Source organism: Plectropomus leopardus, chromosome 1 (genome assembly GCF_026936395.1).
Source record: "Plectropomus leopardus strain MGB_pleo_1.0 chromosome 1, ASM2693639v1, whole genome shotgun sequence".
Taxonomy (NCBI): Eukaryota; Metazoa; Chordata; class Actinopteri; order Perciformes; family Serranidae; genus Plectropomus; species Plectropomus leopardus.
The window spans coordinates 5,585,073-5,712,115 of NC_142176.1; the positions used below are offsets into that span (position 1 = coordinate 5,585,073).

At 38.5% G+C, this 127,043-nt stretch overlaps 1 protein-coding gene across 24 annotated transcripts; it reads left to right on the forward strand.

Moving 5' to 3' along the window:
- Positions 1–8,276: 8,276 nt before the first annotated feature.
- Positions 8,277–95,080, forward strand: madd (MAP-kinase activating death domain). Of its 24 annotated transcripts, none has more exons than XM_088088319.1 (39): positions 8,277–8,659; positions 22,742–22,959; positions 24,495–25,136; positions 30,177–30,480; positions 31,895–32,026; positions 32,600–32,713; positions 35,209–35,289; positions 39,477–39,533; positions 41,445–41,617; positions 41,976–42,211; positions 42,296–42,452; positions 43,406–43,509; positions 43,588–43,793; positions 44,200–44,453; positions 44,694–44,833; positions 46,219–46,317; positions 46,871–46,912; positions 49,095–49,112; positions 51,242–51,301; positions 59,411–59,519; positions 60,271–60,457; positions 61,390–61,540; positions 62,853–63,056; positions 64,344–64,394; positions 67,109–67,212; positions 69,510–69,590; positions 72,038–72,196; positions 73,786–73,906; positions 75,077–75,139; positions 76,823–76,943; positions 77,058–77,163; positions 77,314–77,424; positions 78,404–78,511; positions 78,614–78,778; positions 78,874–78,946; positions 80,823–80,929; positions 84,631–84,700; positions 90,505–90,551; positions 91,262–95,080. In XM_088088319.1, the coding sequence occupies exons 2-39, from the start codon at positions 22,901–22,903 to the stop codon at positions 91,373–91,375; spliced, it is 5,130 nt and encodes a 1,709-aa protein (XP_087944445.1). In that variant the 5' UTR covers positions 8,277–8,659; positions 22,742–22,900; the 3' UTR covers positions 91,376–95,080. The 24 variants fall into 24 exon arrangements, with proteins under 24 accessions (XP_087944445.1, XP_087944881.1, XP_087944994.1 ...); XM_088088755.1 differs by having other exon boundaries at positions 44,200–44,336; positions 69,510–69,593; XM_088088269.1 differs by having other exon boundaries at positions 8,278–8,659; positions 69,510–69,593.
- The last annotated feature ends 31,963 nt before the right edge of the window (positions 95,081–127,043 follow it).

Here is a 127,043-nt window from a genome sequence, read left to right on the forward strand (position 1 = left end):
CACAATTTTGACCCTTCAAATGCCTGTTTTTTGTCATGATGCTACTGTGTTTTTAGGCAAAAAATGTTTGTATGTGTGTGTATATATATATATATATATATATACTTTTTAAAAAATTATTATTATCACAGTTTGGGATATGTCAACAAATTGACAGCAACACTGATTGTGATAGTGCGCCTCGTGGAAAAAGTATGTATTTTCTCCATACGCCAGATATGGTAAAAATGACGACATCAGATGGAAAATACTAAAGAATTATAAATTTCAAGTCAAAAGCCCAGAATGACACCCAGAAATAATAAAATGCATGTTTTTATACTTTGATGTCTGTGGGATCAAAAACTGCAGTTTGAATGGGTTTCAATGGCGCATTTTTTTTAGTTTCCACTGCGTATTTTAGACTCATTTTCAGAGCTGAGCTGGAAATTCTAAGATTAAACAAAAATACGCAATCTTGCCAAAATTTATGCGATATGCATTAACAAAGCCAAAATTACTGAAAAAATGATGAATGAAAAGTGCGTAAAATGCACCAAACAGTCCCGAAGGGTTAAAACACACAAAAATGTCAGAGCAAAATGGCTCCTTCAGACTGAATATTTAGTGTGAAACAAAAAGAGGCTCAAACCAACGACGTGTTGAGCTCCGGACGTGTTTTGAATCCAACATGGTGCAAAAACACCAGAAGATCATTTTTGTAAATCTCACACGCTGTCTGCTGGAGCTCAGGACGGTCACACTAAATACTGTAAAGCCTGTTGAAGTTGTTTTATTCTGAAATATTTGCCTTTTGAATATATATTTCCTGTATGTTCTGGTTGTACTTTAGTGAAGAAGCTACTGAGAAAAACGTGTATGATCATTATAGTTTTGTTTAAATAACAGTGTTGAAGGTGGCCTAAGACTTTTGCACAGTATGTCCATTAATTCCTAAAATGTCGCGCAAAACACGCTGGATTTAACATCTACGCTGCATGAGCACGGATTAGATCGGTGCTTTTTTATCGCCGAAAAAGGCGACGCGACCTTTAAATTTTGTGAGCATATGCAGGTGGTTGGCGGCAAAAGAAAACAACCGCTCGCAGTTTGCTTATTTGCATCTGCGTTGGAAGAATATGTTTATAGGCCGACCCACTTTAATCTACTTAAAGTCAAGAAAATGGGGAAAAATATTATGGAGAAGTTTTGAAAATGAATTGGTAAAAATGTGTGGGAACCCTGAACCAGGCATTATATTGTATTGTAATTGTTTTGTTTTTGTTTTTGTTTGTTTATTTGTTTTTGCCATTTTCAGCTGCACTTTCTTTTTAATTTTAATCCATAAAAAATGTATTTAAGAGTTAACCTGTCGTAGCTGAACAGGAACATTGATCGTTATACAAAAACGAGTCACAGGAAGTGGCGTCCTTCTCAGATATAATAACAGACTTAGTTATGATTTGATCCAAATTTGGTGATTGATCTTTTGTGTTTTGATCATTTGGATTTCAGTGTGAGACTTCGGTTGTCTTTTTTTTCACTCTTTACGTGACTCACAAACATGCCTGTAGCGCACAATCCTCTGTTTTAATTCATGACCTGTTTTTGTTCTTTTCCTTTTTTGACTTTGTCTTTTTCGCAGCAGACGACACGTGTTTCGTGATCCGATCATTTGCGGGCAGCGCTAAATACGTGAACAGCCACCAAGACCACTTGTCTCGGACTTGTCTGAGATGCATTTGACCTCGTATCTTTTGTAATGTGAGCGCTAATGTGTGCCGATGCGTCTCCGACAAGGACTCGTCAGTGCAGGACCTGCACGTGTGGAGGAACCGAAATCAAAGTCAGTGATGGTTTAAGTTAATCTGAGACACGATGAATCTGTGAATCGTTGAATCGTTTTATTCGCTCAGACAGATTTCCAAGAAAATATCAGAGGTCACGTTTAAATGAGACCAACGGAGTTGCTCGTCAGGTGAATACGCCAAAAAAAGTTCTTAGCTTCGGTGTTTACTTTTGCAAAATGCAGCACGCTGAAGATGCTCAGTAGTGTTTCTCCCAAACGGCCCCGCCCCTGAGTTCCTGCTCGCCTCATAGACCTGATGACGTCATGGACTTTTAAATCGCTTTTCTCGACTCTGGGAAAGTTTCACAAATATAAAACCACCACGGTAAAAAAATCGGAATAGAAAGAGTCATAATTGACTTTTTTTTGCAGTTGGAGATGTCCTGTCAAAAGTTTTAGGCCACGTTCAGGTGAAAAGGGCCGTACTAAAATCGGAAAAGTCTTTCCTTTGCTTTCAAAGAGAAAATCCACGTTCATATGATAAATGATCCTCGTGCGCACAGATGACAACAGAAAACGCTGCATTATTCGTGTCAGGTCAGAAGTTACCGATTTAACTTCGTAATGACACTATAGAAGAACATCGGGCGAAGTGCGGCCGTAACGTCACCGTTCTCACAGGATCCGCAAACAGTTTACACGTTGACAGAAGGGGCTGCGTTTTCAAAAGATTACACTGGAAACATTCAAAAGTTTCCATTTCCAGGCCCCCAAAATGCTGTTGTGGTGTGAACGAAAGGCCAAAAGTTTAACGTTTCATGCAAGAACTGTGCCGTGTAAACGGCCCCCTAACAGACCACATCACAGTGTTTGTTTACAATAACTGCAGGGTAGAAACCCGCCCGCGTCACGTACATGAAATGAAGCGCCGCTGACATTACGACCAGTTGGATGAAGCGTTGCATGTTAAATTTTTGTTAACAGTACTTACAACTGCAAATCTGACAATAGCGAAGGTTCCCATTACAGATTTGCTCAAAATTTCAGCAACATTTTTGAAACGTTGCGAGTTTGAGCGATGTTTGCGACTTCTCTGGCGATGGCTTTCCAGTAACCATGGCGACGGATGTTTAAAACATTAGCAGCTTTATTTCTGTTGCAGCCGCCGCGCTAACCGTCATTATTTCCAATCCAAGGCGACGTTGGCGTGTTATGTGAGCAATAATGGAAAGACAAGCCCCTTATGTGTGCGAGCGTCCACATTTTAGGGTTTCTGGGAGCTGATCACGATTTCACAGAGGAATCGTGGATTCAAAACTCTCAGATGATTCGCTCAACTTTTGAAGAGTTACGTGATGCAATAACAGCTCCTGCTGCATCATGAGGGAGCCACTTCCTGTTGACAAGCACCAACCATAGCATCATGTGACCTATAAAGCAAAAAAATCGTTTACATGCAGTTTTGCGAAATGTGGCTTTTTCGAATCGCCTGAAATACCACCTTATGCGAGTGTAAAAATGTTTGCGATAAATGGGAGATTATTTTAATTGACATGTTTTATATTTGCAATTTCAGCGTCTGAGATTGGGCGGGGGCAGCACTCGTCTCTGCTGGTAAATTGGGCAAAAACGCGTTCAGCTCCACCTGTTGGTTGACTGAACACAAACAGCTGGATGTTTTCTTTGCTCGTTCTTCGTTAACAGCGGCGGTTCGTTCGTGAGCCGCCAGAATCCCCACAGAAACAACAGTAAACGCTGATTTCCTTCCTCTCCCTCAGCAGGACAGCGATTGTTTTTCTGCTCCTGCAGCTTTTTATTCACGTTTTTTTTCGATGAATTATGTTGCATTTCTGATTTGAAAGACGCCTGAATTGAATGTCAAGCTTGATATCAGCGAACTTAATTTTTCTTGAATATAAAAAACAAAAACCTGAATTTCACATTTCCATTCAGCAGCAGCACATTTTTCCCCCTTTAAAAAATTGATTCACTTTTTATTGATGCTCTTACATCCTCCTCAGCCTGTATATGTGTTTAATAGTTTTTTCTTTTTTTTGACAGGTGGATCAATATTCAAAGCAGCAGATCATTTTTAGCGAGTGCAGCATTTTGAAACCAGTTTGTTTTGGGTCCCTTTAAAAGAAATTTGATTTTTTTTCCTTCTTTTCATTTCTTTTTTTGGTTTTTGGTTTGCTGCTTCTGTAGCCAAACACTAACCGTTAAAGTACCTTCTGTAATGTTGGGGTGAATTTTCCAACATAATCAAATCTAGATCTTCTGAGAGATTGAATTTGATGAAACTGAAATTATTTTGTCATGGTTTTCTGAACAAATGAGAAAAAAGGGACAGTTCACCCCAAAATCAAAAATACATATTTTTCCTGTTACCTGTAATGCTATTTACCAAACAAGATTGTTCAGATGTGAGATGCAGAGTTTTGGAGACATCGGCCGTAGAAACGTCCTTCTTCTCTCCGTTATAATGGATCCAGATGACACTTGACTTGTGGTGCTCAAAGCAGAAAAAAAAGTCAAAAACCGTCTTCCTATCCGTCTCGTGTTTGTGACAGCACGAGATGTAAATATCAAAGTCGTCCTCCTCGGCTAAGCTGCAGTTTTAACCTTAGTCGTGCCGGGTGAGCTGGCAGTCAGCGTGATATTTTTGATATTTTGTGTGGCAATATTGTAATATTATACCGATGCTAAGTATACTTTTTTTAATCATATAACTTATTAATATCTCAAGTACAAATTAAACTATTGGTAGCTCACTAGAAAAAATAAACCAATTGCTGTTTTAGTCTACTAGTTTTGCTGCAAGAAAAAATATTAAAGTGAATTTTTTTTCAAAAAAATATTCATTACCTCTAGGGATGCACAATAATTTTGTCATGTCATCAGTATTTGCCGTTACTGGATTTAAAATGAAATATCAGAATCAGCCAACATACTGATTTTGAAAAATGTTTTTTTTTAATTGATAAAGCGAACATGTACAAAACATCAGCCCTAAGCTGAAATATTTTTCAGATTTTGCACAATGAATGAAAATTACATGCACTGAACAGCATTGTATTTATGTCTCTATCTGCTGTGGGCCGTCACAATAAGAGTATGCATGATATTATGTTAATTCAACTACAGAAGAGACTTGATAATCACTAAAATTCGGTGGGGTAAAAATAGATATATTGATATCGGTATCAGTTATTGGCAAAATGGGTTGGCATATCAGATATTGGTTAAAAAAAAAAAATCCAATATTGTGCATCCCTAATTACTTTATCATGTTAAATAAAACAGATTTTAACCAATTTATCCTGTGGGAACAAAATTTAAAAATTAATACATTATAATATATGTAATGACAATATGTTAAAAATCGCAATATTGTATCGTGACTAAAGTATCGTGATAATATCGAAGCGCTGGGTGATTCCCACCTGTAGTAGTAAGTGTAGTAGTGTGTAGTAGATCATGCAGTAGATGCATGTTTCCCCCTGAGCAGTGATTCGGTTTTCAGGTGTAGTTCGGTAGAAACAAAATAGTTCCCAAATGAAACTGCTCACAACAAAGTCCGTGTATTATCGTGAGTAACCAGGTCATGATTTCTGGAAACAGACATTGCTGTTGAGTTTTCCAAATGTATTTTTTTGGCATTTTTCGCCCCACAAGCTGAGTGCCATCTAGTTTCTTTATATTGGAGACAAAGCAGATATCTCACAGCCGAAATCTCCAACTCTCTGCAACTCACACAGAAACTACTTAGACGGATCAACAGCACAGCAAGTAACAGGAAGAATACGTGTTATTGATTTTAAGATGAAGCGTCCCTTTAATTATTTTTTCTTAGTGTAAATGTAATGTTAATGCTGTAGGTATTATTACTCTGTATATACTGTAACTGTCATCTGATCTCATTTAGTTTCCGTCTTCGAAGGGTGACACTGTAAACATCATCGATGTATAGAAATGCAAACCTATTTTAATACTTGTATACTTTGTATGTACAGTATAAATTAAAGCTATGCTGTAGTGCTGATGGGTGGTCAGATTTTAGTTGCGTTGACGCTCAAGGACTCAACGTAATATCAGTCAAGACTGTAGTGATCGTCCACATATACTCTGATTTATTTGGTGTTTAAATGAGACAGCACCCGGTCTTGGTTTATTTTCAGCATAGTGAAACATTTCTATCGCTGACTCACATCAGTGACGAACGATGAACACGCAGAGGTTTTTAATAACCTCGGAAAGAGAGCTTGCTGTAAGATCTGTGATATATAAGCTGAAGGTTATTTAGGCTGTCAGAGCTGTCAATAATGGACAAAGAGTTTTTATGTGATATAAAACATGCATGCCTAAAAGTTTTGATTTTTAACAGGTCAAAAACATAAGAAAAAAGGCAATGAGCAACGGATAAAAAGAAATGGCCAAAAAATAGCATGAAACTAGTAAAAAAGTACAAAGCAATCAACAGAAAATTATGAAAAAATGACACAAAAAATAATTAAAGGACCCTTAAAAATGTTTTAAAGATTATGATTTTGCAACATTACTTCAAACATATCATTAAAAATAGTTTTTCCTTAGCTCTTCTTTCTTCTGTGGACATTTTTCACTTTTTAATTTCATAATTACAAATTTCGTGCAATTTTTGGAACATTTTTTTGTGCCCTTTTTACCCCCATGTTTTTGAAAGAAATCGCACCGATTTCCTCGGGTTAAAAAGATTTTAAAAACTGTCTGAAAGCAGCACAAGAAAAGTGATGTTGCTCCAGGATCCCAGGTTAAGTTTGGATTTTCTGTAGGTTATTTTCTGGGGGGGCATATATATATGTGTGCATACATATATATATATGTGTTTGTATACATACATATATATATGCATACACACAGACACACACATATATGTATACATATATGTACATATTTACACACCTACACATGTTCTGGTAATAACACTAATAATAATAGTAATAATAATAATAATAATAATATATTAATTATACATATACCATACATTTCTCCAACTTTGGTCAAACACAGCGAAGGTACATACAAACGCATAAAACAATACACCATTAAAAACACACAAATGTACAATAGAGTGCATTTATGGGGCGTGTGCTCCACCAACTGAGCCACCCGGCGCTCCCAATAGTAAAAGTTTAATTTGTCCCTTGAGGATGTCCTCAGCAGAGGACACCCAGAGAGGTTCTCTTTTAATTTAGTGAGTGCTTAGTCCGGCTCTCAAATTCAAATATTATGCTAAACATATTGTTATGTGATGGGAATAGATAATTAAAATAATAAAAGAACAAGCCCGAGGCAAACATGAATGAAATGGCTTCAGAAAGCGTCTCACAGACCCCCAAAAGAATTGAAAAAGTCAACTATCAATAATTCTGACCCAGCAAGATGCTGAAAAATTTATTCTTGGGTTATTTCAAGAAGATTAGACTATTGAATCACGTGTTTTACCTGCATAAACAGACTCATGCACAGACTAATGCCGCCCATATGCTGTTTATGCCTGAGTCTTTAAAATTGGCCAAAAGAGTCACTCAACTCCTCCCAGCGGACACCAGCGGGTTAAAATATTACAGTTTTAGCAAAAATGCATGTTTTTGGATGAAGCTGGATTATGGATATTTTTGGATTCTTTGTTCACAATGGAGGTTCGCAAGAAAAACAAGTTTTCTTCTTGAATTCAACGAAAAAAGTGAGTAATTGACATGAATAAAAGTTTAAGTAATTCTGTTGAAAACATACCTCTTTAACTCTTTTTCCAAACACCACCGAGCTGCTGCACGTGGAGTCCCCTGCTCTATTTTAAATGACCTCTTATACCTTTAAATGTTTATTCCCTTTCATTAGCTGATCTTTGCAGTGTATAATCACACACTGGAGCATGACAACTTAAAAGTGACCAGAGTCAGGGCTCGTCTAACATCATCTGGGAGGTGACACTGGCCCCTTAAAGGTACGTATGTCACAAGCATGCCAGAGATATATTTAAATTTAAATTGTATCGTATTAAATTGGAATTAACATTATTTTAATTTTGAAAATGTTTTTGATTTTTTTTTAAGGTTATTTTTTTTCACCTTTATTAGATAAGACATTAATAGCGTGAGAGCGGGAATGACATGCAGCTAAGGGTGAGCGGGAGTTGAACCCGAGGCCGCTGCCAAGGACACTGCCTTTATTCATGGGGTGCCTGCTTTATCCACTCAGCCACCGACGCCCCATTTTTTATTTTTTTAAATATAATTCAAGATCAAAACTTAAACTTTCGGTTTCAAATTTTATTTTTTTATTTTTATTTTTTAAATTTTAAATTAATTTCATTGATCTGACTGCATAGCGGGGTGCCTCATTACAGCTCATGCTCACAGGGCCCTAAAAATGCTTTGTTCGGCCCTGTCAGGTGATAAATATGTAAAATACTGCAACGTATTATTTGAGTTTAATAGTTTTTCCGCAGCCACAGTAACGTTTCGGTCCCGTGTGGAGCATTAAGTGTTTTTTCTGCGCTTGTTTGTCGCTTCCGTTAGGTCTCAGTATGCGGAACTCCCTGCAGACGATGATGAGGAGGAGGAGGATGTTGTGAAGGCAGGTTGTCACTGACGGAGCTCCCGTTCACCGAGCACAGAGGCGGACACACACCCCGCATCACTTACTCACGCCGAGAGACAGCCACACGGAGGACCTGCTGCACACTTCAACCAGAACCACCGCGATATCAAAGAGAAAAACAAGGCTGAATTCGGACAAACACCGCCGCCTCTCCCCCCTCCGTGACCGCGGAGGGCACCCACCACCCAGGCCGTCATCAGCAGCTGGTTCCGCAGCGAACGTTAGCAGCTAACTGGCTAATGCCACCAGGTAAGGATGCTCTTTTTTAACCGCTTTATCATTCAAACACACCCACTACAATTATGTCTGTGATATTTTAACATTTTTCTAAAGTCGCTACCGTTTTTTTTTATATTTTATAGTTTGTTAATTTAAGATAAAAATCGGTGAAGCTACTGTTAGCGGCTAACGCCAGGCAGCTAGCCTGCTAGCTAATCCATCCATGACGTAGAAAAAGCATAAAGCTAGCAGAGTGGTGGTTTGCAGAGAGGATGCATCTTCAGGGGTGAACATGTAGGACATGCAGGCCTTGACAGCTGTCATACATGCAGAAAACAGCTAACAAGACACACGGCCAGCTCTCCTGGAGCTATCAGGAGGTGTTGGCATCGCCTTATCACGTTTTTCGCTGTGAATGTAATCCTCCTCTGATCGTTTGTCGTTACTCTAATCTCCACTGTGAGCCTGTTAGGTCATTAAGGTAGTAAAATACACCTGATATCTAACGTTAGCAGTATTTGACACCTCCTGCATTTAAATAGTGTGTCATTGTAAACTTAACACGCTTACAGCAATGCTTTGCAGTTCCACAACAACAACAAAATAATAATATAACAAGAAAAAAAAGTGTTTCATGCAAGAAATGCTCATTAAATTGCTTTATAACAAGGAAATTAAATGCACTGAGCACTTCTCATTAAAGCATACCTACAAATAGGGATAGAATACAGGTAATATGCAATGCTTTGCAGTTCCTCAACAAAAAATTATAATATAACAAGAAAAAAAGTGTTGTCTAAGAAATGCTCAGTAGATTGCTTTACAACAAGGAAATTAAATGCACTGAGTGCTTCACATTAAAACATACCTAAAAATAGGGATATAATACGGGTAATGATAATCATCACGCTTACAGCAATGCTTTGCAGTTCCACAACAATTTGAATAATATAGCAAAAAAAGTGTTTCATACAAGAAATGCTCATTAGATTGTTTTACAACAAGGAAATTAAATGCACGATTTTTCTTTCCTATTAAAGCATACTTAAAAATAAGCATAGCATACAGGTAATAGTAATAGTGTGTCATTGTGAACTCATCAGGCTTACAGCAATGCTTTGCAGTTTCACAACAATTTTAATAATATAGCAAAAAACATCATATTTGTGTACCACCTTTCATACAAGAAATGCTGATCAAATTGCTTCACAGTAAAGAAATTATATGCACCGAGTGCTTCACATTAAAGTGTACTTAAAAATAGGGATAGAATACACTTAATAACAATAGAAATAGTGTGTGCTTGTAAAATCATCATGCTTACAGCAATGCTTTGAGGTTCTATAACAACAATATTAATAATATAGCCCAAAAAAAGCCACCTTTCATATAAGAAATGCAAATTACAATACAGAAATTATATGCACCGAGTGCTTCACATGAAAGTATGCATAAAAACAGACAGAATACAGTTAATACCTGATTACTAATATTAGCACTAACTGACACCTATTGCATTGAAATAGTGTGTCATTGTAAACTCGTCATGCTTATAGCAATGCTTTGCAGTTCCACAACAACAATTTTAATAATATACCAAAAAAAAACACATTTGTGTACCACCTTTCATACAGAAAATGCTGATCAAAATGCAATATGGAAGTTATATGCACCAAGTACTTCACATGAAATTGTACACTAATACTAATACAATAAGGAAATCATATGCTTCACATGAAAGTATACTTAAAGAAAGGGATAGAAATAATTTAATAATAATACCTGATATCTGTTGGAAGCACTCATTATATTGATAGAGTATGTCATTGTAAAACCATCATGCTTATAGTAATGCTTTGTAGTTACATAAAAACAACTTTATCAAAATGGCAAAAAACAGTAATGCAGTAATTATTGCAATAATGGAAAAGCACCTTTCATACAAGAAATGCACCTGATGTTCTTAATAATAAAAATAAGATGACATAGAATGTATAGAGTGCGTAACATAAGATGTAAAACTAAACTCACATAATAATAATAATAATTATTATTATTATTATAATACCATTTTATTGGTATAATGCCTCTCATACAAGAAATGCAGCTCAAAATCCTTCACAACAAGAAGCTTCGCGTTAAAATAGACACAGAATGAACATTAAAAACGGGGAAATAATGCAGTAATTGATGTTAAGCAATATAAACCCCACTTGTTAATAATAATAAAAAAAATAAGATGAAAACAGAATACAAAGAATGTTAAAATAAAATAAAATAAAACCCACGTAAAAAATAAAAATTATTTTAATTTTATTTGTATAGCACCTTTTATACAAGAAGTGCAGCTAAAAATGCTTTACAGTAAGGAAATTAATGGGCGCGTGCTTCAGTTGCAAGCACAGAATGCTATAAATAATGTAAAATAAGATAAATGCCATTTTAATATGATAATACCAATAATATGAATTAGAAAACATAGAATGCCTTATATTAAAAAGAAAATAAGCCCACCTCACAATAATAGTTGTACGCTCAATTAATAAATAAAAAGAATGCATAAGATCTATTTAAAACAATGAATAATAATAATTAAAGAAGCGCAGTTTGCAAAACAAGCGTGACTGATGAGATAAGGCAGCTAATTTAATTATAAATGGACTGAATGACCATGACATTGGATTACAGAGATGGCTTTCAGTATCAGCAAGGCGAAGAAGAAGTAGTATAGAGCGAAGGAACCTATATCATCCTGCTGCTAAATATTTGATATATAGTGTAAATTTTAACATACATTTTGATATATAATGAAATGTACTTTTGTTGTTGTCGTTCCTTTTTTTCTTCAAAAAAATCAGGTCAAAAATATGAGAAAAGTCAGCTGCAATATTAGACGAGGCTCATAATTATAATTTAAGATCAGATTTTATCAGCTTCATTGATCCTGAAGTAAAATTTAACTTGGATGTTAATATATGTAGAAACAGACCAATAAAACAGTGACTATAAGACATCGTCACCGTACACGGGAGTCTATTTGCTTTGGTCAGGATCTCCTCGAAATGCATATTGACTTGTGCGATATTTTAAGACCAAGTTGTCAGTATATTGATTTATTTTGTAACATAAACAAGATGTGCATGTCATTGTTATGTAATGCACATTTAGCTGAGCTCCCTTCCCTTTTCTTAAAAAATTTCATCCTCAAGCTTCGTGTGCCTGCATGATCACACGTCAAACAAGTGCAGCTGTTAACAATTTACCTACAATCTCACCTTTATTAGATTTATTCTCAGAAGGGAGATTTTTTACATGAGGTCGAAAGATTATGGAGCTGATATTTTGCATCGTATTGGCCTTTTATTTTAATGTTTGCCAATAAAATTAATTACAAAGTGCAAAAAAAGTGTCAGCATGGGAGGAGCTATTTTTATTTATTGATTTTTTATTAAAATTTTCACTTGACTTTATGAAAAAGTTGCTGTTTTATGTTGAAAGTCTCAGTTTTGATTAAACATTTAGCAAAGGCATTTAAATAAAGTTTTGTATAGGGGTTTGTTTTATTTTCCTAATTCTAAATATTGACAGAAAGATTTTCATTTTTATTATAAATGCAGATCGGTCTCATTAACTACTAATAATCAGTATCAGCAATGTCTGTCGAGCCCTACTTTTTACACATACATATATTTTAAAAAATGATTTAAAGTTTCAGTTATAGCAAGAAAACGTTTGTTCAGCTAAAAATAACCCTTCCTTTTTCATTATTCATTATCGAACCGTGAAAATGTCGAACTGTTTTAAGTGTACTGTCAACACGAGTGAAAAGTGAACCTATAGGATTGATTTACTGATTAGTTTTGTGAATTTTGGGACCAAAAATTGGGTTCATAAGCTGAACGTGAGCTAGAAACTTATCTTCTGTAAGGAATTAAATTGAGAGGGAAAATTAAGAGAGTTACAATAATCATTGTTATGTTGTATCGCACCTTTGATACTAGAAATGCAGCTCCAAGTGCTTTGCAATAAGGAAATTGCATGCAAGTGTTTTCCCCTAAAATACGAAGAATAAACATAAAATCAAGGATAGAATGCAATAATTAATGTGCTATAATATAAACCTTACAATAAAGTTACAATAAACTGATGTTATCAATAATATAAATAGGCTGGGATCGAATACATAGAGTGTGTAACATGGGATAGAATACAAAACCCATATAATAATAATAATAATAAAAATAATAATGATAATAAAATGTTATTGATAAAGCACCTTTCATACAGGAAACGCAGCTCAAAGTGCTTTGCGATAAAGAAACTTAATGCACTGAGTGCTTCACATTAAAGTAGACACAGAATGAACATTAAAAACAGGAATATAATGCAATAGTCATTGTTAAATAATATATTGTACCGTGAAATGCACCATTGCAACACTACTGTCAAAGAAAAGTGAACCTATAGGATTGATTTATTGATTATTTTTGTGAATTTTCGGACCAAAAATGGGGTTCATAAGCTGGACACGAGCTAGAAACTCATGTGGCATTTTAAAAAAATAATACATAAATAGAGAGGACACTTGGTCACTGTGTGCCTGGAGAGTCCCCGGCTCATTTAGCGCTAACCAGTTTTATCGACAGGCGACCAAAAAGTTCTCGTTCAGCCGTGGAACAGTGTCCGATTGGTTCAATAAGAAAAGATTGAAATCTAGAAGTGAGAAAACAATGATCAATACTTTCTCAATCTACACCCCATCGCTCTGAGGTAAAACTAATTTAACCAGAGCCTCCTCCATCACCGCTTGCTGCAGTTTCCTGTGACTGGCGTGAAACGCTGTCCATGTTGGAGGCCTGTGAATCATATCTTTCTCCTCCAGTCTCCGTGCTTACATAAGCAGCGAGTGCCGCCCTGCAGACCACTCTGACCACATTCATCTGTTGTGTTAACCCGCATCATTATCTTGCTTTTGAAGATTACACCGTGTTGTGGTAAATGTTTTATCTGGTTTTTTTTATAATTAGAGGGAGAGGTTCAAGCTTGTTCATTAAATACAATCAGTGAAGTGGCGTAGTCCATCCACCGTCATCTAAAAATAATGCTGCGCTCCTGCTCTGTGTCTTTGTGCTGGATGAGTCTGCCTCCTGCTCTGCTTCCAGCTCTGCTGCTTCATAAAATAGCCATTTTGGCTTTGCACCAGGAAGCATTCAAGTTGCCAGACCTGCACGTAGATTCATTGTCCTGATGGTTTTGCAAGATAAAGAGGGTTCGATCTGTTTTCTGCCGAGGCCTAGCCCTCTCTGTGGGAATATATCACGTATTCCTCTCTGTATTTAGCCGCTCAGAGTTGTGCAGATAAAGCCAGAATAGTGTGAAGAACGAGCGGTTAAACGTTTCAACACAATGTCTCTCAGAGCAGATAACCTTGCTCATGTTAAGTGACGGTTTACTTTGGTCTTCTTGTTCACTGACATGCAGAAGTAAGCAGCAGAGTGTCAGACTTGCAGTGTTTTTGAATAATTTGAGTAAATGTGACGCCTGCTGACATTAAGCTGACTCACCCAGACGTGTTTCAGCTCATAATGTGGTGCTGTTTGAACTGTGTATGGCACCGCACACATCGTATACCGCTGCAGAGTGTGAGTCAGCCTGCTCATTCCTTATGTTAACCCCGTCAGGTATTAGCAGAGGCCCCATGAGCACGGTTGCAGCGGTTTGTGATTCTCGGGGTGCGATAACAGTCTGAAAAATATCAGGGTTTTACGGCTTGACGGCATTACAGAATCATTTTTATTATCAGTCAGAATGACCCTTTTTAAAAAATATTTTTATTGAAGAAAACGAGAAAGTGTTTTACATGAGCCGACAGGTATTAGAGATGCATTTTCAGTGTTTTGTTAAAATGACCCTGAAAGGAATGAAAACAGAACGATTAGTTTCGGTTAAATAAATCTTTCATCGCTATAATTAACACTTTAAACCATTTTTTTAATGCAAGTATGTGTGAAAGTCTCAGTTTTATAAATAACTAAAATAAAGGGGAGATTCTCAATCCAGTTTCTTTTAATATCGTATATAACAAATGCACACAGTGTGATAATCGCCAGCTTTTACATCACGGTATACCTCAAAACTGGTTTATCGCTGAAACTGTTTTTTAGCTGATCCACAGAATATAATTAAAAAATGTGGTGTTTCTGCTTTTAGCCATTATGCTCCAAAACGCTGGAACAGTAAATTATTATCTTATTAGTCTGGCTTTTATGTAGTGTCTTACTATCACAAGTTTTACACTTATTCTGTTTATTAAAAGCCATTTTTTGAGATCCGTTTTGGGCTATTTCCTACGTTGTTCTTGTTTTTGTGTCTTGAATTGAAATGTAAAATCCTGAATGGGATTCGAGTTGTTTTAAAGGTTTTACATACTAAAGTTTGACTGATTGAACTCTACCCAAGACACGATATTATCACGATACGTAAGGCACAATACCACGTTATTTCCATTTTAAACTTTTTGCAATATGCTGAGGATAACAATAATATCTATTGCAGTATATTACAGTTCATTACCTTTTTTTTACTGTAGATTTTCTCTTTAATGAAATCTTTGCCAGAATCTGTTTAATCTAATAAGATCAGCAATATTTTAGTCTAGTCATCGTTGGACTTCACTGTAATTATGCCTGAGTTAGAGTTTGAAATTTTAGGGCAGGTTTAAGGCAGAAGATCACGTTATTTCGTAGCTTTCTAGTGCAAAACCTCTCCTCCTCCAGGCAGCTGCCTCCATGTCAGCAGCAGCCTGCACTGAAGAGCAGTGTCAAAGTCAAGAGCACGCACTCTGAAGAAATATCTGAGGACCAAAATGTCCCAAGGAAGTAGTCGACACCCCACAAAAAAAAAAAAAAACACGACTGCTTGACTTAAAGCTGTTTTGGTTGACCGAGGAGTCTCTGACAGCAGCCCTAATTCATCCTCCTGTAATTATTTAATTTGCATCAAAATGTATCTTATGGACTTTTTTAAAAAATTATGAGGCTATCAAAAGTTTTATTGTATTTGTAATATTTTATTTAATTTTTTCAATTTGGTGAAGCAAGACAAAACAGGTGAGAAGAGGCAAGATGGGACAGATGGGACGGGTTTTTAAACAAGCGAAAGGACAAACAAATGAGCGACATGAAAAAAAAGGAGGACAAAAATTAATAAAATAAAAATAAATAAAACAAAGAGAATCAGTAAAGCAGAGTCAGTCTGTTGTCAGTTGTATTTGCAATATTAATATTAAAAAATCAATACTCGGCGTTGGTGCATTAATTCAGTATTGCCACACAAAATATCAAAAAACTACACTATTAATATTTCCCCCTCCCCTATAAAGTACAGGCGAGTTTATTTTCTTCGTAAACATGATAAAATATTCCATAAATTAAGCGTCTAAACTGTTTTTATTTTTTTTATTTATTTATTTATTTTTTTGTTTTTTTCTTTTATTTTTTAACGTGTCGTAATCATTCTCTGTGTTGGATCTATTCAGTAATTAAGTAAAAATTTGACCATTTGATGGCATCATGCTCCAGTTCATTTTTGGATTTTGCCCCTCTGTGAATGGCTCCTCTGCTCACAAGTAGACCTATTAGAGATAATTAGACCCATAATGCATCTGGAGCACTCTGTGATAAAGTCACCTCTAATGTCCACAGGACACAGCTGTGGCCGTGTCTCCGCGGCGACCGGGGTTAATAACAGCCTGTGTCAGGATGTGGGTCCGGAGAGACACGCTCATGACTTTACACGCCGTCCATTTGTCTGCTGTAATGTGTGTATGCTCAGTTTCTGCTCACGTCTCTGAAGCTCGATATCAAGTGAAAAGTCGGCGTTTTCTTACAGTTATCGGTGTCACAATACATCGATCTGGATCAACAAAACGACTCAGTGATCAATAATCCAAATTTTTTTAATGCAAAGTGAAAACAGCGATACATATCGTCATCTTTAACATTTTACACGCTTTTCATTCTTAAATTTTTTTTTGGCCGTGTTTATGTATATGGCATACAATTTTGGCAAGATTGTTTACTTTTGTTTAATTTGAATTTCCAGCTCAGCTCCAACAATAAGTCTAAAATTACTCATACTGATAAGTGCAAAACTATGCACCATTGAAACCCATTCAAACTGCAAATTTTGATTTCAAAGCCATCAAAGCATAAAAACATGCGTTGTATTATTTCTGGGTTTCATTCGGGCTTTTGACTTATGATTTTTTTTTTACTATTTTCCACCTGATGACGTCATTGTTATCATATTTGGCATATGGAGAAAAAACATGCTATTTCCACGAGGTGCACTGTCACAATCGATGTTGCTGCAAATCATTGACATATCCCAGACTGTGATAATCAATCACACAAACAACAATTTACTTTGAATGTGGTGTACTGAAAATTGTTAATTTTTTTGTATTTTATTTTTCATCTAAAAACATACTGGCATCATGACAAAAACCTGGCATTTAAAGGGTTAAAATTCTGAAATTGGATACATATTTGATATTTATGATTAGGACTGATGCTGGTTTAAAAAAAAAAACTCAATAAAAGTAGAAAATAATATAAATGTATAATTTTTTCCATTTTGTGCGCAGAGCGATACGAGTGTGTGTGATATTAAAATGGGCCTTAAGGGTTAAGCTGTTGCGAGAGAAACATTGGCAACACTCAGATGTCCAAAAGCTACTGGAAATTAACAAAACAGCATGAAGTCTTTCAGGCTGGTTTGACATAAGCTGCCTCTGAAATGTGTCCAGTGGACATTGACACCGAAATGTGACGCTGCTGCCGAACAACGACACCACATCTGCTCGACCTGGAGTCAGCATACGGCTCATATATCTGCACTAAAACAGGAACATCTGTGTGCACAAATTCACAAATTATAATGTTGCACTTGTGTTTCAAGATTATTATGAATCTTATCATTTGAGTCGATGATAGACAACCTGCAGAGTCGCAGAGAATCATATTTGCTTGTCAGTTTTTGTCTTTTATAAAAGGATTAAAGACGTCGTAGGAGCCATACACCTCACTGTACTGAACTATCTGCATTTGTGTGTACAGCTCGAGTCATCCTGATATTATAAATATTTTTTTTTCAGTGAGTAACAACTGTTAACTTGCAGATTGAGGGGTTGAGTTTTTGTTTTTGTTGACTTTTCTTTGTTTCCAGGCTTGATTTGGAGAATGGATCGCCCCAAAAACTTAATTCATTAATGTTGTGTTTTGTTTTTGTTTTTTTTTCTGTTCTGTTTGTGGGTTGTTTTTTTTTATTTGTATTTTTTCCCTCTCGTCTATTTACATTGATGCTTTTAAAATGGAAAAAAGATCAAAAATTAAACAACAAAAGATGATTATGAATCTTTAAATATACATTTTTTTTTAATTGCTTTTGGATATGAATACATGTACAAATACGTCAACAGAGTAAAGCTTGAAGCCGCTGCAGACCTCCTCAGTATTCACTGTTATTATTTTCTCTCAGGCTTGGATCTTGCTTGAAAGTGAGGTGTTCAATTTAAACTCTGCACATTTTCGAACAGAAAACGCCGTGTAGTCCTCCTCCCCTCAGGTTACCGTTTGAACAGGAATGCATAAAAGGCTCAGTATGAACCGCTGACTAAATTATACCTCCATTAGCTTATCAGTGCAGCACTAACAGCCTGTAACAGACACTGAAACACGCTCCGGGTACAGTGTTTGTGTTTCAGGGTGGAGTTTCTCACTGTGGCGTTTGTTGGTGTTACAGTAGATTTCCTCTTTCGCCAGACACATTAACTTGCTAATTTGGACTTGTCCTGACAGATGTGTTTTAATTTCTTTAACGTATGAAGTGTAATATAACAGTATGGGTTAGCAGCCGGGTTTTGGTGTTTGTCCCTCAGATTGAAAGAGAGCAAGGACTTCTTTTTAGAGCCGCCATTTTATATTAACAATCATGCTGGGAGAAATCTGTTGTGGGAGAGACAGAGAAACCAAGTCCTCCTCTGACTGTCGTGTTATTAGCAGACGTCACTGCAGACACAAGATGCTCTTTGTAATGAAAATGCCTGTTGTTATGCTCTTTCTGTGCTGTTTGCATGGCTGTGGGTAAAACAGAAAACAGATGCAGATGTAAGTGAAGCAGCTTGAGTTTGATCCTGACATCCTGTGTGGGGGAGTGGCAAGTTCAGTGCGCATATCAGAAACATTTCACATTACTGCAGCTAATAGTGCGGCGTGAAAAATGTTTGGGAATGTGAAAATAAGAAGTGTTTTTGAAAATAGTTCTTTTTTATTCCACATTTTCAGACTAGTGGAAAGAAAATGTCCATAATATGTATTTAGATGTTTATTTTGGATTAGATTTGTGTTCTGAAAAAGCACATATTTAATTAGATAATGCTTCTTGTGCATATTTAAACATAAAATATTTTTAAAAAATATTATGCAAAAATTGTTTTATGTAAGAAATTGACTGGAGAAGTTTTTTTTTTCATGGTGATATCTCATTGTTAAAAATATTACCCCAGTGTCTTTTGTCTAAAAGTGTCTGGATTTTTACAGTGCATATCTTTAAAGGTGTTTTTCACAAAATGTTTCTTTTTTTCATTTTCTGAGCCAAAAATCTCCACTTCAGTAGCACTTACATACACCAAACTTCACGGTTTTATTCTTATCTATATCCTGAAGTTCATATATCATTTATAGCTGGATTTATAGAACATTTTATTCCCCAAATCATTCTGGAAATAGTATTTTAATGACAATTGTCATTCTCTCAGTAAAAACCTTTTATATGTCAACAAAGTGAAACAGGAATTTGGGACCTGGCTTTTCTAGTGTTCAGATTTTGGTTGTGGAAATGTATATTAGTGCCTATTTAACTAGATAATGTCACATTATCACAGAAAACATGTAATACAAAATATAATTGTGTGTGCAAAGAAAGTGTCAGAGGAGGAAGTTGTACTTTGTAAAACCTCAGGGAGCAATTTTTATTCATTCATTTGTTTTATTTAATTTTTTCTTAACTTAATAAAAAAAAGTTGCTGGGAACTTTCTCTATATGATGTTGAATGTTTCAGTTTTGATTTGACATTTGCTAAAGTCATTTACAGAAAGTGTTGTGTTGGAGTTTGTTATATTCCAAATTCTAAATATTGACAGACAGATTTTTTATTTTTCGTGTAAATGCATATCGGTTCCGAATATCAGTTATCAAATCATTAACGACTAATAATCAGTATTGGCCCTGAAAAGTCAGTATTTGTCGACCCCTAGTGCAAAGTGCATGTGCAGTGAAACTGCAGCAGCGAGAGCTCAGAGCTGCTGTGTTTGTGTGTGACGCCATCCCCGAAAAATGCAGCATTCAGAGCATTAATACAACAGCAAACAGTTACTGGCTCTGTAAAGATATATTGCAGTAATGGCGTCCTGAGCAGAGAATGAAGTCACACTCCCTCTGTGTGTGTGTGTGTGTGTGTGTGTGTGTGTGTGTGTGTGTGTGTGTGTGTGTGTGTGTGTGTGTGTGTGTGTGTGTGTGTGTGTGTGTGTGTGTGTGTGGGGTAATCTGAGCCTCTCTGTTTTTTGTTGTGGCAGCAGGTCTGGCTGCACATGCTTGTTAGTACATATGAGTCTCTGAGTGTGTATCCCACCGGCTGGCTAATTGTCACACTGCACTGTGCTCATACTGCAGTTACTGCTGATAACGCAGTCCCTACCCTCTGTGCCTCCTGCTTTGTTTGTTTGTTTTATGGCTTATGAATTCACATGCAGTCCATTCAGAGCGCTGCTCCTTTGACATGATTAATCACCAGTGAAATTATTGGTGTAGCTTTGTTTGTCTTGAAGCGCAGCCGGCTTGTTTGCGATGTCCTGTCACTGAAGCAGCGGAAATACTGTATTTGATGTTGTAATGTTGTCGGGGAATAGCTGCTCGGCTGTACTTTATGTTTCTGTGAAGGATATAATTTCCATCCTGCTGTGAAGATTACATTATCTTGTGGCGTCCTGAATGCGTGAAGACGCTGGACTGGTGCTGAGAGCGGCTCTGTGGTGTTTAGCCATTTGTAGAGGAGCTGCTGGAGTTTGCTGCAGTTACCTGTCAGTCACACGGCCGTGAAGGGCGCTTATTCCACCAAGCCCCCTAAGCTGCTTACTTGAGCAGCGAGCCTCTACTGAAACCTCTTTATCCTCCGACAAAAACAAGCGGCTGAGTAATGGTCATGACAAATCAACACTAAAACAACACATTTTTAAAGTTTTATAGGAATGTACTTTGTAGTTTTGAGTGCTCGGTTTGGATGGATGCTTTTTCTGTCTTTTTATTTTTTGGCGTAAATGTAAACATTGTTCTGCACTTGAGATGCTGATGTAACATTGTCATGTCTGACATCTTCTGTGCTCCACCAGCTTTGTCTTGTTGTCAGACTTGTGCTCTGTCTGGTAGCGATGATGACGCTTTGAAAACGTCAATATGACATCATCTTCAGCGTCTCTCATTTCTTGTAAAGTAAAATGTCAGTGTGACATTGACAGGGATTTTTTCAGCAGAAGTACAGTGCTGTCTGTCTGATGGCAAGAAAACAACGTACGATATTAACTGTCCCTGTCATGTTCAAGAGCTTTTTATCCCGGATTCTGGTTTTTCACAATTGATGAGTCGTCAAACAAAAAGAAGATGAGTTTAAGTTTTCTTTCTTCGTCGGCAGCAACCTCAATAAACCATAATACAGTGCATTTTCATTTTGTGTCATCGCTGATGTGTCATTCGTCGTCAGTCAGTTGATATGTTGTGTTAAAACAATCAGAAACAGCACAACGCAACATCGTCCTCTGTCCTCTCTTGTGTTTTCTCAAATGAAAAATCTTCCATCTCATACATATGAATAAGCTTAATAGCTTTTAAGCCTCTGTTAAAGGAATTCTTCGTACTCAAAATGACCATTCGTATATCAATGACACACCCGTGTGACGTATTCCTTGAAAAAGTTTTTTCTTGCATGCCTCCATGGTGACTGAGAATTGATAAAATGAAGTTAAATGGGCCCATGTTGCAAAAAAAAAAGCTGAACTACATCAAAACATGAGTTTACATCTCTCACACGAGTTCAGTATAACCCAAGTCTGATTCATCCAGTTGTACGCTCAGCACCTCCCAAACAGAAAGGCCTTTCTGTCTGCGTTTGATTTCTCCAAACCCAGACTCCATCGATAAAAACATTGTCTGCTGCTGCCTCGATCAGAAGCTTGTTGTTGTGTGACTTTGCTGAATCCGAACTAACCCTTATAAACGCAAAAGTCACACAATAAAACTAACTAACTGATGGAGGCAACAGTCGCCCAGCAGCTTGCGTGTTGAGCGACGTAAAATTACTGTTTTTGTCAGCAGAGTCAGCAGAATAGATAAATTTAAGTTCTCTGCTAGAAAAGTGTGTCTGTTTGGGAGTACTCTGCATTGATTAGGTAAATTAGACTTTGATTATACTGCACAGATTGTGTCTGTAAATGAATGTTTTAAAAACGTTTTTCTGTTGTTAAATGCAGACCGCTTTTACCTCCATCTTTAAAATTTTTTGTTTTCTGTTCTCCGTGGAGGCATGGGAGAAAATCAAAGTTTTCCTCACAAATTCAACATAACTCAGGATATACAAATGGTCATTTTGGGGGTGAAGTATTCCTTAATTTCCCTGTATGAACCATCTGCTGCTGTGTGCTGTTAGAGGGCTTTTGTGACATCATTACTGAAAGAAGTAGTTGATGAGACAGGTACGAGGAAAGTGGTGACTGCTGCAAAACTAGAGTAACAGTGCACAGTTTTTTTTCTAGTCTTTGACATTTAAAAAAGTCAAGCCCATAAAGCATACGGCCATATTTAGCCCAAGTTTGCAACTGAAAGATCATGTGGTTGCTCTGCGGTTTGTTGTGGTAGTAGAGCAGATTTCTTCATAATGCAGCCACATTGTTTCATTTGTTTACACCCCAGTGTTTATTTTTTTTAATTGCATCTATAGAAACACACCTTAAACAAACACACCTCCAATTTAATTTCCCCCATCTTTCTCTTGTGTTGCAGGTTTGACTCCGTCGTTTTTCGAATCACTACAATGATAATCAAGGAGCTACGTTTCACCTTTACACCCGAACTTTCCCAGCTGTGATGGAAAGGCACCACTGACTCCAGAGGGAACATCAATCCTGGATGCCGTGACGTACGGGACGTGGTCGATCCAAGATGGAGAAAAAGAAAATGTGCCCTCGCCTTCTCGACTACCTGGTGGTAGTTGGTGCAAGGTAAGGATTTAAAAAAGACTTTAAACAGCAATTTTATTTTAAAGGAGTATGAGTCAGCCTACTCATGAGGGAGGTTATATATTTCCTTTGACATTCTTGAACCTTGAAAACAAGTTTATGGTGCCATGATTAACTTTCTAGAGTCGTACAAATTCAAGCTCAAAGGATGTGTGAAGCACCTGGTGGCTTGCTGTTGGATAAGCGGACACACTGAACTCGCTGGTATTTTAATAATCTGCTCGTACTCTGCAGAAACTCATCAACACTTCACCCTTAACACTGCTTGTCTTGCACTGTGGCACTGATTTTTTTTGGTCTGAATGCATTGTTTTGGAAAACCTCAGTCGTGACATTTGATTGTTTCAACAGTTGCCGTCATTAACACTCCCGAGGTTTTTGCTTTGGAGTTGATGCCGCAGTTACTCCCATATGATGTAGCATGCATAATGAAGGATAGTAGCACATTGTTTCAATCACAGCAGCCGCAGGGGAAAAGGATGATTCACATGAACTCAGTGAAATCAGAGAACTGTCCATTCAGCCACAGTTTTTAGAGCCAGTCACTGAATATCTCTACGGGAATTTGTAGGGATTTAACTGTTTGCTGTGTAAAGATATAATGGGTTAATAAAGTCCCGAAGTCATGCTGCCTTTGTGTGTGTTGTAATCTGAGCTTCTCTGTTTGTCGTGTTTCCCTGTGACTGTATCCCGCCTGCTAGCTCATTGCTGCTGTTCTGCTCTGAGCTCAGCGGTTACCACTGATAATACCGTAAATAAGACCCACTATTTCATAGCTGAAGTGTAACACAGTTTAACACCGTCAGCTCTGTCAGCACTGTTAGCTGCTCACCACCAGCTCAGCCACCTCCATGTTTAGAGCCCTACGCAGACAAATATGCTCTTAATGTTGTATTCAGCTCCTTAAACAGGGTTCGCACACTCATGGCAAACCTGGAAAAGTCATGGATTTCACAATCATGTTTTCAAAGCCTGTTGAAGTCATGTCGTTAGTTAAAATCATTGCAAGTGTTGGAAAAGTCATTACATTTTGTTGTGTGAAATTACATTTTTGCAGTAATCTTCCATTCCTGGACCTCTTTTTGTTTTTGTTTAATAGGTCCGCCAGTTGGTGATGCCTTTTCTGCATTATATTTGTCATGTTCAATGTCTGACAGAAACTAAATATTTAAACCAAAATTAACTCTTTAACTCACTTAGGAGTAAAAGGAACCTTTAAGCTTTACAGAAATAGTGATTTGATGTATATCGTGATATAAAACGATATCGACTGATATGAAAAAATTATCATGATAAGACTTTTTTCCGTATCGCCCAGCCCTATGGAAAAGTTTTGAAATTTTGTCCATATAAATATTTGGGAATCCTTCTTTGAAATTAAGAATTTAAGTATGCGTCTCTCATCACTGACCACTTTTTTGTTGAGAACAGAGTTTTTAAACCACACAGACGTTATGATGGTCAAAGAACTACGACTACTTTAAAAACAAAACAAATGTTTGTCATTTCTCCTCCAGGCAACCAAGTAGTGACAGTGTGGCCCAGACGCCTCAGCTCCTCCGCCGCTACCCGCTGGAGGACCACCACGACTTCCCGCTCCCACCGGACGTGGTGTTTTTCTGCCAACCAGAGGGCTGCCTGAGTATACGCCAGCGTCGGGTCAGCCTCCGTGACGACTCCTCATTTGTTTTCACGCTGACGGACAAGGACTCAGGAATCACCCGCTATGGAATCTGCGTCAACTTCTACCGCTCTTTTCAGCGCGGCCATCACCGAACTCGTGGGGACAAGAGCGGCCACACAGAGACAACAGCGCAGGCGGCGGACACCGCTAGTGAAGGGTCTGATGGTGGCGGCGGAGGTCCAAAGTCCACTATATCTCCACCTGCTAATGCTGATTCTGCACCTCCGCCTGCCTCTGGAGAAGAGAGCGGGCCTCCGAGCGCCGAGCTAAATGCCGGCAAGTCCCCACAGCACAGACGGAGCGCTGCTAAGCTGGCGGCCAGGAACCGCAACAGCACGCTGACCTCGCTGTGCATACTCAGCCATTACCCGTTCTTCTCCACCTTCAGGGAATGCTTATATATTCTCAAGAGGCTGGTGGACTGCTGCAGTCAGAGGCTAACTCAACGAGCGGGGCTCCCTCGCGCCACACAGAGGTGAGGATTAAAATTAGCTTTTTTTTTTTCTTACTTAACTCATTGAGTGCCAGCCCTATTATATAATGGAAAGTGGCTTGTGCCAGCTTTTCTGGTCATTTTGAGTCATCTTTCAAGACCCACAGAATATTTTGCACAAAGACTCTGAAAACACCAAATAGCTCAAATGAAAGGAGAAACTCTCTTTTTCGTCATGGAAAAAAACGTTTGTTTGCACCTTGTTCAATTTTTGATTTATCTGAAGTTGAACAGAGGCGAGTTTCATCAAAGAGGCCACTTTGTTTCTAGAAAGCTGAGAAAAATGCATTTTTGTGAAAGGGAGTCTGTCGAGCAAAACAGTGATTTGAATGTTATAATTTTGCCTTCAATGACATAAAAGACATCTGAAAATTGTATTACAAATGTGTGTAAATGTGTAACTATGCAAAGTACAGCACAATGCAACAAATTATGGCCCAAGTTCAGAGAGAGAAAACCCAAAAAATAGAACCGGAGTCCAGTATTTGGGCGACCGGGCCTGCTTTGTACACTGTTGGAGATCCATGAGAGTTTCTTCAGCATCCACTGGCGAAACTGGCCACTTGACCCTCTCTGATTTTTGGGGGGCAGTTCGTAGCTTCGTTGCTGTAGTTTCGAATCACCTCCGTACAGATCGGTACTTTCTCTACGCTCTCTGATCCCGTCTACTCCACTTCATGCTTTGATCTACCGTCTTTTGTACTACAACTACAAATCTCAGCACCCCCAAAATTACACACAGGGAGCGTGAGCGCGCCTCCATGTGCCAGCTGCCGGAAACACACTTTGACTTATGGCACTCAAGCGCTTTTGAATGACGTATATATACGTCAGTGGCACTCAATGAGTTAAGATTTATTGTGATGCTTTAAATATTTTTCTTGTACCTTTTCACTCTAGCACACATTGAAACTATAACTTTCAGCATTAAATCCTGATGCAGTCTGAACGTAATACGTTTTTTTTCTTTTCTCACTAATCATGTGCTGCTATTTTCTTCCTTCGACAAACTCTAGTCAAGCTGTTTCCTCTCAGTCACGGTTTAAAGACCACACTGTTCAAATAAGTCAAACTAAAATTCAAAATCATAGAGTAAATTTCTCTGCATTCATTTGATTTCCAATAAAGACATTCTGGTAAGAATTGCCTCACCTTGTTAAAAAGGACTTCAAAACTGTTCTAAAATTAAAAAAATTATGAAATTTTGAACATGTGATTAATTGTGATTTACTATTGAAATTCAGCGATAAATCTCAAATTAAATAACAATTTCACTGCCCTAATTAAAACATACGTGTACTGTTTTATTTGTCCCTGCTTATGGATATTTAACTTTAAAGATGATTCATCAAAGTTCTCTGGGCTTCTATGAAGATAAACTTTATATACTATAAATAATTAAATTTGTCTGATTGCTATGAAAATACTAAACGCATTTATGCATGACTGATGATGAACATTAATTGCTTTTGACACTTCATGACCTTTTGTGTCGTGTCACCCTTCGGTCAAATGTCAACTTTGATCACAAATTCTCGCCGTAAGGCAGATTGCCATGAGCACATTCATATCACGAAGGGCGTAAAGCCTTTGATTTTAATCATAAATATGGCGTTTACTCTCACACCATCAATAATTAGTCATTGATTTGGTCAGTAGATGTGCAGGTTTTGGACTGTGGGCTCTAAGTCTTGTTTAATGAAATATGGCCCTTATAAATCTGTACATAAACCACAGCTGCAACTATCAGTTATTTTTTTGTTTTTGATTAATCTGTTGATTATTTTCTCAATTAACCGATTCGTTGTTTGATCTATTAACCCTTTCAAACCTGGAACGACCAACCTGTGCTGCCTTCAGACACCTTGCACTTGCATTTAAACCTTTGAAATCAATAAGAGTTAATAATTAAAAAAATAGGGAAAATCTCCAGAATAATTATTATAATTTTTATTGACTATTTCATTTACATTTTAATATATCATTATTTTGTTTTGTTATCTTTAAAATAACAACTTTATTTACTTTTATTTTTACATTTCAGGTAATTTTCTTGTAACCTGTAAATTCTTTCAGTAATTTTTTAAGAAATCAAGTCAGGTTTTAAAGGGTTACATTTCTGAAAATGTTGAAAAATGTCCGTCACTGTTTCCCAAAGCGTAATATGACATCCTTTAATGTCTTATTTTGTCCACAAGCCAGAACAGAAACCAGAAAATATTCACATTTAAGAAGCTGGAATCAGATAATTTTGACTTTTTATTTCCTCAAAAAAATCACTCGGACTGATTAATTAATTAACAATTAATTAAACATAAAATCAGTTGGTGATAATTTAATAGTTGAAACCTAATAGATGTATCGATCATCTAATATAAACACATATACCCTTTTAAAAAGAATGGGGATTAGGATTGCTTAAAAACTCAAGAAAACGCATGCTTCATCATCTGTAAGCTGCTGAATAACATCATTGCATTCATGCTGATATGAAATTGCATGCAAATTAGCAAGCACACAAATGCAAGGATGATACAGTTGCTTAAAATCCTTTTTCTGTTATGGTTTAAAATTCTCAAGGCTAGAAAAGTTTGCAAAAATAGCACAGATTTGATGTTTTTTTCAGTGCTCCTGCTGATGTTTTCTGCAGTGCCTACTGCTTTCTCTCTCCCCCATCTGCTTCTCCGGTTGTCCACCTGTTATGTGTATGTTTGTGTTGCAGAAATGATACAAGAGCTTTTGTCTGTGGCTCCATGCAGTTTTGCAGGCCATCTGCAGCTCGTGTCATGTTTTCACAGTACACTTGATGCTATCACACTCCACCTCGATGATAAATACTCACAACCAAAATATTCGCAGCGCACTTAGAAGGTTTTGTATTACAGCAAATATTATTGAATCCAGTGGTACAGGTTCAGCTGAGGTACAAAGAGAGTTTCTAAGAATAGTAAATGTTATATAATCATGTATGTGAAGTAGTGTATTTGGGTTTAGTTCAGTTGGATACATGTACATTTTGTTGATACTTGAGCTGCTTTTTATTTGTATCACTATAAAAGTTTAAAAAGGATGAAACCAAAAAATGAAAGTGTGAAGAAGCTGTTTGGTAAACCACATAACATTATGAAGAAATGGCATTAAGCACAATATTTTGCTTAGTAGACTTGAAGCAAAGTGATTATCAAACAATATGAACATTTTTTTCCTAATGAACCACCAGGGTTGATTGACTAATTTTTTATTTAAGATGCAGCTCTTTGTATTTGTTTTTCTGTTGCCATGGGTGACACGATAAATTGCAGTTTGGGCGTGGCAGACTGTTAATTAGGCTGTCACTTCACACTGGCTTAGGCCCAGCATGACTGTTGGTCGCATATGTTTTTCTCCAGTTATTTATTTATTACTGTAGAGCCAATGCAATTTTTCCTTTCGTCATTCCTACGAGGGATTTTAGGAATCTGTAAGGCACAATTAATCTCACACCTTCAGCTTTTTTCCCTTTTTCTCGTGAAATGCGGCGGCGGATCCACATATCATCAATACAGATCTGTGGTTCCTCTGACAGCCTCGAAAAGGCCATTCGAGCCAAAGGCTGAACAGACCTGAGAATCTATTTTCCCCCGACATGGTTGGTTGAAAAGTGGCGTGGCGATGACAGAGAATGAGGAGAGCCATTGCATAATGGCTGCGAGCGTTTTGTGCTATGGCGGCTCTGACAGATTGAGGTCTCTGGCTGCCTTTGGGTAGCAGCTGCAGTTGGTGGGAGGGCTCCAGAGGACTAATGATTTATCTCCCTCCTTGCCACACACGCACCGAGTATACACTCTCGAGAGGGTTTATTGACACCGTGTGTGTGTAGAGTGGAGGGTTTTCACATCGAAATTTCAATAATTGCTTAAGAGCCTCTCCTGTGTTTTCAATCTGTAATTTCGCTGGTCATTTACCAAGACCTTGTGGTTGCTGTATAATAAGTATAAGTATAATATTAACCCTTTTCTTTTTTTGATAATTTTGGCTGTGTTCATGCATATGGCATACAATTTTGCAAGATTGTGTATATTTGTTTGGTCTTTGATTTTCCAGCTCAGCTCCTACATTCAGACTGTTAAGAGCAAAAAAACGAGCGATTGAAACCCATTCAAACTGCAATTTTTGATCCCACATCCATCAAAGCATTAAAAACATCAATTGTATATTTCTGGGTGTCATTCTGGGCTTTTGCCTTAGAATTTGTCATTTTTACTATTTTCCACCTCGTGATGTCATTTTTACCATATTTGGCATACGGAGAAAATCCAAGCTATTTCTACTAGGTGCACTGTCACAATCAGTGTTGCTGCAAATCACTGACATATCCCAGGCTGTGATCATCAAAAACAAAAAATCTACTTTGCATGTTGTATACTGAAAATAATTAATTGGGTCATCTAAAGTGGAATCATGACAAAAACATGCATTAAAAGGGTTAAAATTCGACAAAATACGAGTATAAATGTGGTGTTTAAGTGTGCACTATATTCCCCTAATGGAGGCATCGGTGGTGGAGTAAAACGACTTTTTCTCAGTGGAGTCTGGTGTTTTTTTTTATATAACAGCTTGAAATCCCTGTCAGGAAGGGCTGTCTTATGACAAGATAAAGCAGTGAAAATATTCTAAATCTAGCATTAAACGGATATTGTTTTTTAGGCGTAAAACTAATCAATGAAGGCAGAGTTTGCTCAGCGCCATTTGATTATATGTTGCAGTTTTCTACCCTGAAGTTATTGTTAATAAACAGTTGATCTAAATCATAGACGGTATAAATAATATAGGTTTATAGAAACTTGCTGAAAGAGGGCATATCTCCACCTGCCATGGAGGAGACGGACATACTTCTGTCAATAAATCGATTCCCCCCGGTGCTTGTTAACTGGGACAAGGACACTTCTCCAGTCAAAGGGTCTAATCGAACTATGACCGTAGCGTGACTAAACATGTAAACGTACTGACTCTGAGTAAACATTTTGTTTGTGTCCTTCGCAGGGACACCATGTGGCGGGTGTTCACCGGGGCGCTGTCGGTGGAGGAGAAAGGCAGCCAGCTGCTGGCGGACCTGCGGGAGATTGAGTCCTGGGTGTACCGGTTGCTTCGTTCACCTGTACCAGTGGCGGGTCAGAGGCGTGTGGATGTGGAAGTCCTGCCCCACGAACTCAAACGGGCTCTCACCTTCGCCCTGCCTGACAACTCTCGCTTCTCCATGGTCGACTTCCCCCTGCACCTGCCCTTAGAGCTGCTGGGCGTGGACGCCTGTCTCCAGGTCCTCAGCTGCGTCCTGCTAGAGCACAAGGTATCACATGAGCCTGCCTCTGTTTTCCTGTCATGACCTTTTGTGTACTGTATGAATATTTGAGACCAGGAAAAGATGTGTGGCTGGTTTCAGCTGAAACCAAATCACCAGTGGGATGTTTTTTTTTAAAGACAGGGAGAAAGGACAAGCTATTTTTAGTATGTTGTGATTGGTCAGTGGTTTCCTCTGGAGTCCAGCTGCGTGTCCTCGTCTGGATATAAAACATTCTTGAGAAATGTCCTGAGTGACCTTCATCAGACATTTGCTGGTTCATCTGGGCTCACTGAAGCCATTTCCCTGCAGAGTGGAGAAAGCATGGTGGGTAAAAAGTGACTAAAATGAAAGACTGTCTGTCTATCTCATCTTTAACGTGAGACGAGCATCAGGAGGGATGTAATGGAAATCCTGCCGGTGTTGTGTTGCTGTTGGTTTACTGTGACATTGATGCACAGGCTCATTTACAGCTAACCTAAATACAAACACCATCCTGCTGCAGAAATGCTGTTTTCTTGTCAGTGTGTCTCAAATATAGAAGTTATCTGGGCCCCCTTTAGCTTCCCACACCCAAAAGACGTCCGTGAGCAAATTCATCTCAATATACAGACTGGTCAAAAAGTTTTCTTAAATTAGGTCGACCACTGCAAATACATCTTTGACCTGTATCTAAACCCTGCCATCTTGTATTCATCCATTTTGGGTTTTTTGGAGATGAATTCAATACATCATTAAATTTAGTCAGGCTGAACTAAGTGCTGTCTGAAAGCTTTCAGAGTGACTTCCTTTCCTGCACATTGTGTCGCCAAATGAATTTTTCATAAAAGCTCAGGGTTTTTTTTAATACTGCCGTTATGAAGCCGAGAGAAAATTGGGGTGTTCACAGCTTTATATCACAGTAAAATAGAGCAAATATGACGGTTCATACAAGGTGCTTAAAGTATTCGAATTGGGCACTAATTCACCAATTTAACTCTTGAGCAAGAGTCCTTTTTCTCTGTTTTCTCTGGTCATCTAGCACCAATTTCAAAAGTATTTGCGTCTTTTTACTGCATAGACATCCTCGTGTTATGTGAGGGCCTTCTTTATTTAGAGCACTGGACCGTTTGTTGTACTGATAACTGACTGAGTTTTTTTTTTAACTTTACAAACTATAGTGTCACAACTGCTGACAAGCAAAGTCCTTGAATTTGACTTGCCCTAGTCCATACAAACCCTTAAATATGGATACATGTGACTATTAAGTGTGTGAGCACCAGAGGAAGAAGTCAACTAGCTGTGTAACTGTCTATTAAGATGTGACAGTTTGAACAGAAAAGGGAAGTGAACACCCAACACAAGGTTATGTTGAAACAAGAACAAGAAAACAAGAAAAACAAAGTTTTTTTTTACTGTTTTTTCATTTTTCTTTTTCTCTCAGGTCATTCTTCAATCCAGAGATTACAATGCTCTGTCTATGAGCGTCATGGCCTTTGTGGCCATGATCTACCCTCTGGAGTACATGTTCCCCGTCATCCCCCTACTGCCAACCTGCATGGCCTCTGCTGAACAGGTAAACATGTAAACGTCTGTGTAAAGTGAGAATTAAAATGTGTTCTGAGTTTGTCACATCACAGATATATGTATAATTAAACATCTGACCAAATTTTAATGACCTAAAAAAAACACCAGGTGTGTGAAAGAAGGTCTTAAAATGGTGAAAAAATGCACACTGTTCTCTGACCTGAAACACTGGGGGCGTGTCCGCTGGAGGAGCGGAGGCCACGCCCAATCGCAGTACTATGCTAATGATGCTTTTCATACTGCTTCATTGTCAGGGGCGCGGTTATGCTGAGTATAGCTCCAGTGTGTCATCGAGCTATGGTTTTAGGCCTGCCCAAAAAATCTTAAAACAGGGAAATAGTGAAAAACAGTCAACTGTCTAACTCCACAATTCAGTACTATAGTGTCTTTGTAACATTTCGAATGTGTTTTGAAACAAATCTCTGAATTCTCTTTACACAGACTTTAACATGTTGTATAAACATATTTCAATAAAGTTGATGATTTCATGCCATTTTCTTTTTGCTGTCTGTTGTTGTGACATCATATTGTTGCTAACTGGTATGTTTTCTCCTCCCTGCAGCTCCTTCTTGCTCCCACTCCTTACATTATAGGTGTACCAGCCAGCTTCTTCCTCTACAAAGCTGATTTCAAAATGCCAGATGATGTTTGGCTCGTGGACCTTGACAGCAGCAAGGTCAGTAATCAGCCGCGTCCTGAGGCATTATGTTGCCCATCCAGTTCTCATGAATGAAATATCTCAAGAATGTTTAGATGGAATTTCTTAAAATTTAGCACAAACACCCACTTTTTTTGGTCGAAGGTCAAGGTCCCTGTGACCTCATCTTTCGCATGAATGTGATACTTCTGGAGAACACCTACGGGGAATGTCTTCATATTTGGCACAAACATCCATTTGAAGGATAAACATCCCTCAAATTGTTGTGAAAGAGATATCTCAAGAACTATGTGAGGGAATTTTTTTGGCACAAACATTGACTTGGACTCAAGGATGAACTGAATAGAATTTGGTGGTCAACGGTCAAGGTTCACTGTGACTTCATCTGTCTCATTTTTATGAATGTGATACTTCTCAAAAACACCTAGAGGGAATTTCTTCAAATTTGGCACAAACATCTACTTGGACTCAATGATGAAATGATTTTTTTTTTTTTTTGGTCAAAGGTCAAGGTCCCTGTGACCTCATCTGTCTCATTTTTATGAATGTGATACTTCTCGAGAACACCTAGAGGGAATTTCTTCATATTTGGCACAAACATCCATTTGAAGGATACACTGCTTAGATTTTGGTGATCAGAGGTCACTGTGACCTTGCATCCGTTCAGTTGTTGTGAAAAGAGATATCTCAAGGACTATGTGCGCGAATTTCTTCAAATTTGGCACAAACGTCCACTTTGACTCAACAATGAACTGTTGAGATTTTTTTGGCCAAAGGTCAAGGTCCCTGTGACCTCATGTGTCTCATTTTTATGAATGTGATACTTCTTGAGAACACCTAGAGGGAATTTTTCATATTTGGCACAAACATCCATTTGAAGGATGACCTGCTTAGATTTTGGTGATCAGAGGTCACTGTGACCTTGTATCCGCTGCATGCTTGTGAAAGAGATATCTAAAGAACTATTCGAGGGAATTTCTTCAGATTTGGCACAAACATTTACTTGGACTCAAGGATGAACCGATTAGAATTTGGTGGTCAACGGTCAAAGTCACTAACATTGTGTCTGTCTAATTCTCGTGAAGTCAATATCTTAAGAATAGCTTGCAGGAATTTTCTCTAATTTAGCACAAATGCACAAATGAGTTTGTTGATCAAAGGTTAGAAGTCAAAGTCATCTTACAAAACATGTTTTAATTAAAAATCGACCAAAAATGGTCAAGAATTTAGACGCTAATTATGACAAAAATGTAACAGAAATGTCTAAGAGGATAACATGAAGAAATGATGACATTTTATACTCAAAAGGTCAAAGATCAGCTTCAGTGTGACATCACAATGTTCTGCAGAAACTCTTTTCTGGACATTACTTGGCATCTTAACTCAGGAACAGAAAGAGAAATAAACACAAGCAGAGATATTAGGTCAGATACTGAATTTGTGACACTAATCTCAGGTCTCCAACATGAAGATGTGTGTGAAGCATTCATCTGTTAGAATATGTACTTTCTTTGCAGCAGCATCCGTATTTGAAGCATAACTGTAATGGCTACATATTGGTCTAGCACAGTGATGTCAAACTCAAGGCCCGCGGGTCAAATACGGCTCACAGTGTAATTATATTTGGCCAACGAGATAAAATCAAATGTCTATTAGAGCTGGCCCGCCGGTATATAGCGCATGCACTGGTAATAGTACAAATCCCAGAATGCACTGCAAGTGCATTGGCACATCAATCAAGATCTGCAAGCGTCCCCTCCTCCTCTGTTGACAGTCATCGGCAACCTCATGCTGTCAGTCACCTCGGGCAAATTTAAGCTATCTCTCCCAAAAAATGGCCAAAAAAAAGGTGGACTTTGAAAACAGGAGCTTTCTAGACAGGTGGGAGGCAGAGTATATGTTCACGAATATAAAGGACAGACCTGGTTGGATTTTCATTTAAGAAAATTATATATATATATTTTGGTTGTTTTGTTGTTGGCCTGTGAAAAAAGGTTTCCACTGAAAATTAACTTGAAAGGCTACAGATAGAGCATACAATTTTTTTATTTTATTTATTTAAATAAAAATAAGAAACGGATGCCACTGATGTGTCTTTTATTTGTAATTTGATTGCTCATGTGTTTATAATATTAATAAGCTTTGTTTGATCCAGATTCCATGTTAAAGCAAAACGTTTGTTTCCATATGAGTTTATCATTATATATCTGGAGAGAAGGGAAAACATGCTCAATTGTAGTCAAATTTTCAATAAATATTGAGTCTGGTCTGGCACTTTGTCCCAGTTTTTAATTTTGGCCCACTGTATTTGAGTTTGACACCCCTGCTCTAGACCAACACTGACTTGCAGATTTGCAAATTTCCCCACTGTGGGGCTGAAAAAGGATTATCTTGACTGGATGGCAAAGGCAATTCTAATTTCTTGATGTCTGATTAAGCTGACAGAAAATCTAATGTTTAAAAACTGTTTTTCTTTCACATCTAAATTTTGACGGTTTGTTTTATGCCTCCAGGTTATAGCACCCACCAATGCAGAGATTCTACCGCCTCTTCCAGAGCCTGAAGCCAACGAGCTTAAGAAACATCTTAAACAGGTAAAGCAAATGATTCAACCGATTCCTCTTAAATTTTGATATTTTCTTATTGTGCTGCACGTCTGCAGCCGGGGCTCAGCCCAAAACCAGTCTGTCTGCTGGAGCCATATACTCTCAGGTGCTTCTCCGGAGCTGACTTTTGATGTTTGCTCCCACGACTGTCAGCTGATTGCACTCTTATATACATGTAAAACTTCTTTTTCAGCAGTGTGAAGAGTAGGGGCTTCCTTCTTCAGCACAGTTGTATGTATTTTTGAGTGTGAGAGCATTTGAAATGGATTTTGTAGTGTACTAACATGAACAAATGTTTTCTTTGTTTCCTGTTTTCTTTGCATGCTCTAGCTGTTGGAGGTAAAATCAGATCCTAGGACACCTGCTCCCCGAGCTAAACCTTTAGTAACGCTGGTAGAAACTAACTTGCCCCTCTAACCCGATTATCTAACCTAACATCAGAACCTGGTTCTGATTCATGGGAGCACCTCACATTTTCCTTTCTCCACACTTAAAGCAACACCAATCATGCAAATGTGGAAACTACTGATATGATAACTCTGTGTGCTCATTTCCTGAGAAAAGTTGGCCATGGCTCAACTTTTAGACGTCACTGGCTGCTGATCAAAATGCCGTAAATCCTTTTACCACTGTAAAAACTAATGCAAAATGGGAAAAAATGAATTGCAGTTATTTTAACTTTAGAGGTTATCTTTCTAATGATTTTCCACGTATATTTACAAACAAGACCAACATACTAAAATAACTTAACATTCACTTTTTAATCACACATTTGAGAGACACTGACACATCACTAGTCCACCACTTTTAATGATAATATTGCATCTTAAATAGTAGTCTTTTTTTTTTTTTTTTTTTACAAATCTAAGGTCAAAGCTTTAAAGTCAGTGTATCAGGATTCCTGCAGATCCATAAAAAATATTGGTTTTGAATTTAGTTCTTTAAATTAAAGCCTTAATTGGTATCAAAATGTCTTAAATAAACCTTTCAAAAGTCCATAAAATGCTATGTTGGATTTATATCTATGTTCTTTTTCTGAAATTGCAATGTGAAACCTAATCCTCCAAAGATAGGGATGTGGTATGATGTAAAGCTCTCTGAGGCAAATTATGAATTGTGATATTGAGCTTTATAGATAAAATTGAAATTATCGTTTTTACATCCTTTTGAGGCATGCTTTGTAATTGGGCAATAATTAACTTTGACTGGACTCAACTAATCTGTAAAGCACTTTGGATGGCCTTTGGGTATGAAATGTTCTAAATAAATAAATTAGCCTTGCATAAAATCTCAAAATAATCGTATCATCTACTTTTCTTAAATAATTTACTGCATGCTTCTTGCAGAGTCCGATCAGGATATTGGAACCAGCAACTCTCATATTTTGTTTCCAGAGCAGAGGATCCACCGTTGCACTGTGGATAACATCAGGGAGTGCAGATTCAATATAAAATGGTTATCAAAGCAAGATTTTGCAGCATCGTTGAAACCAGCACAAGTCAATGTGTTTGAGGCTCGGTGTACTTTATGCAAAAAATTGTTTAAACTCAGCATGAAAAATCAAGGCAGTGAAATCTGACACGCTGAGTGAGAAACACAAAAATGCAAAGAAAACATGCTAAAAAACAGCAGTTATTTCTCAGTTTTCTTTTAACCTTGTCTCCACTACAAGGGAAAAAAATGTCATGTTTCATGTAACAATAAACATGTTAGCAGAGTTCCCCCAACTTTACATAATTAATGTTTTTTTCTTATTGTAAAAATAAATCATAAATTTAGGCAAGGCAAGGCAGCTTTATTTGTATAGTACATTTAATACAACAGGGCAATTCAAAGTGCTTTACAGAGCAATAAAATATACAAACATAATAAAAGATACAGATTTACAATAAAATAGATAAGATAGAAAAGGTAATTTTAAAAAAAATGTTTTTTTTTAAAGACAAGCGTTACAGTGATAAAAAGATAATTAAAAATGATAGAAAATCAAGTTTAAAATAAGTTTGTTGTCAAGTGGGATGAAAAAAATCTGTAGGAACCCTGATACAAACTCTGAAGCTGTTTTACGTGTTAATTTCTTTTAGATTTTTTAAACTTAAGTTATCAGAGCCAATATAGACCTTTCCTTTTATATTATGCTCTGCTGCATACACGTTTATTCATTTCATATGCCTTGAATCAGAGCCGGTTCATTAGCAGTGTGTGTGTGATTAGCAGCTCTCTCCTGTGTGTGCGGATGTGTGACTGAGAGGCTGGTGTGTAGGAGTGTGCAAAGCCTCAGTTTAGCAGTTGTATATTTGGAAACAAGCACACAATATTGATATCTGTGAATGGAGGAAATGCCACTCGGGATGGTTTAACTGATTATCCAAAGACTGCGATGCCAAAGCAGAATGCTGCTGGTGTGAGAGTCACTGAAAATACTTGCACTGGGTAAATAAATTAGTCCTAATGAGCGACAGATTTATTTACTTTTTAAAAAATGGTGGTATTTCAGCTCACCCGGATATTTATTTTCTGAGCAGTTATAATTAAGACTTAATGTTAAAGTATTCAATCTATGTTTCTGAAAAGATCTGCTGTTTTGTATCTGTCATCACCACTCCATTGTGACCACTGGTTTGTCCTGATTGGTCACCATGGATGGCCGTCATGTGTCTCGTAGCGGCTGGATTCTGTGAAGTCTGGTCACATGTTTGTTTGTCTGTGTCTCTCACCGTCTTCCATGTTAAAGGGATAGTTCAGATTTTTTGAAGTGGTATGGAGTACTTATTCATAGACAGTATATTATATACAGTAGATGTCAGTCAGAAAGCCCCCGGTTTTGGAGAAACAAGGAATCCAACACGGAAACTAGGCTGTGGAGGGGTCAGCAACAAAATGTATTTTAGAAACCTAAAAAAAAGTTCCACCTAGAATCAGTATCTGTTGAAGTCTAAGCGACAGGGTTTGTATGGTCATGAAAAAACGGGAAAAGTCATGGACTTTGAAAATAGCAATTTCCAGGCCTGAAAAAGTTTTGGAAAAGTAAATATACCCACAAAGTTTTGGAAAAGTCATAGAGAAGAAAAATTTGTCTTCTTAAAAAAAATAATCAGCAATATTTAGCAAAAAAAATAAAATCACATTTTTTTCATTAAGAATTGCCAATTCTTTAAAAGAAAAATTAGACAAAAAGGCAATTGTTTCTAAGAAAAACAAAAACAAAAACAAAAAAGACATTACTCAATAATTACAAAACACAGCCATCTAAAGCTGTAGGTCCCTCCCCAGTTCTTAAAAAACTATTTGGCATGCCTCCCCCTTTTTGCACCACCCCTTCCCCACTCATAAATAACGAACAGTCTCTAAGTTATATTTATATATTCAGTTTTAATCCTGTTCTGAATTAATTCATTTTTTAAATAATATTTATTTAAATAGAAAAAAAACTATTACATAGGAATAAAGAAGAACTGATAACGAGTATGAATTGTCGTTGTGATCCATAAAATTTTCCTCAATGTCATAGAAAAGTCATGCAAATAAAATAAATTGGCTAAAATATGTTTTGTTGCAGACTCCCATCTACAGCAATACATTGCTTAGCTCTGTGTTGGTACTTCAGCCTGCTTCTCCAAACTGGTGTGAGCCAACCACCATCTGCAGTGTATAATACACTGACTATGGATCACTACTCCATACAACCCCACTTCAAAAAAAGCTGAACTATCCCTTTAAGCATTAAAAAAACAACAACATCTCCTCTTTCCTCATATTCCTCTTTCTCTCCTGGCTTTACTTTCTCACGATTTCTCTCTTCCCTCTCTACTGGCCGTCCATCACTTTCTCTAAACAAACACAAATTTGTCGTTTCTAATCTCCTTTCTTCAGTTAATCTTAGAATTGAAATGATGAAACAGCAAGACGTCTCTTTCATTGCACAAACAAATCAAAAATAACTTCAGCATTTTTTAAAGTCTATTTGACTTATATTTGGTTGCACCAAAATATACTTATTCCCTGTCAGCAAAAGCAGACAAATGGGGAAGTGCTGTTGAAAGGAGACAAAGAAAAAAAAAGGGAAAGGGCCATGTTTGTGACCCTTCGTCATGTGCTGTTCCAGTGTCAGTCACAAAGTTATCATCCCAGGCCTTCATGTGATTCTCCTCGCATCTCTCTTATCCCCTTCCTAGTGTCTGGTTAGGTTGACCGTGATCACCCAAAAGCAGATCTTCTCCTCTGAAAATAAGGTTACTCATTTCTCCTCCTGTGGAATGTGTAATGCCCCTGCACGGATATCTTCTCTCTCACATTATTTTGCTTGTCACTACTACTTGTCTCCTACTCTTCCGAGATTTGAACAAAAATGCATAACAGTGTCACAGAATGTCGCGGACCAGTTTTTTGATACACTGCTTAGCTCTGGCTTGAGCATGACTGAATGTGCGTGCATCTATCTTGGCATCAGTGAGTGTTTCTCGTAACCAAAACAAGATATGATGAAGCTAATCAACAAAGTTAACATTCATCCAGACCCGGCAACTAAATGTTCCATTATGCTAAGCTCAACATTGACTCTTGAGTCTGCAGCAGTTCCCTTAAAGCAAACCATGCATAGTGACTTACTTCCCCTGTGCCCCTCCTCTCCAAAGCCACACACCCACAAAAGGCATCAACATTCACAAAACCGAGCCCAAAGCTAAGGTGTATAATAAAGCCAGATTGTGAAAATTGTAAAAATTGGGGAAACCTGGTTTGGGATCCTATAGGGACATAGATTAATTTTATTTAATTATCACATAAATCAAATTTTCCATGTTTAAAAGGGACCTATTATGCTCACTTTAAGTTCAAACTTGTATTTTTTAGTTTCTAGTAGAACATGTTTACATACTTTAATAGTCAAAAAAATTATTTACTCATATTGTCTGTGCTTGAGCACCTGTATTCCCACTCTGCTTTGAAAAGCTCCATTTTAGCGCCTGCCTTGGACCGTGATTACACCATGAAAACCACCAGTACAAACTTGTAAACACAACTGGACATGTTCCAGCAGGAATATAATCCAATATCAGGGAGAAATGAAAAACATCAGATACCAAGATTACAAGTTTCCCTGCCTTTAGCATGTAGCTACATGTAGCAGTGTACTTGAAGCCCAGGAATGCTGGGCTGAGAAAAGTGGCACTTTGTCCTGTTAAAAATCACCAAAAAAGCTTCTCAACACAAACAGACATGTTCTAAAAGGAATACAATGTCAAATTATGAAGGGATTAACATCATTAGCAACCAAGATTACGTTTGCATGTCGCTACATGTAGCAATGTACTTACTGTAGCCAGGGAATAACTGTGTACAGCACCACTTTCTCTCTGTAAAAATCACCAATAAAAGCTTCGGGACATGTTCCAGCAGAAATATGATCTAAAATCAAGGAGAAATTTACATGATTGGCAACCAAGATAACAAGTTCCCCAGGTGTTAGCATGTAGCTACATGTAGCACTGTTCTTGCAGCAGGGGAATGACTGTGCATAATGGCAGTTTCTATCTCGTAAAAAAAAACAGGAAAAACTTCTAAATACAACAGCAGATGTTTGAACATTAATATGATCTGAATTTGGTGAGAAATTAACAATATTATCAACCAAGATTACAGGTTTCCCTGATGTTAGCATGTCGTTGCATGTAGCAGTGTACTTGCAGCCTGAGAAATAAAAAGTCATGGATCGTCGTGGTTAGTGGAGTGGAGAATTTATTTGGTGCAGTGACTCAAATTAGTATGGCAGCCTCTAAATCTGATGAACCAACAGGTAGTAAAACAATAATAGTAAAAAATAAATAACAATCAATGTTTCACACCTTTATATTATTAATTATCTTCGGAGAAAAGGCCTAAAATATCCGTGATCCGTTATTGCTGAAATAAGGGAAAGCAAAATAGGTCCCCTTTAAGTCCCCATACTAACAGTCAGTCACTTTGGCCCAAATATTTTCCCTTAATAGAGGGGGTAAATATATATATGATGTCCCATTAAGTGTAAAAATTGGTATTATTAACTAAATGTTGATGCCAATCGTGGGAGTGGTCCATCGCAGCGCTGTGTTTTTCTACAGATCCACTGTTATGTTAATAATTTGCATCACTGTCGTCTGTTCTAGGCCTTGGCCAGTATGAGTTTGAACACCCAACCCATCCTGAACTTTGAGAAGTTCCAGGAAGGTCAGGAGATGCCTCTGCTCCCACCGGGACGAGACAAAGCGTCACCGTCCTCCACAGAGTTCAACCCTCTAATTTACGGCAATGACGTCGATTCTGTGGATGTAGCCACCAGGCAAGCCATGAATATCTATCTCCACCGTCCATTAGTGATGTTTCAGAAAAAGTGGGAAAAGTGACTAAAGAATTACATAATAGATGCAGTGATATGGTATTTCAGGGCTGATAAGGAAATCATAATCATCTTTTTGTGGCTGATAGTGATTGGATAGTAATCGTTTAAATGCAGAATGTTTGGGACATACAATTTAGTTTACTCATTTATTTCGCTGTTGTTTTGTTTAATTATACTCCTATTTTTTCTGTATAATAATGTTAAATTTTGAAAATGATAAAGGCATAATTGAAAAAACAAAACATGAAGAAAACAGGTGCACATTCAGCTGAACTTACCTTCTTTACCATTTTTACAGGGTCGCCATGGTCCGGTTCTTCAACTCGCCAAATGTTCTCCAGGGGTTCCAGATGCACACTCGCACCCTGCGCCTCTTCCCCCGACCCGTGGTGGCTTTTCAGTCATCTTCTTTCCTTGCATCTCGGCCACGACGCTCCGCGTTTGCAGAAAAACTTTCTCACACGCAGGCAGTGGAGTTTTATGGAGAATGGGCTCTCAACCCCACCAACCTCGCCTTCCAGAGGATACACAACAGTGAGGCTCGGTTTGCACTTTAGTAGTCTGTATCTTTTCTTTATGCACCAAGGTAACATGATACTCTGCACACTTGTGTCTCAGATGTGTTTGACCCCTCCTTAATCGGGGACAAGCCCAAGTGGTACGCTCACCAGCTGCAGCCAGTGGTCTACCGAGTGTATGATGGGAGCTCTCAGCTGGTTGAAGCTATGGCCGGTCCTTTGGAGGATGAGGGCAACGAGTCCGACCCCACGGACAGGTAAGAATCCTTTTCAGCGTAACAGTTTCATCTGTTTAGTGGAGTCGGGGGTGGGTGATGTTGAATTTACTCGATGTATCGCGGCTTGTTCCACGTGCGATATATGAAATGACTATATCGCGAATATCAAGCATAAATATCGTTTTTATAAGCCACCCACGTTTTCTTACTCTCGCTTTCTCCTACAGCTCTCCGCCTCTTACAGACACACACACGGAGCAGTGCTTTTGCAGAGCTCCAGACTTTGACTATTTAGTAACATTTTGCTAACATGGAGCACTACTGCGATTTACAAATACTATTAATATATGAACTGGAGAGCTGTTAGTTTGAGTCCATCTTACAGAGAATAAATCTTCACGTTTAACAGCACTGCGGTAACAGTCCAACTTAATGAGCGGTGGTGGCAGTGGTGTGAGCAGGTGAGGACTGTGTTTATATTTACAGAGCTCCACATTTTGTGACCACAAAGCACCACTGCGACTTGGAAATATTAGTAATATTTGAACTGCAGAACTGTTAGTTTGTTGCCTGCTCACAGTGGATGAATCCTCATAGTATCTGTTTAACTTTCTGCAAATGCTAACATCCAGCTGTTGTCCGTGAGCTTCAGGTCCACCAAAAAAATATCGACACGTCCTGCCTGAGACAAACCAGGTCCTTCAAAATAAAGCCACCATGGGTCCCACTTTGTTTTATTTAATTATAACAATACTTTTTAAAATGCCATTATAAAAGTACTGCATTTAACTTTCTTATAACTATATTAAATAAAAATGTTTTTATAACAGTGTATTCAACTTTATTATGTGACAGTAGCTACTTTATTTAACTTAATTTTAACTGCAGTGCATTCAATGTATTTTTTTATTTTAGTAGTTGACATTAGTTTAAAGGACATTTAAAAATATGGTGATATAGCCTTAAAATATAACACATTTTATTTGTTGCAGTGGTAGTGACAGTGAAGCTTACGATGACTCCAGCTCGTCCTATTCCTCACTCGGAGACCTCGTGAGTGAGATGATCCAAGGTGACATCCAGGGAGACACATCAAGTAAGTTGTTGTTTCATTACAAAATTGGCAATATATGTATGATCCACTCTCCTTTAATATTTGACCCTGACCTCTTAGGCTTGGACCCACCTACCCACGCCGCACTAGGAGACCCTAGCGAGATTACATTTCAGGATTTCCATGAGTTCAGGGAAGGTCAGGGCTCCGATGGTCCATCGAGCGGGGACGGACCTGCAGAACCTTCTGATGGACAACCTCTTCGCTCGAGCTCCAGCACAACTGCAAGCTCGAGTCCCAGCACGATCATCCAGGGAGTCAACCAGGTGTGTGATCCGTCCAGTTACTGTAAAACTTAAATTCACTCATAGATTTAGATAGACTTAAATTCACGACATTTTATACTCGATTAAATAGATTTATTATTAAATTTATTTTCCAGGTAATTTTTTTTTCTTTTTTTTTTCTTATTTTCATTCTTTTTTTCTTACTTTTCTTTTTTAGGCTTAATTCTTGGTAATTTCTTAGATATAAAAGTTCCTTCTTGCAGCTTTTTAAAAATATTAATTATAATATACATTTTTGGGCCATTTCTAAAGTATCTCATTGACTTTTTCCTGATTCTGTTTTTAAAGAAATCAAGCCAGTTTGAAGTTTCAAAGGGTTAAATTAAAATGAAAGAAGTTAGAACAATATTTCAATTTATTGAATCTGTGTGCTGTTTTATTTCAGGAGCAAGGGGAGTTACCTGAAATTGAAGCGTCAGCTGGTGCCGCTCTGCAGAACCCGGTCACCGGATTGGCCGGTCAGCCGTTCCTCAGACCTCCAGCTGATGGCGGCTTGGCGGACCCAAACAACAAAAAGCAGGAGTATGACAACCCGTACTTTGAGCCTCAGTATGGCTTCCCCTCAGAGGATGATCCTGATGCAGAGGAGCAAGTGGAGTCATACACCCCTCGATTCAACCAGAACCTCAATGGCAACAAGTGTGTTAAACTTGTTCATCATTTGAATGAATGTATCACCATCATTCAAACGGGCTCTCTGACCCACCATGCAATGATCTCTCCAACCCAGAAAGTCACAGTACTCTGTCCATTCATGGTGGTCTTGAATCTGTGGTGGTGTGATGTGATTTGGTGTGAATGCTACAGAGTTTCCCATGTTGTATATTTGTTTTCCTGTGTCTGTGGCACACGGTAATGTCTTTTGGTCGTTTTGTTTAGGGTGCAGCGTCCTTTACGTCCCTCTAGCCTGAGGCTCCCCGGAGAGTCTGATGGGGAGGGAGACTCCCGCAACAGCTCGCCAAACTCCACCATTTCTAACAGCAGCAATGATGGATTTGGAGGACTCATGTCTTTTGCAAGTAAGAATATCTGAATTTTATTTTATTTTTTATTATTTATTATTATTAATTCCAGCTTGTAAAAGTTGGCTAATTTATGTGGATGGCAGTCTGAGGATCAAAACTGGTAGATATTTAGACCAAGTGTTTTGTATGTGTTCTTTAAGACTCACTTAAAGCTTGAACATGCCCCCTCACAAATTAAGAAATAAATTCAAATCCAGAGTGTGCAGCGGGTGTAGCTGCCTACATGAGAGTGAGCTTGATGTTGCCTTATCATAACATTTATACTGTGTTTCTGATAACACTGCAATATTGTTTATGGTTGTAGCAGACAGCTGTTTCTCCAGAAAAGCCATAAAGCATAACCAGTTTACGCTTCCTGCTCAGCACAGAGCAGCTGACAGACAAATTTAGAATCTGGCTGGTGAACACAGTCGAGCACTTAGCAGCTAACAAGCCAGATAATTGAGTTGGCGAAGATCAAAAACAGCTAAAAGGAAAGTGAATGTTGCACTAAAATGGACACTTTGAAGATTTTCAAGCAGCTTTGTGTGATTACTAAATTAACTGTGTAATGAAATAAACTTTCCTACATCTCACCATCTCTAAGACATCTCTGCTGATTTGTGGTCATTCAGCAGATTTTTCTGGCCTTTGGGCTGTTGCTTGGATTACAGATTGTACTTTGTCATTTTTGTACGGCCCTCCAACATAGACACAAAGAACACAGAAGTGGATTGAGGGAGAGAGAAGCCCCTCTTTCTCTCTCTCAAACTTAGACCAATTACACTTAAACATTAGGCGGGTTTTCATTACACATTTGTGCAAAACTTGAGTGATATTTTTTAATGTTGATAGAACTCAGTTGCGAGATTAAGTGATGTTCTGCGACTTCTCTTCTCATGATAACATTCAAAGAAGCGTGGTGATGGATGTTCAAAACATTAGCAGGTTTATTTCTGTTGCAGACGCCACATTAGCCGCCATTATTTTCAATCGAAGGCGATGTAGGCGTGTTAAGCATGCATGGTAATGGCCATGTGTGAGGGATTTCTGGGAGGTGATAGTTAATGATTTCACAGAGGAATTGTGGATTCTTAACTTCCAGATTATCCGCTCAACTTTTAAAGAGTTATGCGATGTAATAACAGCTCTTATTGCTCCTGCTGCATCATGAGGGAGCCAGTTCCTACTGACAAGCACATAGACATAGCATCATGTGACCTATAAAAGCCAAAAAAGTGTTTCCATTGCAGTTTTGTAAAAATCTAGCTTTTTCGAATTACCTGAACTACCACATCATGCAAGCGTAGTAAAATGAGGCAGCACTGCTAAAGTATAAACAAAATCTAATCTAAAATCTATCCGGTCGTCTAATTCTGTTGTTATCACTCCCACTACAGGCAACCTGTACAAGAACCACGGCACCAGTTTCAGTCTTTCCAACCTTGCCCTTCCAAACAAGGCAGCGAGGGAGAAAACGCCTTTCCCCAGTCTAAAAGGTACGACTACACAGCTGACGTGACCACTCTTACATCGGTTTGCTCCTGAAATTGTGTTTTCTGTCATCGTATTGTCTGTCCTAGTTGTTCAGTGTGGTTTTGAAACCAGTACAGTAGGGAGAGGTGACAAAGAAAAAGATTTAGTGCCATTATTGTCAACATTTTTTGTTTTCCTTACCCGTTTATTTAATATTTTTTCATCACTGGCTTCATGTTTGCAACTGTTTACCTTTTCATCAAGAGATTTTTTTTCTATTTTTGCTATTTTAATTTAGATTACACTCAAATACTATAATTTGGATCCTCTCATATCTCCTCTTTAATATACTTAAATTAATTATAATTAAATTAATAAATTATAATGATCAACAAAATGCCCTAACTGGTCATATATTAAAAATAAATAAATAAACTATTAGACACACAAACAGTAAAGTAAAATATTTGTATTCTTTTTTTTTTACTTGAGTATTCTTATAAATTCATTTACTGTTTGTCCTTTTCTTCCTTTTTGTGTTTTGTTTGTTTTCTAAATTATTTGTTGGGTTAAAAGAATATTTCAATATTGATATTGAGGAGGAAATGGAGCAAGCAGGTTTGTAAATCTGTTTTTATAGCTTGACTTTCTTCCTGCTGGATTGCCAAACGGGTATGGCACTATTTTATAGGAGAATATTGAGAATGTGTGAAACAAAGTTTTTCTCTCTCTTAGCAGGAAAATCCAGTCAAAAACAGACTCATTGTGCAGTTTGGTCTTCATTTATAGAGATGAGCAACTCTTTCTCATCTGCAGTTTTTCCTTATTAATTATACAATATATTCATACAAACTTTGGCACCAGGTTGTGCTCAGGTATCATTTGGAAGCAGATAAACATGACGAGACATGTCTCAGTATGTTTCCAGTCCTAACCAACTGCAGGATATATGGTTTTAATAAGGACTCAGATGATGATATCAAGATTTGCAGGTACGCAAGCATAGAAACCTAAACATAAATTAAATTGGGCTGGGTACCAAAATATGCTGTATTTTTGAGGTTACAGACCAAATTGCGTTGATACAACTGTGTACCAATTTGCGTTAAATCCGCCGTTGTCATATTTCAATATCTGAGAACGCTGGGTTGAGCCAAGAGGCAGAACTGCCAAAAAACGCCTCGAATCCTGGTAGCCAGGCTTGGACCTCCGAGGCAGCGGAGCTCTGCAGAGCTGTCGTGCTCAACTCCAGACAAGAGACGGACGCGCCTCAAGGCTGGGAGACTGACCACGGACCTTCCTCGCCTGCTCTGTTGGTTGCTCCATCAGCCACAGATGTCGATTTTGCCGTCACCCACTTCGTAGCCCGCTCCGTAGGCCACAGACCTCCATCGCCCGCTTCATTGGCTTCAAACCTCTGTCACCAGCTCCATCGCTTGCTCCATCAGCCATGGACCTCAGTCACCCACTCCGTTTCCTACTATGTCGCCTGCCCAGTCAGCTTCCCAGTTAGCCAAAACCATCACTGCGGTCCTGATCTGGTGCAGTAATTTCAGCATTGGGTCTATAGAGTTTATATATTATTTAGTAACTGCTTAGTATCACTGCAAGACATGCAGACACACATAAACACACATAGACGGACAGACAAAGATAAAATATTAGCTCTGTGTGTCATTACAAAAGAGCAGAGGAGCAGAATTTGTTTTTGGTCCGCTACGTCACCCCTGAGAAAGCAAAACCAAAAAAAAAAGCTACTGTTGGGTACTGATACCTGTCTCGGCTCACATGTGCACAGTACTCCTATAGTGAATCCACCTGCAGTCTCAGCTAGGGATGGGACAAAAAATCAATATGGCGATAATTGTCATCCTTCTTCGTGCAATACGAGAATCGATATGCTGGCGCCAAATATCGATATTTCAATTAATAAAATACAGCACTTTAAACAGATGTCCATGCTGGTTTGTCAGCCGGCGTCGCCACTTTATGACTCCTCCCAGGGGCGCTTCACACTTTAATGAGTGAAATTTGGACAGAAGTTGACTGGCCGAATAAGAGGAAGTTTACAGAGCGCCAATGGCGGACAGCGGCGCAGCGAAAAGTTTACTAGGAGATCCCCCAGCCTCATTTAAATCCAAAGTATGGATACATTTCGGCTTCCACAACACTGAAGGGACAAACAAACTCGACAAAGACTTTGCAGTATGTAAGAACTGTCTGACAAAACTTGGACATTGACCAGTTAAAGTCAAAAGACACTATGCTAAGACTTTATGCACTTTATGTTCAGTGTTTTATCTCAGTCTGTGTCAAATTCTGTGAAACTGACACTAAATTGCAGTGAATAAATTTAGAAATCCTGCACTTGACCGTTTTACGACTATTTTATATTCTCTAGTTAGACATATTTTGTGATGTATCATTATAAGATTTTCTTGCAGTATATCAAGATCATATATATCATGATAATATCGGTATTGTGGATCGTGTATCGTATCATGAGGTACCCTGTGATCCCCCCCCCAAATTCAGCTAATGTTTACATTCTACTATTTATTAAGTCTTTACTCTAACAGGGACTAAAACTGCACTTGGGACCAGAGTTATTAAACTATCTAATATTTATTGATTGAAGTTTAAGAGGCTTATATGAGTTCTGTTTGTGCTGGATTTTCACCGAGAGAAAAACCAGGTGAAGCATGGTAATCTAACTCAATAGCTCCACTCCACGTGGAATAGCTGCCATAGAAACTGTTCTGTTCCTTTGATTCTGATGTGTTTTGTCTTTGTCGTTCAGATGACCCTGACAGCCCGGGTATGTTATGTCTGCTGTGACAGCTTGCTTTAGCCCCCTGACTAGGCATTTCTTTATCCTTGAAGTGACCTGTACCTATCTTACACCCTGTTTCTGAGCATAGGACTAAGATAGAAGACACACCTGTAGTGTGGTTCGTGTTTATCCACGTCTTCCCCTCCGTTCCTTCACCATCCCGCTCTGTGTGACTGGTGGGAGTCTTTTTGATGCGCTGTGACGCACACATTTAAATAATTCTTCTGTGACTGTTAGTGGTGTGGCATCTGCACATCCTTACCACAAGAAGGATGCTCTGTCCTCTTAAACTGCATTTACCAGATAAATGTGTCAGTGTCGTTCCATTTATGTCCTATGAAAGACGTTCACAGAAAGATCCGTCCTCAGTGAATGGAGTTATGTCCTTTCATGTGTTTTGTCCTTGCTTGCTTGTGTGGTGGCTCCTATTGTTGAGTGTTCCCTCCCTTTTTGAAGGTCATTTACTATTTTAACAAAAAGAAATACGAAAAATATGATAATCTCAGTTTTTTTAATGAAGTGTTCTACTGTGTATCATGATTATTTTAATGTGTTTTTTTGCCCAAAACAAGATTCATGCTTTAAAGAGACAGTTTGGATATTTTGGAGTGAGGAACTTATCTATAGTCAGCATGTTACGTACAGTAGATGGCGGTCTGTACGCTCCCTGTTTGGAGAAGCAGACTGTCGCAGAGGTACCACCAGGAAATGTACTGCTGTGGACTGGGGCAGCAGCAACATTTATTTAAGCCACTTCAAAAACGTCAGCTGTTTTGGTCAGAAAGTGTTGTTGTGCGATCAGACTGAAACAAAAGGCATCATAGGCGTGTTATGGGAGCAATAATGGAAAGGCGAGCCCCTTTTATGTGGGAGTGGCCACATATGAGGGACTTTTGGGCATCGATTGTCCACGATTTCGCAGAGGAATTGTGGATTCAAAATTTCCAGATGTTTCGCTCAACCTTTGAAGTTATGTGATGCAGTAACACCTCCTGTAGCGCCTGCTGCATCATGCCTGAGAGAGCCGGTTCCTGCTGACAAACATAGCCATAGCATCATGTGACCTATAGAAGTGAAAGAAGTGTTTCCACCGCAGTGATGCGAAATATGGCTTTTTTGATTCGCCTGGAATACCGCCTCATGTGAGTGTTATAACTTTTTTTGCAGTAAATGGGATGTTTGTTTTTATTTTAATTGATGTGTTTCCATTAGGTGTATTTTATATTCTAAGTTCAGTTTGTGCAATTTGAGGGTTAATAGAAACCCGACATCTCTCAAGTGCTTTTGTTCACTTTGGCACATAAAGGCGTCCTCTTAACTCAACACTGAACAGCATTTTGTCGTAGCTGTCGTATTCACAATTTTCAAAAAGTCACTGAAAGTTTGACTTTCTGACCTGAACAGTTGCGTAATACAGCGCACGGCACAGTCGCACTAATTCGTAGGAAAGATGAAAGATGAAAGAAAGTGGCTGTCTGACAGAAAGGTAAAGTGATTAAAATATCCGCAACATAGCGTCCACTTAAACTGTTATTGATTGTTTTTTAGGTAGCTAAAATCTGTTTTGTTGTTGACCCTCCACAGCAGTACATTGCTCAGCTTTCGTGGTGGTACTCCTCCCTGTTTTACAAACTGGGGGCATGCCGAACGCCAATCACTGTGGGTAATAAACTGACTTTAGATAAATACCTGATACAACCCCACTTCAAAAAAATCCGACCGATCCCTTTAAATTGAGTACAAACTCTAAAGAAACGACTCCATCCACTGCTCAAGATTTACATTTTCATTGTTGAACTGCACTGTTCATTATTCACCTGGTTCAGGCCACTGATGTTTAGAGTAGGAGCTCCATAAAGCTCCTACTTGGTGCTGTAAATGTTAAATGTGTTGCCAAACACACTTTAAGGGTTAATACCATCATCAGTACATATTGTGTTTTTTCTCTTTTCTGTCCGCCCTTTTTTTACTTCTTTATTTTCTTTGTTTTGGCGCCATGTTGAGTGTGCATGTCTGTTGTGTTACGGGTTGATGTTCAGACTGGTTGTGTCTGGGCCGGTGTCCCTCTCTCTGTCCACCTTTTTCGCGGCACTAATTCTGGGTTTTGTGTGCAGTATTTGGGCTAAATTCTCTAATGGAGATAATAACAGAGGCCGGCCCGGGGAGCGGAGAAGGTGGGTTCTGCCCTTTTTAAAAATCGAGTGAGCTGCATGCTTCTCCAAGCCAGTCAACTACATCTCCCAGCATCCCCCTCTGTCTATCCTCATTTCAGTCACCGTGTGTGTGCTCCAGTGGAGCATTGAGTCTGTTGTCTTACCACGCCTCCATTCATAGTGACTGCCCCCCTTCCTCAGACTAACTGTTATTTCACTTCACAGTTTGTTTCACGTATTTATTGAACTAGACTTTTCACAAGAAACTTTTAAAGGACCTATGAGAAAAAATAAACGTAGATCTATCAGTAATCACAGGAAGAAGTGAAACAATACCTCGTGCAGCAGAAAACCACAGGGAGGCAAATGAAGGATGCTGGAGAATAGAATAGGCTCGTCTAATCTACCAGCATCTATTGTTTCTCGCTGTTTTCCTGTCCTTTATCCTCCCACAGAGTACAAATGGGGTTGGGCCCAATCATGCTGCAATTTTGCTGTACACAATAAGCAGTAATTATAGCAATAATAGTAAAAGCCTCTTTTTTGATTATCTGTGAACTAAATTCAGGTTGTCTAGATGTTTGTCTCAAGCCACGAAAAGTGAAAACACCAGTCTAGTAGATGCGTTAAGATTCTGCAGAGTGTCAATATTACATTTGTAAAATACAGCAGATTAAAGTCTCCAGACTTCGTAGATAAAGCACGATGTTGCAAAGCATTTTGTGTGTTTCTGAGGATTTTACAGTTCAGATTTGGGGGGTTTGTCAGAGCTTTCTCAGGAGGATTTGGGTTGTTTTTGGAATACTTGCTACATTACCGAAACATAAAAGTTTATCAGAAGCAAATTTAATCACAGTTTACAAAATAGGTCGAACAGTGTTCTTGAATCAAATTCTGTTTTTTTAAATTTGTATTATTTTGTCTTTTGTAAAACACTGCAAGAAATTTCCTCTCACTTACAAATCGCTAGAAAAAATGTTCTGAAAACCACAGATATTTTTAGATTTGCGTGTTATTATGTCGAGAATCTGTTGAAACTTTGTGTTTCATTAATGCTGTGATTAACGTCTGGTTATGTTTAGGCACATAAACCACTTGTTTATGGTTAGAAAAGGTTTTGGCTTTCAGTGCCTGTTTTGGGGGCACTCAGTCGCGTAAATAGTAAGGCGGACGCCCCATTTACAGAGGCTGTGTCCTCACCGCAGGGACCGCGAGTTCGACTCCAGCCTGCGGCCCTTTGCTGCTTATCAACCCCTTTCTCTTCCACTTTAACACTTAAACTGTCTTAAACTATCTGAATAAAGGCAAAATCCAAAAAAAGCCGTGATTTCTCAGTAAAAACCAACTGTTGTTCATGCTGCTATTCCAGCAAGAAAGACAGTATAGTGTCAGTAAAAATCAACTGCTTTTTGTGCCGCTCTTTCAGCAAGAAAATGAGCTATTTCTCACTAAAACAACCACATCTTATCCCTAAAATATGCTAGTGACAGGTTGATACAAACCACCCACATCTGGTGCTGAAACAAACGCTGAAAACACAGCAATGACCGGCTACATCACAACCAGTTTTGTTGTTTGTGGGTCTCAAACAGCAGCCTGCAGCTTGGCAGGTATCTTCCCTATGTTTTATGCCATTCACCATCTGTTCCACCCTTTATGTCGCTCCGGAAACGTTTATATGATCAGTATGAAGTGTAACTTATTTGTGGTTTGTAGAAATTTCCTCTGGCAGCTAGGCTGAAGGTGAGGTTTTACCCCGTAAGTGAATTTTGTCTCTGGTTTTCTCTGGAATTTTGTCTACATTTTTAACATCTTTTTGTTAGATCTGCGGATAACTTCTTCAATCCACAGCAGGGAAACTAACCAAAAGGCTTGCAGCAGACAACAATGAAACAAAAAATGCATCAAATACAGTAACATCAGCACACAGACACATAGTCCAAGAGGAAAATAAAGGAGCTCAGGAGCTCTTCTGGTCTCTAAACTTCAAAATGGGATATTTGTACAATCAATCAAAAGAAGGCAGACCATTAGTGATGCACTTAAACACAGGACCAGTAACACAAGCAGTACAAACACAATAAAACCTTTCAAAAGTTTCATAGCAGTGAACTAAATCATTTAATGGAGTATCTTGGCGTCCTAAACCAGTCACGGTGTTGTTGTGCACATCAGAAACCCATCTGACCAAACAAACATGCAAACGTCAACAAACTAGTCATCCAGTCCTCGTCTGTGATGGCAGCTCACACACATCTGCAGCCCTGCCTTTGTCATATAATGAACGATGACAAGCCCATCATAAAATCTGAAATCGATTTATAAAGTAGGCCAGTCTAGAAAGAAAACTTACTTGTATCGCACATTATAACAATTAATTGACTGCGTCTGCAGGGTTTGTTTTTCCCTTAAGGCTTTTCAGGTTTCCCTTTTTTTTCTTTGTTTTGCAGGTTTCCAATTAGGTTTGTGTTTTAGTGTAATTGGTTTCCGATCTATCAAGTCAACCAAGTAATGTTCTCTTGGGTTTGTTTCCCCGACTGTGTGCAGAGCTGATGATAGTCATTAACCAAAATGTTTTAAGTTTTAGTCCAGAAGAGGCCTTTTTCCTGGGTGGAACATTCAAACATGCATTTGGTGTTACATGTAATACTAGAAGACGTGTTAAAAAATTCTGAATGGCACATGTACAGTAATGTTCGAATCCCCCCTGGATAACTGATGTATCCAGTATTTTAGTATTTTTTACATGTATTAGTATTTTTGACATGTTTTATTATCAGTCATCTTTATGACTCTGAATTGCAGTCAGATGGATTTTTTTATTTTAGTTGTCAACCTCACCAGGTCAATTTAGGCCTCACATCAGCTGCTTTAGATAATAGAGAGACACTTTGTTTGCTTGCGATCTAATCGCCTTTACAACAGAGCTGCAACACACAAAAAACACAAATAAAATAAATGAAATACTCTCCTGCAAATATTTTGCATCTCTGTTAATGAACTTGAGTTCCCTCTTGGGACAGTAATTGATATTTTATTGGTACCAATGCCATTAATGTTTCTGCTCATAGGTCTGATTCTTTATTGATTCACTTATTGTTTTCTGATCAGTTTTCCGCTGGTAAAAGAAGGCATGCACCTTCTCTTTCCTCATTTTCCCTCCCTGTGCACCGGACATGAGAGACGGAGCTAATGGGTGATTTGAGCTCGCTGTAGCCTGACAGCTAGTTGTAGTAATAGTCCGTCAACATCTAAAATAGATCAATGAGAGAATATTTGTACAGCGTTCATTTTCATCTCGGTTTTCTTAATATTGTAATGCCTGGTTGGGAAGTCCGCATTCATAGCGTGACTGTTACATGGCGTTTCTGGCCATATTGTGTAGAAAAATGTTTGAACATATTTCTTCTGTTTACACTCTTTCTTGAAATGATCGTTTTATTGACATTATAAACAGCACTGTTGTCATCTTTCTGAAAAAGTCTGTGTTGGACTTTTACTTTCTGCCCACCATGACCCCTTCTGGTTGCAAGTTCCCAGCAGAAACACATGCTGGCATCGATAACAGGAATTGATAAACTCTAAGTAATATGATTCCGATGGATTGTGCAATTTGGAGCCGCTTCCTAACTGGATCCGGTTCTCAAATCCCATCCCTAGTTCCCTCTGATGAATAGATATGCAGTGTATACACTTAGGGCTGAAGGAGTGGATCTGTGTTGACTTTGTTAAGATTGAAAGGAGTAAAAGAGTTTGTCATCTTGGTTTGGACTGTAGAGCCTCCTGGTAGTTCAGTGATGCTAATCCACTCGTTGTCCTTTGGTTCTTTGTTTTTGTAATTTTTGTGTACTTTTTGATGTAATACAGGATGCTAAGAAACACGAACGATATCTGTTTCTGCCTCTGTCGTCACATTGTGACGTGATGTTCATTCTGCACAGCTTGATGCATTTTTTTTTGTGGTGCTGAAGCTCAGAAAAATCAACCTCGCTCTGAGAAAACTAAAATTTGCCTTGCTTTTTTTGATGCCTAATCTCATTCTGTGTGTAAAAGCACTAATAGTAAAAACATCAGTTAAAAAAAACAAACAACATATAATATAACATATACATATACATATAACAACATGTAATAATTGTGCGGTTGCTTTTAAGTGGCTCAGACGTGGGATTCAGATCGGCTTCACTACAGTCTTCCCCTTGTTGCTCGGGTGGACAAATCTTTTGAGCCTTAAGGTCAAGGACCATTTAAGAAAGCTGCAGCCTCAAAGTCTGATCCATTAATAAATCTCTGGGCTCTTCCAGCCTCTGTAGAGAACCAGTTAAAAGCTGCAAGCCGCTCCCGCAAAGAATATTGATGAAAGTTTGCAGGCAGAGACTCCTGTGCTTCTTCTGTTTGTTATCAGCAAACTTTTTCATTTAGTCTGAGACATATCTGGCCACAATCACGGTGGACAAAACCCATAACCTCCTTCCTGCTGTAATGTTTATCATTCTCATAAAGAGCCTCTGGGTTTCAAGCGCTGCCCCTGTTGCAATACCTTTATGACTTATCCTCAAACAGTTTTGCTTTATTGGTTTTCAAACAATGAAACGCTGCAAAAATTCTGCTTGTGCAATCACAGTGTTTGGGTATAGTGAGTAAAATCTCTTTTCTTGTCCCCATGACTCTCCAGCAGCAATAATAAACAATAGATCCCTGCTGTCACATAAAACTTACAATACAACAGCCTGCAGTGACAGGTGTCGGATCAGAAAAGCTTTCTGTCCCCGGCTTGTAGGAGGCTGCTCCTCCCTCTTCCTTTCATGTCCTAGAAACAGAATCAGAAAGACACAAAATGAAGCAATTGTGAGCTCATCTTAAATTCGATTTGTCTTTATATTTGTGTTTTTTGTGCCGGTCAGGACGTACACTCTGAATGCACTCATAATAGTGTAGGGTAGTAGAGCTGTGGATTGCTGTACTAAATAACATGGATTTTTCAGACACTTTATGACGAAGTTTGGTAGGATTTATTTTATTTTAATGAAAGTGAAAGAGAGAATTACTGAAGCTTGATGCTCTTAACGTGTTACATTCACATACAAATCTTTGGTTGCAAAAACAATATTGTGTTGATGACAACATCCTTAATTTATCGAATTACATGTTTGCTAAAACTTTGACTCGACGTAAACCTGAATAGGCCTGACCATATGAGATCCAGCCTCATCAGACGTTAATGATCTAATCTCTGTAAGATAATATGTACACAGAATATGTCGGCAATTGGACAACATTTGAGTATCAGAAACATTCTGGTTTTGTAGTTCGAGTAGTATTGACCGATCACATTTCAACGGCAGGTAAATAGTCCATGTGGAAAGGCTGAACGCGTTGGCTGAAATGCAGTAGAGTACCCCAATAATGAGCCCTAAAACCAGGAAATGAAGTTCAGCACCTCCTGGTTCCTTTGTCTTAAAGTCAGTGTGTTTTTTTCGAATGGGTTTGTGGTTAGATGCCTTAAATAAGGTTTGTGTTTAACACAAGCTGAAGAGACTTTCACTTTTTGTTCTACGACATAAAATAGGTCAGTAAATACCCCACCGAACAAAAAAGAAACTACAAACGTCATCACATTGAGCTGCGCTGAACACCACTTTACAGCTTTGTAGCGCCCGCGCGCGACCATAGTGTCGTTTATTTTAGCCTAGCAGTAGCATTTTACCTCTGCTGATCACATTTAGTCTTCAGAATTTCTAAAAGTGATGTTCATGTTACAAGATCAACAAACCTTTAACAAAAGCTGGGTTAAAGCAAAATCAGAGATGTGAGCATTTTTAACTCTTTTATAATGTCTTATCGCTGAGTGTTGTAACTGTATCTAAAATTTTGTCTTATTTTTACCATAGATGTTACTGAATGCACTCTGTTGTATGTAACCTTGATATTGTCTCCTTTTTTTCTTTTCTTTACTAAAAGCTTAACTAAGGACAGGAGTTGGAAACTAGCAAATAGAAATAACTATTTTACATTGCGTGTAGTAAAAGCATGAAATGAGCCTCCAGAAGACTCAGTGTGGGCTCCTTCAGTTAACTCCTTTAAAAATAGATATTTTTTTGTTTGTGAGGCCGGTGTGGAGGATTTATTTCATTAAATTTCATTAAATGAATACAAAGTGTCCCAAGTTTGATACGGTCCAGGGGTTCTTCTGGTCGGTCGGTGCGACCAAAAAAATGTAACCATTTGGCAGCCACAGATTTTGCCCTTGAAGCCTGAAATGTGGCATTGAGGTCAACCGTATGTGTGTGTGTGTGTTTGTGTGAGAATGTGGAAATTTGTGTATTTTTTGTTGCTAATTGACTTAAAGGGATGGACATATGTCAAAAGTCATGAACCAGTGGTTGTAGGTAGGCATTATTGTGCGAGGGAATGAGTGTCTTAGGTTGGGCGTTTGGTTGCATGCATATATTTGGTTGAGGAAATCGCAAATTCATGCTTTTTTCACCTTACTGTCTGCTCCTAGTAGACTCACACAATGTAACGCTGCTTTTGTCGCTTTTTGTCAACCTCGTTGAGCATGTGGCCGTCCTACTGAAACTGTCAATGGACCAATATTACCACGGGCTCTTTGTTTGGTCCATGTGAGCACCGGTCAGTTGATTCATGCAATGTGAGTCAAAGAGGTTGCAGGATCTGGCCCTGCGGAAACGCTGATTAAAGCACGTGGTGTGAGTTAACCCTTTGAAACCCCAGGTAAATGGCTAGATTTCTTTCAAAAACATGGGAAGAAGGCAATGAGTAATGAAAGGAAAAATGACCCAAAAATTATTTAGAAATTAATGAAAAGTACAAAAAAATTACCTGAAAAAAAGAAAGATAAAAAACAAGGAAATACCTGGAAAAGCTGCTTGAAAAATGTCTAATAATTCTGTGTCATGATCTTGGTTTTCCCCTAGCTTTTTGTCACTTTTTTTCACCAGACTAAACCTACAAATTTTCTAAAAACAAAAAAATCATGTAACATTTCTTACCAAGTTGCTCGTCTCCTCCCTATGTTTTTAAAGGAAATCCAACTAAATTGCTGAAGGTTTAAATGTTTTAACACTTGTGAAAAGCATCTGAAAGCAGTCTAACAGAAGTGATGTCACTCTGGGTTTCAAAGTGTTAGCACAGATGTACACGATTAATAAAAACAGCAGCTTTGAATAGAAAGAAAAACAATACATGAGGGGAGTTCAAGTTGTCCTGAGCTGCCGGAGCATCTTTGAAATTATTAATAGTCATGTGAAAAATCTACGGTGCCTCTAAGGTATAAAAACACATACTTCTGCAACAAGATATGACACTTATTAATGAGCAGCTTCATTAAATGCAGCAGCGGTTTGGACTCAAGTCTCAAATATATTCTTTTGAGTCAATTGAGTAAAAAAATAAAGAGCCTTGCAAAAATGTTTTGAGCCTCTCTTAATGATTACACTAAAAAATAATACTAAAATGATTGACCCAACCCCGATAAGTGAGTCACTCACAGGTGCCGAGCGTCCCGGAGCATTCAGCATTATTAAAATGACTCACCCTGCAGCGTAGAGTAGCTCAGAGTCATTTCCATCCACTCATCTCCTTATTTTCTTTCATGCATGACATCACTGATGTAGTTTCTGTACACGCTATCCTCCGTCTGACCTCACATCAATATGCTGCTAATGTGTGATGCCACCACCAAGAGCACCATTTGGACTCCTGTGTGTGTGTGTGTGTGTGTGTGTGTGTGTGTGTGTGTGTGTGTGTGTGTGTGTGTGTGTGTGTGCGCGCCATGGCCCTGTTTAATTTGTCCTTCACCTCTCTTGCTGTGATAATAGACTCTAGCAGCTCCAGTAATGTGTCTGTTCAGCAGTAGATAACCTTCAGTAGACTCCCGGTGCCACAGAGTGATGTAAAAGGCTCTCTTTTCTATTTATAAAAAAATAAAGAGACTAGTTTAAAAGTTGTTTCCTGTCCTGGTTTAGAGTTCCTGGTGCGTTTGTGTTTGTCTAGTCCACTTCTACTTTGTGCTCCTCTGTCTAGTGACCTTGTAGTTTGCAGTGTTTGTTTGTGTATTTTTGGTTCTTTTACTCTGTTCTTTGTTCATTGTTTTGGCTCTTGTTCCAGGCGCACGTGCACCCCGAGCACTCGTCGACCAGAAGTCTTCCGTAATCAAGCACAGTCCAACAGTGAAGAGAGAGTCGCCCTCTCCTCAGGGCCGAGTCAACAACACAAGGTTATTAATAGTTTCACTTGTTTTATTTTGTTTATAGAAGAAGGTAGAAGGCAGATTTATTAGTCATTTTCTAAACTAAGTTTATAAAAATGAAATTACATTAATTCCTGCTACATTACAGAGTTGATTAAAATCAGCAGCTACTATGAAGATTCCATCTGGTTGCTCAGGCATGTTGCTGCTGGAGGCATTTTTCAATTCCTGCGGTGCATTTTTTGAATTTGCATCACAGTCTTGTGTCCTTATGGCTCCCAACAAGGTCCGCCTGCTCAATGCAACAGCTTGATCCCCGATGTTAGGGGTTAACCCTGTTTCATCATGTCTCTGATTCCCTGTTGCTGAGTGAGCTTAAATCGCATCTCATCCACTTTATTCTCCTGCGAGCTGACATTAGCCAGAAGAAGGCTTGGTAGAGGAACAGCCTCGCCCTGATGCCAGCTCTCCTCCCTCTCTTCATCAGGCGCTTTCGGTTTAGTTTCTCCCCTCTGGTCTGACTGGCCGCTCCACATATGCCATTGGTGGGGATCCTTTTGTGGTCTGCTGCATTCAATCCAAACTCCACACAACTTTTCTCGATGTTGATAGGTGCTTCTCTGTCATAGAAAAGGCATGCTTCAGCAGAAGGGGCCATGGAGTCAAAAAAATCAGTAAAATAAAGCAAAAAAAGAGCTACAGGCTGCTGCATCTTAATGCGCTGAATGATTATGCTTCATCTGTTGAATGTGACTAATGCTGCATTTTTTGGCTTCAGTGAGAACCAGCAGTTCTTGAAGGAGGTGGTGCAGAGCGTTCTCGATGGTCAGGGAGTCGGCTGGCTCAACATGAAAAAAGTGCGCCGCCTGTTGGAGAACGAGCAGCTTCGTGTGTTTGTGCTGAGTAAGCTGAACAGAGCCGTCCAGTCGGAGGAAGACGCTAGACAGGAGATCATACGTGATGTGGTGAGATACTTTTTCTGCTCTTTCTGTTTTAAACTTGGGTGCCAGGAAATACAAGATATTTACAGTGAAGCTCAAGCAAGCACAGATAAACATTTGGAGGACTATATTTAACCAAAATGATTTTCTGCATTTTGTTTATTAGAAGTAACATTCTCATGTGTATTTATTGTATTTTTTTTCCTACTCAACATTTTTTATTTTTTGTAAAGAAAATTTGTTTTAATTACATCAGAGCTTCAGCTAAACTATTTTTTCCATTAATGATTATTCTGCCGATTAATAATTTGTATCTGAAATGTCAGAATTAGATAGAACACATTTACGTTCTGCTGTTACCACTGCAGCAGCTTAGATTGATGATGCACACTGACCACGTTTTGTTCTTGTGTATTGAAGTCGATGGACGCAGGTCGCAGCCTGTAATTGAGTAGGTGATGTCATTCACAGTCTGCATACATCAAAACTGATGTCTTACCCAAGTTTACGATTCATGTTGCAGAGTGTAGCTTGCATTAAACTTACAAGATTGCAAAAATCTTATAAAAAAGGTGAGCACGCTTTAGTAGATGCAAGGCTAGCTGTTTATCTGCGAAGAGCCAAACAGCATTGGAGGAACATGGATTTGTAATTGACACTGCTTTATTCAACATTTTTACTAGTTTTAACCACTGTTTGTTTTGGAGAGGAAGATACCTCTGCAGATAATTCGGGTCCCAGTAAAAACTTCCTGAACAATGAACACTGAAGGAATACAACAGGGAGAAGTTTCAGCTGGTGTCAGTCTGTAGTCATCACTGCTAGATGCCTCACTGCTCCTTTAAACTTATTCAATAAAATGTCAAGTCACCTTTCTGCTATACAGCCCAACATCAATAACTTTGTTATTGTCCTGTTGAATCATTGCAAACCTTGTTACTGTGTTTTGCTTCCAGGAGGTGAGCAGGAAGGTGTATAAAGGCATGCTGGACATCTTGAAGTGCACGGTCTCCAGTCTGGAGCACTCGTACACTAACGCAGGCCTCGGAGGAATGGCCAGCGTCTTCAGCTTGCTGGAAATAGCGCGCACACATTATCAAATCAAAGGTACGTGCCATGCACAGGTTGCTAGAAAGTATTGCAAATTCGTCAGCGCTTTTTTTGTGCTGAGAAACATAACAGCAGCAGGCCTTTGCTACTAACACTTGTCTGTGTCTTTGCATTGTGTTTATAATAAAAAGTGATTTGGTACTTTTCAACCTGAATTCTTTTTTCTCATGTTTTTGCATCCAACTTACTAATGGGGACAATATTTTTTGATATTAGTCCAGTTTTGAGACAGAGTTGTGCAGCTGTCAGCTGAGAAACAGGCTGCAGTATTAATGCTCCACTGAAAGTGTTGTCACTGACAGGCTCAGGTGTTTGTTTATTTTGGTGTCTGACATTTTTATGGAAAGGATAGACCTTTGTATTAATAAGTAAGCTCTTTTTTTGTTTAACAAAATCTTCTCAAGATGCAGCCCAAGATCCTTTCCACAGTTTTGTCAGACACTTATAATAACAATCTGAGCCTGTCAGTTGGTAAAGCCCGGTTTACACTGTACAATTTTGGGCAGATGAAAGATGATCATCGTGAAAGAAGCGTGACAGTATCATCAGTTATCTTATGTCGCGCGCTGAGTGAGGGTCAGGGATGGCCACTGACATGGTCATGCGGTAAAATCTTGACAGTGTCATAAAATTTGGGATGCTGAGGATATTTTGTCTGTGCGTATTGATTGTCTATGGACATACGTCGTAGCCTGTGATTCAGTAGGTGATGTCATCTCACAGTCTGCATACATCAAACTTGTCGTTCTTCAGTTTAGTAGATCCATGTGTCAGAGTGAAGCTGCACTAAACTTATAAGACTGCAAAAATCTCACAGTCTGCAGGAGGCTTTAAACAAGCACTTTGAGACGTCATTTGAGATAAGATAAGATAAGGTAAAACTTTATTGATCCCACATCGGGGAAATTGACTTGTCACAGCAGCTTAAGCAGTACAGATAGGAAGGAGAAAGTGACAGTACGGTGCACAAAAGCCCCAAGTGGTTACATTGCAGCCTGTTGCTCGGCTGCTGGCTGCGACGCTCTCTCTCTTTATACTGGACTAGTTTTTAAAATTGTTGTTCCCATTAGTGACTCAGACACAGAAACACGAGAAAATAGAATCCAGGTTGAAAATACAGAAAGCTGCATGCTGGACGTTGATTCACTAAAACATTACCTGTAATTGTAAAGTTTGAATATCATCACTGATCTTCTTGCTTTATCTGATACTGTTAATCCTCTCCCACTTTAAACCTCCACGTATTTTCTCGCACTGTGATGTCGTCTCAACTCTGTCTTTGGCCCCTTCATTTTGGTAACTTTGGTAGACCCAGAAAAACGCAAGCGAAGCCCCACAGACAGTGCCGGCAGCCCGGGGAGTAAAGAGAGTCCTTCTGGTCGCATGGAGACGACCAGGCCTCAGGGCCTCCTGAACGTCCCCCACCTGCAGCTGCCGCACCACACAACGGGCAAAGGAGCCCGCCATTTTGACACCCGGAGTCTGAACGAGGAGAACTTTATTGCCTCGATTGGTGTGTACACCACTCTGGCCCCGGTTGCATGTGCACTGTGAGACACCCCCCCCCTCCCCCGGCCCCTACAAGCTCATCAACCTTAATACCAGCCCCCCCCCCCTTCCTCCAACCGTTATTAAAAAAGTCCCCTCTACTTATTCCTAAAAGACTCTTACAGGTGTTGATATTCCACACACTTTTGCCTTGTGTCTGGCAATGATTTAAAAAATACAAATTTATTTGAAATGAAACTAAATTTAAAATTTGTCCCCAGTTGAAACAAAAGTGCCTGGAATATTTCCCTGTGTGCCAGCCTGGACTGCGTGTGTTTGTGTCCCCTCCCTTTAATATCTGTGCCCCTGTTTGCCTCCCCTCTGGGCTCCTGTTTGTCAGCCTCTTAGCACCTTGAATGCATGTCTTTGTTTTGGTCTTCTGATACCTAAATCTGCAGTAGCGGACGAGGGAAACCAGAGGTATGCGCATCGATAGTCAAAAATCGGTGCTCGTCGTCTGTGCCTTTACTGCAGGTTTCTCCGCGAGGCGTGCTGTAGAAAATGGCAGCTCCCTTTGCTCTCAGCATGGAGGGTGGAAGCAACACTCCCCAGTAAACAGTCCCAGTAAAGAGACAAATTTTCTATTGGTCGCTAAAGAACCAACTGACTTTGAAAATTCTTAATATTCTCTTTAATTTTCCTGAGAATGACTCTGGGTCTGTATACGGGGGACGCCTTCAGTCGACCACCCTGACACCTCTTCCTGCCCGCACCCCTTCTCTTCCTGTTAGAAGTTGCACCTTCAATTCTACAGTTTGCTGTGAGACTTGCATCCCGGCTTCTGCAACTGCTCCATTTCACCTGCTGGCTAGTCGGCCGCTCAACCCCATCCCACGCTCTTCTCCGAATCACACATCCCTCTCGCTCTCTCACCTTCGCTCTGGAGAGCCAGACAAATGCAGTCGATGAAATGTGCGGCCCGCGGTCAGCGCCGGCGCTCACTCCGACGTCACTGTGTGGCTCTCCAGGACTTTGGGCGGAGAGCTCCGGGTGTGTTGTAATGTTACCGTAGCAGCTGTGCCACTCTGCGGCTCCAACATGACAACGAAATACTTGTTTTTGCATTTTGTCTGGACTGAAGCGCAGCTACATGCAAACATTACAAAACACCTTCATCCAACAATGACAGATTCTCAGTGCTTATTTTGTTTTTGTTTTGATTTCAATGCTCATCCACCATACATGCCTTTTCAACCAGCTCTCTGACTCTCTCTCTGTCTTTCTCTCCTTGCTTGCAATGCATCTTGGGTAGAATTGTGGAGCAAGCACCAGGATAAGCAAAAAGCTATGGAAAAACCACAGAGTAAGAGACTTTTCACACACCAAAAAAAAAAAGAAAAAAGATTGGGGTGCTCAGCTGTTGACCTTTTCCCACCCTCTTCTCTCCACCTTTTCTGACTCACCAGTGTCTTTATACATGAACGCAGGAAAAGGAGCGCTCGGAAAAAGCAGCAAAACAGCACAGGCATAAGAGTCTCAGTGAGATATTATAAGAACATGATTGGATTATTTAGGTACTTTAAATGAGATGTGGATCAAGGTAATTTCAGATGATAAATACTTTTTCTAAGTGGAGATGTAGGGCTGCTCGATTATTTAAAAAAAATCATAATCATCATTATTTCTGTCAGTGCTGTAGGAATATTTTGATTTCCTGGTGACTTTAGACACATCAGGCATTTATTGAACCAAAAAAGAAACATCTTTGTAATTGTGGATTTCTTTAAACTTTAAATATTATTCAATTAAAATACAAATTTTTAAAAAATGACAGAAATAAATAAATTAAAAACTAGGGACCATCTTGCAATGGAATAATTTCTGCTACGATACAGCGATCCGCTGTTAGGACGACTCCCGACCTAAAGGGAATATGGGTGTAAATTTGGGGGGCAAAAGCCCTACTTCCTACCCCCCTACTTCCAGCCTCTTTTGTTCGAACCACAACATCTTATAACTTGACCCTCGTTTTGATCTCAACGACACATCTGTAAAGTTTTGTCACTTTCTTGCACAGTTGAGACACTGTTACATCGACAAATTACATTTAAACACCTGGCAAAGTGTTAAATGGCATCTGTGGTAGTTCCCGTTACAATAGGTGTCACCTGGACCTCAGTTTGTCATGATGACACACACAAACACACACACACACACACACACACACACACACACACACACACACACACACACAGAGGTGAAAACAATACAAGCCATTGCAACGTTCTGGTGGCTGGTAAATAAATAAACATAAATACAGCACATGAGGAGGAGAAGAGACTCAGGGCTGTTGGCAGAAGAGCCGTGGACTTTGATTACCTTTAGCAGATTATATGGGAAATAAATTACAGTTTAATACATTTCTATACATTTCGTGCTTTTTCCCTGACAGTCTGAATAAGACTCTAAATTTGTTGCTGGTCACTTTTTAGAAATAAAGTCACTAAGAGGTTCTGAAAAGTCCCTAAATGTCGGTAGAAAATAAAGTTGGGAACACTGAGTGACTGCTGTGAGTGAACTCGATACAAACACAAAACAAAACAAAGAGCATCTTTGCGAAATGAAATGCAGCGCGATAATTATGCCAATTATCTTGTTTTCATAAGTGTTGAAAGACAAAATTGTAGTTGAAAATGACGTTTGATTGATTGTCCTACTGTGATTTTCTAGATTCGTACCTGCTGCACATGACACTGGATTTCTTATTTGCAGTAGCGTCAGTATCCTCTTGTGGTATTAAGTTTGCTTTATTTTTCTAAATGGGTTGCAGAATTTCTCAGGAATATAGTATGTGAGGAATTATACCCGCGTTTTAGTTTCAAACATGATTTCACGTTGTGTTTAATCAAGGCTTGAGATGGAAACAAGTCTTGGTGTGTTTTTTTTTCCGGTTGCGCTTAACAGTTCTTCCAGCAAGTATTAGTACAATCTGTACTAGCTTTACTATAATACAGTATGTAACAGCCTCAGTTTGTTAACTGAATAGATGTAGCTGCTGAGGTGGGATGACTGTAGAAGCCAGCACGTTTATTTATTTATTTTTTTTTACATTTTTTTTCTTAATGTCTGCCGTTTGGACAGGTACATTTAATAGTTTTAGACAGTATTTGAAATATAATCACAAACATTTACTGATGTTAATATTTTTTTGTCTCAGGGTCTTTGACTTAAAAAAATGGATATTTTATTATAGTCAATGGTAATTTCTTTTCCTGTAACACCATGCTTCAAGATGAGCAGAAATACTTACCGCTGCATCCTGCACTCTTAACTGTTTTTTTCCAGTTTCAAGTCACTAAGATCTGTTTACAGCCAATAATTCACAGTTGTTGGCACATTTAAACTTTATTAAATTGTTTGGAAAAGTGACAAGAAAACCTAAAAACAAGGAAGTGTCAGGATCTACTTGTCACCATGTCTGCATCTACGAAGGTGATGGATAACAAAAATCACACTTGAAACAGAAAATGTCTCCTTAACCGTCCATCAGTTTGTCTGCATGCCTAACTGCCTGTGACTGTTTGATGTTTTTTGTTGTAACCTGGGCCACATTTGCAGCATTGACTGAGAAGTAATGTCGCGCTCCTGCAGTTTTGTTCTTATTTGTAACTTTTTCCCCGTTTTATTTTTAGTTTTTTGTGGCACTCTCTGCTTGCCCCTTTGTAACTTCTCTGTCTTGTCTTTAAAACCTCTATCTGTTATTACTCAGTTAGTATTGTACACAGACAGTTGTGAAACATTGTAACAAAACAAGTTGTCTCTTCTTAGATTAGATGTATTATAGTTTGCATTTTTAGCCAGAGGCAGCTGACGGTGCTGAAAACATGAGTGATATAGTGATATACTCTTTGCTTCGCTGTGTCACGAGTGTAATGCCGTGTTTAAACAGAGGCTTTGGCACTTTAGATGGACGTAGCGTCAGTGTTGCTGTGCTGTGGTGGCTTTGAGTGAGGCGACTCTCAAAATAATGAGGTCCTGTTCATAAAAACTTGCTGATAATCACGGTCTGTCCCTCAGGGTCTGACGGAGCGAAGCAGCAGCGCCCCCAAGTGACGGATGCAGAGGAGAAGAAGTCACAGATGAGTGCCGACAGTGGCCTCAGTGTCACGTCTGGATCTCAGGTTTGTATTATCAGTATTTCTGTGTTGTCAATTAGAGAATTTAATGAATGTTATATGAAAACTTTGGTAAAAAGCTGGATGTGATTCACCTTTTTTGTGATGCCGAACAAACAAACTGATTAGCATCAAACACCGTCCGGGCTGTAGGCTGTACGACGACAGACAGGCCCAGGAATGACCTATTTGAGGTTCAGCATCCAAATTATATGGCTACTAATTAAAGGCGCAGTTCACCCCAAAATTATAAACACATTTTTTCTCTTACCCATAGTGCTATTAATAAGTCTAGATTGTTTTGGTGTGAGCGTTGGAGATATCGGCCATCGAGATGTCTGCCATCTCACTAATGTATTGAAACTATATGTTGCTCGACTTGTGCTCAAAATGGCCAAAAAATACTAGGGATTGACTCACATTTTTGGCTATTTGGGTGTTTGTTAATTCGGTAAGTATTCAGTTTTCAATTTAGGCATTTAGATTTTATTTTTTGCAGAGGACAAATGCAATTTCAGTGTGTGTGATCCTGCTGCTGCGCCTGTCACACACACGCTGACAGAAATGATCATTTCACCAAACTGTTATTAACGCGTTCATTGGCTCGAGTCATTTCGATGTGAGTGTGAGCAGCACTGGACCGCAAACACATGAGCCTCCTGCAGCTCACCCCAAGTGAAGCTCTGTCCTGCAGCATAGAGCAGGAGAATTTCAACATTTCCATCATTTCTTTTAACTTTACAAGCAGTCAAAGGCACACTGGGATCCCATCTCTCCCTCACCTCCCTCATCAGTGAAACGCATGGTTTCCCCCCAAGCTCCGATTATTCGTTGTCGCCCAGCCCTAAAAAATACAGTCGAAAACTTAACAGCATTTTCTCCTCCAAGCAGTGATACTGAACTTCCATCCTCTAATTCACAATAAAAATAATCGATTTACACTGCAAAATGTTTTGTACTTTTAGTATACATACAGGAGGTTCCCACCTGATGACCCCAAAGATGTGTTAGTCTTCACTGCTCTCTGACCTTTATATTTAGGCCATAATATTTTTTCTGGAGCACAAGTTTCTTGTGTTCAGTTGAAATCCCCGTCTGTGTGACGGGGAGGAGCGGGAGGTGGCAGAGCTTTCAGCCCGATCCGGTGGGGGTGGTTTTTAGTCCGTTCAGACCTGCCACCCTGACTCTGCCTCCTCTTTCTTTCTTTTCTGTTGCTGCTCTCTGGCCTTTATATTGAAGTCATAATTGCTGATCAGTGACCCGAGTGCTAATCCTTTTCTGGAGCACAAGTTTCTTGTTTTTTTGTTGAATCCTAGCTAAGCTTCCAATGTCCTAAAATCCTAATATGTCCCACTGGGGATGCTGCGACTGGGCCCCGGCCTCCTTTGATTTTACAACAGTGGCCCCCAAACAAAGCAAGTTGAGTATCCCTGCTCTCCAGAAATCATGACCCAGTTACTCAAGATAATCCAACCGTATCACCGTGCAGAAGGAAGCGTGCATTTACTGCTGGCTCACTTAGCACCGCTGAGCTGAGAAGGACGCCATTAACAATTACATCTCGCACTTTCACAAGCTTGAGCCTCTCGCCTGTGAGAAGATTTGAGTTTCTTTCTGCACAGCGAAACAGTTGGCTGGTGTAGTTCAGTAAAAAGAAAACAGTTCCTACTGGAAATTGCTCACAAAAAAGGTCTGTGGATCATCTTGATTAACCGTGTCATGATTTCTGGAAAGCGATATAGCTGTTGAGTTTTTCTGATTTTTTTTTTGGTGCTTTGAGCACCACAAGCCAAGTGCCATTTAGTTTCATTATATTGGAGTGAAGGCAGACATCTCTACGGCCAATATCTTTAAAACTGCAAGTCACGCCAAAATAATCGAGACTGATAAATAGCTCTACAGGTAAGAGGAAAAACATGTTTTTGATTTCAGGGTGAAGTTTCCCTTTACTTTTGAATTACATACTGTACATTTTGTATATATTCTCTATCTCTTCCTTTTGTAAATACAATTACATGTCTATGTCTGTCTTTTTTTTCTATTTTTCTTATCCCTAACTTATTTCCCTCCCCTGTACTGTGAGCATTGCCAACCCGGAAAAAATTCCTTGTTCCTTATTTGTTGAACTTGGCCAATAAACGTGATTCTGATTCTGATTACTTGCCTTTCAGTCTTCACCTGGCTCTGTTTTGCAGTCTTTGAACTGTTATTGGGGTACAGCTAACTTCTTTACTGTCTACCATTGAAGTGTTCCCATTAAGTCTTGCCTTTTTTTTTTTTTTTTATCTCCTTTGGGTCAACAGAAGAGCGACACAGAGTCTGTAACGAGCTCGGAGCCACCGATCCTGACAAGAAGCACCAGCCAGGACTCAGAGGCCAGCACAGTGGTAGGGCACGGCCAACTCAGATATTATGCACTTTGTTTCTCTCTATTCTGGCTACACATCACGGTTTCAGTCCAGGATCACACTTTTGGTCCAAAGTCATCAGTTAATTGATAGTAGGTTGTGGATCATTGCATATGTAAACATGCATTAACTTCTTAAACTTCAGTGAGCAGTCAGCTCCATTCGTTACAAACTCTTGAACACTGGTCGAATCTTTTGTATTTTAATTCTAAATTTCAGTGGCAACCCTTTTTTTGAAATTGTGTGACGCTGAGCATACACTGTGCAATTTTAATGTTAATGTTTAATTACAGCCTCCACTATACCAGTTGCCTGCGAAGCAAAGCCAAAGCTCATGATATATATAAATATATACATATATGAAAATATGTATGAAAGCTCCGAGGTCTGTAAAAGTTTGTGTACTAACGGAGGTACGGTTAGCGAAGGCGTTACCTCCTCTGACTTAGTCTTTTTTCCCCCAGTTGCTAGAGCTTTTAATTTTATCCTAACCCTAACCGGCCTTTTTTCTCTTGCCTTAAACCTAGAGCTGGGCGATAAAACGATAACGATATAAATGGCGAAATAACTTTACCTCGATTGAAATATGAGACGTAGTCGATAGAAGGTCAATCGAACATGTTCCAGCCATGTTTTCATAGACAACACCATCAGCCAATGATAATAAGAACAGCGCAGCGACGAACCAAATGCAGTGAACAGCCTGCACCTGCGCGGAAATGTCCGACAGCCCATTCGCACGCTGGAACGGGCCGTCGGACATTTCCTCGCTGGAGCAAGCTGTTGTGTCATACATGTCCCCGTGCTGGACATTTCCGCGCTGGAGCAGGCTGTCCTGTCCAACAGCCCGCTCCAGCGCGCGGACATGTCCGAGAGCCCGCTCCGACTGGAGCAGTTTTACAAACTGTCTGGCTCCTGCCAGGTTTACCAACAAAACACCTGTCATCGCATGCGACCAATACGCACGTAGTTGGCTGTTGATGGCGCCCATACCACTGATTCATCACATGTACATGTACACCAGGCATCACCAACTGGCGGACCGTGGTCCAGATCCGGACCAAAACTAAAACTAAACAAAACTCCTATCTGGACCCATGGCCAAGTTATGATAAAATGTAAGAATGATATTTTTTAAGGAGTAGTGCTGGGTAAGTAATTGAAAAATAATCGAAACCGACATTCAGAACCTCTAACCGACATAATCTTGCCAATGTTTGGCTGCCAACTCGAATGCACCTGCTGTGCATCTCACGCTTTTGAGGTTCGGACCTTTGCTTAGAGGAAATCTTAGTAACTGGACCTCTTTGAATTTTAGTAGAATAGGTCCTCCAGTTGGTGATGCCTGTTCTACAGTATATTTGTCATGTTCAATGTCTGACAAAACAAATATTTAAACCAAAATTAACCTTATGATATCTTCATATCACTTAGGAGTAAAAGGGAACCGATATCGATGTATATCGTGATATACATCGATATCAACTGAAATTTAAAAAAAATATTGTGAAGTCTTTATTCTATATCGCCCAGCCCTACTTAAACCTAACCAATCCAGCCAATGAAGGCACCGAGTTTTAGCCAGTTAAAGGAACAGTAGGGCCGGTCATGCTTAAGAGAGGCAAAGTCGCATATAATTCAAAACAATGTAGAGATACAGGTTCCAAAAAGACCTTAAAAGTCCATTTCTAATTTTCTCTCTGTATCTCTCTCTCATATGCACACAAGTTAGCAGCACCAACATACCATCTTGGTAAACACTGATTGAGAACAAAATGCACTGACCTTGGAGAACTGACTCATCGCTGTGCTTCAACTGTGCAAAAGTCTGACCAAAATTTCTGACATGCCAGAAATATATCAGAACGTCCGACAGACGGTCAGGAGCAGTAGATTGGGACACGATCGGTCCTTCCTACCTTCCTTCTTCGGGCAAAATGGGTTTAATTCTTACAGTGTATACTGTAAGATCAAGATCTGTATCAAGCAAACAAAGAACCTTACCCACTCGTCAGTCATTTGTACCGAGTTCATATACACACATTGTATAAAAACAATGTTGCACTAGACATTAAGGATTAGTGCCTTCATTTAAACATGCAGCTTGTGTGTCAGAACATGTCATGTAGTGTAAAAATCATACAGTCTGTGGCGTCAGTGGCTGAGTGGATAAAGCAGGCGCCCCATGGATAAAGGCAGTGTCCTTACCTCAGGTTCGATTCCTGCTCCAGGCCCTTTGTTGCATGTCGTCCCCGCTCCTGTCACACTATTGATCTGTCTTATCTAATAAAGGCTAAAAGGCTAAAAAAAAATCATACAGTGTTAATTAAGGACCAGATTAAACTGACAGAGTACACACACAATGTTCTGCTCTTGAAGCATCATTTAAATGTTGCTCTTACACCTGATTTTTTGTCTTTCAGATAAGCAACAGCTCTGGAGAGACTCTGGGAGCCGACAGTGACCTGAGCAGCACGGCAGGAGACGGCCTCGGAGGGAGAACCGCCGCTCATCTGACTCAGTCCAGAGGGACTCTCTCTGACAGCGAGATAGAAACCAACCCAGCCACCAGCACAGTGTTTGTAAGTATTAAAGTCACTATAAGTAGATTATGCCGTTCTTACTTTAGATAACAGACAACTTAACCAGAAGCACACTCCATTTGAACTTTAAAAAGCTGCTCAGAAGAAGCGTGGAGTTGATGGGATTTCAGGGTTCTCATGCACACCAGAAAAAATGGAGGATTGCAGACGAGTTTAAGAAAAAAAACTGCTGAAACTGATAGAAAAAGGTTTAATGTCCTGGAAAATTGTTTCAGTATTTTTCTTCTGTCAAGACTGAAGCAATCGTGCAGCTGCCAGCCGTTGAATGTTTGCCGTGTGTTTAAAGCTCAAATTGTGGTAAATGGGTGAGAGTACTTTGAAACATTTGTTTGCATTTCAAAACCGTCTTAAGTGCACCTCGGCTCTGACACAAAGCAGTTTTTTATGTAAACAACAGTGTGGTACTGCTTCCAAAACACCTCAGGAATAGTACTCAACCTGGACGTCTGCACATGGGGCGCACCGAATTTAAACATTTTAAAGACCTGCAAAGGCTATATCCAGGCCATTTGCCATTTGTCACACCCTCTCTCCCCCTTTCACTCGAAAAATTCTGTCCTATCAAATAAGTAAAGCCAGAAAATAATCTTATAATAAAGTATTAACTTCAATCTTAGAAATATTCGGCCTTAAAAGTCATTGAATAGTCTAACATTTGAATTTGTGAGGAAATTTTGCGTAATTTTATTTATTTGTCTTTTAGTTAATTTCAGTCAAAAATGAGTCCATCTCCTCTTTGTGAAAGTCCACATTTCTGACGTTAAAAATCTGTAAACCTCCCACCAGCATTTTGCTTCAGACTTACCTGTAAGTAGCGTGAGGTCACATTCATTTTTAGAAGTGCAACAATTTTGGATGGAAAAAAATGGACCCAGTTTGAAATGATGTTAACACCCACTAATTATGATATTCCTACATAAAGCCGACTCCTGTAAAGGACCACGTATATACCAACCTTTATCATACCTGCAATGCCTGAATTTAAAAAATATGATTTTTCCAAAGTCAGTCTTAAATTTGCAGAACGCACAATACTCAGACTAAAATAGGGCAAAAATAGACAGTAGCTATTGCAAATATAAAAATGCTTCACTGGGCAACCAGCACCAGTCATTGCAAACTCTTGAACATTGTTCAAACGTGTTAAATTTTATTTAAAATTCCAGTGGTGACTGTTTTTTAGGAGTTGTGTGAAGCTGGGCATACACTGTACGATTTCAGAAATGTTGATTTTTAATTCCAGTTCCAACTGTACGATATTTCTATGTCAAACCTACTTCTGCATGGGACCACATATGTATACCAACCTTTATCATGCCTGCAATGCTTGAATAAAAAACAAAGACAATTTCGCCAAAAGTCAGTGTTAAATTTGGTTAAAAATATCATGAAAAGGCATTAAATTTAAATATCTGATACACTTAGACACCTTGTCTGCAAAACGCATGATGTTAAGATTAAAATAGGGCAAAAATAGATGCGTCAATACTCAAAATATGTCAGACTGTATTTTTGGTCATTGTCGTAGCTGTTGGTTCACAAAGCAACCTTTTTTTCTGTGTCCGCAGGGAAAGACCCACACTCTGAAACCAAGTGCAAAAGATCATGCACATGCTATGGCAAAGGGGCCACCTGCGCAGCCCATGGAGGACATCAGCATGAGGATTTACCTCTGTGAAGGCCTGCTGGGTAAATGCTGAACACTTCCTCTGATGGGTCAAACAGAAGTCACACAGCTGACTTTTATTCTGACATTGCAAGAAAACACTTCCTTCCTGTGTTCTTAAAAATCAGATCTCAAATTCAAATTTTTCTGTTCTGGCTCGCTTTACTAACATTTGCGTTGTTTGTCAAACTAAACCGCTTTCACCAAACTACTTTTTCTAAAAAGAAATTTCTGCTCATGTAAAGAAAGCGTTGCTCGGTGAGGTTTTGTTTCCGTTAACTCTCACTCACTTGTGCAAGCGTCAGTTTGCCTTTAACTGTAACCTCAGTGAACTTTCACTGATGTACGAGTTATTTTTAACAGAAAAAAGCAGAAGTCACACATGTGATAACCTAGAAGTGACGTAATAATAAACGTCTATCATGACACAGTTCACTCGTGTTAAAAGGTGAGAAAAAGGTTAAAGGGTGATGTTCCCGTTCTGTTACACAATGTCCACTTTCACAAAGTGAAGTAATAACTCAGTAAAGAGGGAAGTAGTGTTCAATTCTGTCAGAGAAAATTTGGCAAAATTAATTTAACAATATGTCATTAAGGTGCGTGCATGTGAAAACAAATTACATTTAATGGGATGGTTCGTATTTTGTGAAGTGGGTTTCTATGAGGTACTTTTACATATTAGCGTGTTATCTACAATTAATATTTTGTGGGGTTTTTTTCATCTAAAAACATAGTGGCATCATGACATAAAGATGGCATTTAAAGATTTAAAGATAGATACATGATATCTAGGATTAGGACTGATGTTTAAAAAAATAAACTCAATGAAAGTAGAAAATAACATTAATTTATAATATTTTTGTAAAGTCTGATTTTGAAAAGCACATCTTGTGTGCAGAGCGGTATGAGTGCGTGTGATATTAGAGCGGGCCCTAAAGGGTTAAACACATCATACAATATACAAAAGCTTCACCACAAATCGCAGTAACAAGATTATCGCTCCTCAGCGTGACGTCTTGGTATGAGCCATAAATAAGTGAGCAGATGAGTGTGGTTTGTGTCGTCTCGGATGTGGTTCTCGGCTCGTTCTGCTCGTGTTTTTGCCATTAAACCGACTCACCTCTTCGCCTAACCTCCTCCTGCTCTCGCTGCTTCTCTTCCCTCCTGCTGCTCCTCCTGGGAAATTCTTCCAGGGCGCGATAAGAGCTCCGTTTGGGATCAACTAGAGGATGCTGCCATGGAAACCTTTTCTCTAAGTACGGCTAATCTCTTTGCCTTTGCCCTTTTTTCCGATGTGTGTGTTTGTGTGTGTGTTTGTGTGTGTTGGGGGGCATCCGCTGTTCACCCAGTTCAGCTCTGTGTTTAATCTCTGATGTGATGTGATGTGGGTTTTTCCTGTCTGTTGGTGAGCTGCACATCTGTGTGTTTCTGAGGTTGAGGTGGAAAATATTAGCAGATTTTTTTCCCTCACAGGGAGATCAAAGACGCTTTTGCTCTGACTTTTAACACTTAATTTCTTTTTACCTTCGTTTCACCCTGATTAACTTTCATGTTGACTTAAAGCTTAACACTTTATGGGTTTACATATTGGATGAGTGCATGTCGCCTTCAAGTGCTGTCAGAAATGTAATTATGAGTCTAGCGCACTCAAATGCGTCACCAGCTGTTAAATACGATTGGGAAATGTCGAGATTCCTTATGAATTACTGCAGTGTGATCGGGTTGGGAAAAATGCAACAGGCTGATATTTTTAGTTAGATATTTAATTCCTCAAGTGCATCGTGTGAAAATAATTTATTGCCCCTGAGGGTTGCCGAGACGGGCTGTTAATTGACATGCTCACCCGTCGTCTGTCTGCTGTTGGAAAGCAAGACTCCCAAGTCTTCTTGTCTTTGATGCTATTTATTTGTCGCCATCGTGGTCTTCGATCAACACGCAAGAACTCACCATCTGCGTCCATAAACAATAACCAAAACACAACGTTGCGGCCAAAAAACTGTGTGCTCCTCTGTCTAGCAACACACCTTCATGCATGGTGGTTCCTACTTATATTAACACACACACACCCAATTCCACCACAGTGACCCCTTCAGGACAGGTAACATCCTACATGCATTTACATTATGAATGGGTACTATAATTTCTTTTATCTTTTGTCACATTTTTTGAGTTAAATTTTCAATAATTTCATGGCTATTTGAAACTTTTTTAACATTTAATTTATAGCCGTTTTATTAAAGAAAAAACAGGATAAATCATATTTAAATCAAGACGAGGACAGTGTCTTAAAAGACAGGACAGTAAATAAATAACCCCAAAAACTACAACTTCAGGACAACAGTATCAGTACTTTTCACTTCAGAGGTTCGGGGTAAGTGAGACCTGGAGGTTAGGTCTGTTGGTCTGCCATGTACTGTGGAAGTAGACTCAAGGATGAGCTGAATGGATTTTGGGGGCCGTAGGTTAGAGTTCAACTTCAATGTGGCGTCATAATGTTCTGCAAAAACACTTTTCTGAGCCATTACTCAGTGACTCATAAACAGAAAGGAAAACATTTGGTTGAACGCTGAATTGGTGACACTAATCTTGCGAGTCCACCCTGAAACTCTGCTGTTTTTTTGGGCTCTGTGTGTAAAAAGTCAAACAAATGCAGACTTTTTGTGCAAAAGTCTTCACTGTTGGTTTTTAATGCATGACTAAGACCTGTGAAGAGTTCGTTCATTTTCTGAAAGCAGATTCTGTTAAAATAAAGAGACAGTTTTGGTCAGAAAGTGTGTGTCCGAGAGCGTTAAGGCCTGAAATTTTATTTAAAAAAATACATATTAAAACTGGCTAGTAGGAAAGATTGTGTGGCTGCATGTTGTGTGTGTTGTGTTTGAATGGATCAGCTGTGATTAAACGCTTTAGGAGCTACATGTGTGCTGTCTCGATGTGTTCAGGTAAGGAGCGCTCCACCCTCTGGGACCAGCTGCAGTTCTGGGAGGACGCGTACCTGGACGCCGTGATGTTGGAGCGCGAGGGCATGGGCATGGACCAGGGACCTCAGGAGATGATCGAAAGGTTTTATTCACTCCGTCTCTACGTTTTTCACAGTCACTAGATAACTTTGTAGCTCTGATTTATGAATCCTGGAGTATTTATACTTTATTTTCTGTGTTTTATTTGCCAACACAGATACCTGTCACTGGGAGATCATGACCGCAAGCGTCTGGAGGACGATGAAGACAGACTTCTGGCCACGCTGCTGCACAATATGATCGCGTACATGCTCATGTTGAAGGTACGGAGGCCTCACTGTAGTCATAGCACGTGTGTGTGTGTGTGTGTGTGTGTGTGTGTGTGTGTGTGTGTGTGTGTGTGTGTGTGTGTGTGTGTGTGTGTGTGTGTTTCCTACCTGCTGACAGCTTAAGTTTTTATGTTTTTGTTTTAGTTGAACAAAAATGACATCAAGAAGAAAGTGAGGCGTTTGATGGGGAAGTCCCACATCGGTCTCACGTACAGCCAAGAGATCAACGAGATACTGGACAAACTGGCCAACATGGTAAATATTTGTCCGTTTTAACGGTTCAGTGTGTAGGGTTTAGGGGGATATGTTGTCAGAAATGGAATATACTATAATATGAGTATATTTTTTAAGTGTATAAATACCTTAATAGGGGTGGGCGATATATCAAATATACTCGAGGTTTCCTGACTGGTTCCATGTTTAATATGTAAAATGACTATATCACGAACATTGAGTATAATTTGTCACGTCATGTTTACAAGCCATCAACATTTTGGTTCTTGCTCTCCGCCTCTTATAATTATGTATTATATTGTAGTAGTTATCATTAGTTTAAAGGGCATTTAAAAATATTGAGATATATATACTGTTAAAATAACGCGATATTATTTTAAGGGCATATTGGCCAGCCATACCCGAAAATAAGAAATGTGGTGTTTTCGTCTTGCACCACAATGTAGCCCAGAGCAGACACGATAAGATTAGAAACAACTTTATTAATCCCGAAGGTAACTCTTGTACCACATTGCTCCAAAAAGAGTACAACAAACAGAGCATCGAATAAATGAAAACAAGTACAAAGTGTCTAATAATAATGTTTAAAAGTAAAAAGTGATATTGCACCTGGAACATAAACATAAACAGACCAAACACTGGCTCTAGACAGATCAGCTATTTTCCTGTTCAACACCACAGTTAGCAGCCTCACCGTGACAAACGGCGTCAAAAAAAAGACAGATTTTGTAGCTCAGCAGGTGCCGGGCAAACAGCCCGTCTCCGATGAGTCAAGTACCCGCTGAGATGAGCAGATTTGTAACATGAATCTGCTTTATTCAGTGTTTTTACTGCTTTAAATCACCTTGTTCATTTGTGTTGGAGAGGAAAAGACCTCTTTAGAAGTCCTGACCAGGAGAAGTTTTTAGCCGTAGAAATCAGCAATTCTCACCCCTGAATATTACACATGGGCGTATAATTCAGCAGCTTTGTAATTACTCGTACTGAACTCTTTTTTTAGAACGGCCGCGAGCTTCCCATCAGGCCCAGTGGAAGCCGCCACATCAAGAAGCAAACGTTTGTTGTGCATGCCGGCACTGACACCACGGGAGACATCTTTTTCATGGAGGTGTGCAGAGTCCGTTATTCCTAAAAACGAAGACCGAAGCTCATAGAAATGCTAAACCAAATCCTCCAAAATTACCTGTAACGTTTCTCATTATTGTTTCAGGTGTGTGATGACTGCATAGTCCTGCGCAGCAACATCGGCACAGTGTACGAGCGCTGGTGGTACGAGAAGCTCATCAACATGACCTACTGCCCCAAGACCAAGGTGCTGTGTCTCTGGAGACGCAACGGCCAGGAGACGCAGCTCAACAAGTTCTATACCAAAAAGGTCAGAAACTGCATCTCTCTGCGTCCTGAACGTTTATGTTCTCTTCAGGAGAACGTCCGAAAGAGCCGGCCGTAACTTTCCCGTCTGTGTTTTAGTGTCGGGAACTCTACTACTGTGTTAAAGACAGCATGGAGCGAGCTGCAGCGAGACAGCAGAGCATCAAACCAGGTACCACGTCAGTGTGTCTCTGTCTCTGTCTCTGTCTTTGTCTTTGTCTCTGTCGCTGTCGCTGTCTCTGTCTCTGTCTCTGTCTCTGTCTTTGTCTTTGTCTTTGTCTCTGTTGCTGTGTCTGTCTTTGTCTCTGTCTCTGTCGCTGTCTCTGTCTCTGTCTTTGTCTCTGTCTCTGTCTCTGTCTTTGTCTTTGTCTTTGTCTTTGTCTCTGTCTCTGTCTCTGTCTCTGTCTTTGTCTCTGTCTCTGTCTCTGTCTCTGTCTTTGTCTCTGTTTCTGTCTCTGTCTTTGTCTTTGTCTCTGTCTCTGTCTCTGTCTTTGTCTTTGTCTCTGTCTCTGTCTTTGTCTTTGTCTCTGTTGCTGTGTCTGTCTTTGTCTCTGTCTCTGTCTCTGTCTTTGTCTCTGTCTCTGTCTTTGTCTCTGTCTCTGTCTTTAACTGTCTTTTTTTGACAGTCTTTCTCATCGTTTACACTCTTTGTCCCCTTATCTCTCCCGCTCTCCTCTCACCTTTCTCTCATTTCTTTTTTCTTTAACTTATTTTGAGTCTTTCTGTCTCTTTTTCGCTCCTTTCTTTCTTTTAACCTATTTAGGTCTTTCTTTCTTTCTTTCTTTCTTTCTTTCTTTTTCTTTAACCTTTGTAAGACTCTCTTTCTATCTCTTTCTCTCCTTTCTGTCTTTACTTTTTCCTTTTTCTTTTCTTTCTTCAACTATTTTGGCAAAAGTTTTTTATCTTTTACTCTCTTTGTCCCTTTCACTCTCTCTCACCCTCTTCTCACTTTTCTCTCCTTTCCTTTTTACTTTAACTTACTTTGAGTCTTTCTTTCTCTTTTTTTTGCTCCGTTCTTTCTTTAACCTATTTAAGTCTTTCTTTAACTTTTGTAGGTCTCTTTCTATCTCTTTCTCTCCTTTCTGTCTATTTTTTGTCTTTTTCTGTTCTTTCCTCAACTTGTTTTTGAAAAAGTCTCTCTCTCTTTCTGTCTCATTATTTTCTGTCTCAAAGAAGCTTTATTGTCATCGTAAACATACATTTACGTTGCCGAAGCGAGTGTGGAAAAAAAAAAGAATTTACCATAAGTAAAGATTTACTAGAATAAAGAAATGTGTAAACAGAGTTTTGTATTAAAAAAGTTAAGTTTAACCTAAAAATACAAGACTTTCCTCCCTCCTCATAAAAAGCCACCGGCCTGCCGTTATTTTAAATCGTCAGTCTTTTGTCATGGATGACAGGATGTAGTTCCTGATGAGACTGTTACAGTCAGATGTAACAATACATGTACAAAAAAAATACTGTCAAGAGGTTAGCCATTTATTTTGAAACGGGAATCCTTAAATTTGCAGTGTAAATGGTTTAGTTTATCAGTCCGTGAATCCCACACACTGCACGTTTAGTTGGTCAGTATTTCAGTAACATTTTTACAAAAGACTCTGTTGTCATATAACACAAATAAAAACAGTGTAAACTTTTAAATGTATTAACTCTGGGGTTTACTGCCTCGGCTTTTCTTTGTCAGAGCACTTTGTAAACTGTGTTTTTAAACGTGCTATATAAATAAAGTTATTATTTTTATTATTTTGAGTGAATTTATACAAAAACAATTTGTTGACATGATGCCACAAACCAAAAAAAAGTTGCATTTGGACTGCAACGTATTAGTTTGGGAAGAATACAAGTGTATGTTGTGATTTCCTTTAAAATTCTGTTCAAGTTGTAATCTTATAGTAAAGCATTAAGGAGTCTTTTTAAGACATTAAAAATAAAAAAAATCACATTCCTGCAGTTTGTGATGTTTTATTTATTTATTTTTTCTGTTGTTCGAGGGTTTGGGTGGATGTATTAGTTCGTACTAGCTCTAAAGTCCGGTGCTTTTGCTTCAGGTCCGGAGCTGGGCGGAGAGTTTCCGGTCCAGGACATGAAAACCGGTGAAGGTGGACTGCTGCAGGTCACACTGGAAGGAATCAACCTGAAATTCATGCACAGCCAGGTAAGAGGCCCGTACCACAGCGGAGAAACTGCTCCTCATCTCACACGAAGGGCATGACAATAAAAACTCACTCATGATGGTTCAAAGATCATCCCGTCCTTCTGTCCACCTTTCTGCTCATCACTCCCGTTTGCCTCATTTCTTTTCATCACGTGACGTCTTCCTCTATCGTCCTTAAAAACAAATTCCAGTCAAAACGTTAGCCGTGACTGACAAAATGTTTGATTGGCCTTTACCTGATGTTTTCCTTTAGAGGAAGAATTCCTGTTTGTGCTTTTGCTTTTTTGGATTTGCTTTTTTTCAGTTTGTGTTTGTTTGTGCGTGTGTGTGTGTGTGTGTTTGTTTGTATGCATGCGTTTCCCAAAAAGTATATTAACGCATCCCTCCACACGAGTTTTCCTTTTGACATCCGTGGTGCTCAAACCTCATTTTTCATTTCCTGTGTGGGAGGAGATGAAGTGTTAATGTGTGTGTGTCGTGCATCAGTGGAAACTTCAGACGGATGACCTTGAGCGAAGACTTTTCATTAATAATTGGCTATTTAATAGCAACTTTCACACTTAAGTTTGGACCCTCGAACATCGTCATGTGTTGTCTTCACACCTGCGCAGGCAGTCCTAGTCGGGGTTCGTGTGTTTCTTCAGGCTCAGTAGAAAGTGAAGCTGTAATTGAACGATGTGCTGGAGTTAAATCGTCTGAGAAGTGATCGTGCTGACAGATCAGGAAGACACTTGGAACAAACTGAGCATCTTTAAACTGATTTTCCAACAGTAAAAGTAATTTAAAGGGTCAGTTCGCCCAAATTAAAAGACACTTCACTTGTTGTAGTATCTCTCCATGCAGACAGTTTTGGTTGAATTTGTTGCCTCTGGTGGAGCTGAATGGATCTCGTTTGTGGTGCTCACAAAATTTAATTTCAAGTATTCAGCTGCAAAAATGTCCTTATTACTGTGGATAATCTCACAGCAGAGTTTTCTGTCACTATGGTCACACTGCCTCGGTGCTCAATTCTGATTTTTTTTTTCCAGATCCAATTTTTTAATGTAGCTGTTCACTTTATTTATTAGACTCCAGTGTGAACTGGTCATGGCCCTGATGTGGTCCGCACGCCCAGAAGAACAAGACTTTACGAAACGGGCAGTGAGTGAACGACGGCTTCATCAGTCTGTGACGATTCTCAGTGCCCGTGTGCAATTTCAGATTGACTGAGCAACCCACGAAGGAGAAAAATAGATGCAGACAGACAGACGGACAGACAGAGTTTTTTTTTTTTTTTTTCATTTTATAGAAGGATTTCGATCTAGAGTGACGTAAAAGTCTCAAATAATGGGATCCTGAGCTCTGACAGTTTGAGCGCCTCTGATGAGGGAGAGAGTCTGGTGTGTTAGTCAGCAGTTGCGATACTTTGTTGTGCGTCTGAAATAACAAGTGTCATCATGGAAGATCCCGAAATTCTCCTGTTAGTGCTGCAGGACAGAGCTCCATTGGCTGAGCGTCGGGAGGCTCACGTGTTTGCTCTCCCGTGCTGCTCACACTGACACAGAAATGGCTTCACTCAGTCAATAAACCCGTTAATAACCCTTTGATAAAATGATCATTCCTGTCATGCAGCAGCAGTATCACAAACACCGAAATGGCATTTGTCCTCTGCAAAAAGAAAAAAAAAATATCCGAAAGTCTAAATTGAAAACCGAATACCTACCCAATAAACAAATTCCCGAATAGCTGAAAATTTGGCTTCCAGTCAAAAAACCTGTCAAGGTTAATATTAGGGGACCAGGAGTGCTAAAAGGCTAAATCATAGATTTTAGAACTTAATCCTGCAAACCTTTTGTGACAAAACCAAAACTTTCTGCTCAGACAGATAAAATATATTTTTATAATTTGGGTGAACTGACTAATTTAACTTGGATGTTGCTGCACTGAGTCACAGTTGTGATCTCTGCCAGCTCCTCCTGCTGCTTCTGCTGTTTCTACCTCAGGCTCTTTTGGTTGAGTTAAAGTTTTTGGCTTCAAATTGCACTCTGACGGGGTCAGAGTGCCACGCTTAGAAAAGACTTTTCATTATCAAACAAACTCAGCACAAATAACACTTTAAAATTCCTTTTAAATGTGGAAAAATTTGTGGGACCAATAATTTTTTTACTAGTAATCAACTTAAAAAACGTGAGTTCATGATTGTGGTAACAGTGAACAACACTTTCCTTTTAAATAATGTGAAAAGCAAATTTTTATGAGGAATCAACTTTAAAATGTGTGTTCATAAATATGGTAATTAAATGCTTAATTACCACTGTTATAAACACAAGTTTTTAAGCTGAAACAAGTTAATTTATTCAAACATATCTAAAAGAAATTCTAAAGTGTCAATAATTTACGTATTCATGAACACACATTTTAAGTTAATTACGCACAAAAAATGAAGTTGTTCCAACAATTTTTTTACATTATTTAAAATGAATTTGAATTACCCTAATGCACAAATTTCTCAGAGTTGCTCGATGTAGAGCTCAACATTTCTATATTTTCTTTAGCGACGCTGTTAGATTGTGAGTCCTCGTGGATAGTTTGACGGTTTTTGAGTGAAAAAGTGTCAACAAACCGTCAGCAGGAGCTTTGTTCAGCACTTTCTTTTAAATTTATGACTGAGTTGATAGCGAGTGGGCACTGGGTCGTGGCTCTGCAGTGAGATGGTGTCGGAGGTGACGTCCTACACGGTAGCTGGTTTTACTGTCCATCAGCGACTGCCCTCATTTCTCTGTGCTGCTGTGTGAGCAAGTAGTGTTGGTGCCAGCCGTTGTTGCTGGAGGAGGAGGCATGGAGGGCTCTGGGGGACTGAGACGTTTAAAGAAAGACCTGCAAAACAAAGGTGAATCCAGCTCTCAATACCCTAGTCAAACCTCTAGTCCGCTTTATTTTTTTATGTTTCCCGGGGTCTGATTCCTCTTGTGACGGGGGTTTTTTATTTTTATTTTTTTATCATATTGGCTCTGGTAGTTAGATTCTTGATTTGAATCGGTACGAGGCTCCTGTGGATAGCGCCCTCTCGGAGTGTCGTCGAGTGTTTGTGCTCTTCTGTCCGATAATAATCCAAACCATTTCTCTCCCATGCTCTCTCCCCCTGCAAGGAGCGGAAGGTACACAACCTCTGCTGTGTTTGCTTTTTAGCAGTTACATCTTATTGGGTTCCTTCTTTTTTATTTGTTTGTTTTTCCTCTATCTTTTTCTTTTTCCTGTTGTAGCTGTATGGCAAATCTAATTTTGTGTCCTTGTCTACATTTTTATATGGAACTTCCATGTATGCATCATATGGGCCATTATGCATCTCTAAACAGAAATGTGTTTCTTTTTTTTTTTAACTACCTCTGCCGTTAACATCCAAACACAAAAAAATTCCCAGTTCTGATCATTAATGATGAACCAAGTTTTGAGCTTTGAGCAGACTAAATGCATTTCTCCTCATTGAACCGTCGCCCATGTATGCGTTTGATCATGGAAACTTCTCATAGTGTGCTTTTCTTTTCTTTCGTTAGCTGTTAAAAGCTTGCACTCCATGTGTAGTTGTTTTATTTTGACCTTTCATACTGAATAAAACAAGTTCGAACATGGTTAATTTTTTCAATATGAAGTGTTTACTTTTCATCCAGTGTTGTTGAGTTAATAATGTTGTCTTGTTTTGTTTGTTTTTTGTTTGTTTTTAGGTTTTCATAGAGCTGAGTCACATTAAAAAGTGCAATACAGTGAAGGGAGTCTTTGTCCTGGAGGAATTTGGTAATTACACCATCTGTTGATTCTAGGCCTGTACTCGGCACGGCAGTAACTCAGCTACATGGCGAACGCATTGACGAGAGCTAATAAGGGTTTACTAAATTGGATATTCGCTCACCTCAAGGGACACTGAGACTTTTATGTCTGCAGGTGATCAAGTGATGAATTCGTCAGAGGACGAGGTTTTCTCTCAGTCACACGATGCAGCGATGAAGGTTAGAGCAGATGGAGAGGGACGGATAAATCTGTGCAGTGTGAAACAGAAGCGTGAGGACATAAAGTCTTGCTGCCTTTTTTTCATATTTTAATATTTTACAACACATGGGCAAAACTAGAAAGTGAAACCGAACTTTTCCACCAAAGAGAGGTAGAGGCATAACTTACAGTGTAATGAATAAAAGTACAAATTTCATTTACATGCCTTTAACCCTTTAAAAACTGTGCAAACTGATCTGATTTCTTTCAAGAACATAAGAGGAATGCAATAATTAGTTAGTTAGAGTAATTTGACAAGAAATCACCCAAAATATTGGAAAAAAATGACCCTAAAAATTATCTGAAAAATTGTTGGGAAAAAAAAGAAAAATAAAGAACAAAAACAACCAAGGAAATGACCTGAAAAGAATTGCTTTTTTCCCTATAAAATAATTTTAAATACATAATTACAATAATTATAAATCCAATTTTCTGTATTTTTTTCCTATTTTTTGTTACATTTTCAATAATTTTCTCTTTCCTTTTTTTTTTTAAACTTTTTTTTTTTAGGTCATTTTGTCACCCCTTACTAATTTTTTGCATTTTTCGGGACATTTCATGCCAAGTTGCTCATTGCCCTTTTTCCATGTTTTGGAAAATAAATCAAACCAATCTGTTCAGGATTCAGAGGGTTAAATCCTTGTGAAAGGCACCTGAATGCAACACAAGAGAGCTGATGTCAATCTAGGATTCAAAGGGTTAAAAGAGCTGCTGTAAATTAATCACAAGTTGCCATTTAATTAAGTTTTTTATACCTCTAATATAAGCAGATCAAATTATAGCTAAAAGAAATACACAGAAATCCAGCGATCGGGCCACATCAAAGTGCCTTCATTTTTTGTTTTTTCTAACAGAACCAAACAACAATTTAGGATAGTATGCCGGCGTTGCGGAAATAAGAGAGGCGTGACATGTACGTTGTGTGAACCCTGACATACCAAGCCAAAAGTCGTCCATTGGTCGACGTCAGGCCGTTGGTGAGCGTCTGTTGCTCTAGGTTGTGCAGAATTCAGCGTGTTGAATCGGCGTCAGAGACAGCAGAGCCCATTAGTGAGAGAAATCATCCTGATCGGCCGTTCAGCTCAGTGCAAAAGAAGAGAAACGAAAATTAGGAGAGCAAATAAATTACTAAAGTCAAGAAGAAGTGAGATCAAAGCAAACTTGTTATATCAGGTAAGATTATTTTAAACAGGTCGTAACTATAGACTGTGTTTAAAACTGGACGACACGCCCCCACTCACCCCGCTATGTTGAGGTAAGGTTAGAATATCCGGGATATGGGTGTTGACATGTTGCGAGGTCGATGTCATCTAGAGCCCACATCTGCAAAGTAGTGATATCCGTGGTGGGGAACTTCCCTCCAAAACACCCGTCCAACCAATCGTAAGCATTTTCATTGAATGCGAGAGCACGGATTGGCTGCCACAGCTGTCAATCATGGTGGAAAAGCCCAGTTTTGTTTAATTTAATAACTCATTAAAACCAAACTTCACATGAAAACAAACGTGAACAAACATCAGGGTGATGAGAACTACATTCAGTGACAGAAACCATTTTTGGAAAAATTTATTTGGCGTGTACTTTTAGTTTTTAGTTTGGCCTATGTCCATTCACTAACATGGAGGGGCGGGCCTCAGGACTGTGATGTCATCCATCTCTCTATATATGGTCTTAACAGTTTATGTTTTTGTTTCCTCGCACAGTAAATATAATTTGTTCTTTCAGCGTCGGGTTGTATTAAAGTGCTAACTGTCTAACTAGCGTCTTGAGTCCATCCAGTCGGTCTTCCGGTTTCCCTTCTTCAATGATGAAAACGAACTACCGCCGTCTGCTGATGTGCAGAGTTATTTCTTCTCATGCAGCTGCAAAATTTACACGCTGGTTAGCTTTTTGCTGCAGTCTTTGCAGTGTGTTCGCGTGCACCTTTTTGGCCGAGACACAGGCGACGAGAGGCGAGGCAACAGTTTGCCTGTTTGGTGTGTCAGGGCCTTTATCACAACAGTGTCGGCTTCTAGTGTAACATTTAACATTCGCGTACCAATGAACTCCACTGTTGTCCAAAATCAATAAACACTCTGTAGTTCATTGTAACTCAACCCCACAAACACCGTCGTGCTTCTATAAATGTGTATTAACCCACAACTTAAAATAGTCAACCACAAGTGTGTCATTTAACCCTCTTTCTGTTATATTTTTACCCAAAACTACAGCGCCCAGCTGTTTTCGCATGTTCTTCAGCCTTTTTAAAATATTAACACTTCTTTCAAAAACACTGGGAGAGGGCAATCAGCAACTTAGGAAGAAATTATCCCCAAAATTAGCAAGAAATTAGTAAAATGTACAAGAAAATTACCTGAAAATCAGAAAAAAAAGAAAAGAAAAAAAACAAGCAAACAAGGAAATGACCTGAAAAAGAAAATTATAACAATTTCTTACTATAATTTTAAATTTGTAATGATGATAATTTTAAAAACTGTTTTCTTTATAAAATAAATTCATTAATCTTCAAATTTCTTGCAATTTGTGGAACAAAAAAACATATTTATAATTATCATATTTATATATATTCATGTATTTAAAACTATGATGACAGCACCTTTTTCCAAGTCCGTGTTTGTTTGTTTGTTTTCTCTTTTTTTTTTTTTTTTTTTTTTTAGCAATTTTACAGGTGATTTCTTGTACTTTATAGTATTTTCTTGACACATTTTGGGTGATATCTTCTTAAAAGGTGCCCATTGCCTTTTTCTCATTTTTTAAAGAAATCAAGTCAATTTGCTCAGGTTTCAAAGCGTTAAATATACCATCTAATATATAATGTATTCTCTAATATATTATTTAGGTGTTGCCACACTGCAAATGGGCCCATTTCACAAACACAAGAGTGAAGTTTAAAAAGACCTGGATTGGAAGCCAACATTTTCATTTAAATTAAAAAGATTAAATGGTTTAGAAATGTATTTAATAACTTTTATCCTCATAATATTTTAAAACAAACATGAGTATCATGGAAAGAAGAGAGGAAAAAGGTTTTATTGTGTTTTATTGAAACAAGCGGGTGGTACACAGAGCAAATAAAAACAGACAATATTTTATTTTATTTTTTTATTTTATCAGAACCGTATAACCGTAACCATAAACCTGATTCAGTCCCTCCAACAGACCTCTTTCATGGGCAGTGGAAGAGTGAAATAGTAGAAATGTACAGTTGTTATTGGAAAAAAAACAGAAAATTAATTGAATATAATAATCCCAGATAGAATATTAGCAATTAAAATAAGCAGAAATAATAAGAAAAATAAATAAATAAAAATACAAAAGTAAATAAATACAAATAAAAAATATCAAAAAATAAAAATTTATTAAAAAATTACATTTTTAAAGAAAAGAAAAAGGGTAGTCGGTGATGTCCAGGGTATCAGGCCCAACGATGAGGGGAAAGGACTAGTCGTCACAGCCTGTACACAGATGCACAGGCACACAGTTCAGGGAGTTTAAAGGGTTACTACACTGTTTTTAGTATTAGTAACAAGTCAGAAAAGACGACTTAAGTCCGACAGCGCAGTGACGTGACGATCAGAGACCGAGGTTGAGTGCCAGGCTGGGTTACTGTCGTGTCTCTGTGCTGCTTTTGTAATGTTGCCCTCATCTTTGCCACTATGAAAACCTTCATTCTCCAGCAGGTAAAGTGTTGTCACCTTTCTCCTTTCTTACTCAGACTAAACTCAGAATGTTTCCTCACTCGATCCTTTCCTGATTTATTTATTCCTTATTTTCTATACCATGAGTTTTCCTCTGCTTCCTTCATCACTTGCTTTTCATTTCGGAGATCACCCCAGACTCCATCTCTCATTCTCCGATAGTCTGCCTCTGAATCTCAGCCAGCGGGGGTCTGTAGAGGGGTGTAACATTTCCCAGCCCCCCTTCATCTGTCCAGATCTCTGCCTCCTCATCTCTTGTACGGGTTCACAGTTACTAATGAAAAGTCAGTCTGTCCTGCGGGCAGTGACGTGGTCCTGGGTCAAAGCATTTTGGCCTCCTGTAGCTGCTTCTCTGTGATGTCTTAACTTTCGGTTCATTGGGATGGAAAGAGTTGGGGAGGGAAGGTTGTCCTTTTTTTTTTTTCTTGTTTTGTTTCACATTTGAAACTTTACAACCTTTGCAGTCTCTTGTTATTAGACATTTGTGTTTTTATTTGTCCATTTTGTGGGCCATGAACGTCCCAAAAACAGTCAAATTTCACACTTTGCCTTCTCTTTAACAGACTGGAAATGTGTCGAAAGATTAAATCTGATTATTTGCTTCAGGGATACTCAACTTGCTTTGGTTTGGAGCAACTTTGCAAAATGACAAGAGGCCAGGGGCCAATCAAAGCAGCCCCGTACACGTTTCTAAGATTTTAGGATGTTACTAGAAGTTCAGGACGTTTCTAGGATTTTAGAACGTTTCTAGGATTAGAATTTTAGGCTGTTTTCTCAAAATTTTCGGATGTTTCCGGGATTTTAGGACATTTCAGGGATTTTAGGACGTGTTTTTGGATTTTAGGACATTTATTAAATTTCAGACTGTTTTCTCATAATTTTAGGATGTTTAGGAGGTTTTAAATGTTTTTAAGATTTTTGGATATTTCTAGGATTGTAGCACATTTTTATAATTTTAGGACATTTTTGGGATTTTAGGACATTTCTCAAATTTTAGGATGTTCCTAGGATTTCAGGAAATTTCTGGCATTTTTGCTTGTTTCTAGGAGTTTAGGGCATTTCTAGGATTTAAGGACATTTCTGGGATTTTGGGGCTTTTCTACAAGGACAGGGCAGTTCTCGATTTTTAGCACATTTCTAGGGTTTTAGGACATTTCAAGGACTTTTCGATGTTAATCAAAATTTTAGGATGTTCCTCATTTTATCATGTTTCTTTGATTTTAGGACATTTCTAGGATTTTTGCATGTTTTGTAGGAGTTTAGCACATTTCTAGGATTTGGGGGCTTTTCTAGGACATTGGGGCAATTCTAGGATTTTAGCACATTTCTAGGATTTTAGGACGTTTCTGGGATTTTAGGATGTTTGGGGCTTAAATAGGGCCTCTGGTGGTTGGGGGACCATCGACTGACACTTTTTTGATAAACAAGCTCTATTTTGTTTGTTGTTATTCACTCTGGCAGCTTATGTTTACTAAAAAAATACGAAACAAATTCTCAGTGTGATTCACTTTCTTTAAAATTATGAATTAGAAAGTGGTTTGGGAGCCATCAGGCACCCTTGCAGGGGCCAGGTTTGGCCCGTGTGCCAAAGTTGAGTATCACTGATTTAGCTACTCCAAATTTTAATGCATTTCAGCATAAACACGATTTAACGACAGTAGACTCTCGCCCTTGTCACCCTCTCTGTCTGAAGTTCAGTGACTGTTGTTGCGGACTCTTCTTGGTCCACATCCCATTTTACACCCCGTTGACAGTTCACCCCTTTGACCCCCCCCCCCAAAAGCTCTCAAGCATGACCTCATTAATGTTCCTGCTGCCTTTGAATTCTTTGTTTTGTCTCTTGCACCGGCATAGTTCCTGAAACTAAAGAAGTGGTGATCCACAAGTACAAGACCCCCATGGTGAGTCCTCACGTCTGCTGTCAGAGTCAGTTCTTCTCCAGTTTATGTAGGTTAACAGTCACAAGCTGCAGGGTTTTATCTGTAAACGTGGCTGCTGTGGTGGTGCTGTCTGATTCAGTGCCTCTTGGGAAAGCTCTAATCTCATTGAGTATTTAGTATTTTGACCCTTTTCTGCTCATGCAGGGATTAGAGCAGCTGTTGAGAGTTTGGCCCTGTGGTCACCGTACTCTGCATACTCTAAATTTAATGATCGGATGGCACCAAAGTTAAGTCTCCACTTTATCTTACTGTTTGTTGAGGCACATTCAGACTGAAAGTATCATTGGTTAAAAAATCAAAATGCAGAGGCCCCAGTATTTCAGGCTGATCTTTTGTAGCTCACAGACATCTGAGCCAGGACTGTGTCTCGTGTGCCGGTGATTTTGACTAATCTCTATAAACAGATATCAAGATTTAAGGTTTCTCTATTTGTAACTTTCTTGCTAATTTTTAGGCCATGTCTTATTAAATTGATGTTGCCTTCTCACCAATATTGTTAAAGAAATCAAACCAATCTGCTCAAGTTTCAGAGGGCTGAAGACCAAAGTTTGCAGTAAATATTTCTGCAGCGCTCAGACTGAGTGAAACTTCGTGTGTTATTCTGAACTAAAACAGATGTCGCCTCACGCCTGGACCGTCATCTCGCTCATGGTTGTTTTTTCCTCCTGCAGGCACATCAGATCTGTTACTCGGTCCTCTGCCTTTTCTCCTACGTGGCGGCAGTGAAGGGGAAGGAGGCAGAAGGAAAACCCAAGATTCTGTCACCGCGACCCCTTCCTAGCTAGTCTACGCCCTGCGCCCTCTCTCCCCCCCTTCGTCCTCCGTGTGCCTCTCTACTTGAAACGGCATCTCAGCTCTAGAACCACAGACTTCTGACAATCCCTAACTTTACTCTAAGCACACAATTCCCGCTCCCTCTTCTTGTACATACAAGCCTAAGACCCTTTTTAGACCCTGTTGTGTAGACGTGTTTAGTCTGTGATGTCGTGTAAATACTTGCGACCTCATCGCCGTCGTCCCGATGATACCAACTAGCTAAATGTTTGCCTGCTCCTTAAACTCGGGCTCCACGAGCTCGTCTCCTCAGTGTGAAAGTCTTCTCTTGTTCCTGCTGCCAACACCCAACCGTTTTTACCGATTAGGAGATGTGAGGGGGTCACCCCGAGGCGCAGAGTGCATGCAGGTCCCGTGCACAGCCTTGACATCCACTACAGAGTAGCTTCCTCCTGCTCCCGCCCGTCTCCATCCGACCGTGTGAGTTATTCTGTGATCCGTGGTTACTGTAAAGTTCCAGTCTGTCCAAGTTTGAAACATCCAGAGACCCTCTCGTAGTGCAGGACGTCCCACTCTGAAAACGCTACTGTATACTGCACCAGAGCACTGCATGTAAACGCTTCTTAAAAGTGTTTGAGCCCTAAAATAATGTGAGTGTTCTCAGATGTGTTCTCTAGATCGGCCCGCCCGGCTGAATTACTGTTCTAGTTCTCCTGTAAAATTTCTCGTCTGTGGTCTGCTGTTAACAATTGCATGTTACTATGAGGATGAAAAATAAATATTATATATATTTCTATATATAGTATTTATTTAATATATACATATATTTACTGTACATTTCTCTGGAAAAAAAATGTTACAAATTGTTGATTTGCTAGATGTGCAATACTTAATAAGTAGTTAGCCATTGCCAGAGCCATGTTTTCTTGAGTTAACTGGCTTTCACAGGGTGAAGAATGTAAGAAAGAACTTTTTTTTCTATATTGATTGAATATGATGACTTCAGTTTGACTGTTCAAAGTTTGTCTTTTAAAGGTTTAAATCGGCTCCAGATCGCGTGAAAAAAAACAGCTGCCGTGTTGCTCTCCGTGTGTGCAGACTTTGGAGCGTTTCGCACTCAGGCCACGCCCCCAGGTCAGTGATGTCACAGCAGGGGTTTTTAAGCAACAGGTGGTGGGAGATGTTGCGCTGAACGTAGGAGATGGTACAGTTTCTTTCCCATTTGAATTCAGCCTCTAAAAGCCATGCAAAATGTTGTCGTTCATGTGCCGAATTTAATCGAAGGGAAACTAATCCCACCTGACTCAAACTGGTGTTACGTCATAGCGTGTAACGTGTGACCAAAGGGGGCGCTGTTTCGTACTTTCTACAAGTGATTGTTTTAATTACTGTTGTTTTAAAACGGCAATCATTTTTAAAAACTCAAATAAAATACTCATCAAGTAATTGATTGTTAAAAATACTGATATTACTCAAATATGGGTCCGTATACATATATGTTTTTAAATTTCCGTGTAAAGGATCAAAAAATGTTACCATTACCTGGAATTAAAAAAAAATTGCTTAATTCAAATGTTAGGCGGGTTTCCTTTAACCTTCAAATTTGCGTAAATTGAAATTCATTGATTAATGAAACATCAGTTTAAAAAAAAACTCCCATTTATTGCAAAAATGTTTTTTAACGTTATTATTACACAAAAGCATGATTACACAAAACTGTCTACTCTAGGTCACATGATGCTGTGGTTATGGGCATTCAATCGAAACACGGTCATCTCGAAAATTGTGTTTTATCGACTTTTTGAAAATATCCCTCAAGTTTTGTGCAAATCTGTAACGGAAACCCGTCTAATGTCAGGTAAATTGACTTTCTCCGTGTTTGCGTCGGCCTTTGATCACATGAAATGAACGGCAGATGTGTTGACGAATTTGTGACACGATGCCTGTAAATCCTCCATCGCTTAAAGTTAATAAAATAAAATCACCATTAACACAAAGTGAGTGAATTAAGCGAGCTTAAAATAATTACTAGAATTACTCAGATTTTTTGACACAGCCAAACAAGCTGATCTTGGCGATTATTTGTAATTATTGAATTGAAAGTAAATTTTTGACTCTGCTTTTTTGTTGCTGAGCGGTCTGCATTTTTGCGAGCGTGCCAAAATGGGATTTAGGTTTCTTTTGACATAAGTGACGTTCAGATAAAACATATTAGTCATTTCTAAATTTCCATCTACAGGATCACATTTTCTGATGGCCTTTTGTCAGAAATAGTGACCTGTCTACTGATCTGCCTCTGATGACCAGTACCTGGAAATTTAACGAAATATTCCCAAATCACTGGCCTTTTTCTCACCCGATAAAAAGACAGAATGACACCGAAAAATATTGATAGAAGTTTGAGAGAAGAGGAAGACTGGAGAGTCATAATTTCTGACTTTCCATTAGAAAATGAGGCCCTACTGTGTTTGGAAATTAATGATCTTCATTTTAAATGTATCTGCTGATTATTTTCACAACTAATCAAATAATCATTTAATCTTTGTCAAAAAATTGTGCCCAACCAACAGTCCAAAACCCAAAGACTTTTTACGTACAATCAAAAATGACAAAATAAAGCAGCAAATTCTCACACTTAAGGAGCTCGGACCAGTAAATGTTTGACATATTTTGCTTCAAAAATGATCATTCAGTTAACAGAATAGTTGATTAATTTCCTGTCAATTGATTGATTAATTGACTATTCATTGCAGCTCTAATTAATACCAACAATCACTTGTAGAAACATCCGTGCAGCCGTTCCTCCCTCTGTCATTCTAGGCCTCAGCTATTTCATTATGCCAAAAAATGTCGGAAAATGGCAAAAACACTTTAATACCTAAGCTGAGTGAATGTTAGGAGTTTTACTTTATAAAATCTGTCAGACCAAAAGTCAAAAATTTAAGCATTTAATTATCAGAAAAGTACATTTTGGCTAAAAAAGGAACTGAAATGGTTCGTTCTTGTGTACAGGATATGGTGTAACACCAGCACTTTGGTCACGTTTTAGAAACCCCCAAAACAGCCAAGGATTAAAAAAACACCTGTTTTTACATCACAGACCAGGTTGTGACAAAAGTGCAAAATCCTCCAAACTCTTCGGCGGCGGTTTTCTTTCCTGTGGTGGATCTGAAACAGCTGTGGTCGTCTGCTCCCAGAGGGGATCCAGTCTTAATGTTGTTTCTGTAGTAAAGAACAGTTGAATCTGGTTCTATCGGTGTGCGTGCGTATGTGTGTGTGTGTGTGGGTTTGTGTGTGCTCGTGCGTCCATGTGGTGAACAGTTTCTCCAGATCAGCAATATATCGGTACAGCTATATCACTGGAAGATGTTTTTTTGTTTGTTTTTTTGATTCTGAAAAGCTTGTATTTATAGTGATTTAACTGTGCGGAGGGAAATGATGCGTTAGGATGTTCGGAAGTTGCTGTTAACGCAGAACTGGATCTGAAGCATCTCTAAACTGGGTTTGGGAACGGGACACAGCTCTTTATGCTTCAGTTAAAAGGACATTTTTTTAAACTGGAGTATTACAGCTCATCTCTGTCATTGCTCGAGTCGGCTGCTGTAACGAGAGGGAATAAATGAAATGAGATGTCAGGTGTAAGTACTCCAGTATTTGAAAAAGTATTTATAGAATATGTACAGCTTTGGCAATATAATAAAGTTATCGCAAATGAAGCACAGTGAAGTTCATCGTCCTTTTATGCAGTTTTAAGTGTAGTGTCACCTGTTCAGTATCACCTGACGAATATCTCCCCTTCTGTTTATGAAATATGATGTTGAGTAATAACCAGAAAAAAGCTTTTTCCAGAAGACAAACATAAAAGAGTAAAAGTACTTTTTTAAACATTTTAAATGTTGACTTTATGGACCGTTTCTTCCACATTCTATGTTATACTATGACTTTTTTGACATTTCGGGACGATGACTTTTTCAACCATTTGTTCAACCGTATGGCATTTTTCAGCACACTATACTATGACTTTTTTCATCATTTTAAATGTTGACTTTTTGGACAAATACTTCTACATTCTGTACTATAATCTTCTTAAAAATGCCATTGTATGTGGCATTGTATGAGTTTTTTAAACATTTGGCGTTTTTCGACATACTGTAAACATTTTAAATGTTGACTTTTTGGACCATTTCTTTCACATTCTGTACTATAACCTTAAACTGACTTTTTTTGACATTTGGGATGTTGACTTTTTCGTCTTTTTTCCACATGCTATAGCCATTTTTTAACATACTATAGTATGACTTTTTAAACATTTTAAATGTTGACTTTTTGGACCATTTCTGAAACATTATATATCAAAATGTCCTTCAAAATGCTATATCATGACTTTTTTTGACATTTGAAAAGATGACTATTTCAACCGTTTTTTTCACACACTACAGTATGACTTTTTAACATTTTAAATGTTTACTTTTTGGACTATTCACTATATCTTATTCAAAATGCTATACTATGACTTTTTTTGACATGATGATGACCTTTTGACCATTTTTTGAACATTTGGCGTTTTTCGACATACTATAGTATGACTTTTTAAGCATTTTAAATGTTGACTTTTTGGACAATATCTTTCACATTCTATACTATAATCTTTAAACTGCCACACTGTGACTTTTTTTGACATTTGGGATGTTGACTTTTTCCACATGCTATAGTATGCCATTTTTTAAACATACTATAGTATGACTTTTTTCATCATTTAACTGTTGACTTTTAGGAACGTTTCAGAAAACTTCTATATCAAAATGTCCTTCAAAATGCCACATTATGACACTATTATTTTTGACATTTGGAATGATGACTTTTTCGACTGTTTTTTCACACACTATAGTATGGCATTTTTGGACATACTATAGTAATTGTGTAATGCATAATGGTAAGCTATGACAAAAAGTTATATCTTAAGATGTGAACACAGTTTATTTAAAAACACCTGGAAAACACTCAAAAACCTCAACAGGTTACAATACATACAATTTTAAATGTAAAAACACAAAACAGTTTTTTAAGATTTCATGTCTCAATGCTGCAGGCAACATTGTGCCATTGAGCAACAACCTATTCGAATAAATACGTTGAAGAGTCTAAGCATGTTTCTTCTGACATTACATGAACCATTCAACAAAACCGCAAAATCAGAGCAGAGCAGACAGCCGGATGGCAGCAGGTGCGCCCTCATGCAACACTCATGGGGGGCACAAAACCAGTCGCCTGCACTTGAAACGCTGAAGGACAGCGTCAGGTAATCGCTGCTCGTAACCACAAAACATCAGGAGTGCAGGGGCTTGCGTCCCGAGTAGATATGTGTGTGTGTGTGTTTGTTTTTCAACACTTTACCATGTGCCTTTTTTTGCCTAAATCTAACCATTTATGGCTGCCTCCGCTTGTTGTGTAAACATTGGGACCATGTGCATTTGTTGACATCAACGAAAGGGCATCCTGGAGCGTAAACAGCTGACAGGATACCTAAAACCTAAAACAGAGTGGCACCATGTGATGATTTCAGAGTGAGAACGTGTTGGTCTCTCAGTCACCTGTGTTTACCTGTCTTTCCGCATGCTATTTTATGCTGTTTTGAGGTGTTTTCAGCTGTTTTTGGGAGACGTCATATTTTGACATTTTTAGCCTTACTATAGCCTTGCCTTTTAGGTCATTTTTTTCAACCTGCAGTTTTTTGTTGTTTTTGGACGTTTTTGCAGCGTTCTATGCTATGGCGTGTTTCCGCATGCTATTTTTACGCTGTTTTGAGGTGTTTTCAGCTGTTTTTGGGAGACGTCATATTTTGACATTTTTAGCCTTACTATAGCCTTGCCTTTTAGGTCATTTTTTTCAACGTGCAGTTTTTTGTTGTTTTCTGACTTTTTTGCAGCGTTCTATGCTATGGCGTGTTTCCGCATGCTATTTTATGCTGTTTTGAGGTGTTTTCTGCTGTTTTTGGGAGACGTCATATTTTGACATTTTTAGCCTTACTATAGCCTTGCCTTTTAGGTCATTTTTTTCAACGTGCAGTTTTTTGTTGTTTTCTGACTTTTTTGCAGCGTTCTATGCTATGGCGTGTTTCCGCATGCTATTTTATGCTGTTTTGAGGTGTTTTCAGCTGTTTTTGGGAGACGTCATATTTTGACATTTTTAGCCTTACTATAGCCTTGCCTTTTAGGTCATTTTTTTCAACGTGCAGTTTTTTGTTGTTTTCTGACTTTTTTGCAGCGTTCTATGCTATGGCGTGTTTCCGCATGCTATTTTATGCTGTTTTGAGGTGTTTTCAGCTGTTTTTGGGAGACGTCATATTTTGACATTTTTAGCCTTACTATAGCCTTGCCTTTTAGGTCATTTTTTTTCAACGTGCAGTTTTTTGTTGTTTTCTGACTTTTTTGCAGCGTTCTATGCTATGGCGTGTTTCCGCATGCTATTTTATGCTGTTTTGAGGTGTTTTCAGCTGTTTTTGGGAGACGTCATATTTTGACATTTTAGCCTTACTATAGCCTTGCCTTTTAGGTCATTTTTTCAACGTGCAGTTTTTGTTGTTTTCTGACTTTTTGCAGCGTTCTATGCTATGGCGTGTTTCCGCATGCTATTTTATGCTGTTTTGAGGTGTTTTCAGCTGTTTTTGGGAGACGTCATATTTTGACATTTTTAGCCTTACTATAGCCTTGCCTTTTAGGTCATTTTTCCAACGTGCAGTTTTTTGTTGTTTTCTGACTTTTTTGCAGCGTTCTATGCTATGGCGTGTTTCCGCATGCTATTTTATGCTGTTTTGAGGTGTTTTCAGCTGTTTTTGGGAGACGTCATATTTTGACATTTTTAGCCTTACTATAGCCTTGCCTTTTAGGTCATTTTTTCAACGTGCAGTTTTTTGTTGTTTTCTGACTTTTTTGCAGCGTTCTATGCTATGGCGTGTTTCCGCATGCTATTTTATGCTGTTTTGAGGTGTTTTCAGCTGTTTTTGGGAGACGTCATATTTTGACATTTTTAGCCTTACTATAGCCTTGCCTTTTAGGTCATTTTTTTTCAACGTGCAGTTTTTTGTTGTTTTCTGACTTTTTTGCAGCGTTCTATGCTATGGCGTGTTTCCGCATGCTATTTTATGCTGTTTTGAGGTGTTTTCAGCTGTTTTTGGGAGACGTCATATTTTGACATTTTTAGCCTTACTATAGCCTTGCCTTTTAGGTCATTTTTTTCAACGTGCAGTTTTTTGTTGTTTTCTGGCTTTTTTGCTGCGTTCTATGTTATGGCGTGTTTCCGCATGCTATTTTATGCTGTTTTGAGGTGTTTTCAGCTGTTTTTGGGAGACGTCATATTTTGACATTTTTAGCCTTACTATAGCTTTGCATTTTAGGTCATTTTTTCAACGTGCAGTTTTTTGTTGTTTTCTGACTTTTTGCAGCGTTCTATGCTATGGCGTGTTTCCGCATGCTATTTTATGCTGTTTTGAGGTGTTTTCAGCTGTTTTTGGGAGACGTCATATTTTGACATTTTTAGCCTTACTATAGCCTTGCCTTTTAGGTCTTTTTTTTCAACGTGCAGTTTTTTGTTGTTTTCTGACTTTTTTGCAGCGTTCTATGCTATGGCGTGTTTCCGCATGCTATTTTATGCTGTTTTGAGGTGTTTTCAGCTGTTTTTGGGAGACGTCATATTTTGACATTTTTAGCCTTACTATAGCCTTGCCTTTTAGGTCATTTTTTTCAACGTGCAGTTTTTTGTTGTTTTCTGACTTTTTTGCAGCGTTCTATGCTATGGCGTGTTTCCGCATGCTATTTTATGCTGTTTTGAGGTGTTTTCAGCTGTTTTTGGGAGACGTCATATTTTGACATTTTTAGCCTTACTATAGCCTTGCCTTTTAGGTCATTTTTTTCAACGTGCAGTTTTTTGTTGTTTTCTGACTTTTTGCAGCGTTCTATGCTATGGCGTGTTTCGCATGCTATTTTATGCTGTTTTGAGGTGTTTTCAGCTGTTTTTGGGAGACGTCATATTTTGACATTTTTAGCCTTACTATAGCCTTGCCTTTTAGGTCATTTTTTCAACGTGCAGTTTTTGTTGTTTTCTGACTTTTTGCAGCGTTCTATGGTATGTCGTGTTTCTGCATGTTATTTTTTGCTGTTTTGAGGTGTTTTCAGCTGTTTTTGGGAGACGTCATATTTTGACATTTTTAGCCTTACTATAGCCTTGCCTTTTAGGTCATTTTTTCAACGTGCAGTTTTTTGTTTTTTTCTGACTTTTTTGCAGCGTTCTATGCTATGGCGTGTTTCCGCATGCTATTTTATGCTGTTTTGAGGTGTTTTCAGCTGTTTTTGGGAGACGCTCATATTTTGACATTTTTAGCCTTACTATAGCCTTGCCTTTTAGGTCATTTTTTTCAACGTGCAGTTTTTTGTTGTTTTCTGACTTTTTGCAGCGTTCTATGCTATGGCGTGTTTCCGCATGCTATTTTATGCTGTTTTGAGGTGTTTTCAGCTGTTTTTGGGAGACGCCATATTTTGACATTTTTAGCCTTACTATAGCCTTGCCTTTTAGGTCATTTTTTTCAACGTGCAGTTTTTGTTGTTTTCTGACTTTTTTGCAGCGTTCTATGCTATGGCGTGTTTCCGCATGCTATTTTATGCTGTTTTGAGGTGTTTTCAGCTGTTTTTGGGAGACGTCATATTTTGACATTTTTAGCCTTACTATAGCCTTGCCTTTTAGGTCATTTTTTTCAACGTGCAGTTTTTTGTTGTTTTCTGACTTTTTGCAGCGTTCTATGCTATGGCGTGTTTCCGCATGCTATTTTATGCTGTTTTGAGGTGTTTTCAGCTGTTTTTGGGAGACGTCATATTTTGACATTTTAGCCTTACTATAGCCTTGCCTTTTAGGTCATTTTTTCAACGTGCAGTTTTTGTTGTTTTCTGACTTTTTGCAGCGTTCTATGCTATGGCGTGTTTCCGCATGCTATTTTATGCTGTTTTGAGGTGTTTTCAGCTGTTTTTGGGAGACGCCATATTTTGACATTTTTAGCCTTACTATAGCCTTGCCTTTTAGGTCATTTTTTTCAACGTGCAGTTTTTTGTTGTTTTCTGACTTTTTTGCAGCGTTCTATGCTATGGCGTGTTTCCGCATGCTATTTTATGCTGTTTTGAGGTGTTTTCAGCTGTTTTTGGGAGACGTCATATTTTGACATTTTTAGCCTTACTATAGCCTTGCCTTTTAGGTCATTTTTTCAACGTGCAGTTTTTTGTTGTTTTCTGACTTTTTGCAGCGTTCTATGCTATGGCGTGTTTCCGCATGCTATTTTATGCTGTTTTGAGGTGTTTTCAGCTGTTTTTGGGAGACGTCATATTTTGACATTTTTAGCCTTACTATAGCCTTGCCTTTTAGGTCATTTTTTTCAACGTGCAGTTTTTGTTGTTTTCTGACTTTTTTGCAGCGTTCTATGCTATGGCGTGTTTCCGCATGCTATTTTATGCTGTTTTGAGGTGTTTTCAGCTGTTTTTGGGAGACGTCATATTTTGACATTTTTAGCCTTACTATAGCCTTGCCTTTTAGGTCATTTTTTCAACGTGCAGTTTTTTGTTGTTTTCTGACTTTTTGCAGCGTTCTATGCTATGGCGTGTTTACGCATGCTATTTTATGCTGTTTTGAGGTGTTTTCAGCTGTTTTTGGGAGACGTCATATTTTGACATTTTTAGCCTTACTATAGCCTTGCCTTTTAGGTCATTTTTTTCAACGTGCAGTTTTTTGTTGTTTTCTGACTTTTTTGCAGCGTTCTATGCTATGGCGTGTTTCCGCATGCTATTTTATGCTGTTTTGAGGTGTTTTCAGCTGTTTTTGGGATACGTAATGTTTTGACATTTTAGCCTTACTATAGCCTTGCCTTTTAGGTCATTTTTTCAACGTGCAGTTTTTTGTTGTTTTCTGACTTTTTTGCAGCGTTCTATGCTATGGCGTGTTTCCGCATGCTATTTTATGCTGTTTTGAGGTGTTTTCAGCTGTTTTTGGGAGACGTCATATTTTGACATTTTTAGCCTTACTATAGCCTTGCCTTTTAGGTCATTTTTTTCAACGTGCAGTTTTTGTTGTTTTCTGACTTTTTGCAGCGTTCTATGCTATGGCGTGTTTCCGCATGCTATTTTATGCTGTTTTGAGGTGTTTTCAGCTGTTTTTGGGAGACGCCATATTTTGACATTTTTAGCCTTACTATAGCCTTGCCTTTTAGGTCATTTTTTTCAACGTGCAGTTTTTGTTGTTTTCTGACTTTTTGCAGCGTTCTATGCTATGGCGTGTTTCCGCATGCTATTTTATGCTGTTTTGAGGTGTTTTCAGCTGTTTTTGGGAGACGTCATATTTTGACATTTTTAGCCTTACTATAGCCTTGCCTTTTAGGTCATTTTTTCAACGTGCAGTTTTCTGTTGTTTTCTGTCTTTTTTGCAGCGTTCTATGCTATGGCGTGTTTCCGCATGCTATTTTATGCTGTTTTGAGGTGTTTTCAGCTGTTTTTGGGAGACGTCATATTTTGACATTTTTAGCCTTACTATAGCCTTGCCTTTTAGGTCATTTTTTCAACGATGCAGTTTTTTGTTGTTTTCTGACTTTTTGCAGCGTTCTATGCTATGGCGTGTTTCGCATGCTATTTTATGCTGTTTTGAGGTGTTTTCAGCTGTTTTTGGGAGACGCCATATTTTGACATTTTTAGCCTTACTATAGCCTTGCCTTTTAGGTCATTTTTTCAACGTGCAGTTTTTGTTGTTTTCTGACTTTTTGCAGCGTTCTATGCTATGGCGTGTTTCCGCATGCTATTTTATGCTGTTTTGAGGTGTTTTCAGCTGTTTTTGGGAGACGTCATATTTTGACATTTTTAGCCTTACTATAGCCTTGCCTTTTAGGTCATTTTTTCAACGTGCAGTTTTTGTTGTTTTCTGACTTTTTGCAGCGTTGTATGCTATGGCGTGTTTCCGCATGCTATTTTATGCTGTTTTGAGGTGTTTTCAGCTGTTTTTGGGAGACGTCATATTTTGACATTTTTAGCCTTACTATAGCCTTGCCTTTTAGGTCATTTTTTCAACGTGCAGTTTTTGTTGTTTTCTGACTTTTTGCAGCGTTCTATGCTATGGCGTGTTTCCGCATGCTATTTTATGCTGTTTTGAGGTGTTTTCAGCTGTTTTTGGGAGACGTCATATTTTGACATTTTTAGCCTTACTATAGCCTTGCCTTTTAGGTCATTTTTTCAACGTGCAGTTTTTGTTGTTTTCTGACTTTTTTGCAGCGTTCTATGCTATGGCGTGTTTCCGCATGCTATTTTATGCTGTTTTGAGGTGTTTTCAGCTGTTTTTGGGAGACGTCATATTTTGACATTTTTAGCCTTACTATAGCCTTGCCTTTTAGGTCATTTTTTTCAACGTGCAGTTTTTTGTTGTTTTCTGACTTTTTGCAGCGTTCTATGCTATGGCGTGTTTCCGCATGCTATTTTATGCTGTTTTGAGGTGTTTTCAGCTGTTTTTGGGAGACGTCATATTTTGACATTTTTAGCCTTACTATAGCCTTGCCTTTTTAGGTCATTTTTTTCAACGTGCAGTTTTTGTTGTTTTCTGACTTTTTGCAGCGTTCTATGCTATGGCGTGTTTCCGCATGCTATTTTATGCTGTTTTGAGGTGTTTTCAGCTGTTTTTGGGAGACGTCATATTTTGACATTTTTAGCCTTACTATAGCCTTGCCTTTTAGGTCATTTTTTTCAACGTGCAGTTTTTTGTTGTTTTCTGACTTTTTTGCAGCGTTCTATGCTATGGCGTGTTTCCGCATGCTATTTTATGCTGTTTTGAGGTGTTTTCAGCTGTTTTTGGGAGACGTCATATTTTGACATTTTTAGCCTTACTATAGCCTTGCCTTTTAGGTCATTTTTTCAACGTGCAGTTTTTTGTTGTTTTCTGACTTTTTGCAGCGTTCTATGCTATGGCGTGTTTCCGCATGCTATTTTATGCTGTTTTGAGGTGTTTTCAGCTGTTTTTGGGAGACGTCATATTTTGACATTTTTAGCCTTACTATAGCCTTGCCTTTTAGGTCATTTTTTCAACGTGCAGTTTTTTGTTGTTTTCTGACTTTTTGCAGCGTTCTATGCTATGGCGTGTTTCCGCATGCTATTTTATGCTGTTTTGAGGTGTTTTCAGCTGTTTTTGGGAGACGTCATATTTTGACATTTTTAGCCTTACTATAGCCTTGCCTTTTAGGTCATTTTTTTCAACGTGCAGTTTTTTGTTGTTTTCTGACTTTTTTGCAGCGTTCTATGCTATGGCGTGTTTCCGCATGCTATTTTATGCTGTTTTGAGGTGTTTTCAGCTGTTTTTGGGAGACGTCATATTTTGACATTTTTAGCCTTACTATAGCCTTGCCTTTTAGGTCATTTTTTCAACGTGCAGTTTTTTGTTGTTTTCTGACTTTTTTGCAGCGTTCTATGCTATGGCGTGTTTCCGCATGCTATTTTATGCTGTTTTGAGGTGTTTTCAGCTGTTTTTGGGAGACGTCATATTTTGACATTTTTAGCCTTACTATAGCCTTGCCTTTTAGGTCATTTTTTCAACGTGCAGTTTTTGTTGTTTTCTGACCTTTTTGCAGCGTTCTATGCTATGGCGTGTTTCCGCATGCTATTTTATGCTGTTTTGAGGTGTTTTCAGCTGTTTTTGGGAGACGTCATATTTTGACATTTTTAGCCTTACTATAGCCTTGCCTTTTAGGTCATTTTTTTCAACGTGCAGTTTTTTGTTGTTTTCTGACTTTTTGCAGCGTTCTATGCTATGGCGTGTTTCCGCATGCTATTTTATGCTGTTTTGAGGTGTTTTCAGCTGTTTTTGGGAGACGTCATATTTTGACATTTTTAGCCTTACTATAGCCTTGCCTTTTAGGTCATTTTTTTCAACGTGCAGTTTTTTGTTGTTTTCTGACTTTTTTGCAGCGTTCTATGCTATGGCGTGTTTCCGCATGCTATTTTATGCTGTTTTGAGGTGTTTTCAGCTGTTTTTGGGAGACGTCATATTTTGACATTTTAGCCTTACTATAGCCTTGCCTTTTAGGTCATTTTTTCATCGTGCAGTTTTTTGTTGTTTTCTGACTTTTTTGCAGCGTTCTATGCTATGGCGTGTTTCCGCATGCTATTTTATGCTGTTTTGAGGTGTTTTCAGCTGTTTTTGGGAGACGTCATATTTTGACATTTTTAGCCTTACTATAGCCTTGCCTTTTAGGTCATTTTTTCAACGTGCAGTTTTTGTTGTTTTCTGACTTTTTTGCAGCGTTCTATGCTATGGCGTGTTTCCGCATGCTATTTTATGCTGTTTTGAGGTGTTTTCAGCTGTTTTTGGGAGACGTCATATTTTGACATTTTTAGCCTTACTATAGCCTTGCCTTTTAGGTCATTTTTTTCAACGTGCAGTTTTTGTTGTTTTCTGACTTTTTTGCAGCGTTCTATGCTATGGCGTGTTTCCGCATGCTATTTTATGCTGTTTTGAGGTGTTTTCTGCTGTTTTTGGGAGACGTCATATTTTGACATTTTAGCCTTACTATAGCCTTGCCTTTTAGGTCATTTTTTTCAACGTGCAGTTTTTGTTGTTTTCTGACTTTTTTGCAGCGTTCTATGCTATGGCGTGTTTCCGCATGCTATTTTATGCTGTTTTGAGGTGTTTTCAGCTGTTTTTGGGAGACGCCATATTTTGACATTTTAGCCTTACTATAGCCTTGCCTTTTAGGTCATTTTTTCAACGTGCAGTTTTTGTTGTTTTCTGACTTTTTTGCAGCGTTCTATGCTATGGCGTGTTTCCGCATGCTATTTTATGCTGTTTTGAGGTGTTTTCAGCTGTTTTTGGGAGACGTCATATTTTGACATTTTTAGCCTTACTATAGCCTTGCCTTTTAGGTCATTTTTTTCAACGTGCAGTTTTTTGTTGTTTTCTGACTTTTTGCTGCGTTCTATGCTATGGCGTGTTTCCGCATGCTATTTTATGCTGTTTTGAGGTGTTTTCAGCTGTTTTTGGGAGACGTCATATTTTGACATTTTTAGCCTTACTATAGCCTTGCCTTTTAGGGCATTTTTTCAACGTGCAGTTTTTTGTTGTTTTCTGACTTTTTGCAGCGTTCTATGCTATGGCGTGTTGCCGCATGCTATTTTATGCTGTTTTGAGGTGTTTTCAGCTGTTTTTGGGAGACGTCATATTTTGACATTTTTAGCCTTACTATAGCCTTGCCTTTTAGGTCATTTTTTCAACGTGCAGTTTTTGTTGTTTTCTGACTTTTTGCAGCGTTCTATGCTATGGCGTGTTTCGCATGCTATTTTATGCTGTTTTGAGGTGTTTTCAGCTGTTTTTGGGAGACGTCATATTTTGACATTTTTAGCCTTACTATAGCCTTGCCTTTTAGGTCATTTTTTTCAACGTGCAGTTTTTGGTGTTTTCTGACTTTTTGCAGCGTTCTATGCTATGGCGTGTTTCGCATGCTATTTTATGCTGTTTTGAGGTGTTTTCAGCTGTTTTTGGGAGACGTCATATTTTGACATTTTTAGCCTTACTATAGCCTTGCCTTTTAGGTCATTTTTTCAACGTGCAGTTTTTTGTTGTTTTCTGACTTTTTTGCAGCGTTCTATGCTATGGCGTGTTTCCGCATGCTATTTTATGCTGTTTTGAGGTGTTTTCAGCTGTTTTTGGGAGACGTCATATTTTGACATTTTTAGCCTTACTATAGCCTTGCCTTTTAGGTCATTTTTTCAACGTGCAGTTTTTGTTGTTTTCTGACTTTTTTGCAGCGTTCTATGCTATGGCGTGTTTCCGCATGCTATTTTATGCTGTTTTGAGGTGTTTTCAGCTGTTTTTGGGAGACGTCATATTTTGACATTTTTAGCCTTACTATAGCCTTGCCTTTTAGGTCATTTTTTTCAACGTGCAGTTTTTTGTTGTTTTCTGACTTTTTTGCAGCGTTCTATGCTATGGCGTGTTTCCGCATGCTATTTTATGCTGTTTTGAGGTGTTTTCAGCTGTTTTTGGGAGACGTCATATTTTGACATTTTTAGCCTTACTATAGCCTTGCCTTTTAGGTCATTTTTTTCAACGTGCAGTTTTTTGTTGTTTTCTGACTTTTTGCAGCGTTCTATGCTATGGCGTGTTTCCGCATGCTATTTTATGCTGTTTTGAGGTGTTTTCAGCTGTTTTTGGGAGACGTCATATTTTGACATTTTAGCCTTACTATAGCCTTGCCTTTTAGGTCATTTTTTTCAACGTGCAGTTTTTTGTTGTTTTCTGACTTTTTGCAGCGTTCTATGCTATGGCGTGTTTCCGCATGCTATTTTATGCTGTTTTGAGGTGTTTTCAGCTGTTTTTGGGAGACGCTATATTTTGACATTTTTAGCCTTACTATAGCCTTGCCTTTTAGGTCATTTTTTCAACGCGTGCAGTTTTTGTTGTTTTCTGACTTTTTTGCAGCGTTCTATGCTATGGCGTGTTTCCGCATGCTATTTTATGCTGTTTTGAGGTGTTTTCAGCTGTTTTTGGGAGACGTCATATTTTGACATTTTTAGCCTTACTATAGCCTTGCCTTTTAGGTCATTTTTTCAACGTGCAGTTTTTTGTTGTTTTCTGACTTTTTGCAGCGTTCTATGCTATGGCGTGTTTCGCATGCTATTTTATGCTGTTTTGAGGTGTTTTCAGCTGTTTTTGGGAGACGCCATATTTTGACATTTTTAGCCTTACTATAGCCTTGCCTTTTAGGTCATTTTTTTCAACGTGCAGTTTTTTGTTGTTTTCTGACTTTTTTGCTGCGTTGTGTGCTATGTCGTGTTTCGCATGCTATTTTATGCTGTTTTGAGGTGTTTTCAGCTGTTTTTGGGAGACGTCATATTTTGACATTTTTAGCCTTACTATAGCCTTGCCTTTTAGGTCATTTTTTTCAACGTGCAGTTTTTTGTTGTTTTCTGACTTTTTGCAGCGTTCTATGCTATGGCGTGTTTCCGCATGCTATTTTATGCTGTTTTGAGGTGTTTTCAGCTGTTTTTGGGAGACGTCATATTTTGACATTTTTAGCCTTACTATAGCCTTGCCTTTTAGTTAATTTTTTCAACGTGCAGTTTTTTGTTGTTTTCTGACTTTTTGCAGCGTTCTATGCTATGGCGTGTTTCCGCATGCTATTTTATGCTGTTTTGAGGTGTTTTCAGCTGTTTTTGGGAGACGTCATATTTTGACATTTTTAGCCTTACTATAGCCTTGCCTTTTAGGTCATTTTTTTCAACGTGCAGTTTTTTGTTGTTTTCTGACTTTTTTGCAGCGTTCTATGCTATGGCGTGTTTCCGCATGCTATTTTATGCTGTTTTGAGGTGTTTTCAGCTGTTTTTGGGAGACGTCATATTTTGACATTTTTAGCCTTACTATAGCCTTGCCTTTTAGGTCATTTTTTTCAACGTGCAGTTTTTTGTTGTTTTCTGACTTTTTGCAGCGTTCTATGCTATGGCGTGTTTCCGCATGCTATTTTATGCTGTTTTGAGGTGTTTTCAGCTGTTTTTGGGAGACGTCATATTTTGACATTTTTAGCCTTACTATAGCCTTGCCTTTTAGGTCATTTTTTTCAACGTGCAGTTTTTGTTGTTTTCTGACTTTTTGCAGCGTTCTATGCTATGGCGTGTTTCCGCATGCTATTTTATGCTGTTTTGAGGTGTTTTCAGCTGTTTTTGGGAGACGTCATATTTTGACATTTTTAGCCTTACTATAGCCTTGCCTTTTAGGTCATTTTTTCAACGTGCAGTTTTTTGTTGTTTTCTGACTTTTTTGCAGCGTTCTATGCTATGGCGTGTTCCGCATGCTATTTTATGCTGTTTTGAGGTGTTTTCAGCTGTTTTTGGGAGACGTCATATTTTGACATTTTTAGCCTTACTATAGCCTTGCCTTTTAGGTCATTTTTTTCAACGTGCAGTTTTTTGTTGTTTTCTGACTTTTTTGCAGCGTTCTATGCTATGGCGTGTTTCCGCATGCTATTTTATGCTGTTTTGAGGTGTTTTCAGCTGTTTTTGGGAGACGTCATATTTTGACATTTTTAGCCTTACTATAGCCTTGCCTTTTAGGTCATTTTTTCAACGTGCAGTTTTTTGTTGTTTTCTGACTTTTTGCAGCGTTCTATGCTATGGCGTGTTTCCGCATGCTATTTTATGCTGTTTTGAGGTGTTTTCAGCTGTTTTTGGGAGACGTCATATTTTGACATTTTAGCCTTACTATAGCCTTGCCTTTTTAGGTCATTTTTTCAACGTGCAGTTTTTTGTTGTTTTCTGACTTTTTGCAGCGTTCTATGCTATGGCGTGTTTCCGCATGCTATTTTATGCTGTTTTGAGGTGTTTTCAGCTGTTTTTGGGAGACGTCATATTTTGACATTTTTAGCCTTGCTGTACCCTTGCCTTTTAGGTCATTTTTTCAACGTGCAGTTTTTTGTTGTTTTCTGACTTTTTGCAGCGTTCTATGCTATGGCGTGTTTCGCATGCTATTTTATGCTGTTTTGAGGTGTTTTCAGCTGTTTTTGGGAGACGCCATATTTTGACATTTTAGCCTTACTATAGCCTTGCCTTTTAGGTCATTTTTTCAACGTGCAGTTTTTGTTGTTTTCTGACTTTTTGCAGCGTTCTATGCTATGGCGTGTTTCGCATGCTATTTTATGCTGTTTTGAGGTGTTTTCAGCTGTTTTTGGGAGACGTCATATTTTGACATTTTTAGCCTTACTATAGCCTTGCCTTTTAGGTCATTTTTTCAACGTGCAGTTTTTTGTTGTTTTCTGACTTTTTGCAGCGTTCTATGCTATGGCGTGTTTCGCATGCTATTTTATGCTGTTTTGAGGTGTTTTCAGCTGTTTTTGGGAGACGTCATATTTTGACATTTTTAGCCTTACTATAGCCTTGCCTTTTAGGTCATTTTTTCAACGTGCAGTTTTTTGTTGTTTTCTGACTTTTTTGCAGCGTTCTATGCTATGGCGTGTTTCCGCATGCTATTTTATGCTGTTTTGAGGTGTTTTCAGCTGTTTTTGGGAGACGTCATATTTTGACATTTTTAGCCTTACTATAGCCTTGCCTTTTAGGTCATTTTTCCAACGTGCAGTTTTTTGTTGTTTTCTGACTTTTTTGCAGCGTTCTATGCTATGGCGTGTTTCCGCATGCTATTTTATGCTGTTTTGAGGTGTTTTCAGCTGTTTTTGGGAGACGTCATATTTTGACATTTTTAGCCTTACTATAGCCTTGCCTTTTAGGTCATTTTTTCAACGTGCAGTTTTTGTTGTTTTCTGACTTTTTTGCAGCGTTCTATGCTATGGCGTGTTTCCGCATGCTATTTTATGCTGTTTTGAGGTGTTTTCAGCTGTTTTTGGGAGACGCCATATTTTGACATTTTTAGCCTTACTATAGCCTTGCCTTTTAGGTAATTTTTTTCAACGTGCAGGTTTTTGTTGTTTTCTGACTTTTTGCAGCGTTCTATGCTATGGCGTGTTTCGCATGCTATTTTATGCTGTTTTGAGGTGTTTTCAGCTGTTTTTGGGAGACGCCATATTTTGACATTTTTAGCCTTACTATAGCCTTGCCTTTTAGGTCATTTTTTTCAACGTGCAGTTTTTTGTTGTTTTCTGACTTTTTGCAGCGTTCTATGCTATGGCGTGTTTCCGCATGCTATTTTATGCTGTTTTGAGGTGTTTTCAGCTGTTTTTGGGAGACGTCATATTTTGACATTTTTAGCCTTACTATAGCCTTGCCTTTTAGGTCATTTTTTTCAACGTGCAGTTTTTTGTTGTTTTCTGACTTTTTTGCAGCGTTCTATGCTATGGCGTGTTTCCGCATGCTATTTTATGCTGTTTTGAGGTGTTTTCAGCTGTTTTTGGGACAGATCAGATTTTGACATTTTTAGCCTTACTATAGCCTTGCCTTGTCATTTTTTTCAACGTGCAGTTTTTGTTGTTTTCTGACTTTTTTGCAGCGTTCTATGCTATGGCGTGTTTCCGCATGCTATTTTATGCTGTTTTGAGGTGTTTTCAGCTGTTTTTGGGAGACGTCATATTTTGACATTTTTAGCCTTACTATAGCCTTGCCTTTTAGGTCATTTTTTCAACGTGCAGTTTTTTGTTGTTTTCTGACTTTTTGCAGCGTTCTATGCTATGGCGTGTTTCCGCATGCTATTTTATGCTGTTTTGAGGTGTTTTCAGCTGTTTTTGGGAGACGTCATATTTTGACATTTTTAGCCTTACTATAGCCTTGCCTTTTAGGTCATTTTTTCAACGTGCAGTTTTTGTTGTTTTCTGACTTTTTGCAGCGTTCTATGCTATGGCGTGTTTCCGCATGCTATTTTATGCTGTTTTGAGGTGTTTTCAGCTGTTTTTGGGAGACGTCATATTTTGACATTTTTAGCCTTACTATAGCCTTGCCTTTTAGGTCATTTTTTCAACGTGCAGTTTTTTGTTGTTTTCTGACTTTTTGCAGCGTTCTATGCTATGGCGTGTTTCCGCATGCTATTTTATGGTGTTGTGAGGTGTTTCCAGCTGTTTTTGGGAAAGGTCATATTTTGACATTTTTAGCCTTACTATAGCGTTGCCTTTTAGGTCATTTTTTTCAACGTGCAGTTTTTTGTTGTTTTCTGACTTTTTGCAGCGTTCTATGCTATGGCGTGTTTCCGCATGCTATTTTATGCTGTTTTGAGGTGTTTTCAGCTGTTTTTGGGAGACGCCATATTTTGACATTTTTAGCCTTACTATAGCCTTGCCTTTTAGGTCATTTTTTCAACGTGCAGTTTTTTGTTGTTTTCTGACTTTTTGCAGCGTTCTATGCTATGGCGTGTTTCCGCATGCTATTTTATGCTGTTTTGAGGTGTTTTCAGCTGTTTTTGGGAGACGTCATATTTTGACATTTTTAGCCTTACTATAGCCTTGCCTTTTAGGTCATTTTTTTCAACGTGCAGTTTTTTGTTGTTTTCTGACTTTTTTGCAGCGTTCTATGCTATGGCGTGTTTCCGCATGCTATTTTATGCTGTTTTGAGGTGTTTTCAGCTGTTTTTGGGAGACGTCATATTTTGACATTTTTAGCCTTACTATAGCCTTGCCTTTTAGGTCATTTTTTCAACGTGCAGTTTTTTGTTGTTTTCTGACTTTTTGCAGCGTTCTATGCTATGGCGTGTTTCGCATGCTATTTTATGCTGTTTTGAGGTGTTTTCAGCTGTTTTTGGGAGACGTCATATTTTGACATTTTTAGCCTTACTATAGCCTTGCCTTTTAGGTCATTTTTTCAACGTGCAGTTTTTTGTTGTTTTCTGACTTTTTTGCAGCGTTCTATGCTATGGCGTGTTTCCGCATGCTATTTTATGCTGTTTTGAGGTGTTTTCAGCTGTTTTTGGGAGACGTCATATTTTGACATTTTTAGCCTTACTATAGCCTTGCCTTTTAGGTCATTTTTTTCAACGTGCAGTTTTTTGTTGTTTTCTGACTTTTTTGCAGCGTTCTATGCTATGGCGTGTTTCGCATGCTATTTTATGCTGTTTTGAGGTGTTTTCAGCTGTTTTTGGGAGACGCCATATTTTGACATTTTAGCCTTACTATAGCCTTGCCTTTTAGGTCATTTTTTTCAACGTGCAGTTTTTGTTGTTTTCTGACTTTTTTGCAGCGTTCTATGCTATGGCGTGTTTCCGCATGCTATTTTATGCTGTTTTGAGGTGTTTTCAGCTGTTTTTGGGAGACGTCATATTTTGACATTTTTAGCCTTACTATAGCCTTGCCTTTTAGGTCATTTTTTCAACGTGCAGTTTTTGTTGTTTTCTGACTTTTTGCAGCGTTCTATGCTATGGCGTGTTTCCGCATGCTATTTTATGCTGTTTTGAGGTGTTTTCAGCTGTTTTTTGGGAGACGTCATATTTTGACATTTTTAGCCTTACTATAGCCTTGACTTTTAGGTCATTGTTTTCAACGTGCAGTTTTTGTTGTTTTCTGACTTTTTGCAGCGTTCTATGCTATGGCGTGTTTCCGCATGCTATTTTATGCTGTTTTGAGGTGTTTTCAGCTGTTTTTGGGAGACGTCATATTTTGACATTTTTAGCCTTACTATAGCCTTGCCTTTTTAGGTCATTTTTTCAACGTGCAGTTTTTTGTTGTTTTCTGACTTTTTGCAGCGTTCTATGCTATGGCGTGTTTCCGCATGCTATTTTATGCTGTTTTGAGGTGTTTTCAGCTGTTTTTGGGAGACGTCATATTTTGACATTTTTAGCCTTACTATAGCCTTGCCTTTTAGGTCATTTTTTTCAACGTGCAGTTTTTTGTTGTTTTCTGACTTTTTTGCAGCGTTCTATGCTATGGCGTGTTTCCGCATGCTATTTTATGCTGTTTTGAGGTGTTTTCAGCTGTTTTTGGGAGACGTCATATTTTGACATTTTAGCCTTACTATAGCCTTGCCTTTTAGGTCAATTTTTCAACGTGCAGTTTTTGTTGTTTTCTGACTTTTTTGCAGCGTTCTATGCTATGGCGTGTTTCCGCATGCTATTTTATGCTGTTTTGAGGTGTTTTCAGCTGTTTTTGGGAGACGTCATATTTTGACATTTTTAGCCTTACTATAGCCTTGCCTTTTAGGTCATTTTTTTCAACGTGCCGTTTTTGTTGTTTTCTGACTTTTTGCAGCGTTCTATGCTATGGCGTGTTTCCGCATGCTATTTTATGCTGTTTTGAGGTGTTTTCAGCTGTTTTTGGGAGACGCTATATTTTGACATTTTAGCCTTACTATAGCCTTGCCTTTTAGGTCATTTTTTCAACGTGCAGTTTTTTGTTGTTTTCTGACTTTTTGCAGCGTTTCTATGCTATGGCGTGTTTCCGCATGCTATTTTATGCTGTTTTGAGGTGTTTTCAGCTGTTTTTGGGAGACGTCATATTTTGACATTTTTAGCCTTACTATAGCCTTGCCTTTTAGGTCATTTTTTTCAACGTGCAGTTTTTTGTTGTTTTCTGACTTTTTTGCAGCGTTCTATGCTATGGCGTGTTTCCGCATGCTATTTTATGCTGTTTTGAGGTGTTTTCAGCTGTTTTTGGGAGACGTCATATTTTGACATTTTTAGCCTTACTATAGCCTTGCCTTTTAGGTCATTTTTTCAACGTGCAGTTTTTTGTTGTTTTCTGACTTTTTTGCAGCGTTCTATGCTATGGCGTGTTTCCGCATGCTATTTTATGCTGTTTTGAGGTGTTTTCAGCTGTTTTTGGGAGACGTCATATTTTGACATTTTAGCCTTACTATAGCCTTGCCTTTTAGGTCATTTTTTCAACGTGCAGTTTTTTGTTGTTTTCTGACTTTTTTTGCAGCGTTCTATGCTATGGCGTGTTTCCGCATGCTATTTTATGCTGTTTTGAGGTGTTTTCAGCTGTTTTTGGGAGACGTCATATTTTGACATTTTTAGCCTTACTATAGCCTTGCCTTTTAGGTCATTTTTTTCAACGTGCAGTTTTTGTTGTTTTCTGACTTTTTTGCAGCGTTCTATGCTATGGCGTGTTTCCGCATGCTATTTTATGCTGTTTTGAGGTGTTTTCAGCTGTTTTTGGGAGACGCCATATTTTGACATTTTTAGCCTTACTATAGCCTTGCCTTTTAGGTCATTTTTTCAACGTGCAGTTTTTGTTGTTTTCTGACTTTTTTGCAGCGTTCTATGCTATGGCGTGTTTCGCATGCTATTTTATGCTGTTTTGAGGTGTTTTCAGCTGTTTTGGGAGACGTCATATTTTGACATTTTAGCCTTACTATAGCCTTGCCTTTTAGGTCATTTTTTTCAACGTGCAGTTTTTTGTTGTTTTCTGACTTTTTGCAGCGTTCTATGCTATGGCGTGTTTCTTTATTATATTTTATGCAGTTTGGTGGTGTTTTCAGCTGTTTTTGGGAGGCGTCAAATTTTGACATTTTTAGCCTTACTATAGCCTTGCCTTTTAGGTCATTTTTTTTTCAACGTGCAGTTTTTTGTTGTTTTCTGACTTCTTTGCAGCGTTCTATTCTATGGCGTGTTTCTGCATGCTATTTTATGCTGTTTTGAGGTGTTTTCAGCTGTTTTTGGGAGACGTCATATTTTGACATTTTTAGCCTTACTATAGCCTTGCCTTTTAGGTCATTTTTTCAACGTGCAGTTTTTGTTGTTTTCTGACTTTTTTGCAGCGTTCTATGCTATGGCGTGTTTCCGCATGCTATTTTATGCTGTTTTGAGGTGTTTTCAGCTGTTTTTGGGAGACGTCATATTTTGACATTTTAGCCTTACTATAGCCTTGCCTTTTAGGTCATTTTTTCAACGTGCAGTTTTTTGTTGTTTTCTGACTTTTTGCAGCGTTCTATGCTATGGCGTGTTTCCGCATGCTATTTTATGCTGTTTTGAGGTGTTTTCAGCTGTTTTTGGGAGACGTCATATTTTGACATTTTTAGCCTTACTATAGCCTTGCCTTTTAGGTCATTTTTTTCAACGTGCAGTTTTTTGTTGTTTTCTGTCTTTTTGCAGCGTTCTATGCTATGGCTTGTTTCCGCATGCTATTTTATGCTGTTTTGTGGTGTTTTCAGCTGTTTTTGGGAGACGTCATATTTTGACATTTTTAGCCTTACTATAGCCTTGCCTTTTAGGTCATTTTTTCAACGTGCAGTTTTTTGTTGTTTTCTGACTTTTTGCAGCGTTCTATGCTATGGCGTGTTTCCGCATGCTATTTTATGCTGTTTTGAGGTGTTTTCAGCTGTTTTTGGGAGACGTCATATTTTGACATTTTTAGTCTTACTATAACCTTGCCTTTTAGGTCATTTTTTCAACGTGCAGTTTTTTGTTGTTTTCTGACTTTTTGCAGCGTTCTATGCTATGGCGTGTTTCCGCATGCTATTTTATGCTGTTTTGAGGTGTTTTCAGCTGTTTTTGGGAGACGCCATATTTTGACATTTTAGCCTTACTATAGCCTTGCCTTTTAGGTCATTTTTTTCAACGTGCAGTTTTTGTTGTTTTCTGACTTTTTTGCAGCGTTCTATGCTATGGCGTGTTTCCGCATGCTATTTTATGCTGTTTTGAGGTGTTTTCAGCTGTTTTTGGGAGACGTCATATTTTGACATTTTTAGCCTTACTATAGCCTTGCCTTTTAGGTCATTTTTTCAACGTGCAGTTTTTGTTGTTTTCTGACTTTTTGCAGCGTTCTATGCTATGGCGTGTTTCCGCATGCTATTTTATGCTGTTTTGAGGTGTTTTCAGCTGTTTTTGGGAGACGTCATATTTTGACATTTTAGCCTTACTATAGCCTTGCCTTTTAGGTCATTTTTTTCAACGTGCAGTTTTTTGTTGTTTTCTGACTTTTTGCAGCGTTCTATGCTATGGCGTGTTTCCGCATGCTATTTTATGCTGTTTTGAGGTGTTTTCAGCTGTTTTTGGGAGACGCCATATTTTGACATTTTTAGCCTTACTATAGCCTTGCCTTTTAGGTCATTTTTTCAACGTGCAGTTTTTGTTGTTTTCTGACTTTTTTGCAGCGTTCTATGCTATGGCGTGTTTCCGCATGCTATTTTATGCTGTTTTGAGGTGTTTTCAGCTGTTTTTGGGAGACGTCATATTTTGACATTTTTAGCCTTACTATAGCCTTGCCTTTTAGGTCATTTTTTCAACGTGCAGTTTTTGTTGTTTTCTGACTTTTTTTGCAGCGTTCTATGCTATGGCGTGTTTCCGCATGCTATTTTATGCTGTTTTGAGGTGTTTTCAGCTGTTTTTGGGAGACGTCATATTTTGACATTTTAGCCTTACTATAGCCTTGCCTTTTAGGTCATTTTTTCAACGTGCAGTTTTTGTTGTTTTCTGACTTTTTTGCAGCGTTCTATGCTATGGCGTGTTTCCGCATGCTATTTTATGCTGTTTTGAGGTGTTTTCAGCTGTTTTTGGGAGACGTCATATTTTGACATTTTTAGCCTTACTATAGCCTTGCCTTTTAGGTCATTTTTTTCAACGTGCAGTTTTTGTTGTTTTCTGACTTTTTTGCAGCGTTCTATGCTATGGCGTGTTTCGCATGCTATTTTATGCTGTTTTGAGGTGTTTTCAGCTGTTTTTGGGAGACGTCATATTTTGACATTTTTAGCCTTACTATAGCCTTGCCTTTTAGGTCATTTTTTCAACGTGCAGTTTTTGTTGTTTTCTGACTTTTTGCAGCGTTCTATGCTATGGCGTGTTTCCGCATGCTATTTTATGCTGTTTTGAGGTGTTTTCAGCTGTTTTTGGGAGACGTGATATTTTGACATTTTTAGCCTTACTATAGCCTTGCCTTTTAGGTCATTTTTTCAACGTGCAGTTTTTGTTGTTTTCTGACTTTTTGCAGCGTTCTATGCTATGGCGTGTTTCGCATGCTATTTTATGCTGTTTTGAGGTGTTTTCAGCTGTTTTTGGGAGACGTCATATTTTGACATTTTTAGCCTTACTATAGCCTTGCCTTTTAGGTCATTTTTTCAACGTGCAGTTTTTGTTGTTTTCTGACTTTTTGCAGCGTTCTATGCTATGGCGTGTTTCCGCATGCTATTTTATGCTGTTTTGAGGTGTTTTCAGCTGTTTTTGGGAGACGTCATATTTTGACATTTTTAGCCTTACTATGGCCTTGCCGTTTAGGGCATTTTTTCAACGTGCAGTTTTTGTTGTTTTCTGACTTTTTGCAGCGTTCTATGCTATGGCGTGTTTCCGCATGCTATTTTATGCTGTTTTGAGGTGTTTTCAGCTGTTTTTGGGAGACGTCATATTTTGACATTTTTAGCCTTACTATAGCCTTGCCTTTTAGGTCATTTTTTTACGTGCACGTTTTTGTTGTTTTCTGACTTTTTTGCAGCGTTCTATGCTATGGCGTGTTTCCGCATGCTATTTTATGCTGTTTTGAGGTGTTTTCAGCTGTTTTTGGGAGACGTCATATTTTGACATTTTTAGCCTTACTATAGCCTTGCCTTTTAGGTCATTTTTTCAACGTGCAGTTTTTTGTTGTTTTCTGACTTTTTTGCAGCGTTCTATGCTATGGCGTGTTTCCGCATGCTATTTTATGCTGTTTTGAGGTGTTTTCAGCTGTTTTTGGGAGACGTCATATTTTGACATTTTTAGCCTTACTATAGCCTTGCCTTTTAGGTCATTTTTTCAACGTGCAGTTTTTTGTTGTTTTCTGACTTTTTGCAGCGTTCTATGCTATGGCGTGTTTCCGCATGCTATTTTATGCTGTTTTGAGGTGTTTTCAGCTGTTTTTGGGAGACGTCATATTTTGACATTTTTAGCCTTCCTATGGCCTTGAGTTTTAGGCCATTTTTTCAACGTGCAGTTTTTGTTGTTTTCTGACTTTTTTGCAGCGTTCTATGCTATGGCGTGTTTCGCATGCTATTTTATGCTGTTTTGAGGTGTTTTCAGCTGTTTTTGGGAGACGTCATATTTTGACATTTTTAGCCTTACTATAGCCTTGCCTTTTAGGTCATTTTTTTCAACGTGCAGTTTTTGTTGTTTTCTGACTTTTTGCAGCGTTCTATGCTATGGCGTGTTTCGCATGCTATTTTATGCTGTTTTGAGGTGTTTTCAGCTGTTTTTGGGAGACGTCATATTTTGACATTTTAGCCTTACTATAGCCTTGCCTTTTAGGTCATTTTTTTCAACGTGCAGTTTTTGTTGTTTTCTGACTTTTTTGCAGCGTTCTATGCTATGGCGTGTTTCCGCATGCTATTTTATGCTGTTTTGAGGTGTTTTCAGCTGTTTTTGGGAGACGTCATATTTTGACATTTTAGCCTTACTATAGCCTTGCCTTTTAGGTCATTTTTTTCAACGTGCAGTTTTTGTTGTTTTCTGACTTTTTGCAGCGTTCTATGCTATGGCGTGTTTCCGCATGCTATTTTATGCTGTTTTGAGGTGTTTTCAGCTGTTTTTGGGAGACGTCATATTTTGACATTTTTAGCCTTACTATAGCCTTGCCTTTTAGGTCATTTTTTCAACGTGCAGTTTTTTGTTGTTTTCTGACTTTTTTGCAGCGTTCTATGCTATGGCGTGTTTCGCATGCTATTTTATGCTGTTTTGAGGTGTTTTCAGCTGTTTTTGGGAGACGTCATATTTTGACATTTTTAGCCTTACTATAGCCTTGCCTTTTAGGTCATTTTTTCAACGTGCAGTTTTTGTTGTTTTCTGACTTTTTGCAGCGTTCTATGCTATGGCGTGTTTCCGCATGCTATTTTATGCTGTTTTGAGGTGTTTTCAGCTGTTTTTGGGAGACGTCATATTTTGACATTTTTAGCCTTACTATAGCCTTGCCTTTTAGGTCATTTTTTCAACGTGCAGTTTTTTGTTGTTTTCTGACTTTTTGCCGCGTTCTATGCTGTGGCGTGTTTTCGCATGCCATTTTGTGCTGTTTTGTGGTGTTTTCAGCTGTTTTTGGGAGACGTCATATTTTGACATTTTTAGCCTTACTATAGCCTTGCCTTTTAGGTCATTTTTTCAACGTGCAGTTTTTGTTGTTTTCTGACTTTTTTGCAGCGTTCTATGCTATGGCGTGTTTCGCATGCTATTTTATGCTGTTTTGAGGTGTTTTCAGCTGTTTTTGGGAGACGTCATATTTTGACATTTTTAGCCTTACTATAGCCTTGCCTTTTAGGTCATTTTTTCAACGCGTGCAGTTTTTGTTGTTTTCTGACTTTTTTGCAGCGTTCTATGCTATGGCGTGTTTCCGCATGCTATTTTATGCTGTTTTGAGGTGTTTTCAGCTGTTTTTGGGAGACGTCATATTTTGACATTTTTAGCCTTACTATAGCCTTGCCTTTTAGGTCATTTTTTTCAACGTGCAGTTTTTTGTTGTTTTCTGACTTTTTGCAGCGTTCTATGCTATGGCGTGTTTCCGCATGCTATTTTATGCTGTTTTGAGGTGTTTTCAGCTGTTTTTGGGAGACGTCATATTTTGACATTTTTAGCCTTACTATAGCCTTGCCTTTTAGGTCATTTTTTTTAAAAGCGCAGTTTTTTGTTGTTTTCTGACTTTTTGCAGCGTTCTATGCTATGGCGTGTTTCCGCATGCTATTTTATGCTGTTTTGAGGTGTTTTCAGCTGTTTTTGGGCGACGTCATATTTTGACATTTTAGCCTTACTATAGCCTTGCCTTTTAGGTCATTTTTTTCAACGTGCAGTTTTTGTTGTTTTCTGACTTTTTTGCAGCGTTCTATGCTATGGCGTGTTTCCGCATGCTATTTTATGCTGTTTTGAGGTGTTTTCAGCTGTTTTTGGGAGACGTCATATTTTGACATTTTAGCCTTACTATAGCCTTGCCTTTTAGGTCATTTTTTCAACGTGCAGTTTTTGTTGTTTTCTGACTTTTTGCAGCGTTCTATGCTATGGCGTGTTTCCGCATGCTATTTTATGCTGTTTTGAGGTGTTTTCAGCTGTTTTTGGGAGACGTCATATTTTGACATTTTTAGCCTTACTATAGCCTTGCCTTTTAGGTCATTTTTTCAACGTGCAGTTTTTGTTGTTTTCTGACTTTTTGCAGCGTTCTATGCTATGGCGTGTTTCCGCATGCTATTTTATGCTGTTTTGAGGTGTTTTCAGCTGTTTTTGGGAGACGTCATATTTTGACATTTTTAGCCTTACTATAGCCTTGCCTTTTAGGTCATTTTTTTCAACGTGCAGTTTTTTGTTGTTTTCTGACTTTTTTGCAGCGTTCTATGCTATGGCGTGTTTCCGCATGCTATTTTATGCTGTTTTGAGGTGTTTTCAGCTGTTTTTGGGAGACGTCATATTTTGACATTTTTAGCCTTACTATAGCCTTGCTTTTTAGGTCATTTTTTTCAACGTGCAGTTTTTTGTTGTTTTCTGACTTTTTGCAGCGTTCTATGCTATGGCGTGTTTCCGCATGCTATTTTATGCTGTTTTGAGGTGTTTTCAGCTGTTTTTGGGAGACGTCATATTTTGACATTTTAGCCTTACTATAGCCTTGCCTTTTAGGTCATTTTTTTCAACGTGCAGTTTTTTGTTGTTTTCTGACTTTTTGCAGCGTTCTATGCTATGGCGTGTTTCCGCATGCTATTTTATGCTGTTTTGAGGTGTTTTCAGCTGTTTTTGGGAGACGTCATATTTTGACATTTTAGCCTTACTATAGCCTTGCCTTTTAGGTCAATTTTTCAACGTGCAGTTTTTTGTTGTTTTCTGACTTTTTGCAGCGTTCTATGCTATGGCGTGTTTCCGCATGCTATTTTATGCTGTTTTGAGGTGTTTTCAGCTGTTTTTTGGGAGACGTCATATTTTGACATTTTTAGCCTTACTATAGCCTTGCCTTTTAGGTCATTTTTTTCAACGTGCAGTTTTTTGTTGTTTTCTGACTTTTTGCAGCCTTCTATGCTATGGCGTGTTTCCGCATGCTATTTTATGCTGTTTTGAGGTGTTTTCAGCTGTTTTTGGGAGACGTCATATTTTGACATTTTAGCCTTACTATAGCCTTGCCTTTTAGGTCATTTTTTTCAACGTGCAGTTTTTGTTGTTTTCTGACTTTTTGCAGCGTTCTATGCTATGGCGTGTTTCGCATGCTATTTTATGCTGTTTTGAGGTGTTTTCAGCTGTTTTTGGGAGACGTCATATTTTGACATTTTTAGCCTTACTATAGCCTTGCCTTTTAGGTCATTTTTTCAACGTGCAGTTTTTGTTGTTTTCTGACTTTTTTGCAGCGTTCTATGCTATGGCGTGTTTCCGCATGCTATTTTATGCTGTTTTGAGGTGTTTTCAGCTGTTTTTGGGAGACGTCATATTTTGACATTTTTAGCCTTACTATAGCCTTGCCTTTTAGGTCATTTTTCAACGTGCAGTTTTTGTTGTTTTCTGACTTTTTGCAGCGTTCTATGCTATGGCGTGTTTCCGCATGCTATTTTATGCTGTTTTGAGGTGTTTTCAGCTGTTTTTGGGAGACGTCATATTTTGACATTTTTAGCCTTACTATAGCCTTGCCTTTTAGGTCATTTTTTTCCACGTGCCGCTTTTTGTTGTTTTCTGACTTTTTGCAGCGTTCTATGCTATGGCGTGTTTCCGCATGCTATTTTATGCTGTTTTGAGGTGTTTTCAGCTGTTTTTGGGAGACGTCATATTTTGACATTTTTAGCCTTACTATAGCCTTGCCTTTTAGGTCATTTTTTCAACGTGCAGTTTTTGTTGTTTTCTGACTTTTTTGCAGCGTTCTATGCTATGGCGTGTTTCGCATGCTATTTTATGCTGTTTTGAGGTGTTTTCAGCTGTTTTTGGGAGACGTCATATTTTGACATTTTTAGCCTTACTATAGCCTTGCCTTTTAGGTGATTTTTTCAACGTGCAGTTTTTTGTTGTTTTCTGACTTTTTGCAGCGTTCTATGCTATGGCGTGTTTCCGCATGCTATTTTATGCTGTTTTGAGGTGTTTTCAGCTGTTTTTGGGAGACGTCATATTTTGACATTTTTAGCCTTACTATAGCCTTGCATTTTAGGTCATTTTTTCAACGTGCAGTTTTTTGTTGTTTTCTGACTTTTTGCAGCGTTCTATGCTATGGCGTGTTTCCGCATGCTATTTTATGCTGTTTTGAGGTGTTTTCAGCTGTTTTTGGGAGACGTCATATTTTGACATTTTTAGCCTTACTATAGCCTTGCCTTTTAGGTCATTTTTTCAACGTGCAGTTTTTTGTTGTTTTCTGACTTTTTGCAGCGTTCTATGCTATGGCGTGTTTCGCATGCTATTTTATGCTGTTTTGAGGTGTTTTCAGCTGTTTTTGGGAGATCGTCATATTTTGACATTTTTAGCCTTACTATAGCCTTGCCTTTTAGGTCATTTTTTCAACGTGCAGTTTTTTGTTGTTTTCTGACTTTTTGCAGCGTTCTATGCTATGGCGTGTTTCCGCATGCTATTTTATGCTGTTTTGAGGTGTTTTCAGCTGTTTTTGGGAGACGTCATATTTTGACATTTTTAGCCTTACTATAGCCTTGCCTTTTAGGTCATTTTTTCAACGTGCAGTTTTTGTTGTTTTCTGACTTTTTGCAGCGTTCTATGCTATGGCGTGTTTCCGCATGCTATTTTATGCTGTTTTGAGGTGTTTTCAGCTGTTTTTGGGAGACGTCATATTTTGACATTTTTAGCCTTACTATAGCCTTGCCTTTTAGGTCATTTTTTCAACGTGCAGTTTTTGTTGTTTTCTGACTTTTTTGCAGCGTTCTATGCTATGGCGTGTTTCGCATGCTATTTTATGCTGTTTTGAGGTGTTTTCAGCTGTTTTTGGGAGACGTCATATTTTGACATTTTTAGCCTTACTATAGCCTTGCCTTTTAGGTCATTTTTTCAACGTGCAGTTTTTTGTTGTTTTCTGACTTTTTGCAGCGTTCTATGCTATGGCGTGTTTCCGCATGCTATTTTATGCTGTTTTGAGGTGTTTTCAGCTGTTTTTGGGAGACGTCATATTTTGACATTTTTAGCCTTACTATAGCCTTGCCTTTTAGGTCATTTTTTTCAACGTGCAGTTTTTTGTTGTTTTCTGACTTTTTTGCAGCGTTCTATGCTATGGCGTGTTTCCGCATGCTATTTTATGCTGTTTTGAGGTGTTTTCAGCTGTTTTTGGGAGACGCGTCATATTTTGACATTTTTAGCCTTACTATAGCCTTGCCTTTTAGGTCATTTTTTCAACGTGCAGTTTTTTGTTGTTTTCTGACTTTTTGCAGCGTTCTATGCTATGGCGTGTTTCCGCATGCTATTTTATGCTGTTTTGAGGTGTTTTCAGCTGTTTTTGGGAGACGTCATATTTTGACATTTTTAGCCTTACTATAGCCTTGCCTTTTAGGTCATTTTTTCAACGTGCAGTTTTTTGTTGTTTTCTGACTTTTTGCAGCGTTCTATGCTATGGCGTGTTTCCGCATGCTATTTTATGCTGTTTTGAGGTGTTTTCAGCTGTTTTTGGGAGACGTCATATTTTGACATTTTTAGCCTTACTATAGCCTTGACTTTTAGGTCATTTTTTCAACGTGCAGTTTTTTGTTGTTTTCTGACTTTTTGCAGCGTTCTATGCTATGGCGTGTTTCCGCATGCTATTTTATGCTGTTTTGAGGTGTTTTCAGCTGTTTTTGGGAGACGTCATATTTTGACATTTTTAGCCTTACTATAGCCTTGCCTTTTAGGTCATTTTTTTCAACGTGCAGTTTTTTGTTGTTTTCTGACTTTTTGCAGCGTTCTATGCTATGGCGTGTTTCCGCATGCTATTTTATGCTGTTTTGAGGTGTTTTCAGCTGTTTTTGGGAGACGTCATATTTTGACATTTTTAGCCTTACTATAGCCTTGCCTTTTAGGTCATTTTTTTCAACGTTCATCTTTTTGTTGTTTTCTGACTTTTTTGCAGCGTTCTATGCTATGGCGTGTTTCCGCATGCTATTTTATGCTGTTTTGAGGTGTTTTCAGCTGTTTTTGGGAGACGTCATATTTTGACATTTTAGCCTTACTATAGCCTTGCCTTTTAGGTCATTTTTTCAACGTGCAGTTTTTTGTTGTTTTCTGACTTTTTTGCAGCGTTCTATGCTATGGCGTGTTTCCGCATGCTATTTTATGCTGTTTTGAGGTGTTTTCAGCTGTTTTTGGGAGACGTCATATTTTGACATTTTAGCCTTACTATAGCCTTGCCTTTTAGGTCATTTTTTTCAACGTGCAGTTTTTGTTGTTTTCTGACTTTTTGCAGCGTTCTATGCTATGGCGTGTTTCGCATGCTATTTTATGCTGTTTTGAGGTGTTTTCAGCTGTTTTTGGGAGACGTCATATTTTGACATTTTAGCCTTACTATAGCCTTGCCTTTTAGGTCATTTTTTCAACGTGCAGTTTTTTGTTGTTTTCTGACTTTTTTGCAGCGTTCTATGCTATGGCGTGTTTCCGCATGCTATTTTATGCTGTTTTGAGGTGTTTTCAGCTGTTTTTGGGAGACGTCATATTTTGACATTTTAGCCTTACTATAGCCTTGCCTTTTAGGTCATTTTTTCAACGTGCAGTTTTTGTTGTTTTCTGACTTTTTTGCAGCGTTCTATGCTATGGCGTGTTTCCGCATGCTATTTTATGCTGTTTTGAGGTGTTTTCAGCTGTTTTTGGGAGACGCCATATTTTGACATTTTTAGCCTTACTATAGCCTTGCCTTTTAGGTCATTTTTTTCAACGTGCAGTTTTTGTTGTTTTCTGACTTTTTGCAGCGTTCTATGCTATGGCGTGTTTCCGCATGCTATTTTATGCTGTTTTGAGGTGTTTTCAGCTGTTTTTGGGAGACGTCATATTTTGACATTTTAGCCTTACTATAGCCTTGCCTTTTAGGTCATTTTTTTCAACGTGCAGTTTTTTGTTGTTTTCTGACTTTTTGCAGCGTTCTATGCTATGGCGTGTTTCCGCATGCTATTTTATGCTGTTTTGAGGTGTTTTCAGCTGTTTTTGGGAGACGTCATATTTTGACATTTTTAGCCTTACTATAGCCTTGCCTTTTAGGTCATTTTTTCAACGTGCAGTTTTTGTTGTTTTCTGACTTTTTGCAGCGTTCTATGCTATGGCGTGTTTCCGCATGCTATTTTATGCTGTTTTGAGGTGTTTTCAGCTGTTTTTGGGAGACGTCATATTTTGACATTTTAGCCTTACTATAGCCTTGCCTTTTAGGTCATTTTTTCAACGTGCAGTTTTTGTTGTTTTCTGACTTTTTGCAGCGTTCTATGCTATGGCGTGTTTCGCATGCTATTTTATGCTGTTTTGAGGTGTTTTCAGCTGTTTTTGGGAGACGTCATATTTTGACATTTTTAGCCTTACTATAGCCTTGCCTTTTAGGTCATTTTTTCAACGTGCAGTTTTTGTTGTTTTCTGACTTTTTGCAGCGTTCTATGCTATGGCGTGTTTCCGCATGCTATTTTATGCTGTTTTGAGGTGTTTTCAGCTGTTTTTGGGAGACGTCATATTTTGACATTTTTAGCCTTACTATAGCCTTGCCTTTTAGGTCATTTTTTTCAACGTGCAGTTTTTTGTTGTTTTCTGACTTTTTTGCAGCGTTCTATGCTATGGCGTGTTTCCGCATGCTATTTTATGCTGTTTTGAGGTGTTTTCAGCTGTTTTTGGGAGACGTCATATTTTGACATTTTTAGCCTTACTATAGCCTTGCCTTTTAGGTCATTTTTTCAACGTGCAGTTTTTGTTGTTTTCTGACTTTTTTGCAGCGTTCTATGCTATGGCGTGTTTCCGCATGCTATTTTATGCTGTTTTGAGGTGTTTTCAGCTGTTTTTGGGAGACGTCATATTTTGACATTTTTAGCCTTACTATAGCCTTGCCTTTTAGGTCATTTTTTCAACGTGCAGTTTTTTGTTGTTTTCTGACTTTTTGCAGCGTTCTATGCTATGGCGTGTTTCCGCATGCTATTTTATGCTGTTTTGAGGTGTTTTCAGCTGTTTTTGGGAGACGTCATATTTTGACATTTTAGCCTTACTATAGCCTTGCCTTTTAGGTCATTGTTTTCAACGTGCAGTTTTTTGTTGTTTTCTGACTTTTTTGCAGCGTTCTATGCTATGGCGTGTTTCCGCATGCTATTTTATGCTGTTTTGAGGTGTTTTCAGCTGTTTTTGGGAGACGTCATATTTTGACATTTTTAGCCTTACTATAGCCTTGCCTTTTAGGTCATTTTTTTTCAACGTGCAGTTTTTTGTTGTTTTCTGACTTTTTTGCAGCGTTCTATGCTATGGCGTGTTTCCGCATGCTATTTTATGCTGTTTTGAGGTGTTTTCAGCTGTTTTTGGGAGACGTCATATTTTGACATTTTAGCCTTACTATAGCCTTGCCTTTTAGGTCATTTTTTCAACGTGCAGTTTTTGTTGTTTTCTGACTTTTTTGCAGCGTTCTATGCTATGGCGTGTTTCGCATGCTATTTTATGCTGTTTTGAGGTGTTTTCAGCTGTTTTTGGGAGACGTCATATTTTGACATTTTAGCCTTACTATAGCCTTGCCTTTTAGGTCATTTTTTCAACGTGCAGTTTTTGTTGTTTTCTGACTTTTTGCAGCGTTCTATGCTATGGCGTGTTTCCGCATGCTATTTTATGCTGTTTTGAGGTGTTTTCAGCTGTTTTTGGGAGACGTCATATTTTGACATTTTAGCCTTACTATAGCCTTGCCTTTTAGGTCATTTTTTTCAACGTGCAGTTTTTTGTTGTTTTCTGACTTTTTGCAGCGTTCTATGCTATGGCGTGTTTCCGCATGCTATTTTATGCTGTTTTGAGGTGTTTTCAGCTGTTTTTGGGAGACGTCATATTTTGACATTTTTAGCCTTACTATAGCCTTGCCTTTTAGGTCATTTTTTCAACGTGCAGTTTTTGTTGTTTTCTGACTTTTTGCAGCGTTCTATGCTATGGCGTGTTTCCGCATGCTATTTTATGCTGTTTTGAGGTGTTTTCAGCTGTTTTTGGGAGACGTCATATTTTGACATTTTTAGCCTTACTATAGCCTTGCCTTTTAGGTCATTTTTTCAACGTGCAGTTTTTGTTGTTTTCTGACTTTTTTGCAGCGTTCTATGCTATGGCGTGTTTCCGCATGCTATTTTATGCTGTTTTGAGGTGTTTTCAGCTGTTTTTGGGAGACGTCATATTTTGACATTTTTAGCCTTACTATAGCCTTGCCTTTTAGGTCATTTTTTCAACGTGCAGTTTTTTGTTGTTTTC

Bases quoted from the DNA above. Each gene is read 5' to 3' on its own strand.
- madd (XM_088088269.1), top strand. From the start codon at position 22,901: ATGGAGAAAAAGAAAATGTGCCCTCGCCTTCTCGACTACCTGGTGGTA. The intron at 25,137-30,176 runs GTGAGGATTAAA...TGTCCTTCGCAG, and splicing joins CTCCCTCGCGCCACACAGAG to GGACACCATGTGGCGGGTGT. The intron at 30,481-31,894 runs GTATCACATGAG...TTTTTCTCTCAG, and splicing joins GCGTCCTGCTAGAGCACAAG to GTCATTCTTCAATCCAGAGA.